Source organism: Oncorhynchus gorbuscha, linkage group LG14 (genome assembly GCF_021184085.1).
Source record: "Oncorhynchus gorbuscha isolate QuinsamMale2020 ecotype Even-year linkage group LG14, OgorEven_v1.0, whole genome shotgun sequence".
NCBI lineage: Eukaryota > Metazoa > Chordata > Actinopteri > Salmoniformes > Salmonidae > Oncorhynchus > Oncorhynchus gorbuscha.
In genome coordinates, this window is record NC_060186.1 from 33,051,319 (window position 1) to 33,173,214 (window position 121,896).

At 44.5% G+C, this 121,896-nt stretch overlaps 1 protein-coding gene across 5 annotated transcripts; it reads left to right on the plus strand.

The window, feature by feature from the left end:
• The first annotated feature begins 17,897 nt into the window (after positions 1 to 17,897).
• LOC123994812 (endothelin-converting enzyme 2-like) lies at positions 17,898 to 121,600 on the plus strand. 5 transcript variants are annotated; one of them, XM_046297817.1, is made up of 20 exons: positions 17,898 to 18,039; positions 18,142 to 18,298; positions 47,762 to 47,851; positions 50,117 to 50,261; positions 50,566 to 50,781; positions 68,223 to 68,347; positions 74,660 to 74,806; positions 75,070 to 75,135; positions 81,547 to 81,735; positions 94,559 to 94,701; positions 111,620 to 111,734; positions 112,191 to 112,301; positions 112,954 to 113,052; positions 113,332 to 113,409; positions 113,604 to 113,707; positions 114,021 to 114,131; positions 114,225 to 114,292; positions 114,452 to 114,642; positions 118,233 to 118,328; positions 118,711 to 121,600. In XM_046297817.1, the coding sequence occupies exons 2-20, from the start codon at positions 18,257 to 18,259 to the stop codon at positions 118,885 to 118,887; spliced, it is 2,313 nt and encodes a 770-aa protein (XP_046153773.1). In that variant the 5' UTR covers positions 17,898 to 18,039; positions 18,142 to 18,256; the 3' UTR covers positions 118,888 to 121,600. The 5 variants fall into 5 exon arrangements, with proteins under 5 accessions (XP_046153773.1, XP_046153774.1, XP_046153776.1 ...); XM_046297818.1 differs by having other exon boundaries at positions 18,142 to 18,289; XM_046297820.1 differs by lacking the exons at positions 17,898 to 18,039; positions 18,142 to 18,298 and adding exons at positions 29,354 to 29,541; positions 29,799 to 29,878.
• Positions 121,601 to 121,896: the final 296 nt, after the last annotated feature.

Sequence of the window (121,896 nt, forward strand, 5' to 3'; positions counted from 1 at the left end):
TCAAGTGGCTGGAGTTGAGTCAGTATGTTGGCAGCAGCCACTCAATGTTAATGGTGACTGTTTAACAGTCTGATGGCCTTGAGATAGAAGCTGTTTTTCAGTCTCTCGGTCCCTGCTTTGATGCACCTGTACTGACCTCGCCATCTGGATGATAGCGGGGTGAACAGGCAGTGGCTCGGATGGTTGTTGTCCTTGATGATCTTTATGGCATTCCTGTGACATCGGGTGGTGTAGGTGTCCCGGAGGGCAGGTAGTTTGCCACCGGTGATGCGTTGTGCAGCCCTCACTACTCTCACCACCCGGGGGTGGCCCGTCAGGAAGTCCAGTACCCAGTTACATAGGGCAGGGTCGAGACCCAGGGTCTCGAGCTTGATGACGTGTTTGGAGGGTACTATGGTGTTAAATACTGAGCTGTAGTCGGTGAACAGCATTCACATAGGAATTCCTCTTGTCCAGATGGGTTAGGGCAGTGTGCAGTGTGGTTGCGATTGCGCCGCCTGTGGACCTATTGGGGCAGTAAGCTAATTTGAGTGGATCTAGGGTGTCAGGTAGGGTGGAGGTGATATGGTCCTTGACTAGTCTCTCAAAGCACTTCATGATGACGGAAGTGAGTGCTACGGGGCAGTAGTCGTTTAGCTCAGTTACCTTAGCTTTCTTAGGAACAGGAACAATGGTGGCCCTCTTGAAGCATGTGGGGACTGGGATAAGGATTGATTGAATATGTCCATAAAACACACCAGCCAGCTGGTCTGCACATGCTCTGAGGACGCGGCTGGGGATAACGTCTTGGCCTGCAGTCTTGCGAGGGTTAACACGTTTAAATGTTTTACTCACGTCGGCTGCAGTGAAGGAGAGTCCACAGGTTTTGGTAGCGGGCCGTGTCAGTGGCACTGTATTGTCCTCAAAGCGGGCAAAGAAGTTGTTTAGTCTGTCTGGGAGCAAGACATCCTGGTCCGCGACGGGGCTTGTTTTCTTTTTGTAATCCGTGATTGACTGTAGACCCTGCCACATACCTCTTGTGTCTGAGCCATTGAATTGCGACTCTACTTTATCTCTATACTGACGCTTAGCTTGTTTGATTGCCTTGCAGAGGGAATAGCTACACTCTTTGTATTCGGTCATGTTTCCAGTCACCTTGCCCTGATTAAAAGCAGTGGTTCGCACTTTCAGTTTCACGCGAATGCTGCCATCAATCCATGATTTCTGGTTTGGGAATGTTTTAATAGTTGCTGTGGGTACGACATCGCCGATGCACTTGCTAATAAACTCGCTCACCGAATCAGCGTATTCGTCAATGTTGTTGTTTGACGCAATGCGGAACATATCCCAGTCCACGTGATCGCAGCAATCTTGAAGAGTGGAATCAGATTGGTCGGACCAGCGTTGAACAGACCTGAGCGCGGGAGCTTCTTGTTTTAGTTTCTGTCTATGGGAAGCAACAAAAAGTTGTCGTGGTCAGCTTTTCCCGAAAGGAGGGCGGGGGAGGACATTGCAACTCTCATGGAATTGCCTTCATTTCTCAGAACAAGAATAGACTGACGAGTTTCAGAAGAAAGGTCTTTGTTTCTGATCATTTTGAGCCTGTAATTGAACCCACAATGCTGATGCTCCAGATACTCAACCAGTCTAAAGAAGGCCAGTTGTATTGCTTCTTTAATCAGAAAAACAGTTTTCAGCTGTGCTAACATGATTGCAAAAGGGTTTTCTAATGATCAATTAGCCTTTTAAAATGATAAACATGGATTAGCTAACACAACATGCCATTGGAACACAGGAGTGATGGTTGCTGATTATGGGCCTCTGTACGCCTACGCACGTAGATATTCCATAAAAAATCTGCTGTTTCCAGCTACTGTAGTCATTTACTTAACTATGTCTACACTGTATTTCTGACCAATTTGATGTTATTTTAATGGACAACAAATGTGCTTGTCTTTCAAAAACAAGGACATTTCTAAGTGATCCCATGGTAGTGTATGTGTATTAAAGTAATCAAAAGTTTAGTATTTGGACCCATATTGTCACTTTCTGACCATCGTTCGTGTGTGTTTTCCTTGACTTAGTTTTGGTCAGGACGTGAGCTGGGTGGGCATTCTATGTTGTGTGTCTGGTTTGTCTATTTCTATGTTTTGGCCTGATATGGTTCTCAATCAGAGGCAGGTGTTAGTCATTGTCTCTGATTGGGAACTATATTTAGGTAGCCTGTTTTGTGTTGGGTTTTGTGCGTGATTGTTCCTGTCTTTGTGTTTGTGGCACCAGATAGGACTGTTTTTTTTTCTGCCCCGGTTCTTGTTTTGTAGATTGTTGTATTTTCATCTTTCTTAAAGACAAAACTAACTGTGCTGCATTTTGGTCCGCCTCTCTTTCCCAGAAGAAAACCGTTACACATATTCCTAGCACGCAATGATTACATTGAGCTTCTGATTCTACCAACTTGTTGGATGCATTTAATGTTCGTTTTGGTTGTGTTTAAAATTATTTTGTGCCCAATAGAAATGAATGGTAAATAATGTATTTAGTCATTTTGGAGTCATTTTTATTGTAAATAAGAATAGAACAGGTTTCTAAAGAATTCTACATTATTGTGTATGAATTGTGAATAATGATGAGGTGAGAAAGTTACAGACGCACAAATATCATACCTCCAAGACATTCTAACCTTTCAGCATTACAAAAACAGGGGACGTTAGCATTTTTGGGGTGGTATGATATTTATGCCTTCCTCGCTTCCTTCCTCGCTGCCTTCCTATGCCTTTTTGGGGTGGTATGATATTTATGCCTTCCTCGCTATGTAACTTCCTCGCTGCATTATTTGTGTGGGATGACATGTTTACTCTTGCCTTGTTGTCCAAGAGATTAGTTGGTCACCAGTGTGATAGATTTGTGGTCAGAGTCCTACTGCCCGTTTTTGCACATGAGCGCTGCTTTCGAAACAACTGGCTGAAATTATACAAAGTCTCTCATCACTTTAATTAATAATAATAATAATACATTTAATTTGTATAGCACTTTTCAAAACAGAGGAAAGCAAAAACCAGCAAAGACAAAAAAAATATACAACGAAACAATAACAGTGCTGAAAAAAGGCTTCGCAGCTGGGTTAATCTGTATCACAATGGTCTTAACTGACTGACAGTCTTTAAACTTTTATCCAATTACAGTCTTGCATAATAACATTTTAGCAGAAAAGCTTAAAATACCTACCTTTGTTGAGTGAACCCACATTCAGAGTGATATTTTCAATTCTCAATATCAAATCTAGCATCAAAGGCCAGCCATTTACCTTCACCAGAATTATGAGGGATCAAAAAGGACTTATTTGAAAAAGCATTGTGGTGAGTTTCTGCACACATGTTGACATAATGCAGCGGAAGCTTACAAAAGAGGATCGCGGTTACAGTGCAGTATAGCTGTAGAACACAGTACAGTATAACTGCAGTTAGGCTCCAAGTACGGCGGACAAAACACCAGTTATTTGTAGGGCAGTAACTAAGTACTGCATCCAACATAACACAGTACACTGCAGTTACTGCACTACTGTAATCTTTTTGTAAGGGAATGCTGGGAAAGAATCCACGGTTTAACCCTATTACGAGGTCTCATGGCATGTTCAGGACTCTTTTCATTGTAAAGGTGAAGGGGGTGGGTATGAAAAAGAATACACATTGATATCCACTAGAGAGTGCTGTTTGCCAATATCAACAGTATGAAATATATATTTAGGTAAATCAGTTAAGAACAACTTCCTATCTACAATGAAGGCCTATACCAGCCATATCTGGGTCAATTGTGCACATCCTATGGGATTACCAATTAAAACCAGTTGTCATACAGCCTGGATTTGAACCAGGATGTCTAGAGTGACATCTCTAGCACTGAGCTGTATTGCCTTAAACCACTTCGCCATTCGGAAGCCCAGACAACCACTGTCTAGTCAGCCCAAGCCAAATAGAGAGGGTGGACTGTGGACAGGCTCACGCAAAACTGAAAGCACGAAGCACCGCATTTAACCATGGCAAAGGGACGGGGAATATGGCAGGATAAAAACAGAGTAGTCGTTCCCTCTGCAAGGCAATCAAACAGGCAAAACGTCAATAGTGAGACGAAGTGAAGTTGCAATTCAACGGCTCAGATTCAAGACGTATGTGGCAGGGTTTACAGACAATCATGGACTACAAAAGGAAAACCAGCCATGTCGTGGACACCTGCGTCTTGCTGCCAAACAAGCTAAACACGTTCTTTTCCCACTTCGAGGATAACACAGTGCCAGTGACGCGGCCAGCTCCCAAGGACTGTGAGCTCTCCTTCTCCATGGCCAAAGTGAGTAAGACATTTAAACGTGTTAACCCTCGTAAGGCTGCCGGCCCAGACAATATTCCTAGCTGCATCCTCAGAGCATTCGCAGACCAGCTGGCTGGTGTATTTACGGACATATTCAATTGATTTATTTTTATTTCTCCTTTACTTAACCAGGTAGGCCAGTTGAGAACAAGTTCTCATTTCCAACTGAGACCTGGCCAAGATCAAAGCAGTGTGACAAAAACAACAACACAGAGTTACACAAAAACAAACGTACAGTCAATAACACAAAATAAAAATATATCTATTTAAAAATATATATATGTACAGTGTGTGCAAATGTAGAAGAGTAGGGGGTAGGCAATAGATAGGCCATAGATTGATAGATGTGCAGATGATGATGTGCAAGTAGAGATACTGGGGAACAAAAGAGCAAGAAGGTAAGTAATAATATGAGGATGAGGTAGTCGGGTGTGCTATTTACAGATTGGCTGTGTACAGGTACAGTGATCGGTAAGCTGCTCTGACAGCTGATGCTTAAAGTTAGAGAGGGAGATATAAGACTCCACTTCAGAGATTTTTGTCATTCGTTCCAGTCATTGGCAGCAGAGAGCTGGAAGGAAAGGCGGCCAAAGCAAGTGTTGGCTTTGGGGATGACCAGTGCACATATAGGTGACCTGGAGCCAGTGGGTTTGGCGATGGATATGTAGTGAGGACCATCCAACGAGAGCATACAGGTCGCAGTGGTGGGTAGTATACGGGGCTTTGGTGATACAGCGGATGACACTGTTATAGACTACATCCAGTTTGCTTAGGAGAGTGTTGGGGGCTATTTGGTAAATGACAACACCAAAGTCAAGGATCAATAGGATTGTCAGTTTTACGAGGATATGTTTGGTGGCATGAGTGCAGGAGTCTTTGTTGCGAAATAGGAAGCTAATTCTACATTTAATTTTGGATTGGAGATGCTTAATGTGAGTTTTGAAGGTGTGGTTACAGTCTAGGGTGGGTGCGGGTAGCAATCGGTTGAAGAGCATGCACTTAGTTTTACTAGCATTTAAAAGCAGTTGGAGTCCACGGAAAAAGTGTTGTATTGCGTTGAAGCTCGATTGGAGGTTTGTTAGCACAATGTCCAAATTAGGGCCAGATGTATACAGAATGGTGTCGTCGGATCAGAGAATCACCAGCGCCTTGCTGCTGCAAGAGTGACATCATTGATATATACAGAGAAAAGAGTCGGGCCGAAAATTAAACACTGTGGCACTCCCATAGAGACTGCCAGAGGTCCGGACAACAGGCCCTCCGATTTGACACACTGAACTCTATCTGAGAAGTAGTTGGTGAACCAGGCGAGGCAATCAATTGAGAAGCGTAGGCTATTGAGTCTACCAATAAGAATGCGGTGATTGATAGAGTTGAAAGCCTTGGCCAGGTTGATGAAGACGGCTGCACAGTACTGTCTGTTATCGATGGCTGTTTTGACATCGTTTAGGACCTTGAGCGTGGCTGAGGTGTATCCATGACCAGCTCGGAAACCAGATTGCATAGTGGAGAAGGTACAGTGGGATTCGAAATGGTCGGTGATCTGTTTATTAACTTGGCTTTTGAAGATTTTAGAAAGGCAGGGCAGAATGGATGTAGGTCTATAACAGTTTGGGTCTGGAGTGTCTCCCCCTTTGTACAGGGGAATGACCGCGGCAGCTTTCCATTCTTTGGGTATCTCAGACTATACGAAAGATAGGTTGAATAGGCTAGTAATAGGGGTTACAACAATTTCAACAGATAATTTTAGAAAGAGATGGTCCAGATTGTCTAGCCCAGCTGATTTGTAGGGATCCAGATTTTGCACCTCTTTCAGAACATCAGCTGTCAGGATTTGGGAGAAGGAGAATTGGTTGGGGGGGGGGGATTAGTGCTACAGGAAGCACATTTCTGTTCGAAAAAGCTAGCTTTCCTAACTGACGGAGTATATTGGTTTCTGACTTCCCTGAAAAGTTGCATAATGCAGAACGCCACATGATGTTTTTGTGCTGGTCAAGGCCAGTCAAGTCTGGGGTGAACCAAGGGCTAAATCTGTTCTTAGTTGAACATTTTTTGAATGGGGCATGCTTATTTAAGATGGAGAGGATAGCACTTTGAAGAGCAAACAGTCATCTTCTACTGACGGGATGATGTCAATATTCTTCCAGGATACATGTTCCAGGTCGATTAAAAGGCCTGCTATCTGAAGTGTTTCAGGGAGCGTTTTACAGTGATGAGTGGAGGTCGTTTGACCACTGACCCATTACGCACGCAGGAAATGAGTCCGTGATCGTTGAGATCCTGGTTGAAGACATCAGAGGTGTATTTAGAGGGCAAGTTGGTCAGGATGATATCTAAGAGGGTGCCCATGGTTACGGATTTAGGGTTGTACCTGGTAGATTGAGGGCATCTAACTTAAACTTAAACAGCCATCACTAGCTCAGAGATACTGCTGTGTACATGAATGCAACATTAGTCACCTTAATGTTTGCATATCTTGCATTACTCATCTCATATGTATATACTGTATTCTATCCTATATTTTGCATCTTAGCCTATGCACCCTGATATTGCTCTTCCATGTATTTATATATTCTTATTCCATTCCTTTACATGTGTGTAGTAGGTATTTGTTGCGGAATTGTTACAAATTGCATAATTTCGGAAGTACAAGCATTTCACTACACTCCCAATAACATCTGCTAACCATGTTTATATGACCAATAAAATTTGATTTCTATTATTTTTACCACTGATAAGCAAATTGATCATCAACTTGAACAAGAAGTGTGAATGGAATATAAATGGCTGTATCATACTGCAGACTGTTGAGGAAGTTGCATGTAGTGTACAATTGTATAATAAATTGATGTACTAGTTTAGCCATGAATGTTTTACAACAGAAATGTATATACCCTCGAGATAAGGTTGTTTTATATGTAGACCTATAAAAATGTTTTGTTTTTCTCACTATAGATTGTACAGTACCTAAAACATACATGCAATAATGTTAAACATTGCCACCAACCACACTCAAATATAGGTCATGGTATAGGTAGGTCAATTATATATCAGAGGTAAAACCATTATTTTGTTTCCCGCAGTAGTTTATGGCACTTAAGGCTTGTCTGTGTTTTTAATAATAGAACATGCAAAGCCATGGAGGCTGAATGATTGACAGGACTGCAATTTGTGACATTTGGGTTTGGCTGCTGGCAAAGGTTGGCTTCAATACTTTACTGTAAACCCCAAGAAATTACAGAGAGCAGTAGCCTTACAGGAGAGAGCCTTTATATGAATAAATAAAAAACAAAAAATTATGTGTTTTAAAAACATTGAATGTAGGCTCACCACATTATATTGAATTGCATTCAAGTAGTCAATCAAATGTATTTATAAAGCCCTTTTCACATCAGCAGATGTCACACAGTGCTATACAGAAACCCAGTCTAAAACCCCAAACCACAAGCAATGCAGATGTAGAAACACAGTGGCTAGGAAAAACTCCCTAGAAAGGCAGGATCTAGGAAGAAACAGGCTTGGAGGGTTGGCCACTCTTCTGGCTATGCTGGGTGGAGATTATAAGAGTACATGGCCATTTAATGCCAGATTGTTCTTCAAGATGTTCTAACAGTCATAGATGACCAGCAGGGTCAAATAATAATCACAGTGGTTGTAGAGGCTGCAACAGGTCAGTAACTCAGGAGTAAATGTCAGTTGGCTTCTTATAGCGGAGCATTCAGAGGTGGAGACAGCAGGTGCGGTAGGGAGAGAGTTGAAAACAGCAGGTCTGAGACAAGGTAGCACATCTGGTGAACAGGTCATGGTTTCCTAGCCACAAGCAGAACAGTTGAAACTGGAGCAGCAGCACGAACAGGTGGACTGGGGACAGCCAGGAGTCATCAGGCCAGGTAGTCCCGAGGCATGATCCTAGGGCTCAGGTCCTCCGGGAGGGGAGGGAGAGAGGGAAAGAGAATTAGAGGGAGCGTACTCAGATTCACACAGGACACCAGATAAGAAAGAAGAATTACTCCAGATAAAAGACTGACCCTAGACCCCCGGCACATAGACCATTGCAGTATAGATACTGGAGACTGAGACAGGGGTGGGTCAGGGGACACTCTGGCCCTGTCCGACGATACCCCTGGACAGGGCCAGCCATTTAGGATATCACCATTTAGGATATCACCCCACCCACTTTGTCAAAGCACAGCCCCCATACAACTAGAGGGATATCAACAGACCACCAAATTACTACCCTGAGACAAGGCTGAGTATAGCCCACAAAGATCTCCTCCACCTCACGAGCCAGAGGGGGCGTAAAACTAGGGACGGCATGGAAGAGCACCAGGAAGCCAGTAACTCAGCCCCCTAAATAGGGTCAGACGCAGAGCATGTCAGTGGAGAGAGGGGAGCCAGCAAGAGAGAGAGGCAGAAAGAGCAAGGACAGTTCCTCACTCCAGTGCCTTACCGTTCACTTGAGTCTTCAGTATGGACTTAAAGGTCAAGACTGAGTCTGCGTCTCGCACATGGATATACAGATCATTCCATAAAAAAATGGATCTCTAGAGGAGAAAGCCCTGCCTCCAATTGTTTGCTTAGAAATGATAGGGTCAATAAGGAGGCCTGCGTCGTGACCGTAGCATACGTGTAGCATACGTGTGTATGTATGTATGTATGTATGTATGTATGTATGTATGTATGTATGTATGTATGTATGTATGTATGTATGTATGTATGTATGTATGTATGTATGTATGTATGTATGTATGTATGTATGTATGTATGTATGTATGTATGTATGTATGTATGTATGTATAATATATATATATGGCAGGACTAATTCGGAGAGATAGGTAGGAGCAAGCTCATGTAATGTTTCGTAGGTTAGCAGTAAAACCTTGAAATCAGCCCTTGCCTTAACAGGAAGACGCATTTTTGGGTTCTAGTCAGGATTCTAGCAGCCGTGTTTAGCACTAACTGAAGTTTGTTACATGCGCCTCTTGGAGGAAACGCAACACCCTGCTACACTCAACTCCCCGTGGAGTGAAAAGGGTATGTGACTGTAGGTGTGGGTAAGGATGACAGTTGCAGAGAATATTACCTTTAACAGGGAATTTATTTTTCCTTCACATGGTAATTTGGGGAAAAGGGTCTGGACAGAACCAAAGCAAAGAACGTAAATGTTAAAGAGCCCCCTCTCCTACCTTACCTACCCAATGCTTACTTATTTGTAACGCCACCTGGCGCTAAACAAATGCAGGGGGTGATCCGCCCAGGTCTTACCTAGTGTGCATAGACAGAGTACATACTACGGGTATATGTATGCCTGCAGGCCTCTTGCCTAAACACTCCCAAGGTGCCTTCCCCTTCTCCCCTGGGAACAAAAACAGACTAATTACTAACTTCAAGTGAACAATTTCAATAACCCCAAACAGTCCTTTTAGCATACACATACCTCAGCAGGACCAGCTACAAAATACTTTACTAAAACAGTCTCTGCGCAACAACCAACACAGGACATCAAAGAAGCTCTCTCCTCCTCAAAGAAACACTGGCTTGTCAAGCTGTAGAAGGAGTTTGTAATTGAAAACAGCTGTTTCCCCTGACGAGAGGGAGGGTTCAGAGCTCCAATCGTTGATGGGGCCGACCAATCAGCTGCTTAGAATCCAGGAAGCCATTTCCTGAAATACACACATACAACCGCAAAACAACTCAGAAATGGGGGAACGTAACATTTAATTAACACTTTATCCAGGTAGCCGGAGAGTAGAGCATTGCAGTAGTCTAATCTAGAAGTGACAAAAGCATGGATTAATTTTTCTGCATAATTTTTGGGCAAAAAGTTTCACATTTTTGCAATGTTACGACGATGGAAAAAAAGCTGTCCTCGTCAAAAGAGAGGTCAGGCTCCAGAGTAACGCAGTAGGTTCATCACAGTTTTATTGGAGACGACTGTACAACCATCAGGATTCATTGGCAGATCCAACAGCAGATCTCTTTGTTTCTTGGGACCAAGAACTAGCATCTCTGTTTTGTCCAGGGTAGGCAATTTGGGGGCTTCACCATGTTTCATCGAAATGTACAGCTGTGTGTCGTTTGCATAGCAGTGAAAGTTGACGGTGTGTTTCTGAATGACATCCCCAAGAGGTAGAATATATAGTGAAAACAATAGTGGTCCTAACACGGAAACTTACAATTGATTTGTCAGCGGACAAACCATCCACAGAGACGAATTGATATCTTTCCGACAGATAAGACCAATTAGGGTTTCTAATCTTTCCAAAAGAATGTGGTAATCGATGGTGTCAAACGCAGAACTAAGGTCAAGGAGCACGAGGACAGATGCAGCCTTGGTCTGACACCATTAAAAGGTAATTTACCACCTTCATGAGTGCAGTCTCAGTGGTATGATGGGGTCTAAAACCAGACTGAATCATTTCATATACATCATTTGTCTTCATGAAGGCAGTGAGTTGCTGAGCAACAGCTTGTTCTAAAATGTTTGAGAGGAATGGGAGATTCACTATATTATAAATTGAAAATTGCTGTCATAAATGTAAGCAACACCTCCGCATTTGCAGAATGTGCAGGGAATATGGCCACTACTGTAACCTGGAGGAGATGCCTCATTTAACTTCTTAGTGATCCCTTCCCGCTCAGAACCCAGTAATTGATTTGACAGCATCCAGTGAAATTGCAGCGTGCCAAATTCAAAAACAAAAATACTCAAAAGAAATCACAAAACATACATGTATAACACATCAAAATAAAGCTTAACTTCTTGTTAACCAAGCCACAGTGTCAGATTTCAAAAAGGCTTTACGGCAAAAGCAGACCATGCGATTATCTGAGGACAGCACCCCGCATACAAACACATGAAAATCAGATTTCAACCAGCCAGGTACGACACAGAACTCAGAAGTAACTATATAATTCATGCATTACCTTTGAAGATCTCCTTCTGTTGGCACTCCGAAAATGTCCCAGAAACATCACAAATGGTCCTTTTGTTCGATAAATTTCTTCTTTATATCCCCAAAATGTCAATTTATTTTGTGCGTTTGAATCAGAAAATACACCGGTTCCAAATCACCCAACATGACTACAAAGTATCTAATACATTTCCTGTACACTTGGTCCAAACATTTCAAACAGCGTTTCTAATCCAAACGTAGGTATTGTAAAACATAAATAATCGACACAATTTAAGACGGGATAAACTGTGTTCAATACCGGATGGAAACAAAGTGAAGCGAGGTCCACCTGGAGTGACACATGGAAAGACCAGGGCTACTTCTTCATTTCTCAAAAGAAAAACATCAACCAATTTCTAAGACTGTTGACATCTAGTGGTAGCCATAGGAACTGTAACCAGATTCCTATTAAAAAGGGATTACCATAGAAAACGAATGGAAAACAGATTGATCTCAAATGTTTTTCCTGGATGGATTGTGCTCTAGGTTTCGCCTGCCAAATCAGTTCTGTTATACTCACAGACATTATTCAAACGGTTTTAGAAACTTCAGAGTGTTTTCTATCCAGATCTACTAATAATATGCATATCCTAGCTTCTGGGCAGTTTACTTTGGACACGCTTTTCATCCGGGCGTGAAAATATTGCCCCCTATCCCTAAGAATTAACACAATAAATGTATCAGGCTTGAGCCATGTTTCAGTCAGGTCAATCACATCAAGATTATGATCAGTGATTAGTTCATTGACAATGACTGCCTTGGAAGTGAGGGATCTAACGTCAACTCACCCTATTTTGAGATGTGAGATATCTTTTTCAATAATGACAGGAATGGAGGATGTCTTTATTCCAGTGAGATTGCTAAACTGAACACCACCATGATTTGTTTTGCTCAACCTAGATCAAGGTACATACATGGACTCAATGGGGATACCTGAGCTGACTACATTGACTGTACTAGTGGCACACTCCACCGAGCTGTCAGGCTGGCTAACAGCCTGCTGCCTGGCCTGCTCATTGTGGAGCTAGAGGAGTTAGAGCCCTGTCTATGTTCATAGATAAGATGAGAGCACCCCTCCAGCTAGGATGGAGTCCGTCACACCTCAGCAGGCCAGGCTTGGTCCTGTTTGTGGTTGAGTCCCAGAAAGAGGGTCAATTATCTACAAATTATTTTGGGAGGGGCAGAAAACAGTTTTCAACCAGCGATTGAGTTGTGAGACTGCTGTAGGACTCATCACTCCCCCCAACTAGGAGGGGGCCAGAGACAATTACTCGATGCTGACACATCTTTGTAGCTGATTTACGCTGAAGCTATGTTGCGCTTGGTGACCTCTGACTGTTTCATCCTAACATCGTTGGTGCTGACGTGGATAACAACATCCCTATACTCTCTACACTTGCCAGTTTTAGCCTTAACCAGCACCATCTTCAGATCAGCCTTTACGTAGCCCTGCCCCCAGGTAAACAGTGTATGATTGCTGGATGATTCTTTTTAACTCTAATATTGTGAGCAATGGTGTCGCCAATGACTAGGGTTTTCAATTTGTCAGAGCTAATATTGTGAGGCTTCGGCAGCTCATACCCTGTAACGGGCAGAGGAGAGACCTGAGAAGGCTCGGCCTCTGACTCCGACTCGTTGCTTAATGGGGAGAACTGGTTGAAAGTGTCTGTAGGCTGAACGAGCGACACCGGTTGAGCATGCTGACAGCATTTCTTTCCAGAAGCCTTGAGAAAAATTGTCTGTCTGTGGGGACAGTGCAGGGGGAATTCATACTACTATCTGTACTAACTGGTGGCACAGACACTCCTTCATCCTTTCCTACACTTAAAATTGCCCTTGCCTAAAAATTGCATCTGAAGCTGTGCTTGCAACACGACTATCCTCACCATTAGGCAATAGTTCTCCTGTAAATTATGAGTACAGCGACTGTAATTAGATGGCATAATGTTAATGTTACTGCTTAGCTTTTTTGGCTGGTGGAGGTCCTGTGGAACCATGTCCAGATAAAGCGTCCGGGTTGAAAAAGTTGAGCGAGGAAAAAATGAAGACATTGGTAAATGTATTAAAAGTAAAAATTGAAAAGTTAGCCAAGTTGCAACAAATATCACAACAGCATGGAGACAAATCTGGAAGTTGAGGGCAGGGGTCCCTTACAGGACATAGATCAGTGATATATTGTAGGCACAGTATGTACGATTTACAGCTGCTCAATAGTTGTTTCGATTGATGATATATTTTACTCATTGATTCTTGATACTGTCATTTATGAAAAGAAGGTCGACGACATCCGATCCTCGTTTGCTAAGTCAAACGACACCGCTGGTTCTGCTCACACTGCCCTACCCTGTGCTCTGACCTCTTTCTCCCCTCTCTCTCCAGATGAAATCTTGCGTCTTGTGACGGCCGGCCGCCCAACAAGCTGCCCGCTTGACCCTATCCCCTCCTCTCTTCTCCAGACCATTTCCGGAGACCTTCTCCCTTACCTCACCTCGCTCATCAACTCATCCCTGACCGCTGGCTACGTCCCTTCCGTCTTCAAGAGAGCGAGAGTTGCACCCCTTCTGAAAAAACCTACACTCGATCCCTCCGATGTCAACAATTACAGACCAGTATCCCTTCTTTCTTTTCTCTCCAAAACTCTTGAACGTGCCGTCCTTGGCCAGCTCTCCCGCTATCTCTCTCTGAATGACCTTCTTGATCCAAATCAGTCAGGTTTCAAGACTAGTCATTCAACTGAGACTGCTCTCCTCTGTATCACGGAGGCGCTCCGCACTGCTAAAGCTAACTCTCTCTCCTCTGCTCTCATCCTTCTAGATCTATCGGCTGCCTTCGATACTGTGAACCATCAGATCCTCCTCTCCACCCTCTCCGAGTTGGGCATCTCCGGCGCGGCCCACACTTGGATTGCGTCCTACCTGACAGGTCGCTCCTACCAGGTGGCGTGGCGAGAATCTGTCTCCTCACCACGCGCTCTCACCACTGGTGTCCCCCAGGGCTCTGTTCTTGGCCCTCTCCTATTCTCGCTATACACCAAGTCACTTGGCTCTGTCATAACCTCACATGGTCTCTCTTATCATTGCTATGCAGATGACACACAATTAATCTTCTCCTTTCCCCCTTCTGATGATCAGGTGGCGAATCGCATCTCTGCATGTCTGGCAGACATATCAGTGTGGATGACGGATCACCACCTCAAGCTGAACCTCGGCAAGACGGAGCTGCTCTTCCTCCCGGGGAAGGACTGCCCGTTCCATGATCTCGCCATCACGGTTGACAACTCCATTGTGTCCTCCTCCCAGAGCGCCAAGAACCTTGGCGTGATCCTGGACAACACCCTGTCGTTCTCAACCAACATCAAGGCGGTGGCCCGTTCCTGTAGGTTCATGCTCTACAACATCCGCAGAGTACGACCCTGCCTCACACAGGAAGCGGCACAGGTCCTAATCCAGGCACTTGTCATCTCCCGTCTGGATTACTGCAACTCGCTGTTGGCTGGGCTCCCTGCCTGTGCCATTAAACCCCTTCAACTCATCCAGAACGCCGCAGCCCGTCTGGTGTTCAACCTTCCCAAGTTCTCTCACGTCACCCCGCTCCTCCGTTCTCTCCACTGGCTTCCAGTTGAAGCTCGCATCCGCTACAAGACCATGGTGCTTGCCTACGGAGCTGGGAGGGGAACGGCACCTCAGTACCTCCAGGCTCTGATCAGGCCCTACACCCAAACAAGGGCACTGCGTTCATCCACCTCTGGCCTGCTCGCCTCCCTACCACTGAGGAAGTACAGCTCCCGCTCAGCCCAGTCAAAACTGTTCGCTGCCCTGGCCCCCCAATGGTGGAACAAACTCCCTCACGATGCCAGGACAGCGGAGTCAATCACCACCTTCCGGAGACACCTGAAACCCCACCTCTTTAAGGAATACCTAGGATAGGATAAGTAATCCCTCTCACCCCCCCTAAGTTTTAGATGCACTATTGTTAAGTGACTGTCCCACTGGATGTCATAAGGTGAATGCACCAATTTGTAAGTCGCTCTGGATAAGAGCGTCTGCTAAATGACTTAAATGTAAATGTAAATTTATAATTGTCTTATCAGCCAGTAACCTTACCATCACTGGTAACACTTTACTTGACCCCCAGTGTCATAACACATTATGACACGGTCATAATATGTCATAACAGCTGGCATAATTTGTCATTGGTCATATCACTGTCATTATGTCAAATCTGCTCCTGCCACACCCCCTAGTGGACATCTGGTGTATCCTTGACCTGCAACCATTCCCCCAGTACACGCTTTCTCTCTCTCTCCCTCTGTGCATGTGATTGGAGACAGGTGTGCTGGAGTCAGAGCAGATCCCCACCAACTGCAACCCGTTCCATAATCAAGACCTCTACAAATACTCAGTCTTGCCACTTCCACTCGGTCAGATCGTAATCTCCGTTCAGTCAGTCACCACTACCTCATGACAGAGGTAGCAGTGCCCTCGGTCCAGGACCACATGCGCCGTTTTCATTGCACCTCGAGGAGGGCCCGGGCTGCTCTTCTTTGTGCCTCCACCAGGACCCAACCCCAAGCTGTGGAGAAGGTTTTGTCCTCCACAAAAGAACACTGCAACGGCAGGGGAGGCGGAAGGATTGATACACCCTGTAGCTAGAGTGTCGTCGATGTCGGTCTCCATAGCCTTGGTCTCCGGACCTGACAGAGAGTACAGTCTTCCCCGGGGTTAAGGCAATGAGCGAGTCGAGATCCGTCAGTAAGTTCCGGGCTGCTAGTTCGCCCTTAACCTCCTCTGATAAGCCGTGTCAAACAGCGATTTCGGGTTCCAGGCACTTACCTGCCAACATGCGGAAATCCACTGCATGGTGGGAGGCTTCCCGAAGCTGGAATAACTTCCGGGCAGCCTCTCTCCCAAACAATGGAGAATCAAAAACATTCACCTCTGCCACAAACTCCTCCAGACCGAAGCACATGACCGACTGTTGTTCCCACACAGACATAGCCCAGGTGAGAGCCCTCCTGGACATCAGCGTGATGAGGTACGCTATCGTCGACCTGTCCGAGGGGAAGGAGCAGGGCTGCAGCTCGATGAGAGAACATTACATGAGAATTGCCCGACAGGTTCCTGACTCTCCAGCGAAGTGTTCCGGTGAGGTAAGCGGGGCTCTTGAAATATCAAGGAGGCCGCGCTGCTAACAGCAGGGTTACTGAGAGGCTGGGAGGTTACTGTCATGGTAGGCTGTCTGACAGACAACCCACGGAATTGCTCCGGTAAAGTGTTCAACGCGTGGTCATGGTGTTCGGCCAAGGTCTGTAACCCTTCCTTAAGACCACGAAGCAACTCCATGCCTTCCAATGGTGGCTCCTTGGAAGGAGACGGCGTTGCGGAGCTAGTCAGAGTTTGATGGGTCCGTCATGGCCAGTTCGTACTGTCAAGGCTCAGGAGAAGACCCAGACAGTTTCTAACTCACAAAAGTGTATTAAAAACACAGGTCAGTAGTCCAGAACAGTAGTCCAGAACCAGCAGCGGTCAGTAGTCCAGAACAGAGTCCGAAAGGTACAGAACGGCAGGCAGGCAGAGGTCAGTAAACAAGGGTTGTATAACAAGGTACAGAATGACAGGCAGGTTCAAGGCAGGCAGAACGGTCAAAAACTGGAAGCTAGAAAACAGGAACTAGCGACAGACAGGTGCTCAGGAAAAACCACTGGTAAGCTTAACAAAACAAAACAAAGTGGCAACAGACAAACTGAGAACATAAGTACAATGGGGAAGATGGGCGACACCTGGAGGGGGTGGAGACAAGCACAACGGCAGGTGAAACAGATCAGGGTGTAACAACTATAGGGGATAGGGTGCGATTTGGGACACAGATGGTTTATAATTAATGCAGTACACCCTTATATATATGTAATGTTGATAATCTGTGACTTGTCACCCAATGCATTATTTCTGGACTACAAAACTGCAGCAATTTCAGAGGTTCTGATGCGCTGGTGCGCTGGACTGAAGCCAGACAATGCATCTTTGTTTTGGTTTGTAGCCATTGCAGCACTCTTCAATTACTGGCCAGCCACTTACAGTATTTGACTGATGCAGTGTATAAATGCTCAAATGTGAGACAGACAGACACACAAGCAACTTAACAATCGAACATACACACACCTCTGATATTTTGTAGCCTACACTAATTGGAGATGTGCAAGTAGGCCTACTTGAGCCCCAGTAAAATCTAACTTTTTCTACAGGATGTGTAATCAGGTGCATTTCTGTAAGTTTTAAAAATATTAGGGTGAAGTCAGTATTTCTTATCTTGGCACACATCTGTTGCCCTTCCCTGTATAGCCTATCTCAACACAGTTCTCTTTCCTAGAATTATCCTACAGCATCCCAACCCGATGCCTAGCCTACAATAAATGTTTTTGTCTTGGCATGTGTGTGTGTGTGTGTGTGTGAGAGAAAGCGATTCATTGGTTTTCACTTTTGTTTATTATCTATTTCACTTGCTTTGACAATGTAAACATATGTTTCCCATGTCAGTTTAGCTCTTAAATTTAATTGAGAGAGAGGAAGAGAGGAAGGGGTAGAAGGAGGGCGGGGTGTAGTCTGCAGGGTGATTGCGATCTTCCTTCTCGTTCATCCCCGGGTTAGCCGACTGCACGCGTGAAAGGGCTTTTTCTCCCAACGATGGAACATTTTGCTGTAGGCCTATTCCGCTTGCTTTCGAGAGGCACTCGCTTTGGCATTAGGTAATGTTATGCTCTGGCGGGCACAGTCCATTGCTATCCTAGAGCAACACGGATAGATATGTGTGAGAAAGGTTTAGTATATGTCCTTTTGTTGTTCCGCAGGATTTGAGAGAGCGGGAGAGAGATGGCTTCGCGATCCAGCCACTGGAATCGTCAACAGCAGTGATAGAGAGTCTGTCGCGCTCGCCCCGCCGTCGATGTTGCTGTCTGTTGCACGATGAGCGTAGCTCTGCAAGATTTGCGGAACAACGTAAGTCTGGTAATGATCATATTTGATCATCTTCTCAAACATAATGTTACTCTTCTCATAATGTATTAGGAGAGAGAGCGCAGCGAACTCGCGTACTGTATGTGATCGAAACCCATTGCAATCAATCACCATATTTATTTGATCGGGTTTCTTACAGCTAAAACAATTTACCAGTCATGATTCGAATATGCCTTGTTTATATTCTGCACATGTTATAGGCTATGCGGACAATAATGCTCGAGCAGATTCCCAGGTAGGCTTTGGTCCTCCTCATATCCATCATAAAATACTGTGTTCGGTGCTCACTGCACATGATGGAATTAGTGCGCTTGCTCTTTCCATACAAACGTCTGTATTTTTTTCATAATTTATCAAAATGATTTCATAAGAGAAGGTGCAGCCTCAGACACTCATGCTTTGCCTCAGACACTCATGCTTTTCCCCAGCATAGGACTACATGTTATTTACGTTTAATAATTTGATTGTATATATTTGAAGTTGTTAGAGCTCATTGCTTAGTCCAAGGCCCATGGGCTGACACTACCAGTAAATAGTCATAGAAAGGTTGAGGTTTTATTCAGTGTCATCTTGGTGTGGGGCCCTAGGCTTGTTCAAACACAGATGGTGTTTGCTACCTCTGGCTACATTATTTAGCCTAGATTAATTGTATTGTGGGCAATTGTAAACAGAGGTGTTTAAGAACATTTGCATGGGCTTTAGTGCTGCAGGCTCACACAGTTGTGGAGCTTAGGAGACCCTCGGTCTGAACCTCAGTTGGTTGCACTAGCTTATAATTAACCTAGGCCTGACTTGTTTATTTTTTAACTTTTCCATTTTGCTTTTTCATTTGTGCTTGGTTTTGAACATAATGTATATATTTTTTGTCTGGATCTTGTATTTTGTTGACTGGGTGTGCCTTGCCCAGACACTGTTGCCTATGTAGGCATGGACATGATATGGAACTAGAGTAAAGCCATGTAGGCCGTCATTTTAAATAAGAATTTGTTCTTAATTGACTTGTCTAGTTAAATAGAGGTTAAATAAATAAAATGTATTCTACCATGATAACCAACACACAGCTGTTGACCGGTAACACAGGATAGGTTATGTAGAGATTCCAGTCTGACAGGCTGTACCTGTTAATATATAATAATAATAATATTTTAGCAGACGCTTTTATCCAAAGCGACTTACAGTCATGTGTGCATACATTCTACGTATGGGTGGTCCCGGGGATCGAACCCACTACCCTGACGTTACAAGCACCATGCTCTACCAACTGAGCTACAGAAGGACCACCCATTGTTGTTGGTGATGTTGCATTGTGTCGTCACCTAAATATTATCGATGTAAAAATACTAAAAATTTGAATTAGTTAAGTATTGAAACAGTATTATGATGACAAAGTGAGATGTGAAATGTGTGTTGTGATCCAACAGATAAGGCTATCTAGGTCAAATATGGGCTGGATAGTCTGTCTGTCTGTCATCAAACTGAGAACAGGTAAAGTAGGCCTACTGTATGGGTTCGGTATGGAGGCATATGGCTCTTTATAAGCCTGTCTGTAATGTAGGCCTAAGGAGCTGGAAGAGCGGTCCCCGACCACTGTCCAATATGCCGTGAATCAATTAGTGCCCTATAGTCCCCGGGGTGATTTCTGAATATCTTCATGATCTCTCTAATGAACATCATTAATAACGCAATCTGTGCACTGGGTCACAGTCGAGCAGGCTGTCACCCGCTAGACACACCGTGCACTAACTCAAAATTAGCTGAAAAAACTGTTACGAGGCCTCTACTGTTCCCAGTACCTGTGTTAAGAAGACCAATGGTATTTACACTGCCTCAAAGGGCTGATCTTATCACACTTTAGAATGTAGGACATCAAAGCACCTCAGGTCTGTCCCGCATAGTAACTTGCATAGACATGCACACGTGTGTGTATGTCATGATATGCTTACTCGCACAGGAGTGAGTAACATACGTTTACATACACTGAACAAAAATATAAATACAACATATAAAGTGTTTCATGAGCTGAAATAAAGGATCCCAGAAGTTTTCCAAATGCACATAAAGCTTATTTCTCTTAAACAATGTGCACAAATTTGTTTACATCCTTGTTAGTGAGCATTTCCCCTTTGCCAAGATAATGCATCCACCTGACAGGTTTGGCATATCAATAAGCTGATTAAACGGCATGATCATTACACAGGTGCATCTTGTGCTGTGGACAATAAAAGGCCGCCCATAATGTGCAGTTTTGTCAGACAACGCAATACCACAGATGCCTCAAGTGCAGGAATGTCCTCCAGAGTTGTTGCCAGAGAATTGAATATTTATTTCTCTACCGTAAATTGGCTCCAACGTTGTTTTAGAGAATTTGTCAGTACGTCCAACCGGCCTCACAACCACAGACCATGTGTAACCACTCCAGCCCAGGACCTCCACATCCGGCTTCTTCACCTGCGGGATTGTCTGAGACCAGCCACCCAGACAGCTGATGAGACTGTCTCAGTCAGGGAATCTCATCTGCGTCCTCACAAGGGTCTTGACCTGATTGCAGTTCGGCGTCGTAACTGACTTCAGTGGGCAAATGCTCACCTTCGATGGCCACTGGCAGGCTGGAGAAGTGTGCTCTTTGTGGATGAATCTCGGTTTTAGCTGTAGTGGGCAGATGGCAGACGTGTGGGTGAGCGGTTTGCTGATATCAATGTTGTGAACAGAGTGCCCCATGGTGGCGGTGGGGTTATGGTATGGGCAGGCATAAGCTAAGGACAATGACCGCAATTGCATTTTATTGATGGCAATTTGAATGCACAGAGATACTGTGACAAGATCCTGAAGCCCATTGTAATGCCATTCATCCGCCGCCATTACCTCATATTTCAGTATAATAATGCACGGCCCGTGTTGTAAAGATCTGTACCCAATTCCTGGAAGCTGAAAATGTCAAAATTCTTCCATGGCCTGCATTCTCACCAGACATTGAGCATGTTTGGGATGCTCTGGATCGACGTGTACAATAGTGTGTTCCAGTTCCCGCCAATGTCCAGCAGTTTTGCACAGCCGTTGAAGAGGAGAGGACAACATTCCACAGCCCACAATCAACAGCCTAACCAATTCTATGTTAAGGAGATGTGTTGCGCTGCATGAGGTAAATGGTGGTCACACCAGATACTGACTGATTTTCTAATCCACACCCCTACCTTTTTTGTTAACGTATTTGTGACTAACAGATGCATATCTGTATTTCCAGTCATGTGAAATCCCTAGATTAGGTCCTAATTTATTTATTTAAATTGACTGATTTCCTTATGAACTGTAACTCAGTAAATTCTTTGAAATTGTTGCATGTTGCATTTATATAACTTATTACAAGGCTTATGATCATAATATCTCTGTCTAGCAAATTTAACTGATTTAATTCAGGATCATTATGAGATGATGCTACACTATACATGCTTACAATGTGGAGGAAATGCACCCCAAAAGCATTAAAGGGAACAATCCAAGATTCGAAAAGCAACAAAGCCGTCACCGAAACACTTGTTTTGTTAAACAGCTGAGTGGGCTGGAGAAATGTTAGCACTCTGAAATTCATAGACAGTTGTATATTGCCTGTATCCGCTACGGATCCGCAGTCAAACGACCACTCCTCATCACTGTCAAACGCTCCCTAAAACACTTCTGTGAGCAGGCCTTTCTAATCGACCTGGCCCGGGTATACTGGAAGGATATTGACCTCATCCCGTCAGTTGAGGATGCCTGGTCATTCTTTAAAAGTAACTTCCTCACCATTTTAGATAAGCATGCTCCGTTCAAAAATGCATAACTAAGAACAGATATAGCCCTTGGTTCACTCCAGACCTGACTGCCCTCGACCAGCACAAAAACATCCTGTGGCGGACTGAAATAGCATCGAATAGTCCCCACGATATGCAACTGTTCAGGGAAGTCAGGAACCAATACACGCAGTCAGTCAGGAAAGCAAAGGCCAGCTTCTTCAGGCAGAAATTTGCATCCTGTAGCTCTAACTCCAAAAAGTTCTGGGACACTGTGAAGTCCATGGAGAACAAGAGCATCTCCTGCCAGCTGCCCACTGCATGGAGGCAAGGTAACACGGTCACCACCGATAAATCCATGATTATCGAAAACTTCAACAAGCATTTCTCAATGGCTGGCCATGCCTTCCTCCTGGCAACTCCAACCTCGGCCAACAGCCCCGCCCCCCCTGCAGCTACTCGCCCAAGCCTCTCCAGGTTCTCCTTTACCCAAATCCAGATAGCAGATGTTCTGAAAGAGCTGCAAAACCTGGACCCGTATCAATCAGCTGGGCTTGACAATCTGGACCCTTCAGTTCTGAAACTATCTGCCGCCATTGTCGCAACCCCTGTTTACCAGCCTGTTCAACCTCTCTTTCATATCGTCTGAGATCCCCAAGAATTGGAAAGCTGCCGCAGTCATCCCCCTCTTCAAAGGGGGAGACACCCTGGACCCAAACTGTTACAGACCTATATCCATCCTACCCAGCCTATCTAAGGTCTTCGAAAGCCAAGTCAACAAACAGGTCACTGACCATCTCGAATCCCACCGTACCTTCTCCGCTGTGCAATCGGGTTTCCGAGCCGGTCACGGGTGCACCTCAGCCATGCTCAAGGTACTAAACGATATCATAACCGCCATCGATAAAAGACAGTACTGTGCAGCCGTCTTCATCGACCTTGCCAATGCTTTCGACTCTGTCAATCACCATATTCTTATCGGCAGACTCAGTAGCCTCGGTTTTTCTGATAACTGCTTTGCCTGGTTCACCAACTACTTTGCAGACAGAGTTCAGTGTGTCAAATCGGAGGGCATGTTGTCCGGTCCTCTGGCAGTCTCTATGGTGGTGCCACAGGGTTCAATTCTCGGGCCGACTCTTTTCTCTGTTTATATCAATGATGTTGCTCTTGCTGCGGGCGATTCCCTGATCCACCTGTACGCAGACGACACCATTCTGTATACTTCTGGCCCGTCCTTGGACACTGTGCTATCTAACCTCCAAACGAGCTTAAATGCCATACAACACTCCTTCCGTGGCCTCCAACTGCTCTTACCAAATGCATGCTTTTCAACCGTTCGCTGCCTGCACCCGCATGCCCGACTAGCATCACCACCCTGGATGGTTCCGACCTAGAATATGTGGACATCTATAAGTACCTAGGTGTCTGGCTGGACTGTAAACTCTCCTTCCAGACTCATATCAAACATCTCCAATCTAAAATCAAAGCCTCCTTCACTCACGCCGCCAAACTTACCCTAGTAAAACTGACTATCCTACCGATCCTCGACTTCGGCGATGTCATCTACAACATAGCTTCCAATACTCTACTCAGCAAACTGGATGCAGTTTCACAGTGCCATCCGTTTTGTTACTAAAGCACCTTATACCACCCACCACTGCGACCTGTATGCTTTAGTCAGCTGGCCCTCGCTACATATTCGTCGCCAGACCCACTGGCTCCAGGTCATCTACAAGTCCATGCTAGGTAAAGCTCCGCCTTATCTCAGTTCACTGGTCACGATGGCAACACCCACCCATACACCTGCTGGAGCGCGTGCTATCTCACTGATCATCCCTAAAGCCAACACCTAATTTGGCCGCATTTTGTTCCAGTTCTCTGCTGCCTGTTACTGGAACAAATTGCAAAAATCGCTGAAGTTGGAGACTTTTATCTCCCTCACCAACTTCAAACATCTGCTATCTGAGCAGCTAACTGATCGCTGCAGCTGTACATAGTCTATCGGTAAATAGCCCACCCAATTTTACCTACCTCATCCCCATACTGTTTTTATTTATTTACTTTTCTGCTCTTTTGCACACCAATATCTCTACCTGCACATGACTATCTGATCATTTATCACTCCAGTGTTAATCTGCAAAATTGTAATTATTCGCCTACCTCCTCATGCCTTTTGCACACAATCTATATAGACTCTTTTTTTCTACTGTGCTATTGACTTGTTAATTGTTTACTCCATGTGTAACTCTGTTGTCTGTTCACACTGCTATGCTTTATCTTGGCCAGGTCGCAGTTGCAAATGAGAACTTGTTCTCAACTAGCCTACCTGGTTAAATAAAGGTGAAATAATAAAAAATAAAAAAATAGATGCAATGACTGACCATCCCTGTCATGAGATCAAAATGCTATATTTTTAAACCATGTTTTTGAAGCAAAACGCGTATACATTGTCATACATCTCTGTGTGGCCTCATCCTCAAATAAAGTGTTAGCATTTGCTTTGTTGTGGCCAGTTGAGGGTGTGATGGGCCAAGACTGAGTGATGGCTGGAGAAGGAGGCCCTTGAGTGACCTGAACCCGGGGTTTATCAGGGCTGGGTATCCTGTGTGTGCGTGTGTGTCCTGCCTTAGGGCGGTGGGGTGAGCTCCTTCCTGTCTGAAGCAAGACTCTCCATCTGTCCTGGATCCATCGGTAGGGCTGGGGAGGTCATTGGCCTTATTCTAAATAGCACCCTATTTCCTTCAAAGGGCTGGCCAAACGTAGTGCACTATCTAGAGAAAAGGGTGCCATAATTTGAGATTTTACACAAAAAAAATGTAATAACCCTATGCAGGCTCATGATCAAGATTTGCAAAATCTTTGCACTTTTGTCGCTGACTGTCATCCACTTTAGCATGTTTCCTAAAGTGGGACGGGGTCTGTTTTCTTTTCCTCTGTTTACTGCTTTTTATTTACATTCTCTCTGACATATTTTAAGTCCTCTTCACTCTCTTCCTCCATAACATCTCTCCTGGCAAATCTTACTCTTTCCTTGTCATTTGACAACATCTCTCTCGTTCGTTTGTTCGTTTGTTCGTTGTTTAACATTCTGCCAACTCTGCACTGTAGCGCCTGTGATGGACATGAGAGGAGGGGTGAATAGGCATGAGGGGGTAGTTGTAGGTATGAGCAGGGCCCAAAGTTTGATATTGACCACATGACCTGACCAGAAACAACTCTGGGCCTCAGTTATACACTATAAGCTTAGGCCCCTGTAAGGTCTCATACTCAGGGCCGCATAGAAATGAGGTTAAGAAGTCCATTTTTTGTGGCTGGTTTGTCTAGGCTGGTTTGTCTAATTTTAAAAGGCTAATTGAGCATTAGAAAATCATTTTGTAATTATGTTAGCACAGCTGAAAACTTTTGTTTTGATTAAAGAAGCAATAAAACTGGCTTTTAGACTAGTTGAGTATCTGGAGCTTCAGCATTGCTGGCCTTCTAGGAGTTGCAAAGAAAAAGCCATATCTCAGACTGGCCAATAAAAATAAAAGATTACAAGATGGGCAAAAGAACACAGATACTGGACAGAGGAACTCTGCCAAGAAGGCCAGCATCCCGAGTCGCCTCTTCACTGCTGACGTTGAGTCTGGTGTTTTGTGGGTACTATTTAATGAAGCTGCTAGTCGAGGACTTGTAAGACGTCTGTTTCTCAAACCAGACACTCTAATGTACTTGTCGTCTTGCTCAGTTGTGGACCGGGTCCTCCCACTCCTCTTTCTATTCTGGTTAGAGCCAGTTTGCGCTGTATTTCTGATCATTTTGATGTTATTTTAATGGACAAAAAAGGGCTTTTCTTTCAAAAACAAAGTGACCACAAACTTTTGAATGGTGGTGTATATACAAAAGTATAGCCCTTCACATTATTGGATTCGGCTATTTCAGCTATACCAGTTGCTGACAGGTGTGTAACATCAAGCACACAGCCATGCAATCTCCATAGACAAAAATTGGCAGTGGAATGAATGGCCTTACTGAAGAGCTCAGTGACTTTCAATGTGGCACCATCATACAATGCCACCTTTCCAACAAGTCAGGTAATCAAATTTCTGCCCTGCTTGAGCTGTCCCGGTCAACTGTAAGTGCTGTTATTGTGAAGTGGAAATGTCTAGGAGCAACAATGGCTCAGCCGCAAAGTGGTAGGCCACACAAGCTCACAGAATGGGACCGCCGAGTGCTGAAGCGCAAACACACCGTCTGTCCTCAATTGCAACACTCACGTCTGAGTTCCAAACTGTCTCTGGAATCAACGTCAGCATAAGTACTGTTCGTCGGGAGCTTCATGAAATGGGTTTCCATGGATGAGCAGCCACACACAAGCCTAAGATCACATGCGCAATGTCAAGCGTTGGCTGGAGTGGTGTAAAGCTCGCCGCCATTCAACTCTGGAGGAGTGGAAACACTTTCTAAGGAGTGATGAATCATGCATCACCATCTGGCAGTCCGACGGACGAATCTGGGTTTGGCGTATGCCAAGAGAACCCTACCTGCCCAATGCATAATACCAACTGTAAAGTCTGGTGGAATGGAATAATAATCTGGGGCTGTTTTTCATGGTTCTGGCTAGGCCCCTTAATTCCAGTGAAGGGAAATCTTAATGCTACAACATACAATGATGTTCCAGATTATTCTGTTCTTCCAATTTTGTGGCAACAGTTTGGGGAATTCCCTTCCCTGTTGACAAAGCATGACAATGCCCCAGTTCACAAAGCGAGGTCCATACAGAAATGGTTTGTTGATATCGGTGTGGAAAATTGACTGGCCTGCACAGAGCCCTGACCTCAACCCCATCAAACACCTTTTGGATGAATTGGAATGCCGACTGTGAGTCAGGCCTAATCGCCCATTATCAGTGCCCGACCTCACTGATGCTCTTGTGGCTCAATGCTCTTGTGGCTGAATGGAAGCACGTCCTCGCAGCAATGTTCCAACATCTAGTGGAAAACCTTCCTGGAAGAGTGGAAGCTGTTTTTGCAGAAAAGGGCGGAACAACTCCATATTGATGCCCATAATTTTGGAATGAGATGTTCAACGAGCAGGTGTCCACATACTTTTAGTCATGTAGTGTATCACTCACTACATGTAGTTCCCTTAATCTTGTAGACTTGCAGACTGTGTACAGTGTGTTTGTACAAGACACCTGGAGAATTGAACACTGTTATTGCACTCACACAGTGGTGGAAAAAGTACTAAATTGTCATATTGAGTAAAAGTAAAGATACCTTAACAGAAAATGACTCGTGTAAAAGTCACCCAGTAAAATACTATTTGAGTAAAAATCTTAAAGTATCTGGTTTTAAATGTACTTAAATACAGTGGTGGAAAAAGTACTCAATTGTCATACTTGAGTAAAAGTAAATGCTATACATCAAATTCCTTATATTAAGCAAACCAGACCGCACAATTTTGTTATTTCATATGTTTTACGGACAGACTGGCACCCTCCAAGACTCAGACATAATTTGCAAACACAGTACCCCACCCACCAAAACTACTTAAGGAGTATTTTTATGAAGTACTTTACACCACTGTAAAGGGGCACGAGGGCCTTGAAATTTTCTGTAGAGACGGACATGGTCCTTTTTCTTATCCGGAATATTCTTCTGATGTCCTCCCCTTTTGTCTTTCTTTCGCTCTTTCCTCCAGCCTTCTCTCCTTCCTCCCTGTTGTCTTCCCTCCTTACTCTCTGTAGAGGATAGAGAGAGAAGAGAAAGAGGAGTAACCTTGATGCCTAGATCAGTGACGTTATTCTCTCCCCATTGGGAGGACCCTACTGTCTCACTCCCTCTCCCCGTCTGCCCCTCCCTCTCTTAAACTCTCACTCTGCTGTTCTCTTTAATTGATGACGCACTGAAGGGGATGCGTAGGGGTCAGGGGAGGAGAGAAACAGGAGAGAGAGATTAACAGAGAGCGTGTATTTCTTTCAGTATACACACACTAACAAACAGAGGAATGACATCTGTAATGTGTGTTTGTTGGACTGAGACGGAGAGAGGAAAGAGGGAAATGTGTACGTTTGTTAGTTTGAGCTTGTCTCTGTGTGTGCATACGTGTGCATTCGCACCAAATTCGTCAGCCTTTTACAGATGCACATCAATTAAAGCATGATAAGCTTAGTGTTCAAACAATAAGGGACTACTGTTGCTTATGTAAGATTTCCATAAGAGTTGTGGCAGCCTCCCTGGTTTTGTTTGTTGTGCCTGTTCATTTACAGCGCTCGTAGTGTGCTCAAGTGTCTAGCTTAATTAGGGCAGCATTTTGTTGTCTGCAGAGAAGATAATATCCTTTCTGTGCGCGAACAACAACAGTCATGCAGGCTCTGGCTAAACAGTGCATTATATATGGAATAGCGTTCCGTTTGGAATGCAACCTCTCTGTGGTGGCTGATTGTAACAAGGGAGGGGAGGGGCAGAGGCCGCCCTCTATGGGTAGAGGTATGGAAATGCAAGATGACTGGCCACTGAACAGATGAATGGCTTGGTACACTCTTAGAAAAAAGGTTTCCTAAAGGGTTCTTCGGCTGTTCACATAGGAAAACCCTTTTTGGTTCCAGGCAGAACTCTTTTGGGTTCCATGTAGAACCGAAGAAAAGGGTTCTACCTGGAACCAAAAAGAGTTTTCCTATGTGGACAGCCGAAGAACCCTTTTAGCTTCTAGATGGCACTGTTTTTTTTCTAAGAGTGTTGCGCTCCATGGATGAATGGGCATGTTATTATTGTCAGTACAGATACCAAATCTAGGTTTAATATACTCCACAATTTGTAAAATGTTTGCAAGAACAGGAAAACACTGACGAAAAGATGAATTAGCCTTTCTCTTGTCAGGCTTCTATGTATGTCTGTCTTTTGCTCTCTCTCTACCTGTCTGTCTCTCTCACTCTTGGAACTTTTATTTTGTAAATATTTTTTATAATAATGCACACAGAAGCAAGCTTTCCAAAGAAAATGGACCCCCTCCCTTTCCCCTCCTATGGGCTAAAATGACCCATCCATCTATCTCTGCTTTCTCGACTTCACCTCTCTATCTCATCGTCAATGCTTGTTTCTGTGTAATTCCCCTTTTCTTACACTTGTTCCTCTCCTTTTCTAAGAAGTATATCAAAATCAGTTTTCATCTCACACTGTCAATCCCTATCCTTTCTTTCTTTGTTTGTCCTCCCCACCCCCACCTCCTTAGCAGAATCCCGCCTTTCCTCCTTCACTTTCTCCCTCTGTTTTTCATTCGCTCTGTCTCGCTCTTGCTGTCTGTCTGCTTTCTCTTACTCTGTAACTCGCCCTCTTTCACTCCCACTGTCTTCCTCCTACCCTCCGTCACTCTTCAATTGCTTTGTGCTCAGTGTTTATAGTCATTCAGTAACTGCATAGAGAAGGAGAGAGTGGGAGACGGAGAGAACAAGTGTAAGGACTCTAACTCTTGAATACTTCATTAAAGGTAAGTAAAGTGGAATTGTTCTCATTTATCCTTCCATCACTTTTTTTTCTTTTTCTCTCCTTTCTTTTTTTCTCTCCTTCTATCTCCCTACTTATTTCGTATGATTGTTCTAACCTGAGAGAATAAGCTTATTGCCCTTAAACCAGCTGATGACAGCTGTGCCGGGGTGTGTGTTAGGCTGTTGCTAGGGGCAATAAAAAGTGTGTGTTTGTGTGGGAGGGAGTTGTTGTGACTCTTTGGCTTGGACTCATTTTCAGAGAGAAGAGAGAGAGGTCACGAATTGAAGAAAAGAGGAAAGGGAGATTGCTGAACCCTGACTTCCGTTTCTAAGTCGCTAGTGAGCAGCGTGCGTGTGTGCGTGTGTGTGTGTGTGTTTGTGAGCAGCGCTCTGCCCTCCAGTCCTCATAGATAAAGGGGTTTGAAAAGGTACAGGATATGGATCCTCACACACGCACGTGCACACACACACATATACATATATGCACATCCACACAGAAACGCACAGTACCTTTTGAGGGTCCAGTGTGAGTGTCTGTGAAGGTCACTAAGGTGGTGAGAGAGGGACAGGGAGTGTGTTTGCTCTGAGATGTAAGCACAGAGGGACATTATTTACTTACTGCTTCTAAGGACAAAATCAGCCCACAGCTGGCTGCACGTGTGTGTGTATTTATGTTGGTGATGCAAGGGACAGATTGTTTCGTGCTGATGTTTGTTGCAATATAACTGTTTACACTAAAATATTGACAAAACCATCAACTTGAAGTCGGGGCAAGAAATAATCGATCCTAAAGTTTAAGACAGATTCTAAAGCATTTTCGTTTATTTATGTTAGAGTTCCTGTTTTGTGCTGCTTTGTTTATATGTCTGATGTATTTGCCGTTCTCACTATTGACTTTAAACGTCTTATTTAGATAAGCTGAAAGAGACATTTTTGGCATGTTGTCATATAATGTGGGTTGTTACAGATCCAATATCAGAGGTAAAAGGTCAGTTTCCTGACAGTGTTTCTAATTCAATGGCCCTGCCTGTTTCCCCTAGGTACAGATCAGCACCCGTTCAGATGTTCCCAGGGTGCAGTGTCTGTTTGGTTTGTTATCTCACTGTAACAGAGGCTAGTGTGTGTGTGTTTTCCGTTACTTGTGGAGACCAGAAGTCACCACAAGAATAGTAAAAAAATACCAATTGGACCAGCTGGGGATATTTTGTTAGTCCCCACAAGGTCAAATGCTATTTCTTAGGGTTAAGGTTAGAATTACAGTATCAGTCAAAAGTTTGGACACACCTACTCATTGGGCTCCCGAGTGGTGCAACGGTCTAAGGCACTGCATCTCAGTGCTTGAGACGTCACTACATACACGCTGGTTCGATTCTAGGCTGTATCACAACTGGCCGTGATTGGGACTCCCATAGGGCGGCACACGATTGGCCCAGCATCCTCTGGGTTTGGCTGGTGTAGCCTGTCATTGTAAGTAAGAATTTCTTCTTAACTGACTTGTCTTGTCATGCAGGTGAATGAGGACCCAAAAGCGACTTGGCGAAAACAGAGTCTTTAATCCAGTAACGTAAAATACAATCAAAAAACACAACTTTCACTCGAAATGACGAGAACCGACTGGAGACTCGATCTTGAACAGCAGGTTGCCTCGGGAAGGCACTTGAACCAAACAGACTCAGACACCTGCTCACCACGCAGCATCTGAGGGAAACACGACACGACAGGGCGATACACAAACACAGCACGGTGAATTCTAGACAAGGATCCGACAGGGCAGGAACGGAAAACAAGGAGAGAAATAGGGACTCTAATCAGGGAAAAGGATCGGGAACAGGTGTGGGAAGACTAAATGATAGATTAGGGGAATAGGAACAGCTGGGAGCAGGAACGGAACGATAGAGAGAAGAGAGAGCGAGAGAGTGAGAGAGGGAGGGGGAGAGAGAGGGATAGAAAGAGGGAAAGAACCTAATAAGACCAGCAGAGGGAAACGAATAGAAGGGGAAGCACAGGGACAAGACATGATAATTAATGACAAAACATGACAGTACCCCCCACTCACCGAGCGCCTCCTGGCGCACTCGAGGAGGAATCCTGGCGGCAACGGAGGAAATCATCAATGAGTGAACGGTCCAGCACGTCCCGAGACGGAACCCAACTCCTCTCCTCAGGACCGTAACCCTCCCAATCCACTAAGTATTGGTGACCCCGTCCCCGAGAACGCATGTCCATGATCTTATGTACCTTGTAAATAGGTGCGCTCGACAAGGACGGGAGGGGGGAGGGAAGACGAACGGGGGTGCGAAGAAAGGGCTTGACACAGGAGACATGGAAGACAGGATGGACGCGACGAAGATGTCGCGGAAGAAGCAGTCGCACAGCGACAGGATTGACGACCTGGGAGACACGGAACGGACCAATGAACCGCGGAGTCAACTTACGAGAAGCTGTCGTAAGAGGAAGGTTGCGAGTGGAAAGCCACACTCTCTGGCCGCAACAATACCTTGGACTCTTAATCCTGCGTTTATTGGCGGCTCTCACAGTCTGTGCCCTGTAACGGCAAAGTGCAGACCTCACCCTCCTCCAGGTGCGCTCACAACGTTGGACAAACGCTTGAGCGGAGGGAACGCTGGACTCGGCAAGCTGGGATGAGAACAGAGGAGGCTGGTAACCCAGACTACTCTGAAACGGAGATAACCCGGTAGCAGACGAAGGAAGCGAGTTGTGAGCGTATTCTGCCCAGGGGAGCTGTTCTGCCCAAGACGCAGGGTTTCTGAAAGAAAGGCTGCGTAGTATGCGACCAATCGTCTGATTGGCCCTCTCTGCTTGACCGTTAGACTGGGGATGAAACCCGGAAGAGAGACTGACGGACGCACCAATCAAACGACAGAACTCCCTCCAAAACTGTGACGTGAATTGCGGGCCTCTGTCTGAAACGGCGTCTAACGGGAGGCCATGAATTCTGAACACATTCTCGATAATGATTTGTGCCGTCTCCTTAGCGGAAGGAAGTTTAGCGAGGGGAATGAAATGTGCCGCCTTAGAGAACCTATCGACAACCGTAAGAATCACAGTCTTCCCCGCAGACAAAGGCAGACCGGTAATGAAGTCTAGGGCGATGTGAGACCATGGTCGAGAAGGAATGGGGAGCGGTCTGAGACGACCGGCAGGAGGAGAGTTACCCGACTTAGTCTGCGCGCAGTCCGAACAAGCAGCCACGCTCCTGAGTCGGCCACCAAAAGCGCTGGCGAATAGACGCAAGAGTGCCTCGAACACCGGGATGACCAGCTAACTTGGCAGAGTGAGCCCACTGAAGAACAGCCAGACGAGTGGAAACAGGAACGAAAAGGAGATTACTAGGACAAGCGCGCGGCGACGCAGTGTGCGTGAGTGCTTGCTTAACCTGTCTTTCAATTCCCCAGACTGTCAACCCGACAACACGCCCATAAGGAAGAATCCCCTCGGGATCAGTAGAAGCCACAGAAGAACTAAACAGACGGGATAAGGCATCAGGCTTGGTGTTTTTGCTACCCGGACGGTAAGAAATCACAAACTCGAAACGAGCGAAAAACAACGCCCAACGAGCTTGACGGGCATTAAGTCGTTTGGCAGAACGGATGTACTCAAGGTTCTTATGGTCTGTCCAAACGACAAAAGGAACGGTCGCCCTCCAACCACTGTCGCCATTCGCCTAGGGCTAAGCGGATGGCGAGCAGTTCTCGGTTACCCACATCATAGTTGCGCTCAGATGGCGACAGGCGATGAGAAAACAAGCGCAAGGATGAACCTTATCGTCAGACTGGAAGCGCTGGGATAGAATGGCTCCCACGCCTACCTCTGAAGCGTCAACCTCGACAATGAATTGTCTAGTGACGTCAGGAGTAACGAGGATAGGAGCGGACGTAAAACGTTCTTTTTAGAAGATCAAAAGCTCCCTGGGCGGAACCGGACCACTTAAAACACGTCTTGACAGAAGTAAGAGCTGTGAGAGGGGCAGCAACTTGACCGAAATTGCGAATGAAACGCCGATAGAAATTAGCGAAACCTAAAAAAAGCGCTGCAACTCGACACGTGACCTTGGAACGGGCCAATCACTGACAGCTTGGACCTTAGCGGAATCCATCTGAATGCCTTCAGCGGAAATAACGGAACCGAGAAAAGTAACGGAGGAGACATGGAAAGAGCACTTCTCAGCCTTAACGTAGAGACAATTCTCTAAAAGGCGCTGTAGAACACGTCGAACGTGCTGAACATGAATCTCGAGTGACGGTGAAAAAATCAGGATATCGTCAAGATAGACAAAAACAAAGATGTTCAGCATGTCTCTCAGAACATCATTAACTAATGCCTGAAAAACAGCTGGCGCATTGGCGAGACCAAACGGCAGAACCCGGTACTCAAAATGCCCTAACGGAGTGTTAAACGCCGTTTTCCACTCGTCCCCCCCTCTCTGATGCGCACGAGATGGTAAGCGTTACGAAGGTCCAACTTAGTAAAGCACCTGGCTCCCTGCAGAATCTCGAAGGCTGATGACATAAGGGGAAGCGGATAACGATTCTTAACCGTTATGTCATTCAGCCCTCGATAATCCACGCAGGGGCGCAGAGTACCCTCCTTCTTCTTAACAAAAAGAACCCCGCCCGGCCGGAGAGGAAGAAGGCACTATGGTACCGGCGTCAAGAGACACAGATAAATAATCCTCGAGAGCCTTACGTTCGGGAGCCGACAGAGAGTATAGTCTACCCCGAGGAGGAGTGGTCCCCGGAAGGAGATCAATACTACAATCATACGACCGGTGAGGAGGAAGGGAGTTGGCTCGGGACCGACTGAAGACCGTGCGCAGATCATGATATTCCTCCGGCACTCCTGTCAAATCGCCAGGTTCCTCCTGAGAAGTGGGGACAGAAGAAATGGGAGGGATGGCAGACATTAAACACTTCACATGACAAGAAACGTTCCAGGATAGGATAGAATTACTAGACCAATTAATAGAAGGATTATGACATACTAGCCAGGGATGACCCAAAACAACAGGTGTAAAAGGTGAACGAAAAATCAAAAAAGAAATAGTCTCACTGTGGTTACCAGATACTGTGAGAGTTAAAGGTAGTGTCTCAAATCTGATACTGGGAAGATGACTACCATCTAAGGCAAACATGGGCGTAGGCTTGTCTAACTGTCTGAAAGGAATGTCATGTTTCCGAGCCCATGCTTCGTCCATGAAACAACCCTCAGCCCCAGAGTCAATCAAGGCACTGCATGTAGCACCCGAACCGGTCCAGCGTAGATGGACCGACATAGTAGTACATGATCTAGATGAAGAGACCTGAGTAGTAGCGCTCACCAGTAGCCCTCCGCTTACTGATGAGCTCTGGCCTTTTACTGGACATGAATTAACAAAATGACCATCAAATCCGCAATAGGGGCACAGGCGGTTGGTGATCCTCCGTTCCCTCTCCTTGGTCGAGATGCGAATACCTCCCAGCTGCATGGGCTCAGTCTCTGAGCCAGAGGAGGGAGATGGTTGCGATGCGGAGCAGGGAAACACCGTTGATGCGAGCTCTCTTCCACGAGCCCGGTGACGAAGATCTACCCGTCGTTCTATGCGGATGGCGAGAGCAATCAAGGAGTCCACATCTGAAGGAACCTCCCGGGAGAGAATCTCATCCTTAACCACTGCGTGGAGTCCCTCCAGAAAACGAGCGAGCAGCGCCGGCTCGTTCCACTCACTAGAGGCAGCAAGAGTGCGAAACTCAATAGAGTAATCCGTTATGGATCGATCACCTTGGCATAGGGAAGCCAGGGCCCTAGAAGCCTCCCTACCAAAAACTGAACGGTCAAAAACCCGAATCATCTCCTCTTTAAAGTTCTGGTATTTGTTAGAGCAATCAGCCCTTGCCTCCCAGATAGCTGTGCCCCACTCTCGAGCCCGGCCAGTAAGGAGTGAGATGACGTAAGCAACCCGAGCTCTCTCTCTAGAGTATGTGTTGGGTTGGAGAGAGAACACAATCTCACACTGGGTGAGAAAGGAGCGGCACTCAGTGGGCTGCCCGGAGTAGCAAGGTGGGTTATTAACCCTAGGTTCTGGAGGCTCGGCAGGCCAGGAAGTAACAGGTGGCACGAGACGAAGACTCTGGAACTGTCCAGAGAGGTCGGAAACCTGAGCGGCCAGGTTCTCCACGGCATGGCGAGCAGCAGACAATTCCTGCTCGTGTCTGCCGAGCATGGCTCCTTGGATCTCGACGGCAGTGTTACGAGCGTCTGTAGTCGCTGGGTCCATTCCTTGGTCGGATCCTTCTGTCATGCAGGTGAATGAGGACCCAAAAGCGACTTGGCGAAAACAGAGTCTTTAATCCAGTAACGTAAAATACAATCAAAAAACACAACTTTCACTCGAAATGACGAGAACCGACTGGAGACTCGATCTTGAACAGCAGGTTGCCTCGGGAAGGCACTTGAACCAAACAGACTCAGACACCTGCTCACCACGCAGCATCTGAGGGAAACACGACACGACAGGGCGATACACAAACACAGCACGGTGAATTCTAGACAAGGATCCGAATAGGAACAGCTGGGAGCAGGAACGGAACGATAGAGAGAAGAGAGAGCGAGAGAGTGAGAGAGGGAGGGGGAGAGAGAGGGATAGAAAGAGGGAAAGAACCTAATAAGACCAGCAGAGGGAAACGAATAGAAGGGGAAGCACAGGGACAAGACATGATAATTAATGACAAAACATGACATGTCTAGTTAAATAAAGGTTACAATTTAAAAAAAATAGTGAAGACATCAAAACTATGAAATAACACATGGAATAATGTAGTAACAAAAATGTGTTAAACATAAAAATATATTTGAGGTTCTTCAAAGTAGCTAACCTTTTCCTTGATGACAGCTTTGCACACTTAGCATTCCAACTAACAGGTGTGCCTTGTTAAAAGTACACTTGTGGAATTTATTTCCTTCTTAATGTGTTTCAGCCAATCAATTGTGTTGTGACAATGTAAGGGTGTTATACAGAAGATGGTCTTTTACCAAATAGGACTAAGTCCATATTATAGCAAGAACAGCTCAAATAAGCAAGTGCAGTCGTAAAACCATCAAGTGCCATGTTGGAACTGGCTCTCATGACGACCGCCACAGGAAAGGAAGACCCAGAGTTACTTCTGCTGCATAGGATAAGTTAGTTACCAGCCTCAGAAATTGCAGCCCAAATAAATGCTTCACAGAGTTCAAGTAACAGACACATCTTAACATCAACTGTTCAGAGAAGACTGAGTGAATCAGGCCTTCATGGTCGAATTGCTGCAAATAAACCACTCTTAAAGGGCACCAATTATAAGAAGAGACTCGCTTGGCATAGGGACAGGAGGAACACAGACATTAGACTTGTGGAAATCTGTCCTTTTGGTCTGATGAGTCCAAACTTGAGAATTATTGGTTCCAACTGCATGTCTTTGTGAGACAAGTAGGTGAACGGATGATCTCCGCTTGTGTGGTTCCCACCATGAAGCATGGAGGAGGAGGTGTGATGGTGTGCTTTGCTGGTGACACTGTCAGTGATTTATTTAGAATTCAAGGCACACTTAACCAGCATGGCTACCACAGCATTTGGTATGGTTTGGGTTGAGTTGGACCGCAGACTGAAGGAAAAGGAAATCTGACACCATTTTAAGCTGGGATGTCCCCCATTTCATTCACTATTCTGACTGTCCATCAACTCCTGGCTGATCCATACATCACACCAACTAACAATGCATATGCCTGGAATCCTTACATCGTAACGCAGCAGGATAGAGTGGTTTCAACACTGTAGCACATTCAGAGATTGATTTGTAGCCAGTAATCAAAAATAATTAATAGGTTTTTAACAAATAGAAAGTGCTATGTGCCATAGATGGACAATATTAATATGAGATGAAAGGTGAGTTCCTAACGAGTTCAGTGATCCAAGCTAGAGCTCTGTGAGACATTCACAGCGATGAGAACAGATGTTTTGATCAAGAGGGACCTTTAGAAAATATGCACATTTTCTCTAAAGCAAAATATATAAATATGTATTTTACAGTAATAAGGAAGGTAAAATCTTATAGTTAATCATTTAGAAAAAATATAAGTCATTTCAAGCCGTATTCATATAGTATTTCATATGTGTACTATGTTCTTGAGCTTGTGTCCTTCCTCAAAAGTGACTACACCTCAGTAGTTTAACAATTTTTACCAGAAAAGTTAGATTTCCACCTTAGAGTATGCAACATTACTAGTTGTTGTTTATGGCCCTCTCATGATAAATCATTACTTTGGGGAATACGTAGATTACATTTAGTTAAATTTAAGACTTTTGTGACATCTATTGGTTACATTTCCCCAGGCAACTTGGCAAGTCACAGTGAAACACAGCTTTAGTATTTGTTTGTGTGTGCCTTTACTGTGTGTGCTTGAGAGTGATGCTGGTGATTATTTGTGTTTAGTGAGTTGGACCTCGCCCATGTCTCATGGCGTCTGTGTGTCTGAGCACCTACACTCGGGGAATCAGGGTCCTGTAGTAAACTGCCCCCTCCCTCCCCTTCTCTCTCTCTCTCTCTCTCTCTCTCTCTCTCTCTGTCCCTCTCTTTCCCCCCTTTCTGTCTATCCCTCTCAATTTTCTCTTTCTTTACTTCTCCCTCTCCTTTTCTCTCTGTCCCCCTTTCTCTCTTTCTGTCTGTCCCTCTCTCTTTCTATACTTCTCTCCGTGTCACCCTCTTTCCTCTCTCCCATAGTCCTCCTTATCTCTCTCTCACGCAGTCCCTCGGTAATTTTCTCTTGCTTAGTATTCTAGTCAGCGAGTCCGCATCTCACCCAGTCAAAGAAGGTTTTGTTTCCGTGAGAGTATGTATAACATGATAACTGTATATGTGTTTATGTGTTTATACAACAGAATGTGTATCATCTCTATATGTGTTTGTGTGTATGTGCATGTATGCGTGCCTGCATATGTGTGTGGGGACTGTGGTGACCTCTGTGGCGATACAGTGGTGAGATGGGGGGTTGACTGTATTTCCAGCTCTTGGGGGCAGAAGGCTGAATTGTGCCAGGGTGAACTCCACCAATGTCGCTTTCCTTCAAAAACACTCCTCAGGAAACCACTTCAAACAATCACATTCCGCACAGTGAAAGTCCCGCACCACTCCTGCAGCTCGGGAAAACCTCTCCCTTCCCTTCGCCTCCCTCAGCACGGGTACTCCCTCCCTCTCTCTCTTTTCTCTCTCTCCTCTCTCTCACACACACACACACACACACACACACACACACACACACACACACACACACACACACACACACACACACACACACACACACACACACACACACACACACACACACACACACACACACACACACACACACACACACACACACACACACACACACACACACACACACACACACACACACACAGGCAAGCACGCATGCAGATTCACTCTTACCCATTTATGTACATAGACACACACACACGTGCAGATATACACACAAATACGGAGACTTGTACTCTCTGGATTCCGTTTAGGTATAGGTGGAAGTACACCCCGTGGATTTAGCCCCAAGAAGTAGACCTGCTTGTGTCTGTGTGTGTGTACAGTACAAGTTTGGACACACCTACTCATTGCAGGGTTTGTATTTATTTTTTACTATTTTCTACATTGTAGAATAATAGTTACGATGTCAACTATTAAATAACACATACGGAATCATGTAGTAACCCAAAAAAGTGTTAACCAAATCAAAATATTTTTAGATTCTTCAAAGTAGCCACCCTTTTCCTTGATGACAGCTTTGCACACTCCTGATCTTCTCTCTAACAGATTCATGAGGTAGTCACCTGGAATGCATTTCAATTAACAGGTGTGACTTGTTAAAAGTAAAAAAAAATGCAATCTCAAATCAAATCACATTTTATTTGTCACATGCGCTGAATACAACATTAAACCTAGAACCCCACATAGAACCTTACAGTGAAGTGCTTACTGACGAGCCCTTAACCAACAATGCAGTTTTAAGAAAAATACAAAAAAAGTACCAAATAATTAAAGAGCAGCAGTAAATTAATAATAGCATGGCTATATACAGGGGGTACAAGTACAGAGTCAATGTGTGGGGGCACTGGTTAGTTGAGGTAATTGAGGTAATATGTACATGTAGGTAGAGTTATTAAAGTGACTATGCATAGATAATAACAGAGTAGCAGCAGCATAAAGGGGGGGGGGGGGGGGGGCAAATGCAGATAGTCTGGGTAGCCATTTGATTAGATGTTCTGGAGTCTTATGGATTGGGGGTAGAAGCTGTTTAGAAGCCACTTGGACCTAGACTTGGCGCTCCGGTACCGCTTGCTGTGCGGTAGCAGAGAGAACAGTCTATGACTAGGGTGGCTGGAGACAATTTTTAGGGGCTTCCTCTGACCCCACCTGGTATAGAGGTCCTGGATGGCAGCAAGCTTGGCCCCAGTGATGTATTGGGCCGTTTGCCCTACTGTCACGATCGTTTGCATAAATGGACCAAGGTACGTAGAGTTCCACATTATTTATTAAAAAGTGAAACTTAGAAAAAACAAAACAATAACGAATAAACGAACCGTGACGACAATGCAGTGCTAACAGGCAACTAAACATAAACAATAACCCACAGGTGCAAAAATGACTTAAGTATGATCCCCAATTAGAGACAATGATTACCAGCTGCCTCTAATTGGGAATCATACACAAACCCCAACATAGAAAATTAAACCTAGAACCCCACATAGAAATAATAAACTAAACTAAAACCCCTAGTCACGCCCTGACCTACTCTACCATAGAAAATACAGGCTTTCTATGGTCAGGACGTGACACCTACCTTGCCATTGAAGGCCGAGCAGTTGCCTTACCAGGCAGTGATGCAACCCGTCAGGATGCTCTCGTTGGTGCAGCTGTAGAACCTTCCGAGGACCCATGCCAAATCTTTTGAGTCTCCTGAGGGTGAATAGGTTTTGCCATGCCCTCTTCACGACTGTCTTGGTGTGCTTGGACCATTTTAGTTTGTTGATGATGTGGACGCCAAGGAACTTGAAGCTCTCAACCTGTGCCACTACAGCCCGTCGATGAGAATGGGGGCATGCTCAGACCTCCTTTTCCTGTAGTCCACAATCATCTCCTTTGTCTTGATCACGTTGAGGGATAGGTTGTTGTCCTGGCACCACATGGTCAGGTCATTGAACTCCTCCCTATAGGCTGTCTCATCGTTGTCAGTGATCAGGTTCTACCACTGTTGTGTCATCGGCAAACTTAATGATGGTGTTGGAGTCGTGCCTGGTCGTGCAGTCATGAGTGAGCAGGGAGTACAGGAGGGGACAGAGCACGCACCCCTGAGGGGTTTTCTTTCCTTCTTAATATGTTTGAGACAATCTGTTGTGTTGTGACAAGGTAGGGGTAGTATACAGACAATAGCCCTATTTGGTAAAAGACCAAAGAGAAACGACAGTCCATTACTTTAAGACATGAAGTTCAGTCGGTCCTGAACATTTCGAGAACTTTGAAAGTTTTTTCAAGTGCAGTCGCAAAAACCATGAAACGCTGTGATGAAACTGGCTCTCATGACAACTGCCACAGGAAAGGAAGACCCAGAGTTACCTCTGCTTCAGAGGATAAGTTACCAGCCCTCAGAAATTGCAGCCCAAATAAATGCTTCACAGAGTTCAAGTAACAGACAAATCTCAACATCAACTGTTCAGAGGAGAATTGCTGCAAATAAACCACCACTAAAGAACACCAATAATAAGAAGAGACTTGCTTGGGTCAAGAAACACGAGCAATGGACATTAGACCAGTAGAAATCTGTCCTTTTGGTCTGTTGAGTCCCAATTTGAGATTTTTGGTTCCAACGCATTATCTCTGCATGTGTGGTTCCCACCGTGAAGCATAGAGGAGGAGGTGTGATGGTGTGGGGGTGCTTTGCTGGTGACACCACTGTCAATGATTTATTTAGAATTCAAAGTACACTTAAACAAGGCAATGATTCATTTAGAATTCAAAGTACACTTAAACAGCAAGGCTACCACAGCATTTTGTAGCGATATGCCATCCATCTGGTTTGCGCTTAGTGGGATTATCAAATGTTTTTCAACAAGACAATGACCCAAAACACACTTCCAGGCCGTGTAAGAGCTATTTGACCAAGAAGGCGTGTGATGGAGTGCTGCATCAGATGACCTGGCCTCCATAATTAACCGACCTCATCCCAATTGAGATGGTTTGAGTTGGACCACAGAGTGAAGGAAAAACAGTGCTCAGCATATGTGGGAACTCTTTTCAAGACTGGTGGGAAAGCATTCCAGGTGTAGTTGGTTGAGAGAATGCCAAGAGTGGGCAAAGCTGTCATCAAGTCAAAGGGTGGCCACATTGAAGAATCTGAAATATATTTTGATTTGTTTAACTTTTTTTGGTTACTACATGATTCCCTATGTGTTATTTCATAGTTATGTCTTCACTTACTATTCTACAATGTAGAAAATAGTAGAAATTAAGATAAACCCTTGAATGAGTAGGTGTCAAATTTTGACTGGTACTGAATCTGTGTGTGTGAACATTGTAACTCTAACCTCTACCATAGTAATTTGTTGCACATACTCTAACCAATGGAGGCTGCTGAGGGGAGGACGGACATTCACTCCATTCCAGACATTATTATGAGCAGTTCTCCCCTCAGCAGCTTCCACTGACTCCAATTTCAGTGCAGGCCTCTGTGTTGTTCAGCCTAACTTCACTTCACTGAGTTTCGGTTCTATGTACTGGTTACTCCTCATACACTAGATTAAAACGTTAGTAAGTAAGCCTTGTCCGAGCCAGAATTGCCCATAGCGCATTATATACAACATTTATCTCAGGGAAATTGTCATAAAAATGTTACTGGAATAACGAAATATAATAACAATAATAGGCTTTTACAACTTTTCTTTTACAACATTTCTTCTGTATATACTGTACATTCGACTAGTAAGGATCCTGCCTGGCTATCTCCTGTTTCTGCAGCGTGAGGTAGCTTGATATACAATTATCCCCCCCTGGACAGGATACTGGTCTATTATGTAGTTACTCTGCATACAGAGTTTGGGAAATGTTTAGAAACTGTTTACTTCTCATACAGAGTTCTGGGGATTGTTTCTCTGGTGCTGTCATACTGGCACCGTTGCGTTCTAATTTCCAGTAAAGCAACCACACATGTTCAGCGTCATCCCCGTTCCTATGACCCCACCTGAACCCTCCAGCTGTTCCCGCAACAGCCTATGCAATTGGCTGCTCCACATTCATGATTCATATTATAGCCTCGGTGAAAAGACTGCTTGTCATCCCTGGCCACACAGAGTTCGGGAAATGTTTAGAAACTGTTTACTTCTCATACAGAGTTCTGGGGATCCAGAAATAAATGATAATGGTGGTAATAATAATCACAAAACAGGATCACTTTTCACTACAAATGGCTGTGGGCATTTACTGCATTTCTTTGTTTGTGGTTACTTCCAAAATGGTACCCTACTGTATATCTTACATAGTGTTTTGACCAGACTAGAGGTCGACCGATTAATCGGCATGGCCAATTTAATTAGGGCCGATTTTCAAGTTTTCATAACAATCGGTAATCAGCATTTTTGGACGCCGATTATGGCCAATCACATTGCACTCCACGAGGAAACTATGTGGCAGGCTGACCACCTGTTATGTGAGTGCAGCAAGGAGCCAAGTTAAGTTGCTAGCTAGCATTACATTTATCTTATAAAAAACAATCAATCTTAACATAATCACCAGTTAACTACACATGGTTGTGTGATATTACTAGTTTAACTAGCTTGTCCTGCGTTGCGAATAATGAATGCGGTGCCTGTTAATTTAGCATCGAATCACAGCCTACTTCGCCAAACGGGTGATGATTTAACACACGCATTCGTGAAAAAAGCACTGTCGTTGCACCAATGTACTAACCATAAACATCAATGCCTTTCTTAAAATCAATGCCTTTCTTAAAATATACAAAAGTATAGTATTTTTTTTTAAAACCTGCATATTTAGCTCAAATAAATTAATGTTAGCAGGCAATATTAATTAGGGAAATTGTGCCACTTCTCTTGAATTCTGTGCAAGCAGAGTAAGGGTATATGCAGCAGTTTGGGCTGCTTGGCTCGTTACAAGTGTGAACTGTGTGAAGACCATTTCTTCCTAACAAAGATCGTAATTATATTGCCAGAATTTTACATAATGATTACATAACATTGAAGGTTGTGCAATGTAACAGCAATATTTAGACTTATGGATGTCACCCGTTCGATAAAATACGGAACGGTTCCGTATTTCACTGAAAGAATAAACATTTTGTTTTCGAAATTGTAGTTTCCGGATTTGACCATGTTAATGACCTAAGGCTCATATTTCTGTGTGTTTTTTATTATATTATAATTAAGTCTATGATTTTATATTTGATAGAGCAGTCTGACTGCGTGGTGGTTGGCAGCAGCAAGCTCGTAATCATTCATTCAAACCACACTTTCCTGTGTTTGCCAGCAGCTCTTCGCAATGTATGCTCTAGTCGGCTGGCCCTCACTACATATTCGTCGCCAGACCCACTGGCTCCAGGTCATCTACAAGTCCATGCTAGGTAAAGCTCCGCCTTATCTCAGTTCACTGGTCACGATGGCAACACCCACCCGTACACCTGCTGGAGCGCGTGCTATCTCACTGATCATCCCTAAAGCCAACACCTCATTTGGCCGCCTTTCGTTCCAGTTCTCTGCTGCCTGTGACTGGAACGAACTGCAAAAATCGCTGAAGTTGGAGACTTTTATCTCCCTCACCAACTTCAAACATCAGCTATCCGAGCAGCTAACTGATCGCTGCAGCTGTACATAGTCTATTGGTAAATAGCCCACCCATTTTCACCTACCTCATTCCCATACTGTTTTTATACTGTTTTTTATTTATTTACTTTTCTGCTCTTTTGCACACCAATATCTCTACCTGTACATGACCATCTGATCATTTATCATTCCAGTGTTAATCTGCAAAATTGTATTATTCGCCTACCTCCTCATGCCTTTTGCACACATTGTATATAGACTGCCCATTTTTTTCTACTGTGTTATTGACTTGTTAATTGTTTACTCCATGTGTAACTCTTTGTTGTCTGTTCACACTGCTTATCTTGGCCAGGTCGCAGTTGCAAATGAGAACTTGTTCTCAACTAGCCTACCTGGTTAAATAAAGGTGAAAAATAAATAAATAAAAAAATGGTTGGAGCACAGCGCTTTGCACTTTTACTTTCAGTTCCAACACTGTGTCTTTGCATTATTTAAACCAAATTGAACATGTTTCAATATTTATTTGAGACTAAATAGATTTTATTTATGTATTATATTAAGTTAATTAAGTGTTCATTCAGTATTGTTGTAATTGCCATTATTACAAATATATAAATAAAAATCAGCCGATTTTAATCGGTATCTGCTTTTTTTGGTCCTCCAATAATCGATATCGGTATCGGCGTTGAAAAATCATAATCAGTCAATCTCTAAACCAGACCCCGATGGGCTCTGGTCAAAGTAGTGCACTAAATAGATAAAAGGGTGTAATTTGGTACGTAGCCTGGGTCTTATACCAAGTCACAGTTTTAAGATGTGATAACAATATACCCACTAGCTAGGGACATGAAGTGTGCTCAGTATCTATAGTATGGGAGTTTGTTTATGGACTCATAGAGGAAGTGGCTGTTGGAAGAGACCAAGGTTTACCAGGCATACATCCTTTTCCTAGCTGGGTCGTGATCAGGAGAACGCAGCGTACTGAATATTGTAGATAGAAATGCCATGAATAGAACTCACATGATTCCTAGAAAGCTAGTCTATTTTGTGGTGATGGCTTTGGATTGGATAGGAGGAAACGAGTAGTGGGGGGGTGTAAAGGAGAGAGGAACATGGTCAGTGTGATGTGGGTGGATGAAAGGAAGACTTTGAGAGTAGCCTATTAGAAAAGTCATACAGAGAGTACTTTGCGTGCAAGTGTGTGTGTGTGGGTCTGTTAGTGTGCAAGCGTGTGTCTCAAGGGATTTTCCCACGTTGTTTATATGGTTTCTTTTCAACCAGAAAATGTTGTCATGAAGACACCACGTTCCAAATTCTGCCAGCTGGAATGGTTCTTACAGGGAAGTGTTTCCAAACTGCCTTCTGAAGGGACACGTTGTGCTTATGTCAGTGTGCTCTTTCTGAGGCTTGTTGATGAGTAATGTTCTCATGGAGACAACGGCCCATTACGACCTTCCCCACTGTAGGATCTAAAAGGGTTGAAAGTTGGAACAGGTCACAGATGGAACCTAACATTTACCTTTAGAGAGAATGTTGTTATGATGATTCGGGAAGTTCATTGTTTGGAATGTCATCCCCGAGCTCGTCTTCCATACAAGCCAGTCTAGCATGAGGGCATTCATAGAATTAGTGTCATACAGAGACTGTTATGGAGTTATCTGTGATGAGGAGAGTGCTTTTAACTGGCAGAGGTATGTGGTATGTTAAGGGCTTTGGTGAGGAGCACGCTGGTGTTTCTATGCAACGATGTTTGTATTCACAGAAGACCGTTAATGTTTAAAGGTTAAAGGTTTAAAATAATGAAGGTTAACGCAACGTAATAATTCCATGCTGAGCATTCGAAAACAAACACATTCATTAGACCAGTGCATTAGACCATTCAACACATTTAAATAAAAAGAATGGCAGTAAAACAGTTATGCTATGTGTTTGAGTAGTTAGCTGAAATACACTACGGTTGTGTTTTCTTTTCTACTTTGATGGCGAACTTTCTGTATGGCTACCATTCACTCCGTCATTTTCGCTCCGGCGCTGGTCCAATGAATTTGTTTAATTTCTAACACTTCTGCTTTGAATTATTATGTTGTCTTAACTTTAGTTGTTTCTAACCTCTGGGTTATGTGGGACGCTAGCGTCCCACCTGGCCAAAAGCCGGTGAAAATGCAGAGCGCCAAATTCAAATAAATTACTATAAAAATCTGACTTTTATGAAATCACACATGTAAGAATCCAAATTAAAGCTACACTTGTTGTGAATCCAGCCAACATGTCAGATTTCAAAAAGGCTTTTCAGACGAAAGCAAACAATGCTATTATCTGAGGGTAGCACCTCCTTAAACAAAGAGAGAAAGCATATTTCAACCCTGCTGGCGCGACGCAAAACACAGAAATAAAAATAATTCATGCCTTACCTTTGACGAGCTTCTTTTGTTGGCACTCCAATATGTCCCATAAACATCACAAATGGTCCTTTTGTTCGATTAATTCCTTCGATATATATCCAAAATGTCCATTTATTTGGCACGTTTGATCCAGCAAAACACCGGTTCCAACTTGTGCAACGTGACTACAAAATATCTCAAAAGTTACCTGTAAACTTTGTCAAAACATTTCAAACTACTTTTGTAATACAACTTTAGGTATTTTTTAACGTAAATAATCAAAAAAATTGAGGACGGGAAGATCTGTGAAAATACTGCCCCCTGTCACCATGAAATGAACCTAACCATGCATGAGGAAGTTATTTAGATTTGCCTGTGTAACTCAAACATTATTGTAGTTATCCATTGTTAAATAAACACTGTGTGTATGTCGTGCTTGTGCGTGTGGTATGTTATAACCTGAGAAGGTTAATTAAACACAAGGATTTGTATCCATCCCCTGACGCTCCTGTATTTAGTCTGCAGCTCTGTTCTGAGTGGGGGGTGTCTGGCTCAGCTCAGGGGCCACTCATAAGGGGGCCATGTTACAAAGATGTAGTATTCACATGATTATCATTCTACAAAGGACAGAAATGACAATCATCAAAGTTTCACAAAACGCATCAAGATCAGGACACACAAACACATACTCCTGTGTTCTGTTTTCCATCACTAAACACACACACCTTAGTGTGTGAAGAGGGGGTAATGCAGTGTGACGGAATGGCAGGGATGAGAAACCCCAGGGGGATCTCTCTCCTTTTTCTATTCTTCTCCCTCTCTCTCATGTGTGGCCTGGTTGTTTTCTCTAATACATTCCTTCATTCCAAGTCTGTACTGCTGTGATGTCCTGTAACTTCTCTGTACTGCTTACTCTCTTTCTCTTATTTTTTTTATTTATCTTCTATTTTTATTGATGCGAACGCTTTTCTTCCTTTCTTCCCCATGCAGATGTCCAGCTACAAGCGCGCAACATTTGAGGAGGAGGAGGAGGCGGCAGAAAACCCAGCCGATGGAGGCATGTCTCCGGACAGTGTGGAGGTCAGTCTGAGCTCATTGGTTGATGTGTGGGGGTCAGAGGTCAATGAAAATGGAGAGGCCACACAATGTCAGTGTGTTATTATAGGATTAGGGTGAATTCGACTTGTACGCCGATCATGGGTCAGTTTTTCATTTTCCCCACTAATGGCTAAGGTACCTAGGGGAAACTTCACCCCGGAGCATTACTACACAGAATCTGGGCTTAAACTCCTGTTCTATTAGCCCAACAATGAGAAACAAAATACTTAATCAAAGTATGATGTTATGTGGGAAACCATAAAAAAGGAAGAACAATGGATTTGTGAACAATGGATTTGTCATGTCTCTCTCTTGCTTTCTCTTGAATTTGGTCCCTGAAACGTCATTGTAAACAGTCAGAAATAAGTGTCATCATAGATGACAAAGCCCAGTGACACATAGATGTACAGTACTGATTTTAAAGAGGACATTATTGTCTGAGGAAAAGTGTGTAGAAGGTTCAGTTGATTATTACTGCAGATGAACAGTAGTAGCACATTACCTTTAGACATGTAATGTGTGCAGAGCCTGTGGTCCAGCGGTATCGCTCCTGGCTAGTAACAGGGATTGCCATTGAGGGTTGCCTTATTGCCCGTAGCAATTGACCTTGAGCAGTTGAGCAAGATGAGCCTGCTCTGTGGTTGTCCCATTGGGCAGGTAATAAAACAAGTTAAAACCAAACGGCAAAGAATTCCAATAGCCTTAAACTGAAATGTCTGGTTCCTCCTCATTGTTCAAGTGAACCAATTCATAGCATTTATGGCAGTTGGGAAAGTTGAGTCTGCTCTGAGAATTGTTTTACTGATAACAACCAAAATACAAATACAATTCCAAAACATTAAGAACACGTGCTCTTTCCATGACATAGACTGACCAGGTGAATCAAGGTGAAAGCTATAATCCCTTATTTATGTCACTTGTCAAATCCTCTTCAATCAGTGTAGATTGAAGGGGAGGAGACAGGTTAAAGAATGATTTTTTAGCCTTCAGACAATTGAGACATGGATTGTGGAACCCAATATTAGGAATGTGGTCTTAATGTTTGGTATACTTAGTGTATATGGCACTTCTGGGTGTAAATAGCTCATTTACATTTTCAGGCAAGTGATCATAATGTTCGTGCAACCAAAAAAATACTCTTGGCTTATGCGATTAGGAGGTATCTTTCAGACTCTAATGTCAGTCTCTGAGTCACATACTGTATGCTACCCCATTTTAAATTGACATTTTAGTAATTTAGCAGACACTCTTATCCAGAGCAGCTTACAGTTAGTGCATTCTTCTTAAGACGGCTAGGTTATCAGAACTCACGATAAGACCCAGATACAGACAGCTAGAATCACAGATGGTTATTGACCCAAACAGCGGGAAGGCAAAAGACAGGTCAAGGGCAGGCAGAGGTCCGTAATCCAGGGCAGAGTCAGTAAGGTACAGAACGGCAGGCAGGCTCGGGGTCAGGGCAGGCAGAATAGTCAGAACCGGGGAAACTAGGAAACAGAAACTTGAGAAAATGGGAAACACGCTGGTAAGACCTGACAAGACGAACTAGCAACAGAGAACACAGATATAAATGAAAGGGGATAATGGGGAAGATGGGCGACACCTGGGGGGTTGGAGACAAGCACAAAGACAGGTGAAACCGATCAGGGTGTGACATAGGTGGGACAACTACATAGCTCAGTTATAGTAAGTTAATTGTTCCTCAATAAAGTAGCTATCAGCAAAGTTAGTGTCAGTAATTTCATATTTATTTTTAATCCCCACCTGAGACCGGGGTTCAACCCCCACATCCTCCCTTACTAAGTGCAAAACAATGTTATTGTTTACATTTTTTTTAAACCACACTAAATTGATACTTCATGGTAGTACCTCGTGACAGAGTGAATGCCAAATCGAGAGCTGGCCAGTGATCATGCGAAATTGGGTTCTCGGTTCTGAGATTAACCTCATAGCGGTATTTCATTCATTAGAAAGTCACTCGGAAAGAGGAATGGAGGCTTAAAATGTGTATATATATTTTTTTTATATATTCAGGCAGGTGGGAAAAAACTGTAGGAAGGGTGAACACAGGAATCAAACCCCGGTCTCCAATGGGGATTTTGGTATATGTGACATGTGCAGGGAGTGTTAGAACTCCACCACAGTTCTGCATGAATGGAGGCCCTCTTGGCTATGTCTGTGGTACTTGTGATGTGATGTCATCCCATCCCATCCTCTCTTCTGTCTCTGACTCATGTATTTCCACAGGTTGGCTTCCGGAAGGGCGGCATCCAGCTCCTCAGTCCCCTGGGCAGGAGGACGCAGATGGAGGTGGTGCTGGCTGGCGTGCTGCTTGCCTCTCTCCTCGCCCTGTTCGGATGTGCCGTCACACTGGGCATACGCTACAACAAAGGTGAGAGGCTTTTGGTTACACGCACACACGCATGCATGCAAATACACACTCATACATGAGCACATACACACATGTGTTACATCTTTATAATACGGCTTATAATATGTTATGGTCTCTCTGTGTATCAACATTTCAACTGGCTGGTGTTTAGCAGTATCGTGACGAATGATTATTAAGACATTATGGGGCCGTACATGCTTGTGACAAAAGTCTTGTGACAATACATTATAACAACATCATGAAGCATTATACCAGCAGGCTTCATAAAGCATTACAGAATTCTGTTTTTCTACCTTGACACCAGACCCAGCGCGGAGCCTGTGTCTGACCGAGGCCTGTATTACGGTGGCCAGTAAGATCGTAGAGGCCCTGGACCGCAGCGCCGACCCCTGCCAAGACTTCTACCAGTATGCCTGCGGGGGCTGGGTCCGCAAGAACCCCCTCCCTGATGGACGCTCTCGCTGGAGCACCTTTAACAGCATCTGGGACCAGAACCAGGCTGTCCTTAAACACCTGCTGGGTGAGTTGGAACCAAACACATGCACACACATGCACAAACATACCGTATTACCATATCAAAATATGGAAGTCATCTACTGATTAGTGGTACAATTTGGTGACAGTTGAGTGTCTAAACGTGTCTGAACAGGATTGTTGTCTGAAAAGCATCGAAACAATGTTTGTATTGATGGGGAAATGAAGGTGTTGTAAAAGATAAATGCGAACTTCAGCATCTAAACATCACACAGAAAACATCCACAGCCAAACTAATTTCATAAACCAGTCAAAATAGCAGGTTGTGCTGACAAAAAACAAAATGTAAGTTAGCGACCTAACAGCTAGACTTGTTTATAATGTACCACATCTCTGGTGAGCACAAGGAAATATAATATTGTTTCGAAAAGAGGTAAGCTAACAGCAGATATGTTCTTTATTATGGCAGCCATGTTTTTTTATGCTTGACAAGTGAAAACTCCCTAATCCCAGAATGCCATTCACTATAAGATGCAAATAAACAAAGTCAAAGTTGAAGAAGGCAGAAAATATTACTATAATAGAGGATTTATCAATAAATGGGGGCCAAACAAAGGAAAAGTTTATAAGCTAAATAAAACCCCTGGAAAGGGGGTTTGAGCTGTCAACCCTGAGTAACAAAAGTTACAATTTAAGTCAGTTGAGTGAATTATCCCTTCACCTCGTTTTGTTATAACATATTTGGTCTGATAAATGTTCACATGACAACCAGAATGCATTGTATGGTGTCAACAAATATAGCTAGAATTTAGCTTAGCGAATCATCAAACAGGCAAAGTGTCAACACAGGACTAAGATCTGGCTCCGACGCTAATCGGATGTGGCAGGGCTTGCAAACCATTACAGACTACAAAGGGAAGCACAGCTGAGAGCAGCCCAGTGATACAGACCTAACAGACAAGCTAAACCACTTCTATTCTCGCTTCGAGGCAAATAACACTGAAACATGCATGAGAGCACCTGCTGTTTTGGACGACTGTGTGATATCACACTCTGTACACAATCTGCAGCCGATGTGAGTAATACCTTTAAACAGGTCAACATTTTACAAGGCCGCAGGGCCAGACGGATTACCAGGACGTGTACTGCGAGCATGCACTGACCAACTGGCAAGTGTCTTCACTGACATTTTCAACCTCTCCCTGTCCGAGTCTGTAATACCAACATGTTTCAAGCAGACCACCATAGTCCCTGTGCCCAAGAACACTGAGGTAACCTGTCGAAATGACTACCGACCCGTAGCTCTTACGTCTATAGCCATGAAGAGCTTTGAAAAGCTAGTCATGGCACACATCAACACCATTATCCCAGAAACCCTAGACACACACCAATTTGCATACCGCCCTAACAGATCCACAGATGATGCAATCTCTATTGCACTCCACACTGCCCTTTCCCACCTGGACAAAAGGAACACCTATGTGAGAATGCTATTCATTGACTACAGCTCAGCTTTCAACACCATTGTGCCCTCAAAGCTCATCAATAAGCTACGGACCTGGGAACTAAACACCTCCCTCTGCAACTGGATCCTGGACTTACTGACAAGGCTGCCATGCTGATGGCACATCCGCCATGCTGATCCTCAACAAAGGAGCACCTCCACATTGTATTCTCAGTTCTTTCCTCTACTCCCACGACTCCAATCATTAAGTTTGCCGATGACACAACAGTGGTAGGCCTGATCACTGACAACAACGAGACAGCCTATAGGGAGGGGTTCAGAGACCTGGCCGTGTGGCGCCAGAACAACAACCTCTCCCTCATGGTCCTGTGTAGCTCAGCTGGTAGAGCATGGCGCTTGTAACGCCAGGGTAGTGTGTTCGATCCCCGGGACCACCCATACGTAGAATGTATGCACACATGACTGTAAGTCGCTTTGGATAAAAGCGTCTGCTAAATGGCATATATTATTATTATTATTATATTATTATTATTATTATTAACTACATCAAGAAAAAGGAGATGATTGTGGACTACAGGAAAATGAGGACTGAGCATGCTCCCATTCTAATCGACGGGCTGCAGTGGAGCAGGTTGAGAGCTTCAAGTTCCCTGGTGTCCACATCACCAACAAATTAACATGGTCCAAGCACACCAAGACAGTCGTGAAGAGGGCACGACCAAACCTATTCCCTCTCAGGAAACTGAAAATATTTGGCATGGGTCCTCAGATCCTCAAAAGGTTCTACAGCTGCACCATCAAGAGCATCCTGGCTGGTTGCATCACTGCCTGGAATGGCAACTGCTCGGCAAGGCACTACAGAGGGTAGTGTGTACGGCCGAAGCTTCCTGCTATCCAGGACCTCTATACAAGGCGGTGTCAGGAAGGCCCTAAAAAATGTCAAAGAATCCAGCCACTCTATTCATAGACTGTTCTCTCTGCTACCGCACGGCAAGCGGTACCAGAGCTTGGTTCCGTAAGTCTAGTTCCAAGAGGCTTCTAAACAGCTTCTACCCCCAAGCCATAAGACTCCTGAACATCTAATCAAATGGCTACCCAGACTATTTGTATTGCCCCCCCTCCTTTTACTCTTCTGCTACTCTCTGTTGTTATCTATGCATAGTCACTTTAAAAACTCTACATTCATGTACATATTACCTCAATTAATTTGTCAGTATCAGCAGATTAGGCCTACCCTGTAATTTTTGTAGTATGTCTATTATTAAGGATTCTGATGATAATTCCATACATGTAATACGTCATAGAATTGCATGAAATGTGTTTTATAAAAGGCATATTTTTTCCAGGATCCTCTTAAAATGTTTTCCTCTAGCGGGGGCTAAGCTGCTTCCCCTAACATGGATCTCAAGCCGCGCCTCTGATGTTGTGTAGCCTATTTCATTATGTTTGTGTTTTAAGTGTTTGACTCGGACAGTAAAGTTTTAATGTCACATGCGCAAGTACAGTGAAATGTCTTTCTTGCAAACTCAGAAGGCAACCACGCAATAGTCAATAACAATGTATTACTTGAAAATAAATATGAGAAATAAGAAATCTGAAATGCACAATAAAGTAAGTAAGTAAGCATACCATATACAGGAAATAGTCCGCTCCAATACCATACTTAAATATGCAGGGCTCCTGGAGTGATGGAGGTAGGGTAAGGGGACTAGGCTACAGAATATAAGAAACAGCGTAGCAAGAGCTTGCATGTGAGTGGGTGTACAGGTGTGTAGAGTCAGTATAAATGTGTGTGCATATTATGTGTGAGTGAGGAAATTATGGACTGAGTGTTTGTGTATGTTAGAGTGAGAGTGTGTGTGAGTGTGTAGGGCCATGTGAGAGTGTATAGAGACAGTGCAAATGTTGTAATTAAAGGTCAATAAAGATACAAGGTAATTAGCTATTTATCAGTTGTATTGCTTGGGGATAGAAGCTGTTCAAGAGCCTGTTGGTGTCAGACTTGATGCATCGGTACTCGTAGCGATTTTAGTATGTAAATGTTGATGAGGCAAACTCCCCCAATTTTTTGGGGGATCGATGCCAGCAAAATCACTAGACAAAACAACATTAAACAATACATTCATTCCACTATAACGGTGACAAACGGTGCCAACAAACTGTTAGGGCCTACGTAAAGCTGTCCCAACGGCAGAGCTTTCTTTTCAGCACCATGGAGTGAATCCTACTCCTGGCTATCAGCGGAGCCTTGTCTTGCAGTAAACAGTTCATTCAGCCTCATGTACTGCATTTAAAAAAACAGCTGATATGGTTGACTTGCTTAAACAAATGTGATTTCGACTGACAATTGAGATGTACAAACTATGGCAATTGAGATGTACAAACTATGGCATAAGGGAATGGCGAGCGGGTAAGAGGCACTCTTAGAGACATTAATGAGAAAGAGGACGGACGTAGTCAATATATAATAATTTGTTCAGCATTTATTTAAATCTACAGCGACAGAACATTCAGAACATGGGCCGTTCTTACAGTATTCTCCCTGTACACCAAGTCAGAACCGTAGGATAATTAAAGGGGGCATATAAGCAGACAATGAAAGCTCTTACAAAATGCAATGATTACCTTTCTCTAAAACAGACTATAGGCTACATGTGCACCACCATGTCAGGAAAGTAGGCTAAATTAAGAGGGGAGAAAGGGGCCAAATTATTAAGGTGAGGCACATGGGCTACTAACAGCTTACAACACAAAATACACTTAGTATTACTTTCTTAGCTACAGCAGATATATCTCCCTGGCATATTACGTGATTATGCAGCAGCATTTTTGGACGCGGCGGTCCTTCTTGTGTGTAAATGTTGTCATCAAACTTTGTCATCAAAGTCTAGCATTCTCTGGATTTATGGTGCTTTCAAGACAACTGGGAACTCTGGGGGAAAAACTATATAGAATCATGATGTTAGTGATCTTCAGGTTGCAGCTCTAGAAAGAGGTCCGAGTTCCCGACTTGGAATTCCGAGTTGGATGACCGTTCAAAATGTATTTTCCCAGTGGGAGCAATTTTTTTTCAGACTTCCCAGTTGTCTTGAACTCACTGAAGTCTGAGATTTCCCAGTTCAGAGTTTCCAGTTGTTTTGAACGCGGCAGAAGTCATGCTGAATTGACTTCATTGTCCAATATATTCAACCTTTTCTGGCCCATGGTGTTGTATGTTAATGTTTAGCCTTTTAAGCTTGAAAAGAAAGAGACCCTTAAACACAGATGTGAAGCAGGCTTGTGATTGCTTTGCAAGCTTAGTTAGCCACCGATTCCTTCCAAACCACTCATTGTTGAATTTGTGATTTCCTTGTGTAATGTTAATGGCCAATGAGCACCGATACATTTTATCTAGAATTTCTCTTCATATGACAAGGATTGAACAGGATTTTCAAGTAAATTGTCGACATGATTCATGATGACGACTGCTTGTCTAGCTTGCTACCTAAGGTTTAGAGAGTATGATGTTGACATGATCAGTCCAATCAAAGCTATGGGAGGTATAATGTGATTTCACGTTGCCAATGACCTTGAGCTTTCCTGGATGGGCACTTCTAATGTAACCATGGCAGCACCCAAGGTGCATGAATTTTCAAGCTTTCCCCATAGATGTTGCCGTTACATAATGACAGAACACTGATCCAATCACGGTGCAACTAGAGAACATTACCAACCCCTATGCTCTGTATTTTCCGCTGCCTGCCCCACCACCACAGAAAGCCCTGAGCTAGGCTGAAACACCTGCATTTTGGAGCTTCCTTACTCAAGAAAGCAAAAAACAGACCATGTTTGTATTGTATTAACTTCAATAACTCAATATATTTTTTTTACATTGTTTGCAAACTAATGTGAGACACAATACCAAAATAACATACAAGACAGACAGCAAAGAAACCAATTATATTGATTTATTTATATTTAGCTAAACAGATGGGGCCCAAAACAGGCCCTGAATGACAGGTCACCACTGACCGGTACCTCTTGCCATGTGGCAGCACAGAAAATAGTGTATGGCTTGGGTGGTTGGGGTCTTTGACAATTTTCTGGACCTTCTTTTCACACCGCCTGATATCGAGGTCCTGGATGGCAGGGAATTCGGCCCCAGTGATGTACTAGGCTGTCCGCACAACTCTCTGTAGCATAGCGCTATGCGATCCAGGGTGGTGCTATTGCAATACCAAGCAGTGATGCAGCCAGTCAATATGTTTTGTGGTACAGCTGTAGAACCTTTTCAGGATTTGAGGGACCATGACAAACTTTTTCAACCTCCTGAGGGGGAGAGGTCCTGTCGAGCCTTCTTCACGACTGTGCGTGTGTGCTTGGATCATTTTAAGTCTTTAGTGATTTGGACATAGAGGAACTTTAAGCTGTCTACCTGCTCCACTGCCACCCCGTTGATGTGGATGGGGATGTGCTCGCCCCCCGTTTCCTGTAGTCCACGATCAGATCCTTCGTCTTGCTGATGTTGAGGGAGAAGTTGTTGCTCTGGCACCACACTGCTAGGTCACAGACCTCCATGTAGGCTGACGCACCATTGCCGGTGATCAGGCCTACCACCGTCGTGTCGTCAGCAAACTTGATGATGATGTTGGAATCGTGCATGTCCACACAGTCGTAAACAGGGAGTACAGGAGGGGACTAAGAACACACCCCTGTGGGGCCCTTGTGTTAAGGGTTGACCCGTCAGGTAGTCCAGGATCCAGTTGCAGAGGGAAGTGTTCAGAGTCCTAAACTTGGAGGGGATAATGGTGTTGAACACTAAGCTGTAGTCAATGAACAGCATTCTCGCATAAGAGGAATGCCTATCTGGGTGGGTGAGGACAGTGTGGAGAGCAATTGAGATTGCGTCATCTATGGATCTATTGTGGCGGTATGCAAATTGGAGTTGGTCTAGGGTGGTTGGGATGGTGGAGTTAATGTTTATGATTACCAGCCACTCAAAGCACTTCAGATGATAGAAGTGAGTGCTACAGGGCGGTAATTATTGTGGCATGAACCCTTAGAGTTCTTAGGAACAGGGATGATTGTGGTCATTTTAAAACGTGGGTATTACAGACTGGAACAAGGAGAGGTTGAAAACCGTGAATATGCCTGCCAGCTGATCTGCTCATGCTGGACTACTGTTGGAGCCCACGGCCTTGCGGGTGTTGACCTGATTTAAAGACCCTTCTCACATCGGCCTCGGAGAACGAGATCACCCAGTCCTCTGGGTCGGTGACAGCCCTCACATCCAGCTCAATTTTGTCAAAGCGTGCATTGAGTTTGTCTGGTAGAGAGACATGGTTGGGCAGATCATGGTTGGGTCTTCCTTTGTAATCAGTAATGGACTCTAGCCCCTGCCACATGCGTTGGGCGTCGGAGCCTGTGTATTATAATTCCACTTTATTCCTATATTGTCCTTTTGCTCGTTTGGTGACTCTGCGGAGGTCATAGCGGGCCTTCTTGTAGTTATTCCTGTCTTCGGTCGTAGAGTCAGGGTTGTCTATGATAGCTCTGTGTGCGGTAGTCCTGCTCTTTAGTTTTGCTCCAAACTCTGTTAATCCAGGGCTTTTGATTGGGGAAGCTCCCCCCCCCTGCATTTGCTAATGAAGCTGGTGACGGAGGTGGTTAGCTCGTCGATGTTATCGACAGAGTCTTGGAACATATTCCAATCAACGCTAGCAAAGCAGTCCTGTAGCATACCCTCTGATTCTGGTGACCATTTCTCAACGGAGCGAATTGCGGGTACTTCCTGTTCCAGCTTCTGCTTGTAAACAGGAAGCAAGAGTACGTAGTCATGATCTGATTTGCCGAATGGCAGATGAGGGGGGGGGGGGGGCCTTGTATGCTTGCTTGTGGGTAGAGTAGCAGTTGTCTAGGACTTCATCGCCCCTAGTGGCATTGGAGATGTGTTGATGGATGTTGGGTATCACGTGTCTTAGGGACGCCAAATTAAAATCACTGGCAACCAGAAAGGAAGCCTCTGGATGTAGGGTTTCCTGCTTGTTTATAGCCATGTACAGTTCATTAAGCGTCAGCTTGTTATTTTTATTGTCCTGAGGTAGAATGTATACAGCAGTCACGATAACAGCTGAAAACTCCCCCGGGAGGTAGAAGGGATGGCATTTGACCACCAGGTATTCCAAGAAGGGTGAACAGTGAGTCGACACTTCCACCGTGCTGGAATTAGTACACCAGTTGGAGTTGATGAAGAGGCAAACCCCTCCCTCCTTCAATTTCCACAACTCCACTGTCCTGTCCACACGGTGAATGGAGAATCCATAGCCGTATCTTGTCTGAGAGACATGTTTCCGAAAAGCAAAGAATATTGCAGTTCCAAGAGTCCCCTTTCAAGCAAATCCACGATCGGAGGTCATCCATCTTATTGTCAAGTGACTTAGCCAGTAGAATGGAGGGAAGAGGTGGCCGGTTTTCCCTTTGCCTTAATCTCACCAGGATGTCCCCTCTCTTGCCTCTGTAACGCCGGCATTTCCTCTTGGGTAGCCCGAGATTTGGGTTGGAATTACAGAAAGAGCCCAGGGCAGATGAGTCTAAGTAGAAGCCGGATTTGGGGTAAGTAACTGCCGATCTGATGGTCAAGATTTGTTGTTGGTTGTAAGAAATAATAGCAGATACATTTTGTGAAAAAATAGTAAAAATAAACAACAAAATAATCACAAAATAAACAACAAAACGGAAGCCATCCAGTTTTGTCAGCGGGGTTGTAAGCGGATGTAACTTGTGTAGTTGTGCTGCCTACTTGGCAAATGGCCTAATAACGGGCTTGTTTTCCAAGGGAAATTTGTAGTGTTTCTTGGTCGCATTTATTCTGCGTTGTGTTAAATGATGCAATGTGATTGCACTAATTTTCACTTAAATATGTTGTGGTATTTTTACTGGAAAATGTTGGTCCAGCCATTTTTACTCATGCCCAGCCACACAGCAATTTTTTGCCTACGCCACTGGAGCAGGCTAGTCAGCATTTACAGTACGTTGTGTTTTTTTAGGCCAGCTGATTCAGCTTGTCTTGCTAAGTGGGCAGAACAGGGATGAATACCAAATGGCACCCTATTCCCTTTATAGTGCTTTTTACTAGGGCCCTTGTGTACTATAAATGGAATAGAGTGCCATTTGGGACACAACCCAGACCTGGGAATGCAGGCCACTCACAGATGCAGTTCTGATGAATACCTGGCTACCTCCGGTGCCAGTTATTGTAAATGTAAATTTTCACTTGTCTGACCGCTTGCATGCTGACGAGTTTCTCACACAACTGGCCTATCTGGGTGATGTTTTTTCTCGCCTGAATGATCTGAATCTAGGAACTATATTCAATGTGCGGGACACAATTGAGGCTATGATTAAGAAGTTGGAGCTCCCCTCTGTCTGCATTACGAAGAACAACACAGAGGTCCTTCCATCATTGTATGATTTTTATGTGTGCAAATGAACTCAAGATTACATACAATGTCAAATGTGATATAGCAAAGCACCTGAGTGAGTTGGGTGTGCTGTTACGCAGGTACTTTCCCGAAACGGATTACACAAACAACTGGATTTGTTATCCCTTCCATGCCCTTCCTCCAGTCCACTTACCGATATCTGAACAGGAGAGTCTCATTGAAATTGCAACAAGCGGCTCTGTGAAAACTTAATTTAATCAGAAGCCACTGCCAGATTTCTGGATCAGACTGCACTCAGAGTATCCTGAATTGGCAAATCGCACTGTTAAGACACGGATGCCCTTTGCAACCACGTACCTACACTACCGTTCAAAAGTTTGGGGTCACTTAGAAATGGTTACTGTACACCTATATAGAAAAAATAATCTGCCATTTACAGCTACAATAGTCATTTACAACATTAACAATGTCTACACTGTATTTCTGATCCATTTGATGTTATTTTAATGGATAAAAAAAGGACATTTCTAAGTGACCCCAAACTTTTGAACGGTAGTGTATGTGAGAGTGGCATGAAATTCTCGACTTTCACTGGCATGAAAACTAAATACAGGCACAGGCTGTGTGGAAAATGAACTAAGACTGAGAATCTCTCCAATACAACCCAACATTGCAGAGTTATGTGCATCCTTTCAAACACACCCTTCTCATTAACCCGTGGTGATTTATTCACAAGTTTAAATAAATAGCTAAATTATTGATTATTAATTGTGCCCTGGTCCTATAAAAGCTCTTTGTCACGTCCCACAAGCCAGGTAATGACAAACTCACACTCATTCTTATGTTTAATAAATGTATATTGTGGGTGTGGCAGGCTTACAATGATGGCAAAAAAAACAACATTTGAGAGTGCGCTGGCCCTGGTGCTAGAGGGGGTACGCAGCTGGAGGTTGAATGTTTGAAAGGGTACGGGACTATAAAACATTTGGGAAACACTGCTCCAGACCACCGCAAGGGGGAGGTAGAGGGATGATTTTGGGTCCCAAGGCGCTAATGTATCTCTACCTAAATTAATGAATTGTGCACGACTTCAAGCCGAGCTGTTATCCAACAATTATTATTATTATTAACCCTGCATTATACTTATAAAAAGCCCCCTAAGGAGCTTACATTTTGCATTTTACATTTCAAACTCAATACCACAGAGCGGATTTGCCCTAACGAAAAATGTATCAACCCCTACAAATATGTTCATTCATTTTTAACCCTGCATTATAATTGTATAAAAGTCCCTTTAGATATTATTTTAGAATCCTCCAATCCTCTAAATTTTTATTAGATCTACAGGGACGTTTTATTGATCTGCAAGTATTTGCATTTAGTGAGTTCCGAGAGCCATGTCATACCAATTATTATTGGATTATTCACCATGACAACCACCTGTTAGTATAACATTGAAAGTTATGTGTTTAAAAAAAAACAATCAAATTCAATCATATATTTGTACCACCTATAGATGCTGTTTTATTATTTACAGTAGGGATGGACAGCTGGAGGCATTTTGTTTTTCACAAGCGTAGCAGGCTGTGATTTCTGCAAACAAGGTTTCCATGATGGGCTATTAACAGGACAATACTCTTCATACCTCCATTTATTTAAAAAAGGATGGTCTAATAGCTCGGCTAGGTGTAAAACAAAAAAATCCCCCCAACTTGCAATGTATCAAGTGCTCTAAAGTAACATTTCTAATTCCAAACCTCATGCAACCTCACAATGTTGGATAAGCATATACTGTACAGTATTTGTTCAACATCTTTATGGTTTTGTTAATAAAATAATGATAAAAATACTCTTTCAAAATGCAGATGTTTATTTCAACTACTGTACATTTCAGCTACATTTTAGTTCCACTTCCCCCCAGCTCCGCAATCACGGGTAAAACCTTGCTAAGATGATCAATGTATTTGTTGCATTGTTGTATCCTCCCTCAAATACACAGGCATTGAGCATGTTGCTCTACCAACGAGAGAAGGTAGCATCGAGACCAGAGAATGTCCCAAAACCTTGTACCATGTCCGAGAGAGAGGGTATAGACTCCACATGGCTAGAGATGTATAAAAGATTGTCTACGTATAAGTTGATAGTTATGTTTCCCCTTAATATTCCCTTAATCCTCTCCTCCGCCCACAGGGCGAGAGCAAGAGGCTCAATATCCATCTCAAATAGGAAAGGGGATAAACAGCAACCCTGCCTGGCCCCCCTGGGAGAGGGAAGTAGATGTAAGTAACATTGTTGATGCGAACAGAAGCCACTGGGGACGAGTACAAAATCTTATTTGAGGAAAGGAATGAGAGGCCAAACCCAAATCTTTCTAGTACTGTAAATAGATATTCCCACTCAACCCAGTCGAAAGCCTTTTCAGCATCAAGAGAGATGACAACCTCTGGCTGTAGAGTTGAGTGTGCAGAATAAAGAATGTTAAATAGCTGGCGCATATTGTATAAAGATTGCCTACCTGAGATAAATCCGGTTTGGTCAGAGCTAATTATATTAGGCATCACTGTCTCTAAAGGGTGCAAGAGGACATTAGTGAGCATTTTATAATCGCAGCACCAAAGGCTTATACGGCGTTGTGAGCCACAGTCTAGGGATTCTTGTCTTTTTTTAAGCAAAACCAAAAGAGCTTTACTGCTCTGCATGGACTGGATTGCCAGATTAGCTTCATCACTTATTGAGGCATCCATGTTGGTTTGTTCAGCTGAGTTGCGATGTGGGATGTCCACATTGTCTAGAAATGCATGCATAGGAGATGTCAGGAAGAGCCTCTGATGAGTAAAGAGCAGAATAGAATTGCTTAAGTTGATTGTTGATTTCTTTGGGATTAGTAGAAGTTAAATCAGCTGCAACACAGATTTCAGGTACGGTGCTGCTCGCAGCAGATTGTCGAACCTGTTGAGATAACAACTTGCCAGGTTTCTCTCCGTGTTCATAGAATTTTTGCCTCAACTTAAACAGAAGCTGCTCTGTTTGTTTGAAAGATTGTCAAATTCCGATTGGTGTATCAGTAGTTGAAGAGGCATATCTAGAATGAGTTGAGATACACTGCCGTTCCAAAGTTTGGAGCCACTTAGAAATTCCTTGTTTTTTAAAGAAAATAAATGTTGGTCCGTTAACATAATATCAAATTGATCAGAAATACAGTGTCGACATTGTTAATGTTGTAAATGACTATTGTACCTGGAAACGACTGATTTTTAATGGAATATCTACATAGGCGTACAGAGGCCCATTATCAGCAAGCATCACTCCTGTGTTCCAATGGCACGCTGTGTTAGCTAATCCAAGTTTATAATTTTAAAAGGCTAATTGATCATTAGAAAATGCTTTTGCAATTATGTTAGCACAGCTGAAAACCTTTGTTTTGATTAAAGAAGCAATAAAACTTGCTGTCACGTTCGTCATAGTGAGGAGACGAAGGCGCAGCGTGATATGAATACATATTTTTTAATTGACGAAGAACACTAAACAAACTAACAAAACAAACGTGAAGCTAATACAACGAGTGCTGACATGCAACTACACAGACAATAACCCACAAAACCAAACTGGAAATGGCAACCTAAATAGGATCCCCAATCAGAGACAACGATAAACAGCTGTCTCTGATTGGGATCCAATTCCGGCCACCATAGACCTATAATAAACCTAGACTAACAAAACCCCTAGATATACAAAAAAAACCTAGACAGGACAAACAAGCATACCCACCCTCGTCACACCCTGACTTGACCAAAAGAAAACATAGAAAACTAAGGTCAGGGCGTGACACTTGCCTTCTTTAGACTAGTTGAGTATCTGGAGCATCAGCATTTGTAGGTTTGATTACAGGATCGAAATGGACAGAAACAGCCCTTTATTTCGAAACTTGTCAGTCTATTCTTGTACTGAGAAATGAAAGCTATTCCATGCGAGAAATTGCCAAGAAACTGAAGATCTCGGACAACGCTGTGTACTACTCCCTTCAAAGAACAGCGTAAACTGGATGGACAAAGAATGTGCTTTTCTTTCAAAGACAAGGACATTTCGAAGTGACGCCAAACTTTTGAATGGTAGTGTGGCTCCGATAAGTGTTTGGTGTGCTGTTTGTTGTCATATGCTGTGTATGAAATAATTCAGCCCCTTAGAAATGCTTTTAACGACTCCCACACAGTAGAGTGAGACACGTCAGGGGTGCAGTTGATCTGATATGTCTTTTTTAAAGGCACTACAGGATAGTAGTTTGTCAAGTCGCCACGCGCTTTGGGACACAGTTCTGTCCGGAAAGCGAATATCTAGCTGAACAGGGCTATGGTCTGAGATAATGATGCTGTGATATTGGCTATTAGTTACAAAAGGAAGAATTCTATTGTCCAGCAGGGAAAAGTCAAGCCTAGAGTATGAGCGGTGTACTGGAGAGAAAGGGGAGTACTGTTTAGCTAGCAGTGGGATTGCTCCTCCTGCATTGATCCAAAAAATTATATGATTCTAGAAATTAGTTGATTATTGCGCCTGATTTTGAAATCATATTGTTGGGCTTCGGTCTGGATCTGTCTCGACTTGGATGCAATACACATTTGAAATCTCCGCCCACGATAAAATGATGAGTTAAGGTCAGGAAGTGTTGCGATGAGGTCAGAGAAAAATTGTGTTTCATCCCAATTAGGACCATAGAGGTTAGCCAGAATAACCTGTGTGCTAAACAATTTCCTCATCACTATAATATATCTGCCATTAGTATCTGAAATTACTTTGGAGGAGACAAACTGGGTGCATTTTTTGATAAGGATGGCTGCCCCTCTGGCCTTAGCACCAAAGTTGGAGTGAAATATTTGGTCTACCCATCCTCTCTTGTTTATCATGGTCGCTAGACCAGAAATGGGTCTCTTGGAGAAAAACAATGTCTGAACTTAAGGACTTAAGATGAGCGTAACACTCGGCTACACTTGACCACCTGGTTAATTCATTTCACGTTCCAGCTGATAAAGCATGTGGAGCCCAGAATATATAGTAATCAGAAATGAATGTTAGTGCAATCACATGGCCAGTGTGCTGAAAGGTCAAAGTAATAAAATATAAAGAAAATAAAAAGCTGCTAAGAACAACAAAATACTCAGAAAAGCTTGGACCCCTATGCTGGCCTTCCCCCTGTTGGAAGGCTGCTATATTTACCTCTCCTAGACTAGACCAAAATGCTACCATGTTAAACTGAACCTCTGTAGAGCTCTATCCAGGGCGAACATAATAAAGTTTAAACCGACGGAAGGGATTCATTCTGGATTCATTCTGATTCACCTCAGTTATCTAAGATAACTTATGCATATTTAAAGTATAGTAAAACAATATATAAAAAATGTGGTATATTTTGTCCCCCCTAGTGATATACACTGCTCAAAAAAATAAAGGAAACACTTAAACAACACAATGTAACTCCAAGTCAATCACACTTCTGTGAAATCAAACTGTCCACTTAGGAAGCAACACTGACAATAAATGTCACATGCTGTTGTGCAAATGGAATAGATAACAGGTGGAAATTATAGGCAATTAGCAAGACACCCCCAATAAAGGAGTGGTTCTGCAGGTGGTGACCACAGACCACTTCTCAGTTCCTATGCTTCCTGGCTGATGTTTTGGTCACTTTTGAATTCTGGCAGCACTTACACTCTACTGGTAGCATGAGACGGAGTCTACAACCCACACAAGTGGCTCAGGTAGTGCAGCTCATCCAGGATAGCACATCAATGCGAGCTGCGGCAAGAAGGTTTGCTGTGTCTGTCAGCGTAGTGTCCAGAGCATGGAGGCGCTACCAGGAGACAGGCCAGTATATCAGGAGATGTGGAGGAGGCTGTAGGAGGGCAACAACCCAGCAGCAGGACCATTACCTCCGCCTTTGTGCAAGGAGGAGCAGGAGGAGCATTGCCAGAGCCCTGTAAAATGACCTTCAGCAGGCCACAAATGTCCATGTGTCTGCTCAAATGGTCAGAAACAGACTCCATGAGGGTGGTATGAGGGCCCGACGTCCACAGGTGGGGGTTGTGCTTACAGCCCAACTGTGCAAGACGTTTGGCCATTGCCAGAGAACACCAAGATTGGCAAATTCGCCACTGGCGCCCTGTGCTCTTCACAGATGAATGCAGGTTCAAACTGAGCACATGTGACAGAGTCTGGAGACGCAGTGGAGAACGTTCTGCTGCCTGCAACATCCTCCAGCATGACCGGTTTAGCGGTGGGTCAGTCAGGGTGTGGGGTGGGGTGGCATTTCTTTGGGACCCTCCATGTGCTCGCCAGAGGTAGCCTGACTGCCATTAGGTACCGAGATGAGCTCCTCAGACCCCTTGTGAGACCATATGCTGGTGCGGTTGGCCCTGTGTTCCTCCTAATGCAAGACAATGCTAGACCTCATGTGGCTGGAGTGTGTCAGCAGTTCCTGCAAGAGGAAGGCATTGATGCTATGGACTGGCCCGCTCGTTCCCCAGACCTGAATCCAATTGAGCACATCTGGGACATCATGTCTCGCTCCATCCACCAACGCCACGTTGCACCACAGACTGTCCAGGAGTTGGCGGATGCTTTAGTCCAGGTCTGGGAGGAGATCCCTCAGAAGATCATCCGCCACTTCATCAGGAGCATGCCCAGGCGTTGTAGGGAGGTCATACCGGCACGTAGAGGCCACACACACTATTGAGCCTCATTTTGACTTGTTTTAAGGTCATTATATCAAAGTTGGATCCGCCTGTAGTGTGGTTTTCCACTTTAATTTTGAGTGTGACTCCAAATCCAGACCTCCATGGGTTGATAAATTTGATTTCCATTGATCATTTTTGTGTGATTTTGTTGTCAGCACATTCCACTACGTAAAGAATAAAGTATTTAATAAGAATATTTCATTAATTCAGATCTAGGATGTTTTATTTTAGTGTTCCCTTTATTTTTCTGAGCAGTGTATGTCCCCCCTTAGGTATCAACTTGGCTAATTATTACCCTGCCACCTAGCACCGTTGCTGTACAGCGCCAGCTAGTTGGTAAAAGCTAATTGTGCCATGTATTGTAAATAAAATACTATTCAAACTATATTGTCCTTGTGAGAATGTCACCCTATACATACCATCCTTGTTCATAACGTTAAGTTACTGGATACATTTTTTGGGAGGGCAGCAGGGTGGAGGCACGTTTCTAATCAAGTTATGAATTCACTAGTTGGTCCTTGGTCGCGTTAGAATGTCTAGAGCAGGGTCACAGTATGTGCCCACAATGGCTAGTTAGTATTATGTTGCATGTCCTCCTGTGGATGTACAGTGCCTTGCGAACGTATTCGGCCCCCTTGAACTTTGCGACCTTTTGCCACATTTCAGGCTTCAAACATAAAGATATAAAACTGTATTTTTTTGTGAAGAATCAACAACAAGTGGGACACAGTCATGAAGTGGAACGACATTTATTGGATATTTCAAACTTTTTTAACAAATCAAAAACTGAAAAATTGGGCGTGCAAAATTATTCAGCCCCTTTACTTTCAGTGCAGCAAACTCTCTCCAGAAGTTCAGTGAGGATCTCTGAATGATCCAATGTTGACCTAAATGACTAATGATGATAAATACAATCCACCTGTGTGTAATCAAGTCTCCGTATAAATGCACCTGCACTGTGATAGTCTCAGAGGTTCGTTAAAAGCGTAGAGAGCATCATGAAGAACAAGGAACACACCAGGCAGGTCCGAGATACTGTTGTGAAGAAGTTTAAAGCCGGATTTGGATACAAAAAGATTTCCCAAGCTTTAAACATCCCAAGAAGCACTGTGCAAGCAATAATATTGAAATGGAAGGAGTATCAGACCACTGCAAATCTACCAAGAACTGGCCCGTCCTTTCTAAACTTTCAGCTCATACAAGGAGAAGACTGATCAGAGATGCAGCCAAGAGGCCCATGATCACTCTGGATGAACTGCAGAGATCTACAGCTGAGGTGGGAGACTCTGTCCATAGGACAACAATCAGTCGTATATTGCACAAATCTGGCCTTTATGGAAGAGTGGCAAGAAGAAAGCCATTTCTTAAAGATATCCATAAAAAGTGTCATTTAAAGTTTGCCACAAGCCACCTGGGAGACACAACAACCATGTGGAAGAAGGTGCTCTGGTCAGATGAAACCAAAATTGAACTTTTTGGCAACAATGCAAAACGTTATGTTTGGCGTAAAAGCAACACAGCTCATCACCCTGAACACCCTATCCCCACTGTCAAACATGGTGGTGGCAGCATCATGGTTTGGGCCTGCTTTTCTTCAGCAGGGACAGGGAAGATGGTTAAAATTGATGGGAAGATGGATGGAGCCAAATACAGGACCATTCTGGAAGAGAACCTGATGGAGTCCACAAATTAATATAATTGATTCAGAGTTTGTTTTGATATTTCAACCTGAGTGTCCTGATCGTGTCTGGTGTGGGGGTACAAAATCAACATGCATGTGTCCGGTTTGATCAGAATGTCACATAATCACATTAACCTCTGTTCTCATCCATCTTTTCATCTTCTTCCCTCCCCCTCTTTTTCTCTACTACTTTAGAGAACGGCACATTCAACTCCAGCAGTGATGCCGAGAGGAAGACCCAGTTCTACTACCTGTCCTGTCTCAACGAGCAGCACATCGAGGAGCTGGGAGCCACGCCCCTCATTGACCTCATCGCAAAGGTCAGCTTTGCTTCAGACACCGCCCCCTTCACACACACACACTGCATCCCAATAAACTCTCATTTCTCCAAAAGTGTGTATACTTCAAGGATTTGAAAGGGAATGGTTTGTACATGGAAACTCCCTCGTGGCCAGAGTCAAGATCCCTTTCTAAGTCAAAATACAAGCCTATGCAACATTAATAAATGAAAACAGTTCTGTAGTAATGCGGTTTGTGCAGTAGGCTATAGACACAGTACATTTTCACTCCGTATTGGCTATGCTTGAATTGCCCTGCAATATTGATCTTCTCAGACCACTGTATATGATCACACTGGTAACAGATAACAGATTGTACTACTTGTGAGGCACAGCTAGGAGAGCACAATATATATATATATATTGTGGCAAAGAAGGGGGTCGAGTGATAAGTGGCAGATATGTGAGAGCAGAACTAATAAACGGGCTCTGCCCGATCACTAAAATAGCCACCCCTGTCAGAACTACAGATCACAAAATGGCCGACCGCCAAAACTACAAGTCCCAGAAGCAAGGGGAACCCTCAGAAGGTGGAGCTGACTCACAGATAAAGGGTCAAGAAAAACCAGGAAGAGGAAGAGAGAGTGCTGGAAGGAGCTATGAACAATAGAGAAAGAGACTATAGAGATTGGCTGGATTTACCGTGTATGAGCTGGATTGTTTTGGACTTACCTGTTGGCGTTTGGACCTGGACCTACCGAGAACCCGATTCGTGTACCGAACCCTGCTATCCTTGACCTCGCCTACGGCCTGGGTGGACCAGGATGGAGAAACAAACACACAGGTACTGTCCTGTTCGAAAGAACTCTCATTCTTGGGTGATTTGGTGACAGTTTACCACTTAGTTTGTGACAAACGCTCCTAACCTTGAAGAGGTTTGCCACACGTGGTGGAGGATGCGGGCATGGACTAACATACCACTGATTAGGTAGAAGGAAAAAATAAATAAATGTTCAGTTAGCACTCCAAGGGGAGTCAGTTTTTTTTGTTTTGGCTGGTTAGGACAGTTTTTCAGGAAAATGAGTATGGAGGGAGCCATACAGGCCCTGTTACAAGCGGCGGCCGCCCAACAAGAGGCAACTAGAGCTCAGCAAATAGTTCTTCAGGATGCAATGTGAATGTATCAGGACACGTTACAGATCCAGCACCGCACCAACCAGCTGCTCATGGAAGAGCAAGAGAGAAACACCCGGGAGTTAAGAGAAGGCCTAAAGGGGCTAGCGGACCAAATTGGGGCTCAATTACCAGCTGAAAATACCCAGAGGAGGGCCAATCATTTTCTTCAAAAAATGACAGCGCAGGACGATGTGGAAGCATATCTTACCACCTTCGAAAGGACGGCAGAGAGGGAGAAGTGGCCGAAAGAAGAATGAGCAGGGCTTCTGGCACCATATCTGGCAGGGGACGCTCAAAAAGCTTATCTCGACCTGGAGTTGAAAGATGCACAGGATTACGATAAACTAAAGGGGGAGATCCGGACTAGACTGGGAGTGACCGATACCGTGAGGGCACACCGCTTCCACCAGTGGTCCTACCGACCGGGACAAACCCCACGAACACAGATGTTCGACTTGATTCACCTGGCACGGAAATGGTTGCGACCAGAGACCCGGTCATCCTCCGAGATTGTCGAGACCATCGTACTCAACCAGTTTCAGCGAGGTCTACCCCAAGAAGTGAGACGATGGATTGGCCAGAACGAGGTACTTTCCGCCAACCATCTCGTGGGCCTGGTTGAACGGTATTGTACAGCAAGAACAGCTGAGCAGGCACAGGAGGAAAGATTCCCGTTCCCCAGGCATGGGCTAACCAGCAGACAGGGTAAGGCTGTCCCAACATATAGAGGGGGAAGAGAGCAGCGTGGGGCCATGAGGAAAGAATCAGAATCAGGCCGAGACACTAAGGGAAAAAACGGAAACCGGGACTGGGTGTTGAGGGGGTCTCCCCCCCCGAAACCCTATTATCTGTTACAATTGTAATCAACCAGGACATATTGCAGCCTACTGCCCTATTAAAGAAGAGCCAATGCAATGTAACCTTGGTGAAAATGAAGATGATATACGGTATGCATGTCCTGTTGTAACCACTGTACTTGAAAGATCCAGAAACGATCATATGTGCAGGTTGAAGGGAAAGAGGTTGAAGCACTGCTGGATTCCGGCAGTATGCTAACCCTGGTCGTTGCAGGCCTAGTGCCGACTCATAAACTGGATACAAGACAGGATATCAGTGTTACATGCATTCATGGGGATACCCGTCTGTACCCCACGGCCTTAGTGAGCATACAAACAGAGGATGGTCTGCTGGATTATGAGGTCGGCGTGGTCCCAAAGATGCCATATGATGTAATATTGGGTAGAGACTTTCCTAACTTTGCGAAGTTAGGCCACAAGAATGGCATATTTGAGAAGCCAACAACCCTGACCAAGCAAGAAGAAGCATGGGGCCTTCACCCAAAGCCAAGAAAAGAGGTCTCCCAGGGGACAACATCACAGGTGCTAGTAGGGGAGGAGGAGGATGAAGTGGCAAACCGCGCTGATAACGAACAGCCCGGTACTAGTGGGGCTGGGGTCGATCTGAATCCAGAGGACGACGATCTAGAACCAGCAGACCTGGCAGAGTCCTTGACTAATTTTGGGACGGCCCAAAACCAGGATCCAACCCTGCAACAAGCCAGAGCAGATGTGCAGGTCATAGATGGTACTCCCATAAATGGTGGGATGATGCCTAATAGTTTTCCCCACTTCATCATGAAAAATGGTTTGGTGTACAGAGTTTCGAAAATAGGGGTTGATTTGGTGGAACAGTTGTTGGTTCCCACTCGGTACCGGAGGACAGTACTGGATCTAGCTCATGGGCACATTCTGGGTGGACACCTTGGTATCGATAAAACCCGAGACCGGATTGTAAGGAGGTTTTACTGGCCAGGAATTCAAGCTGAAGTGGCTCGGCATTGTGGAGAGTGCCCGGAGTGCCAGTTAACAGCTCCCCGACCAGCTTTTAGAAGCCCGTTAGTGCCACTCCCCATAATCGAAACGCCATTTGAGAGGATAGCGATGGATTTAGTGGGCCCACTACCCAAATCCGCCAGAGGGCACCAATACATTCTGGTCATTCTAGATTATGCCACTCTCTACCCAGAAGCCATTCCCCTTCGGACGATGACTTACAAAAATATCACAAAGGAATTAGTGCTCTTGTTCACCAGGGTAGGGGTTCCAAAGGAGATCCTTACCGACCAGGGGACCCCCTTTATGTCCCGCCTTTTGGCGGACCTTTGTAAACTGTGGCAGGTGAAACAGTTGAGGACATCGGTTACCATCCTCAGACGGACGGGCTGGTTGAGAGATTCAACCGAACCCTGAAGTCAATGCTCAGGAAGGTAATCGATAAGGATGGGAAAAACTGGGATTGCATGTTACCGTATCTGATGTTTGCCATTAGAGAGGTTCCTCAAGCCTCACTGGGGTTTTCTCCCTTTGAGCTGGTATATGGGAGGCATCCCCGGGGAATCTTAGACATCGCCCGGGAAACGTGGGAGCACCAATCCACCCCGTATACTAGTGTCATAGAGCACGTCACGGCAATGCAAGACAGGATAGCCACAGTCATGCCCATCATCAGAGAGCACATGAGACAAACACAAGAACACCAGCTGTACACTTATAACCGGCAGGCTACCCTGAGGGAATTTCAACCGGGAGATAAGGTGTTAGTGCTGATCCCCGTGGTAGAGTGTAAACTACTAGCCACATGGAAAGGACCATATGAAGTACTGGAGAGAATAGGAGAAGTTAATTATCGGATCCGACAGCCAGGTCGACGGCCCCAGGAACAGGTTTATCACATAAACCTGTTAAAAGCATGGAGAGAGAGAGAAACACTAATGGTCACATACCCCACACACATTCAGGAGACAGCCGAAGTAAATATTTCACCCACTCTGTCCCCAGCGCAAGTACAGGAAGTAAAGACCCTGATCCAGAAAAACAGAGATGTGTTTTCAGAGGTACCTGGCCGAACTGAGGTTACGGCTCATGATATTGTTTCCCTACCAGGGAGAAAAGTGAGTATGAGGCCATATCGGGTACCCGAGGCTCGACGGGCCGCGATTAGAGCAGAGACTGAGAAAATGTTGACAGCTGGAGTGGTCGAAGAGTCACATAGTGAGTGGTCTAGCCCAATTGTGATGGTCTCCAAGCCCGATGGGTCTTTGCGGTTCTGTAACGACTTTCGGAAGGTAAATGAAATCTCGAAGTTTGATGCGTACCCCATGCCCCGAGTAGATGAACTACTGGAGAAAATTGGTCATGCTCTGTACATTACGACCCGTGATCTGACAAAAGGGTACTGGCAAATTCCTCTGACCCCCAGGGCCAAAGAAAAGACAGCCTTTGCAACACCTGACGGTTTGTTTCAATACACCGTCATGCCATTCGGCTTGCACGGGGACCCAGCCACCTTTCAACGGCTCATGGACAAAGTCCTAAAACCGCACAAAGCATACGCCACAGCTTATTTAGATGACGTGGGGATCTACATCCCAGATTGGGAATCCCACTTACCCCGGGTACAGGCAGTGTTAGATGCCCTTAGAAAGGCAGGGCTCACGGCAAACCCTGCCAAGTGTTATGTGGGGTTAGAGGAAACAGAGTATCTGGGATACACTGTGGGAAGAGGGTTAATCAAACCCCAACATAAGAAGGTGAAGGCAATTAGAGAATGGCCGAAACCAGTAAATAAGAAGCAGGTCCGAGCCTTCCTAGGGCTGACCGGTTACTACCGGAAGTTCATCCCAAGTTATGCCACAGTGGCCGCCCCACTTACCGACATGACTAGAGACAGAGGACCAAACATGGTCAAATGGGATGAAAGGGCCACCAAAGCATTTAGGACATTACAGGAGGCTCTCTGCTGTAACCCAGTGCTGGTGGTACCAGACTTTGAGAAAGAGTTTGTGGTTCAGACGGATGCCTCAGAGGTCGGCTTGGGAGCAGTGCTATCCCAAGAGATAGAAGGGGTGGAACACCCCATCCTGTTCTTAAGCAGGAAGCTGGAACCACGGGAAACCAACTACTCAGTCATTGAGAAAGAGGCGCTGGCAGTAAAGTGGGCTCTAGAAAGCCTGAAGTACTACCTGCTGGGGCGCCACTTCACCCTCATCAGTGACCATGCCCCACTCACCTGGATGCATAGGGCTAAAGAGAAGAACGCTCGGGTGATGCAGTGGTTTTTGAGTCTCCAACCGTTTCATTTTGACTTGAAACACAGAGCAGGGAAGGAAATGGGAAACGTGGAAGGGTTATCCCGCATGCATGCATATTTTGCTGCGGTAGCCCGACCTAGGGGGTCGGATCTAGGGGGAGAGTTATGTGGCAAAGAAGGGGGTCGAGTGATAAGTTGCAGATATGTGAGAGCAGAACTAATAAACGAGCTCTGCCCGATCACTAAAATGGCCACCCCTGTCAGAACTACAGATCACAAAATGGCCAACCGCCAAAACTACAAGTCCCAGAAGCAAGGGGAACCCTCAGAAGGTGGAGCTGACTCACAGATAAAGGGTCAAGAAAAACCAGGAGGAGGAAGAGAGAGTGCTGGAAGGAGCTATGAACAATAGAGAAAGAGACTATAGAGATTGGCTGGATTTACCGTGTATGAGCTGGATTGTTTTGGATTTACCTGTTGGCGTTTGGACCTGGACCTACCGAGAACCCGATTCGTGTACCGAACCCTGCTATCCTTGACCTCGCCTACGGCCTGGGTGGACCAGGACGGAGAAACAAACACACAGGTACTGTCCTGTTTGAAAGAAATCTCATTCTTGGGTGATTTAGTGACAGTTTACCACTTAGTTTGTGACAAACGCTCTTAACCTTGAAGAGGTTTGCCACAATATATACAGTGGGGCAAAAAAGTATTTAGTCAGCCACCAATTGTGCACGTTCTCCCATTTAAAAAGATGAGGCCTGTCATTTTCATCATAGTTACACTTCAACTATGACAGACAAAATGAGAAAAAAATCCAGAAAATCACATTATAGGATTTTTAATGATTTTATTTGCAAATTATGGTGGAAAATAAGGTCACCAATAGTAACAACGCAAGGTTATCGGAAACACTTTGCAATACTCATTCATTCCAGCTGCAGTGCTGGTTGTAGTGTGAGTGGAAGTAACAAGAACACACACTTTCTTTGGCTTATAAAGGTGTTGAACAAAGTGTTGCCATAAAAAAGAGCAGCTCTTTTCTGTATTCGTTGAGTCTCTCTAGTGTGTGTGTGTGTGTGTTTGCAGACAGGGGGCTGGAACATCACAGGGCCCTGGGAAAAGGACAACTTCATGGAGGTTCTGAAGACTGTGTCGGGCCCCTACCGTGCCCAGCCCTTCTTCACCATTGGAGTCAGCGTGGACCCCAAGAATTCCAACAGCAATGTCATCCAGGTCAGCTGCTCTGGCTCTGGGTCTTTTTAAATGAAAATATATGTTCTAGCATACACAAACAAACATATAGGCATGCATGCATAGACACAGACAGACACACGTGGGCATACGTAGACAGACGTACACGTGCACATGCACGCACATATTTTAAGCTTTTATATAATAACAGGTGCCGAATATGATAGTGAATGGACTCCACGCACTGCAATTCATTCTCCCTTATGATTTATGTGTTTGCTCACCTTTTGATGCATTTCTGACAGGTGGATCAATCGGGGCTGTTCCTCCCCTCGCGGGACTATTACCTCAACAAGACAGCCAATGAGAAGGTGAGTAAAGTTCAGGTGGGTGGGGGCCAGCCAGTACATGTGTGGTCTTTTCCTACCTATGGCTGTCAACATGAGGTACCATAATAAATTCAAATACAGTAAATTCATAATAATGGCTGGAATTGAGTAAATGGAATTGCATCAAACAAATGTAAACCATGTGTTTGATTTGTTGGATACCATTCCATTGATTCTGTTCCAGCTATTACTATGAGCCTGTCTTCCCCAGTTAATTTATTATCCAAAGCTTAGGAATTTTGTTCAAAATTTCAAGCTTCACAACATCATTAAAACATAAAATATCATCATGTAGCCATACATGTACTGTCTGCAGAAGATGGCGGCTTCCCCTCCATATAAATAAAGGTGAAATAAATAAATGTATCTGCACAGGATTCTGTGGAGGGAGTCATCCATTATCTGTATATCTAAAGGTTGACGTGTATCTTGTTGTTGCATTCTAATTTACCCTCCCTATAGCCTGTCACAAATCTCTCTGACACAACCCAGCATATTTTAGCAGGGTGGTGGTCACTTTACAACAAACTAGAAAGACTGAAACCTTCCACTGAAAATGAAGCCAGCAGCAAGTGTTTAATTTTGATTGCTCTCATTCTCTTGTGACTATACCACACCAGAGGAGAGTCTGGAATTTTTACTAATAAATGGTGTTTCACCTGGAAGAACTCTGAGCCTTAGTTATAGTCACTGTAGCCAGAGGTTTTTTTTCTGATCCGGTCATGTGGTCAACAACAACTCTTGGCCCAACTGGATACCAACTAGATGTGCAGCCTTACTATGACACACCTGATTCAGCTAATTAAGGTCCTAAGGAGCAGCTGATTAAAATCAAGTGTGTTAACATTAGTAGTGGTCGGTGCCATTTAAGATGAGGGAGGATTTATTTTTATTTTTATATGAACATAGCCTTATTTCTATTACAGCATTTTGGATGACTGTCATTCATATTCCATTCCCCCAGCTCAATGTAACATTACATTTACATTACATTACATTTAAGTCATTTAGCAGACGCTCTTATCCAGAGCGACTTACAAATTGGTGCATTCACCTTATGACATCCAGTGGAACAGTCACTTTACAATAGTGCATCTAAATCTTAAAGGGGGGGGATTACTTATCCTATCCTAGGTATTCCTTAAAGAGGTGGGGTTTCAGGTGTCTCCGGAAGGTGGTGATTGACTCCGCTGTCCTGGCGTCATGAGGGAGTTTGTTCCACCATTGGGGGGCCAGAGCAGCGAACAGTTTTGACTGGGCTGAGCGGGAGCTGTACTTCCTCAGTGGTAGGGAGGCGAGCAGGCCAGAGGTGGATGAACGCAGTGCCCTTGTTTGGGTGTAGGGCCTGATCAGAGCCTGGAGGTACTGAGGTGCCGTTCCCCTCCCAGCTCCGTAGGCAAGCACCATGGTCTTGTAGCGGATGCGAGCTTCAACTGGAAGCCAGTGGAGAGAACGGAGGAGCGGGGTGACGTGAGAGAACTTGGGAAGGTTGAACACCAGACGGGCTGCGGCGTTCTGGATGAGTTGAAGGGGTTTAATGGCACAGGCAGGGAGCCCAGCCAACAGCGAGTTGCAGTAATCCAGACGGGAGATGACAAGTGCCTGGATTAGGACCTGCGCTGCTTCCTGTGTGAGGCAGGGTCGTACTCTGCGGATGTTGTAGAGCATGAACCTACAGGAACGGGCCACCGCCTTGATGTTGGTTGAGAACGACAGGGTGTTGTCCAGGATCACGCCAAGGTTCTTGGCGCTCTGGGAGGAGGACACAATGGAGTTGTCAACCGTGATGGCGAGATCATGGAACGGGCAGTCCTTCCCCGGGAGGAAGAGCAGCTCCGTCTTGCCGAGGTTCAGCTTGAGGTGGTGATCCGTCATCCACACTGATATGTCTGCCAGACATGCAGAGATGCGATTCGCCACCTGGTCATCAGAAGGGGGAAAGGAGAAGATTAATTGTGTGTCGTCTGCATAGCAATGATAGGAGAGACCATGTGAGGTTATGACAGAGCCAAGTGACTTGGTGTATAGCGAGAATAGGAGAGGGCCAAGAACAGAGCCCTGGGGACACCAGTGGTGAGAGCGCGTGGTGAGGAGACAGATTCTCGCCACGCCACCTGGTAGGAGCGACCTGTCAGGTAGGACGCAATCCAAGCGTGGGCCGCGCCGGAGATGCCCAACTCGGAGAGGGTGGAGAGGAGGATCTGATGGTTCACAGTATCGAAGGCAGCCGATAGATCTAGAAGGATGAGAGCAGAGGAGAGAGAGTTAGCTTTAGCAGTGCGGAGCGCCTCCGTGATACAGAGGAGAGCAGTCTCAGTTGAATGACTAGTCTTGAAACCTGACTGATTTGGATCAAGAAGGTCATTCAGAGAGAGATAGCGGGAGAGCTGGCCAAGGACGGCATGTTCAAGAGTTTTGGAGAGAATAGAAAGAAGGGATACTGGTCTGTAATTGTTGACATCGGAGGGATCGAGTGTAGGTTTTTTCAGAAGGGGTGCAACTCTCGCTCTCTTGAAGACGGAAGGGACGTAGCCAGCGGTTAGGGATGAGTTGATGAGCGAGGTGAGGTAAGGGAGAAGGTCTCCGGAAATGGTCTGGAGAAGAGAGGAGGGGATAGGGTCAAGCGGGCAGGTTGTTGGGCGGCCGGCCGTCACAAGACGCGAGATTTCATCTGGAGAGAGAGGGGAGAAAGAGGTCAGAGCACAGGGTAGGGCAGTGTGAGCAGAACCAGCGATGTCGTTTGACTTAGCAAACGAGGATCGGATGTCGTCGACCTTCTTTTCAAAATGGTTGACGAAGTCATCTGCAGAGAGGGAGGAGGGGGGGGAGGATTCAGGAGGGAGGAGAAGGTGGCAAAGAGCTTCCTAGGGTTAGAGGCAGATGCTTGGAATTTAGCGTGGTAGAAAGTGGCTTTAGCAGCAGAGACCGAGGAGGAAAATGTAGAGAGGAGGGAGTGAAAGGATGCCAGGTCCGCAGGGAGGCGAGTTTTCCTCCATTTCCGCTCGGCTGCCCGGAGCCCTGTTCTGTGAGCTCGCAATGAGTCATCGAGCCACGGAGCGGGAGGGGAGGACGGAGCCGGCCTGGAGGATAGGGGACATAGAGAGTCAAAGGATGCAGAGAGGGAGGAGAGGAGGGTTGAGGAGGCAGAATCAGGAGATAGGTTGGAGAAGGTTTGAGCGGAGGGAAGAGATGATAGGATGGAAGAGGAGAGAGTAGCGGGGGAGAGAGAGCGAAGGTTGGGACGGCGCGATACCATCCGAGTAGGGGCAGTGTGGGAGGTGTTGGATGAGAGCGAGAGGGAAAAGGATACAAGGTAGTGGTCGGAGACTTGGAGGGGAGTTGCAATGAGGTTAGTGGAAGAACAGCATCTAGTAAAGATGAGGTCGAGCGTATTGCCTGCCTTGTGAGTAGGGGGGAAGGTGAGAGGGTGAGGTCAAAAGAAGAGAGGAGTGGAAAGAAGGAGGCAGAGAGGAATGAGTCAAAGGTAGACGTGGGGAGGTTAAAGTCGCCCAGAACTGTGAGAGGTGAGCCGTCCTCAGGAAAGGAGCTTATCAAGGCATCAAGCTCATTGATGAACTCTCCGAGGGAACCTGGAGGGCGATAAATGATAAGGATGTTAAGCTTGAAAGGGCTGGTAACTGTGACAGCATGGAATTCAAAGGAGGCGATAGACAGATGGGTAAGGGGAGAAAGAGAGAATGACCACTTGGGAGAGATGAGGATCCCGGTGCCACCACCCCGCTGACCAGAAGCTCTCGGGGTGTGCGAGAACACGTGGGCGGACGAAGAGAGAGCAGTAGGAGTAGCAGTGTTGTCTGTGGTGATCCATGTTTCCATCAGTGCCAAGAAGTCGAGGGACTGGAGGGAGGCATAGGCTGAGATGAACTCTGCCTTGTTGACCGCAGATCGGCAGTTCCAGAGGCTACCGGAGACCTGGAACTCCACGTGGGTCGTGCGCGCTGGGACCACCAGATTAGGGTGGCCGCGGCCACGCGGTGTGGAGCGTTTGTATGGTCTGTGCAGAGAGGAGAGAACAGGGATAGACAGACACATAGTTGACAGGCTACAGAAGAGGCTACGCTAATGCAAAGGAGATTGGAATGACAAGTGGACTACACGTCTCGAATGTTCAGAAAGTTAAGCTTACGTAGCAAGAATCTTATTGACTAAAATGATTAAAATGATACAGTACTGCTGAAGTAGGCTAGCTGGCAGTGGGTGCGTTGTTGACACTACACTAATCAAGTCGTTCCGTTGAGTGTAATAGTTTCAACAGTGCTGCTATTCGGGGGCTAGCTGGCTAGCTAGTAGTGTTGTTTACGTTACGTTGCGTTAAAAGAACGACAATAGCTGGCTAGCTAACCTAGAAAATCGCTCTAGACTACACAATTATCTTTGATACAAAGACGGCTATGTAGCTAGCTACGATCAAACAAATCAAACCGTTGTACTGTAATGAAATGAAAATGTGATACTACCTGTGAATGCGACCGGGTTGTGAGTCTATTCGGTAGACGTTGGCTAGCTGTCGGCTAGCTGTTGGCTAGCTGTTGGCTAGCTAGCAGAGTCTCCTACGTTAAGGACGACAAATTGCTGGCTAGCTAACCTCGGTAAATTAAGATAATCACTCTAAGACTACACACTCTAAACCTAAACTACACAATTATCTTGGATACGAAGATACGAAGACAGCAAAGACAGCTATGTAGCTAGCTAACACTACACTAATCAAGTCGTTCAGTTGAGTGTAATAGTTTCTCCAGTGCAGCTAATCAGTGGACGTTAGCTAGCTGGCTAGTGAAGACTACGTTAGGACGGCGAAATACGATAATTACGCAATTATCTTTGATACAAAGACGGCAATGTAGCTAGCTGAGAAGAAATTGCTAAGATTACACAAATCAAACCGTAGGTTTAGGCTACTACATGATACTCAAATTCTCCCTGTACCCGTCATGAGGTTGCTACAACCTAGCCTTTGAATGAAAGTTTACAATGTAGGTGCAGAGGTCGAGAGCATTTTGAGTAATCAAGGTGACTGACAGTAGCACATTCAATACCACCTTGCACACTCTTGACTGCATCTAGCTAATCTAGGGTGTCATCATTAGTCCAACATTTGAAAACAAGAGTTTCTATTTGACAAATTCAGGTATGTTTATCCCTGTTTTGTTTGCTTCTGTTTGAGAAATGTTTTAGAACATAATCTGTGGAATGAATACACCCCAGATCACACGCAAACACAGTTCACTTTCATACCAGACACATACAAACAGCTCATTGTATATATAATACATTTTTGCATCTATCTACGGGCTCTCCTCCTTTTACCTTTTCTCTTTGTTTGTGGACTTCAGTGCACAACACATCAGCTGTCTGTGACCAGGTAAAACAAACTTTCCAAGCCAAACCTTCATATCATGACTGCTAACTGCTACACACAGCCTACATCATTGTCAATTCAAAGTCAACATAACTACTAGAACTAACGGGTTAGTAAACCCGCTACAATCATGCAGTACAGTGTAGTCCACAGCAATCAGTTTAGCAGTTACATCAGTGAGCCCCGGGTTCAATACATTAATACAACCAAAAGCTTACCTTGACAGTGTTGGATAGCCATAGCCAGCTAGCTAACATAGCATCACTCTCTATTTGAGCCAGATGTTTAAGTAGGCTAAACTAGCTAGCTACATTTGACAAAACAAAAAACTATGAAATATAGATCACTCTCTCTCTCTTTGTTCAAAACTGTTCAACTCTTGTCTTTATCTCTTTTTCAGCTAACTACTCACCACATTTTATGCACTCCAATGCTAGCTATTTATAGCTTATGCTTTCAGCACTAGATGCATTCTCTGGTCCTTTTATTGGGTGGACAACATATCAGTTCATGCTGCAAAAGCTCTTCCTCTGGAAGATGTCATAATTACTGTGTAAGTTTATGGAAGGGGGTGATAACCTTGAGCCTCCTAGATTTGACATAAGCTAGCTGTCTGGCTAAACCATGGTACTACCCCACAGAGTGCTGCTGAGGCTCCTGTAGACCTTCATTGCGAAGCAGTTTTTGTTTTAATCAATTATTTGGTGATGTAAAATATATTTAGAATAGTTTTATCTAAAAAGGCTAACTTTTTTTACTGTTATAATATTAGTTTTTTTCTTAAATTCAATGGGGATGGTCATCCACTGGAGCCTCCACTGGTTAACATGAACTATAGCAGGCCTAAAACAAAATCCATGTGGAGGGTTTGCAATGAAAAACTAGAAACCGGGTGTTTCTCATTGAACAAATTCAGATTGTACCTCCCCGTTTCACTCCGCTTCGCACCGTTGTCTTCCATTTGGTGGCAAGTGAACACGACCCTGTGCTTATCCTGTGTCCCCTCCCAGGTGTTGAAGGCATATCTGGACTACATGGTGGAGCTGAGCCTGCTATTGGGGGGGGATAAGAACTCCACACAAAGCCAGATGCAGCAGATCCTAGACTTTGAAACCGCGCTCGCCAACATCACTGTACCGCCGGACGAACTTCGCGATGAGGAGAAGATCTACCACAAGATCACCATCGCCGAACTGCAGGTGTGTATGCGTCTGTTGGGTGGGGGATTACAGAGAGAACATGTGCACTTCCATGTGCAAGCAGTTGCTTGGATGTGAGTATGTATGAGAGAGAGGGGTCCGAGAGAGAGGTACATATGTGAGGTGGATTTTTTGTGGGGTGGATTTTGAGTGGATCAGAAGCCCATGCCATTAGATCAGGCTGTAAAGTTTGTTCTTAATCAAATAGTCTGTTCCCACGTTTTCTTCTGTCTCCATTACAGTGTCAAAACATGCATGGCTTTTTCTCGCAGTCTCTCCCACACCAACTCACCACCACCTTCTGAAAGCCTCTTCACACATTTGTCTGTGTACTCTGCCTCTCCTGCAGTCCTCCTTTTTGTTTTGGAATGTTTCCCTGGTTGCCAAGGTGACTGTTGCCAAGAGCTGTTGCTAAGCTCTTCTATCTCCAAGGCAGCAGCAGAACTGCAGAGAGATGGTGAAGGGAATGCTAGTGGTTGGTGGACATGGAGGAGCCTTTCATCAACAAAAAGATAGAATGAATGAATGGAGAGTCAGTTGAGATGGTTCTCTGTTTCATAGGAATTTAAAGTCATCATTTGTAGGATGGGTTGAATTAGTGAAATGGGTGGTAATGGGTAGATTGTATATACTTCTGAAATTTGAATATCACTCTAGAAAATCAGTCTGTTCATCTTAAGCCTGCAAACACAGTCGAGTTGATAAGGCATGAATTTGAATGGCAATGTCGTAAATCCTTTGTTCTGTTTCTGATAGTTCTAAACACTGGATCATTACATTAAATCTCCAGGGTCATGTTTATTAGGCACCAAACAGAAGCAAATGGATTAAAACAGGGAAGGACTAGCTGGACTTGTCCAATAAGAAACACACATTTTCGTTGTCTGTAGCAAAAAAACATCTTAAATGGGGAGTAAATTATCGATGAGCAAAGCTTTTAATGATGACATGACAGGCCCCTACCGTTTTCTACTACAACTCCGGTATACATAGACATACTGTAAATGAATGGGAGCTACTATGATCCTATCCTTACTAGTGTTGCACATTACACCGAAACGGTTCATCTATCAAATGTGTCTCACGTTTGCAAATCAACTAAATGTATTGAACTTATTAGAAAAATGTATTTGTCAAGGTTTATCATAAGACATTAACAGAATGCATTGTATTCCCTGCAACTTTCTGAAGAGGCAACCATACTGGAATGCCCCTGCCTGTGAGTGTGCAGTGCGCATATGTTTACCACTTTGTGTAACCGCTAGCGATGATAATGACAACCATCTTCGGGTAGCTGGAAAGGCTTTGCCAAAACCTCAATTAAAAGTTGAGTACAAAGTAGCATATGCCTACCTGGCAGAATAAGGATTATTTGTATCAATACAGTAGCCATATGATCTGGAAACTCAATCACATGTGCGCTAAATATCGATAATCAAAAAAATGGTGTTAAGTGCAAGGACACTTGAATCAAAGGGTATATTTCAGACCTCAAAAGTGGACCCAAATATCAAATCATTTCTGCGTAACAATTCAAGTCGAACTGACAGCGTTTTAACTACTTTGCAGACAATCATAACATCAGTAAATAACATCAAATTCCCAGTTCATGGTTAAAAACGGGTTTTAAAAATACCTTCTATTTGACTCAAAATTCCATGACGTGAAGTAAAATATTATTGGCAGAATAGATGGATGTAGTTCAATGTATGATTTAAGATAATTCACCAATACATTTCTTGGTAGTCCAAAAATATTTATATTAGGTTGTAAATCACAGCTGGCCTGGTACATTGTTTGCTGCCTCCACCCATTCGGTAGTGGAGTGTTTCAGTTTCATTGACTCAATATTTTGAACAAAAACGGACGACTTTAGCTGAGGCTGGGAATGTCAAAACAATCAAGCGAGCAAGGGCAACGATCACAAGTCAGTCATAATGTGGCTAATAGGCTAGCAGACATGTCAAACACAAGGCCCGAGGGCCGAATAGGACACACAAGCGAGTATAAATGAGTCAACAGTTGAGTCGTCTACTGTGTGATATTACAGCCTCATGCGCTCGCATCGGTGTGTCCCATTTACAGCCCACAGTGGTTTGTAAAGTGTACAGGCACATGCCAACGTCCTAGCTAGGCTACGGTCCAATTTGGGTCGCAGTTGCATGTTTAAAAAAAAATCTGTCCCTTGAGTTCATTGTGTTTTTTTCAATATGGACTGTGTGTTGAGTTTGACACCCCTGGGCTAGCGTATTTATTTAGCAAGCTAAAAATACCCAACTTAACATTAGCTAGCTAGCTGCTGGGAGGATGGCATGTCATTGGAGGAGTGGGTGAGTGACCAACTGTTTTTCCTCATCGTTTTTTGCTGGCTACAGCTAGAGGCAAGTGTCATTTGGTTAGCTAGCAAGAAATGTGAATCCCTTTGCTTGCTAGCTCGCTATGTTGAACAAGAACGACTGTTATCCACAGTTGGAATATCTCTTTGTCAATAAAATGTATTTGGCATCGATCAAATGGGTGGGCAGGCAAGTTCCCATTCAGTTGTCAAACACGGGTTGGGACAAGCATACATTGGCAGGCAAGCTGCAGAAGGTCGAGCAGGCTACTTTTCCCAACCGTTTCAGTGCAATTTTGATGGCCAACTAGGTTAAATAGTTTGAGAGGGTTTATCTAATGTTCCCTTGTTCGATTGTAGCTTATCTAGCTTTGACTAACTTTGATATTGTTGTTGTTGATGGTATTTACATACTTGTGTATTTTGTAGCTTTTGGCGAATGCGTTCTAAATGGTCTAAAGTCGCTACTGCCTAAAAATACACAGTCCAGTTCAAAGTGAATGATGGCAGGCCCTACTGCCTGTAAACACACAGTCCAGTTCAAAGTGAATGACGGCAGGCCTGTGTGACAAATGGCTTATTTGCATATTGGCCTACAGTAGCTGACTATGGCACACCGGTCTGCATAGACTCCGGTCCTGGACAAGACCCATGTTTTTATTAGGTTTTATTTACTGCCGTGTCTATTAATTGTCTAAACACACTGCCTTTTTCTCTATATTGCTATATAATTTTCACATGCCTTACTATGAATTAATGAAAATATCAGAATTATTATTATTTAAAAGAACTAAGTGTCATATTCTCCCTGGGCATGTATATGGACAGATTTTAATACTATTTATATTGCTAAAAATCTGTCAGTTCCACTTTCAGTACCTTACTGAAATTGTTTTCAATTTTAAAAAATATTCTAAAAGAAACTAAAATTAGCAAGAGCAATTTCTCAAGCAAGGATTTAGCTAGGACTGTCTGGGAGTGGTCTGAGTAGGGAGGGGGAAACTGAAAACGAGTTGTTATTGGCAGAGAGGTTTGGAACTCTCTTTAGTATTGGTTTGTTAACTAATTTACCGCATGGTGATCTCACCAGGCAGGCCAAAACAGGCTGAAATATTTTCAAACAGCTCTTACACTAAAAGGATATCATCATTTTCACAGTATTATTCCAACCTCATAGTGTAGAAATGTATATTAAACACAGGAAAATCATGTTTTTGAGAATGAAAACAGAATAAAAAAATCTCCCCGCTTTCTTTTTTTTGCCATGGTAATGTTTTGGTATTGAGTATCATGATACTAAATCTGGTATTAGGGTAGTGTCAGTCATGAAAAATTGTCAGCTGTTAACTGTCATGCAAATAACTGCCGGTCTCATTGTAATTGACCGTTAGTTAACGATGCCATTATTTTATAGTAAGAAGAATACAATTGAACATAGCATGAATAAAATAGAAAGGATATTTTCCCTAAGTTATTTCCGAGGGAGTGCGCACATGCTGCTCTTGAGCGGTTAACCTCTCTGGGATATTCGGGATGGTAGCGTCCCACCCCACAAACAACCAGTGAAAGAGCAGGGTGTCAAATTTAAAACAACAAAAATCTCATAATTAAACATCCTCCAGCATACAAGTATTTTACACCATTTTAAAGATACAATTCTCATTAATCCAGCCACAGTGTCTGATTTCAAAAAGGCTTTACAGCGAAAGCACCACAAACGATTGTTAGATCACCACCACGTCACAGAAAAACACAGCCATTTTTCCAGCCAAAGAGAGGAGTCACAAAGTGCAGAAATATAGATAAAATGAATCACTAACCTTTGATGATCTTCATCAGATGACACTCATAGGACTTCATGTTACATAATACAGGTATGTTTTGTTTGATATAGTTCATATTTATATCCAAAAATCTAATTATACATTGGCGTGTTATGTTCAGTAGTTCTAAAACACGCAGTGATTTTGCAGAGAGCCATATCAATTTACAGAAATCCTCATAATAAACATTGCTAAAATATACAACTATTATACATTGAACTTTAGATATACTTCTCCTTAATGCAACCACTGTGTCAGATTTCAAAAAAACTTTATGGAAAAAGCATACAATGCAATAATCTGAGTACGGCCTCCAACAGACGCAGGACAGTGTAGGCCCGGCGTCCATCAACAAGTCGAGGGGCGGAGGGGCAGGTTTTTTATTTTTTATTTTTTTTATTTCACCTTTATTTAACCAGGTAGGCTAGTTGAGAACAAGTTCTCATTTGCAACTGCGACCTGGCCAAGATAAAGCATTGCAGTGTGAGCAGACAACACAGAGTTACACATGGAGTAAACAATTAACAAGTCAATAACACAATAAGGAAAAAAAAGTGGAGTCTATATACACTGTGTGCAAAAGGCATGAGGTAGGCGAATAATTACAAAGAAGCTAGTTAGCTTCTTTACTGGCAAATCGTTAGTAATTCAGCTAACCATGGTTTGTGGTCATCAGCTATCCTTTAGCTCGCAAATCTATCGCCAGTTTTGTACGGCGCAGTGCGGCTCGGAACGGAACATACCGGACCAATTTTTCTCTCCATGTCCTTGGATTTCAACTGCTCTCTGGACATTCATTCCCGGATCTCACAGCTAGCTAGCTGCTATCCGTGTGTCTATCTGCTCTCGTCGATTCCGCAGCAAACATCAATTACTCCTGAGCTCCGTCAATCACTCCTGAGCTCCGTCAATCACTCCTGGGCTGCAGTCACCTATCCGGACCCGTTTTACTGCGGAGCCCCACCGGGCCTTCACAACTGGATTGCCGACGTTATCTACCCGAAGGAGATCCGGCTGGCTCCTCCGTCGCGATGTTACCTGAACACCCATCTGCGGCCTGCTAACCGTTAGCTGTCTTACCGGCTGCTCTCAGAATAGACAATCGGACAATTTTTATTTATTTATTATTATTATGTTTCTTCTTGGGCCTCTATAACTATATCTATTGTTTTTATTTTTGTTGTTGTTGTGTGATTTGGATTAATCCCCTCTACCACACGGAACCCCACTAATCTACTGACGGAACGCAAGAGGTGGCTAACAACAGACCTCCATCATATGCTAGCTTGCTACCGATGTCCTGGCTAGCTGTCTAAATCGCCGTGACCCCCAAACCAACCACTCCACTCACTGGACCCTTTTGATCACTCGACTAAGGATGCCTCTCCTTAATGTCAATATGTCTTGTCCATTGCTGTTCTGGTTAGTGTTTATTGGCTTATTTCACTGTAGAGCCTCTAGTCCTGCTCACTATACCTTATCCAATTTATTAGTTCCACCACCCACACATGCAATGACATCTCCTGGTTTCAATTATGTTTCTAGAGACAATATCTCTCTCTTCATCACTCAATACCTAGGTTTACCTCCACTGTATTCACATCCTACCATACCTTTGTCTGTACATTATACCTTGATGCTATTTTATCGCCCCCAGAAACCTCCTTTTACTCTCTGTTCTAGACGACCAATTCTTATTGCTTTTAGCCGTACCCTTATTCTTCTCCTCCTATGTTCCTCTGGCGATGTAGAGGTGAATCCAGGCCATGCAGTGCCTAGCTCCACTCCTATTCCCCAGGCGCTCTCTTTTGATGACTTCTGTAACCGTAATAGCCTTGGTTTCATGCATGTTAACATTAGAAGCCTCCTCCCTAAGTTTGTTCTATTCAATGCTTTAGCACAATCTGCCAACCCGGATGTTCTAGCTGTGTCTGAATCCTGGCTTAGGAAGACCACCAAAAATTCTGGAATTTTAATTCCAAATTACAACATTTTCAGACAAGATAGAACTGCCAAAGGGGACGGTGTTGCAATCTACTGCAAAGATAGCCTGCAGAGTTCTGTCCTACTATCCAGGTCTGTACCCAAACAATTTGAACTTCTACTTTTAAAAATCCACCTCTCTAAAAACAAGTCTCTCACCGTTGCCGCCTGCTATAGACCACCCTCTGCCCCCAGCTGTGCTCTGGACACCATATGTGAACTGATTGCCCCCCATCTATCTTCAGAGCTCGTGCTGCTAGGCGACCTAAACTGGAACATGCTTAACACCCCAGCCATCCTACAATCTAAACTTGATGCCCTCAATCTCACACAAATTATCAATGAACCTACCAGGTACCCCCCCAAAGCCTAAAACACGGGCACCCTCATAGATATCATCCTAACCAACTTCCCCTCTAAATACACCTCTGCTGTCTTCAACCAAGAACTCAGCGATCACTGCCTCATTGCCTGCATCCATAATGGGTCAGCGGTCAAACGACCTCCACTCATCACTGTAAAACGCTCCCTGAAACACTTCAGCGAGCAGGCCTTTCTAATCAACCTGGCCGGGGTATCCTGGAAGGATATTGATCTCATCCCGTCAGTAGAGGATGCCTGGATATTTTTCTTTTAAATGCCTTCCTAACCATCTTAAATAAACATGCCCCATTCAAGAAATTTAGAACCAGGAACAGATATAGCCCTTGGTTCTCCCCAGACCTGACTGCCCTTAACCAACACAAAAACATCCTATGGCGTTCTGCATTAGCATCGAACAGCCCCCGTGATATGCAGCTGTTCAGGGAAGCTAGAAACCGTTATACACAGGCAGTTAGAAAAGCCAAGGCTAGCTTTTTCAAGCAGAAATTTGCTTCCTGCAACACTAACTCAAAAAAGTTCTGGGACACTGTGAAGTCCATGGAGAATAAGAACACCTCCTCCCAGCTGCCCACTGCACTGAAGATAGGAAACACTGTCACCACTGATAAATCCACCATAATTGAGAATTTCAATAAGCATTTTTCTACGGCTGGCCATGCTTTCCACATGGCTACTCCTACCCCGGTCAACAGCACTGCACCCCCAACAGCAACTCGCCCAAGCCTTCCCCATTTCTCCTTCTCCCAAATCCATTCAGCTGATGTTCTGAAAGAGCTGCAAAATCTGGACCCCTACAAATCAGCCGGGCTAGACAATCTGGACCCTTTCTTTCTAAAATTATCTGCCGATATTGTTGCCACCCCTATTACTAGCCTGTTCAACCATTCTTTCGTGTCGTCTGAGATTCCCAAAGATTGGAAAGCAGCTGCGGTCATCCCCCTCTTCAAAGGGGGACACACTCTTGACCCAAACTGCTACAGACCTATATCTATCCTACCATGCCATTCTAAGGTCTTCGAAAGCCAAGTCAACAAACAGATTACCGACCATTTCGAATCTCACCATACCTTCTCTGCTATGCAATCTGGTTTCAGAGCTGGTCATGGGTACACCTCAGCCACGCTCAAGGTCCTAAACGATATCTTCACCGCCATCGATAAGAAACATTACTGTGCAGCTGTATTCATTGATCTGGCCAAGGCTTTCGACTCTGTCAACCACCACATCCTCATCGGCAGACTCGACAGCCTTGGTTTCTCAAATGATTGCCTCGCCTGGTTCACCAACTACTTCTCCGATAGAGTTCAGTGTATCAAATCGGAGGGTCTGCTGTCCGGACCTCTGGCAGTCTCTATGGGGGTGCCACAGGGTTCAATTCTTGGACCGACACTCTTCTCTGTATACATCAATGAGGTCGCTCTTGCTGCTGGTGAGTCCCTGATCCACCTCTACGCAGATGACACCATTCTGTATGCTTCCGGCCCTTCTTTGGACACTGTGTTAACCCTCCAGGCAAGCTTCAATGCCATTACAACTCTCCTTCCGTGGCCTCCAATTGCTCTTAAATACAAGTAAAACTAAATGCATGCTCTTCAACCGATCTCTACCTGCACCTACCGCCTGTCCAACATCACTACTCTGGACGGCTCTGACTTAGAATACTTGGACAACTACAAATACTTAGGTGTCTGGTTAGACTGTAAACTCTCCTTCCAGACCCATATCAAACATCTCCAATCCAAAGTTAAATCTAGAATTGGCTTCCTATTTCGCAACAAAGCATCCTTCACTCATGCTGCCAAACATAGCCTTGTAAAACTGACCATCCTACCAATCCTCGACTTTGGCGATGTCATTTACAAAATAGCCTCCAATACCCTACTCAACAAATTGGATGCAGTCTATCACAGTGCAATCCGTTTTGTCACCAAAGCCCCATATACTACCCACCATTGCGACCTGTACGCTCTCGTTGGCTGGCCCTCGCTTCATACTCGCCGCCAAACCCACTGGCTCCATGTCATCTACAAGACCCTGCTAGGTAAAGTCCCCCCTTATCTCAGCTCGCTGGTCACCATAGCGTCTCCCACCTGTAGCACACGCTCCAGCAGGTATATCTCTCTAGTCACCCCCAAAACCAATTCTTTCTTTGGCCGCCTCTCCTTCCAGTTCTCTGCTGCCAATGACTGGAACGAACTACAAAAATCTCTGAAACTGGAAACACTTTTCTCCCTCACTAGCTTTAAGCACCAACTGTCAGAGCATCTTACAGATTACTGCACCTGTACGAAGGAATTTATCGAACAAAAGGACCATTTGTGATGTTTATGGGACATTTTGGAGTGCCAACAGAAGATGCTCTTCAAAGTTAAGGTATGAATTATATCGTTATTTCTGACTTTCGTGGTGCATCTCCCTGGTTGAAAATGATTTTTTTATGCATTTGTATGACGAGGCGCTGTCCTCAGACAATCACTTGGTTTGCTTTCGCCGTAAAGCCTTTTTGAAATCTGACATTAGCTGGATTAGCAAGAAGTTAAGGAAGTGCAATTTGAGTCCTAAGTCAATGGATACTGTAATGGTATTCAATAGAAACTACAAATATAAAACAATCCCACTTCCTGGATGGATTTTTCTCTGGTTTTCGCCTGCCAAACCAGCTCTGTTATACTCAGACATTATTGTAACAGTTTTGGAAACTTTAGAGTATTTTCTATCGAAATCGACCAATTATATGCATATCCTAGCTTCTGGGCCTGAGTAGTTGGCAGTTTACTTTGGGCAAGCTTTTCACCCATCGTATGGACGATGAGGAGGGAGGGTGTCGGGTTGCCTCTTACTGAAGGCATTCAAAGTATTCAGGAGGGTGAGCGGAAAAGTCTTGGTCTTCAATGGAAGCAGGGGAATGTGGCAAGGCTCTAGGTGGGGGGGTCTTAGACATTTAGTCTGGCAGTTCTTACCCCAGTCTAGTAGGTGTCCTGTGGACCAGGAGAGTAGTAGGTTATGTAGCGCTAGCCAGGGGTACCCTAGGATAAGGAAGTTCTCGGAAGCCGTGATCAAACAAACTTTATGAGTGATTCACCCCAACCTGCAGTAGAATGGGCTTGGTCTGATATTCCACCTGGCCGGAGCCAATGGGGGCATGAATCTGCAGAGGGAAGGGACATTTCACACACAGGATTTGTAATTCTATTGTCGAAGTCTTGATTATCTGCAGCCCCAGAGTCCACGAAGGTTTGAATCTGGTGAATCCCCTCTGCACTGGGCTTGTAGCATGGAGATGGCTGAGACCTCCGCAGTAGAGGCAGCAGCCTTCGCATGTGCTTGTCACGCTCCTGTGGGCTCAGCCATGTGTGGGCTCAGCCATGTGTGTCCCAGCTGCATGGACTCCACAATGGTGGGCTTGGGGTGCTCAGGAAACCGGGATACGGGGATGGTGTCAAAAATGTGCTGTCTCACGCGTTCTGGGAGGTGGTTTTCGATCTTGATTGCCGGCGTTATCAGGGCCTCAAGATCCTCTCCCAGTTCCCGAGAAGCCAGTTACTCCTTGGAGTAAAACAAAGCCAGGTGGAAAACGGTGACTAGGGCCTCCGTATTCCACCCACTCTTGGCGGTGAGGGTGTGGAAGTTGATGGCGAAGTCAACCACTGGTCTGTTCCCTTGGCGGAAGTTGAACAGTCAGCAGGCCACTTCTCGTCTGCCAACTGAGTGGTCGAAGACTCATCGCAGCTCTGCAGTCAAAGCTAATATGGAGTTGCAGGATGGTGGCTTCTGTTCCCACACCGCCATTGCCCACGCCAGAGCCTTGCCCGAGAGTAGAGAGATGATCATGGTCTGATCGGTGTGGAACGAGGAGGACTGTAGCTCGAATAGGCAGGAGGAAACCCTTGAACCCCTGGCCGTCCTACCACTCCGGGGCTGGGATCTTTGGTTACCTGTGCAGGTTCACTGGAGGAACTATGGCGATGCCTGTAGCACTGGGCAATGAGACATAGGCATTGACTCCTCCTGGGTTGAGGTTGGACTGTCGTTGGAGGGAGTCGGTAAGTGCCCGGAGAGTCTCTGACATTTGGGAGAGTTGTTCTTGCTGCCGCACCAGCAGTGCTCCTTGGTGGATTACAGCATTCTTGATCTGGTAGATCTCTGCTGGGTCCATGTTTGTCAGAAGCTTGCTGTGATGTGGTGAGGTTGGACCCATGTGCAGAGAAGAGACCAGACGAGGAATCATTGTTTAAGGATAAACATAAATACTTTACTGAGAAACGGTAGCCAAAGGATCACAGTACACTAGAAAAACAACAAACACTAGGTCTCAAACTCACTCGGGGAAACAAACACACACAGGAAATAAATTCAAGCTTCTGCAAAGGACAACAGAAAACACACCTCTTTCAGAGAAATCATAATGAGTAAATAGAATACACCTGAGTTTTATTAATGCCACTAGGACAGTCTGCTGCCCTATAGTGACAGGTGGAACCATGGCAGTGGGAACTACTTCAAGACTTTTGGAAAAACATCACAGGTGACTACCTGGTTGAGAGAATTACAGGAGTGTGCAAAGCTGTCATCAAGGCAAAGGGTGGCTACTTTGAAGAATCTCAAATATAAAATATATTTAGATTTGTTTAACACTTTTTTGGTTACTACATTATTCCATGTGTGTTATTTCATAGTTTTGATGTCTCACTATTATTCTACAATGGGAGAAAATAGTAAAAAATAAACTCTTGAATGACTAGGTGTGTCCAAACTTTTGACTGGTACTGTATGTGTAGAATTATTTTGTATTTAGAATGGGGCATAATCATACACCTATCAGAACAGGGGCAGGTGAAAATGACATGTCATCCGACAACGCTTTTCCCACTGTTCATTTTCATGCCAGCCAGGTAGGTAACGTGCTTTATTTTAGGAAAGTTGAGAAATAAATATATTATGCCAAGGCTATAGAAAACTAGTGGGATCCTCCTCCTTTTAATAGAGACCATCAAACTCTGTTTTCTCACATAATTGCATAGCATAACCTATAGAAATGTTGGCAACATGGGTTAATAGGAACACTTATTTAATTCCATGCATCAAGCAGCTTTGAGATGCTGGCTCTCGTTGCGCAACAGGTAGAATGGGGTGTATTATTAACGCAAGTCCATTCCTATTCCGCTTAAACTCTGAATGCCAGGGCTCTCATTAAGTGTTTTTCTTAATTTTCAATTGCATTTGCATTGATGTCAGAGTGATTAGACAATAGGGCGTTGAGTTCCAGGCCATTAGGTACCGGCATCAGAATGCAGTTTTGGAAATGCTTAGTTACGGTCACATGGAATTTGATGGCAGTCATGACTCGTGGCGGTAATATATATTGTGTCAAAATTCTGGTATTGTGACCACACTAATTATTAAGCATGTTACAATGCATCATAAGGATTGTCAGAAAAAACAGGTAGTCATACTATATTTGTATTTATTAAATATTATTTAACCTTTATTTTACTTGGCAGGTTAGTATTTACTGTACTTTTTTGTGCATTAAAAACCAAACAACTAAACAGCCTCCATCCCATCATCTTTCTCCCTCCCTGCTCTGTCCTCGGCTCCCACGTTCTGGATTAAAGCAGTTTGGATGTGGGTCTGGGGCTGAGGGCTGAGGATTTTACTGTAATACCCCTTCTTACCTTCCAGGATAGGGGCGGCTGTGATTGTGTCTGGGACCTGGAATACAAATTTATGAGGGCTGCAGGGACCTCTCACTGTTTTGTCTCTCTCTCTCGCGCTCTCTCTTTCTCTCTCTCTAAATATTATGGATAATTTGGTTTAGTTTTAAGGAATAGTTTACAAATCAAAGGTTGCGTTCAGATTCTCTACCCTTCTCCAAAAGTGTGCACTTGTTCACTCCCACTAATGCATTTAAAATCATTGGTTTGGATCAAGCATGGCTGGAGGGAATTTCCACCATATTCCTTACGCAAGTCCATTTCTTTTAAGTCCATGGGGGGAGTGTATTAGTGCAAACTTTGGGAGAAATTGGAATGTAGCCATATGGTATTGTGGTTAGTCCACCATCTATCTATATGGAGGGAATTCCAACTGCTTAAAAATACAATACAATGTTGAGATCTCTTGTGTGGATCCAACAATATGCCTCATGAATTGAATAGATACAAAATTGTGTCTAAATTAAAAGATGCAGTTATGTGGGACACTTTTGAGTTCTGAAAATGTCTAAAAACATTGTTTTTGTGTTGAACTGTCTTTTTCATAAGGGTGACCCCTGACCTCTAACCTCTCTCGCCCTCAGCTGTTGGCTCCGGCAGTGGACTGGCTGGACTACCTGTCCTCTGCCCTGTCCCCTCTGGACCTGAACGACACAGAGCCTGTGGTGCTATATGCCAAGGAGTACTTGCAGCAGGTGTCTGACCTGATCAACAAGACCGAGCGCAGGTAAGGACCTGGACGGATCTCAACCTGGTCGTACTTAACCCCTGTCAGCCAAAAGTCAGGTCACGTGGTCAGGAAATACTCCAAGGTCCATCCGTAACACATTGTGACATAGCTGAATCGGCAGCCATGCTTCTGCGCTACCAGTTTTTTTCATGTCTTGTCCTGGAGGCAGAACTGCGAGTTTTGCTACACAAGGTCAGGTTTAAAATGTAATGACTTTGTGGCTGTGCCTGTGCCAGCAACTGACAATTCGCAGATCTGCCTCCAGAACAAGATTCATGACAAAAAACACAAACCTGCTATAATACACCCCATAGAAGAACATTTGGCACGTCTTTATGACCCTAATGAAGCTAATTTCTTAATCAATCCCATATACTCCGTTCTTACAGAAAAGTTTTTAAATTCTCTAGTAATGCCAATATTGAAGACTATCAAATGCTTCTCAAAGATGCCCTCTGGTGGTCAAACTAGCACTAACTAGCATTAATGGTAAAAATGTCTTACAATTAAATAACGTGCCATAGAATTCTGCAGCAACCCGCAAGGTGTGCTGCAGTATGACACAACTTTTAAAGGAGGAACCACTATTGGTAGAGTTTTTAAAGTGACTATGCATAGATAATATAACAGAGAGTAGCAGCAGTACAAATAGTCTTGGTAGCCATTAGATGTTCAGGAGTCTTATTGCTTGGGGGTAGAAGCTTTTTAGAAGCAACTTGGACATAGACTTGGCGCTCTAGTACCGCTTGCCGTGCGGTAGCAGAGAGAACAGTCCATGATTAGGGTGGCTGAAGTATTTGACAATTTTTAGGGCCTTCCTCTGACACCACCTGGTATAGAGGTGCTGGATGGCAGGAAGCTTGGCCCCAGTGATATACTGGGCCGTTCACACTACCCTCTGTAGTGCCTTGCGGTCGGAGGCCGAGCAGTTGCCATACCAGGCGGTGATGCAACCAGTCATGCTCCATGCTCTCGATGGTGCAGCTGTAGAACCCGTTGAGGGTACAACTGAATGCCTTCAACTGAAATGTGTCTTCCGCATTTAAACCTCTGAATCAGAGAGGTGCTGGGGTCTGGAGTACAGGTGGGGACTGAGCATGTACACCTGATGGACTCCCATGTTGAGGATCAGTGTGACCGATGTGTTGTTACCTACCCTTACCCCCAGGGGTGGCCCATCAGGAAGTCCAGGATCCATTTGCAGAGGGAGGTGTTTAGTCCCAGGGTCCATAGCTTATTGATGAGCTTTGAGGGCACTATGGTTGAACGCTGAGCTGTAGTCAATGAATAGCATTCTCACATAGGTGTTCCTTTTGTCCAGGTGGGAAAGGGCAGTGTGGAGTGCAATAGAGATTGCATCATCTGTGGATCTGTTAGGCTAGTATGCAAATTGAAGTGGGTCTAGGGTTTCTGGGATAATGGTGTTGATGTGAGCCATGACCAGCCTTTCAAAGCACTTCATGGCTACAGACGTGAGTGCTACGGGTCGGTAGTCATTTAGGCAGGTTATCTTAGAAGATGAGCGACCCAGGAATGTGTGTGCTTTAGGGACCTTTAACAGAATGTGAATGGCAGAACGGGGGTTGTATGTGGAGGATTAGGGCTGCAGTAGATATCTCAGATAGGGGGGAGTGAGGCCTAAGACAATTTTATAAATAAGGATCAACCAGTGGGTCTTGCTACGGGTATACAGAGATGACCAGTTTACAGATGGCTATAGAGTGCAGTGATGTGTCCTATAAGGAGCATTGGTGGCAAATCTGATGGCCGAATGGTAAAGCACATCTAGTCGCTCGAGAGCACCCTTACCTGCCGTTCTATAAATTATGTCTCTATAATCTAGCATGTGTAGGATGGTCATCTAAAACAGGGCTAGTTTGGCAGCTGGGGTGAAAGAGGAAACCAAGTCTAGATTTAACTTTAGCCTGCAGCTTTGATATGTGCTGAGAGAAGGACAGTGTACCATCTAATCATACTCCCAAGTACTTGTATGAGGTGACTACCTCAAGCTCTAAATCCTCATAGGTAGTAATCACACCTGTGAGGAGGGGGGCATTCTTCTTACCAAACCACATGAATTTTGTTTTGGAGATGTTTAGAACAAGGTTAAGGGCAGAGAAAGCTTGTTGGACACTAAGAACACTTTGTTGTAGAGTTTAACACAAATTCAGAGGGGCCAGTTGAGTATAAGACTGTATCATATGCATACAAATGGATGAGAAAGCTTCCTACTGCCTGAGCTATGCTGTTGATGTAAATTGAGTAGAGCGTGGGGCCTAGGATTGAGCCTTGGGGTATTCCCTTGGTGACAAGCAGTGGCTGAGACAGCAGATGTTCTGACTTTATACACTGCACCCTTTGAGAGAGGTAGTTAGCAAACTAGGCCAAAGACCCTTCAGAGATAACAATACTCCTTAGCCGGCCCACAAGAATGGAAGGGTCTACCGTATAAAAAGCTTTGGACAAGTCAAACAAAAATAGCAGCACAATATTGCTTAGAATCAAGGGCAGTGGTGACATAGTTGAGGACCTTTAAGGTTGCAGTGACACATCCATAACATGAGTGAAAACCAGATTGCATTCCAGATAGAATACTATAGACATCAAGAATGCCAGTCAGTTGATTATTGACACGTTTTTCCATCTTTTTGATAAACAGGGCAACATAGAAATTGGCCTATAACAGTTAGAATCAGCTTGATCTCCCTCTTTAAATAAAGGACTAACTGTGGCTGCCTTAAAAGCAATGGGAATCTCCTCAGAGAGGAGAGACAGGTTAAAAAGGTCAGAGATCGGCCTGACGATTATTAGCAACCTTAAAGAATAAAGGGTCTAAACCATCTGACCAAGATGTTTTTTGGGGGTCGAGTTTCAGGAGCTCCTTTAGCACCTCGGACTCAGTGACCGCCTGCAGGAAGAAACTTTATAGCGGGGCAGGGGAAATAGAGGGAGAAGCATCGGGGCTAGTTGCATTAGAAGGGGTGGGAGATGAGGAAATGTTTGATGGGCAAGGAGGCATGGCTGAGTCAAATAGGAATTCTGACTTAATGAAGTGATGATTAAAGAGCTCAGCTATGTGCTTCTTGTCAGTAACAACCACATCAACATTAAGCGATGTGGGCACCTGTTAGGAGGAGGGTTTATACTCTAGGTCTTTAACCATTCTCCAGAACTTCTTGGGGTTAGACCCACAGAGTGAGACCTGCTCCTTATAAAGGTACTTACTTTGGCCTTCCGGATAGCCTGAGTGCACTTAGTTCTCATTTGCCTGAATGTGTGTGTGTGTGTGTGTGTGTGTGTGTGTGTGTGTGTGTGTGTGTGTGTGTGTGTGTGTGTGTGTGTGTGTGTGTGTGTGTGTGTGTGTGTGTGTGTGTGTGTGTGTGTGTGTGTGTGTGTGTGTGTGTGTGTGTGTGTGTGTGTGTGTGTGTGTATATATGTATGTGTGTATATATATGTGTGTGTATATATATATATATACGCGCATACACACACACGCATAAAGCCATGAAATCATTTTCTGGAATATTCCAAGCTGTTCAAAGGCACAGTCAATTTAGTGTATGTAAACTTCTGACCCACTGGAATTGTGATACAGTGAATTTTAAGTGAAATAATCTGTCTGTAAATAATTGTTGGAAAGATTACTTGTCATGCACCAAGTAGATGTCCTACCCGACTTGCCAGAACTATTGTTTGTTATAAAGAAATTTGTGGAGTGGTTGAAAAACTAGTTTTAATGACTCCAACCTAAGTGTATGTAAACTTCTGACGTCAATTGTAAATGGAGTCTTACATTTCCAGACCTAGTGAGATATACATGGTGTAGGCTCAATCAATCTAGTCGACTTGATTACTTTCTTATGTCATTCTCTCTGGCACCAAAAGTTTAAAAAGTGTTGATGGGGACAGAATGCGGTCGGACCATCACATAATTGGCATATATATTTCGCTTACGGAGGTTCCACGTGGTCGAGGATATTGGAAATTGAATCAGTCTATTGGATGATAACTTGTTTTTAAATAGGACAGAAGAATTTATAACGGTCTTTTTCCGACATAACATAGGTAAAAGCAGATCCCCCTAATTGTATGGGACACTTTTAAATGTGCCTTAGAGGCCATACAAATCCATACTCATCTCTAAAACAAAATAAATGTAGTTCAAAAGAGTTCATATTAAACAAAGAAAAAAAAGGACTAACAGTATAGATAGATATCAATTTAACTGTACCATAGAGGCTAAAAATAAAGAAAAGATCCAGCATAATATATTATAGTAATAAATTGAACTGGATGGAATAGGGTGAAAAATTATTTTTTAACCTTCAACATTGAAATGCTACCAAAAATGATTTACAGAAAATGTACTGGGAGTCACCCATCATTCAGCAAACCAATATTTGGAAAGAGGAAGTAAAATACTTTAAGAATATTTTTTCGTCTTAGTCTCCTCCATCTCCACTAACCAAAGCTAATTAATTGTATGGATTTTTTTCCCTATTACTGTAAAATTAACAGCTGCACAGAAGGACTCATGTGATGGCCAAATTACAGAGGAGGAACTTCTTGATGTAATTAAAGCCTTTATGTCTGGAAAAACTCCAGGGCTGGGTGGCATACCAGTGGAGGTATACCAAAACCTTTTTTATATACTCAGAGGCCCGTTATTAACATGTTTTAACCACTCCTGTATAAATGGTAGATTATCGGACACTCAACAAGAAGGTCTGATTTCATTAATACTGTAACAGGATCCAATGTAAAAAAAAAATTGAGGCCTCTTTCACTTCAGTGTCTTGATGCTAAAACTATTAGCGCATAGAATTAAAAAGGTATTGTTGGATATTATGCATCCTAATCAGACAGTTTTTTTTACATGGACAATACATTGGAGATAATAATAGACAAGTACTGGAAACAATAGAACACTATGAAATATCTGTGAATCCGGGCCTGGAATTCATAGCTGACTTTGAAAAGGCCTTTGATAAAGTATGACTGGAGTTTATATATAAATGCCTGGAATATTTCAATTTTGGAGAATCTCTTATAAAATGAGTCAAAGTTATTTATACTAACCCTAGGTGTAAAATAGTAAATAATGGCTACATCTCAGAAAGTTTTAAACTGTCAAGAGGATTAAAACAAGTTTGTCCACTATCGGCATATATATTTATTATTGCAATCAAAATATTTGCCAGTTTGCGCTGTTCTGTGAAGGGTGTAGTACACATCATTGTACAAGTTCTTCAGTTTCTTGGCAGTTTCTCGCATGGAATGGCCTTTATTTCTTAGAACGAGAATAGGCTGAGGAGAAAGTTATTTGTTTCTGTCCATTTTGAGCCTGTAATCGAACCCACAAATGCTGATGCTCCAGATACTCAACTAGTCTAAAGGCCAGTTTTATTGCTTCTTTAATCAGGACAATAGTTTTCAACTGTGCTAACATAATTGCAAAAGGGTTTTCTAATGATCAGTTAGCCTTTTAAAATTATAAACTTGGATTACTGTGGGGGTACTGTGAAAAGACCCTTGGTGGCATGTCTTGTGGGATAAGTGTGTGTGTCAGAGGTGTGTGGAAGTTGACTATGCAACCAATATGTGATTTTCGACACATTTGACACGCTAGCGTCCCACCTCGACAACAGCCAGTGAAATTGCAGGGCGCCAAATTAAAAACAACAGAAATCACATAATTAAAATTCCTCAAACATACAAGTATTATCCACCAGTTTAAATATATACTTCTTGTAAATCCAACCACAGTGTCCGATTTCAAAATGGCTTTACTGAGAAAGCACACCAAACAATTATGTTAGGTCAGTACCTAGTCACAGAAAAACACAGCCATTTTTCTAGCCAAAGAGAGGAGTCACAAAAAGCAGAAATAGAGATAAAATTATTCACTAACCTTTAATGATCTTCATCAGATGGCACTCATAGGACTTCATGTTACACAATACATGTATGTTTTGTTCGATAAAGTTCATATTTATATCCAAAAATCTCAGTTTAAATTGGCGCATTGTCTCAAGCAAACATCCGGTGAAAATGCAGAGAGCCACATCAATAACAGAAATACTCATCATAAACATTGATAAACGATACAAGTGTTAAACATGGAATTATAGATAAATTTCTCCTTAACGCAACCGCTGAGTCAGATTTCAAAAATGCCTTATGGCGAAAGCACACTGCGATTATGTTTGGTCAGCTCCAAGCCACAGAAACCCATACAGCCATTTTCCAAACAAGGAGAGGTGTCACAAAAGTCAGAAATGGCATTAAAATAAATCACTTACCTTTGATGATCTTCATCTGGTGGCACTCCCAGGTCTCCATGTTAGACAATAAATGTTCATTTTGGTCGATAATGTCCCTCCTTTTTGTTCACGTGTTTTGTCCAGTAATCCGAATGCAGAAGGCGCGGGCACGAATTCCAGGACGAAAAGTTCATAAAAAGTACAATAAAAGTAGAAACATACCAAACGATAATAGAAACATGCCAAACGATGTTTAAAATCAACCATCCGGTTGTTTTTGTCAAAAATAATGAATAATATTTCAACTGGACAAAAGCTTTGTCAATAGGAAAAGGAAACAAGGAATATGAATAGGAAACAAGAATGGCACGTTCACGATCAGGGCGCATGGCTGTTGAATGGAAATTTCCACTAGCCACTGAATGACAGAGCTGTATCTCACTCATTTTTCAGAGTAAAAGCCTGAAACAATGCCTAACGACTGGCTACATGTGGAGGAAGACACGGAGCTCGTGAACTGGGGCCTTATTCTTTGTATGGTGGATAGGCTTTCAATGGAAAATAATGGCACTTCCTGGTTGTATTTTCGCCTGCCATATCAGTTCTGTTATACTCACAGACAATTATTATAACAGTTTTGGAAACTGTGTGTTTTCAGAGTGTTTTCTATCCAAATCTACTAATTATATGGTTTCATGCATGTCAACATCAGAAGCCTCCTTAAGTTTGTTTTACTCACTGCTTTAGCACACTCTGCTAACCCTGATGTCGTTGCCGAGTCTGAATCCTGGCTCAGGAAGGCCACTAAAAATTCAGAGATTTCCATACCCAACTATAACATTTTCCGTCAAGATAGAACTGCCAAAGGGGGAGGAGTTGCAGTCTACTGCAGAGATAGCCTGCAAAGTAATGTCATACTTTCCAGGTCCTTACCCAAACAGTTCGAACTACTCATTTTAAAAATGACTCTCTCCAGAAATAAATCTCTCACTGTTGCCGCCTGCTACCGACCCCCCCCCAGCTCCCAGCTGTGCCCTGGACACCATTTATGAATTGATCGCCCCCCATCTAGCTTCAGAGTTTGTTCTGTTAGGTGATCTAAACTGGGATATGCTTAACACCCCGGCAGTCCTACAATCTAAGCTAGATGCCCTCAATCTCACACAAATCATCAAGGAACCCACCAGGTACAACCCCAAATCTGTAAACAAGGGCACCGTCATAGACGTCATCCTGACCAACTGGCCCTCCAATACACCTCCGCTGTCTTCAACCAAGATCTCAGCGATCATTGCCTCATTGCCTGTATCCGCTACGGATCCGCAGTCAAACGACCACCCCTCATCACTGTCAAACGCTCCCTGAAACACTTCTGCGAGCAGGCCTTTCTAATCGACCTGGCCCAGGTATCCTGGAAGGATATTGATCTCATCCCGCAGTTGAGGAAGCCTGGTCATTCTTTAAAAGTAACTTCCTCACCATTTTAGATAAGCATGCTCCATTCAAAAAATGCAGAACTAAGAACAGATATAGCCCTTGGTTCAATCCAGACCTGACTGCCCTCGACCAGCGCAAAAACATCCTATGGTGGACTGCGATAGCATCGAATAGTCCCCGCGATATGTAACTGTTCAGGGAAGTCAGGAACCAATACACGCAGTCAGTCAGGAAAGCAAAGGCAGAATTTTGCATCCTGTAGCTCTAACTCCAAAAGGTTCTGGGATACTGTGAAGTCCATGGAGAACAAGAGCACCTCCTCCCAGCTGCCCACTGCACTGAGGCTAGGTAACACGGTCACACCGATAAATCCATGATTATCGAAAACTTCAACAAGCATTTCTCAACGGCTGGCCATGCCTTCCGCCTGGCTACTCCTACCTCGGCCAACAGCCCCCCCCCCCCCGCAGCTACTCGCCCAAGCCTCTCCAGGTTCTCCTTTACCCAAATCCAGATATCAGATGTTCTGAAAGAGCTGCAAAACCTGGACCCGTACAAATCAGCTGGGCTTGACAATCTGGACCCTCTATTTCTGAAACTATCCGCCGCCATTGTCGCAACCCCTATTACCAGCCTGTTCAACCTCTCTTACCATCCAATCCAATCCTTGAGATCCCCAAGGATTGGAAAGCTGCCGCAGTCATCTCCCTCTTCAAAGGGGGAGACACCCTGGACCCAAACTGTTACGGACCTATATCCATCCTACCCTGCCTATCTAAGGTCTTCGAAAGCCAAGTCAACAAACAGGTCACTGACCATCTCGAATCCCACCGTACCTTCTCCGTTGTGCAATCTGGTTTCCGAACCGGTCACGGGTGCACCTCAGCCATGCTCAAGGTACTAAACGATATCATAACCGCCATCGATAAAAGACAGTACTGTGCGGCCGTCTTCATCGACCTTGCCAAGGCTTTCGACTCTGTCAATCACCATATTCTTATCGGCAGACTCAGTAGGGGTGCCACAGGGTTCAAATCTCGGGCCGACTCTTTTCTCTGTATATATCAATGATGTTGCTCTTGCTGCGGGTGATTCCCAGAACCACCTCTACGCAGACGACACCATTCTGTATACTTCCGGCCTGTCCTTGGACACTAACCTCCAAACGAGTTTCAATGCCATACAACACTCCTTCCGTGGCCTCCAACTGCTCTTAAACGCTAGTAAAACCAAGATGCCTCTCATGCAATTCAAAATATTTATTGAGGACTTATTTGTTGAGGAATGTGATTGTTTTTCTTGAATGTGTATGTAATTCTTTCAACCGTTCGCTGCCTGCACCCGCACGCCTGATTAGCATCACCACCTTGGATGGTTCCGACCTAGAATATGTGGACATCTATTTACCTAGGTGTCTGGCTAGACTGTAAACTCTCCTTCCAGACTCATATCAAACATCTCCAATCTAAAATCAAAGCCTCCTTCACTCACGCCGCCAAGCTTACCCTAGTAAAACTGACTATCCTGGAGATATGGTCCTTCTGTAGCTCAGTTGGTAGAGCATGGCGCTTGTAACGCCAGGGTAGTGGTTTCGATCCCCGGGACCACCCATACGTAGAATGTATGCACACATGACTGTAAGTCGCTTTGGATAAAAGCGTCTGCTAAATGGCATTTATTATTATTATTATTATTATTATTATTATCCTACCGATCCTCGACTTCGGCGATGTCATCTACAAAATAGCTTCCAATATTCTACTCCCCAAACTGGATGCAGTTTTACAGTGCCATCCGTTTTGTTACTAAAGCACCTTGTACCACCCACCACTGCGACTGTATGCTCTAGTCGGCTGGCCCTCGCTAAATATTCGTCGTCAGACCCACTGGCTCCAGGTCATCTACAAGTCCATGCTAGATAAAGCTCCGCCTTATCTCAGTTCACTGGTCACGATGGCAACACCCACCCGTAGCATGCGCTCCAGCAGGTGTATCTCACTGATCATCCCTAAAGCCAACACCTCATTTGGCCGCCTTTCTTTCCAGTTCTCTGCTGCCTGTGACTGGAACGAATTTCAAAAATCGCTGAAGTTGGAGACTTCTATCTCCCTCACCAACTTCAAACATCTGCTATCTGAGCAGCTAACCGATCGCTGCAGTTGTACATAGGCTATCCGTAAATAGCCCACCCAATTTGACCTACCTCATCTCCATACTGTTTATATTTATTTACTTTTCTGCTCTTTTGCACACCAGTATCTCTACCTGTACATGACCATCTGATCATTTATCACTCCAGTGTTAATAAAAATTGTAATTATCCGCCTACCTCCTCATGCCTTTTGCACACTATGTATATAGACTATTTTTTTTCCTACTGTGTTACTGACTTGTAAATTGTTTACGCCATGTGTAACTCTGTGTTGTCTGTTCACACTGCTATGCTTTATCTTGGCCAGGTCGCAGTTGCAAATGAGAACTTGTTCTCAACTAGCCTACCTGGTTAAATAAAGGTGAAAAGAAAAATGCATATCCTATCTTCTGGGACTGAGAAGCAGGCAGTTTAATTTGGGCACACTTTTCATCCAAAATTCCGAATGCTGCCCTACCCTAGTTAAGTTAATGTTTCTTATAATAAGAAGGGATGCAGTCAGTTTCTCCACAACTCTTAGACGAGAGACTGGCATGCGTAGTATTTATATCAGCCCTCAGATTACAATGAAGAGCAAAATGTGCTGCTCGGTTCTGGGCCAGCTGCAGCTTAACTAGGTCTTTCCTGGCAGCCCTGGACCACACAACTGGACAATAATCAAGATTAGACAAAACTAGAGCCTGCAGAACTTGCTTTTTGGAATGTGGTGTCAAAAAAGTAGAGCAACTGTTTATTACGGCTAGACCTCTCCCCATCTTTACAACCAAATTGAATCTGTATGTTTTTGACCATGACAGTTTATAATCTAAGGTAATGCCAAGGAGTTTAGTCTCCTCAACTTGTTCAACAGCCACACCATTCATTACCAGATTCAGATGAGGTCTAGCTCTTAATTTATCATCAGAGAACCATTTTGCAGTTATGTTAGCACAGCTGAAAACCTGTTCTGATTTAATTAATCAATACAATTGGCCTTCTTTATACTAGTTGAGTATCCGGAGCATCAGCATTTGTGTGTTCGATTAGAGGCTCAAAATGGCTAGAAACAAAAAACCTTCTTCTGAAACTCTAAAGCTATTCCATGCGAGAAACTGCGAAGAAACTGAAAATCTCGTACAATGCTGTGTACTATTCCCTTCTCAGAACAGCACAAACTGGCTCTAACCAGAATCGAAAGAGGAGTGGGAGGCCCCGGTGCACATCTGAACAAGTGGACAAGTACAATAGAATGTCTAGTTTGAGAAACAGATGCCTCTCAAGTCCTCAACTGGCAGCTTCATTAAATAGTTCTCAATGTCAACAGTGAAGAGGTGACTCAGGGATGCTGGCCTTGTGGAAGAGTTCCTCTGTCCAGTGTCTGTGTTCTTTTGCCCATCTTAATCTTTTATTTTTATTGGCCAGTCTTAGATATGGCTTTTTCTTTGCAACTCTGCCTAGAAGGCCAGCATCCCAGAGTCGCCTCTTCACTGTTGCCGTTGAGACTGGTTATTTACGCGTACTATTTAATGAAGCTGCCAGTTGAGAACTCCTTGGTCAAATAGCCCTTTCACAGCCTGGAGAATGCTGTGGTAGCAATGCTTGTTAAGTGTGCCTTGAATTCTAAATAAATCACAGACAGTGTCACCAGCGAAGCACCATCACACCTCCTCCTCCATGCTTCACAGAACCACAAGTGAGGAGATCATTGGTTCACCTACTCTGCGTCTCACAAAGACTCAACAAGCACAACACTTACACAAATTGCTGATGATTGGCTGAGAGAAATTGATGATAAAATGATTGTGGGGGCTGTCTTGTGAGACTTCAGTTCAGCTTTTGACATTATCAATCATAGTCTGCTGCTGGAAAAACGTATGTGTTATGGCTTTACACCCCCTGCTGTAATGTGGATCAAGAGTTACTTGTCTAACAGATCACAGAGGGTGTTCTTTAATTGAAGCCTCTCAAACATAATTCATGTAGAATCAGGAATTCCCCAGGGTAGCTGTTTAGGCCCCTTGCTTTTTTCAATCTTTACTAACGTCATGCCACTGTTGAGTAAGGCCAGTGTGTCTATGTATGCGGTTGACTCAACACTATACATGTCAGCTACTACAGTGACTGAAGTGACTTCAACACTTAACAAAGAGCTGCAGTTCATTTTGGAATTCGTAGCAAGGAATATGTTAGTCCTAAATATTTCCAAAACTAAAAGCATTGTTTTTGGGACAAATCATTAATTTAACCTCAACTACGTATTATAATGAATAATGTGGAAATTGAGAAAGTTGAGGGGACTAAACTGCTTGGAGTAACCCTGGATTGTCATGGTTAAAACATATTGATACAAAAGTAGCTAAGATGGGGAAAAGTCTGTCTATAGTAATGCGCTACTTAACAACACTGTCAACAAGGCAGGTCCTGCAGGCCCTGGTTTTGTCGCACCTAGACTACTGTTCAGTAGTGTCATCAAGTACTACAAGAGGGACTTGGTAAAATTGCAGTTGGCTCAGAACAGAGCAGCACGGCTGGTCCTTAAAAGTACACAAAGAGCTAACATTATTGACATGCATGTCAGTCTCTCATGGCTCAAAGTGGAAGGGAGATTGCCTTCATCATTACTTGTTTTTGTAAGAGGTGTTGACAAGCTGAGTGTACCGAGCTGTCTGTTTTTAAAATACTAGCACACAGGTTGGACACCCATGCATACCCCACAAGACATGCCACCAGAGGTCTCTTCACAGTCCCCAAGTCCAGAACAGATTATGAGAGGCGCACAGTACTACATAGAGCATTGACTACAGGGATCTCTATTCCACATCAGGTAACTCATGCAAGCAGTAGAATCAGATTGAAAAATCAAGTAAAAAAACACACTTATGGAACTACAAGAGACACACGCAAAGGTACAGACACATGCATACGCACACATTGTGATATTGTTGTATAGAACATTTTGTGTTGTGGATATGTGGTGGTGTAGGGATGTACTGTTTTATATTTAGCTAATTCAGTACAAACAGTTCACTGTTTTATGTGTCATGTGGGTGCTTTGGTGTGTTTGAACCCAATACAAAAAAGACATGGCGGTTGGAACCAAAAATCTCAAGTTTGGACTCATCAGACCAAAGAACAGATTTCCACTGGTCTTATGTCCGTGTTCCTCGTGTTCCTTTGCCCAAGCAAGTCTTCTTCTTATTGGTGTCCTTCAATAGTGGTTTCTTTGCAGCAATTTGACCATGAAGGCCTGATTCACTCAGTCTTCTCTGAACGGTTGATGTTGAGATGTGTCTGTTACTTGAACTCTGAAGCATTTATTTGGGATGCAATTTCTGAGGCTTGTAACTCTAATAAACTTATCCTCTGCAGCAGAGGTAATTCCAGTTCTTCTTATCCTGTGGCGGTCTTCATGAGAGCCAGTTTCATCATAGTGCTTGATGGTTTTTGCGACTGCACTTGAAGAAACTTTCAAAGTTCTTAGAATTTTTCCCGAATTGACTGACCTTCATGTCTTAAAGTAATGATTGACCCGTCATTTCTCTTTTCTTACTTAAGCTGTTCTTGCCATAATATGGACTTGGTCATTTTACCAAATAGGGATATCTTCTGTATACCACCCCTACCTTGTCACAACACAACTGATTGGCTCAAATGCATTAAGGAGGAAAGAAATTCCACACATTTAACAAACACAGCTGTTCATTGAAATGCATTCCAGGTGACTAGCTCATGAAGCTGGTTGAGAGAATGCCAAGAGTGTGCAAAGCTGTCAAGGCAAAGAGTGGCTACTAAAATACATTTTGATTTGTTTAACACTTTGTTGGTTACTACATGATTCCAAATGTGTTATTGTAATGTAGTTCGTCTGCTGTTTGAAGAGAGTCAGACCGAAATGCAGCGTGTAGGTTACTCATGACTTTTAATGAAGAAAATAGCGGTACATGAAAATAACTGAAAATACGAAAACAACAAACGAGTGAAACTAATTACAGCCTAACACAGAGACAGGTACAATCACCCACGAAATACAACGCGCACTCAAGCTACCTAAATACGGTTCCCAATCCGAGACAACTAGAATCTGCTGACTCCAATTAGGAATCGCCTCAGGCAGCCAAGCCTAACTAGACACACCCCTAATAATACACTCCCAATTAATACAAACCCCAATACGAAATACAACATATAAACCCATGTCACACCCTGGCCTACCCAAACATATAACAAAAACACAAGATACAATGACCAAGGCGTGACAGAACCCCCCCCTAAGGTGCGGACTCCGGGACGCACCTCAAGAGCATAGGGAGGGTCCGGGTGGGCGTCTGTCCATGGTGGCGGTTCTGGCTCGGGACGTGGACCCCACTCCATAAATGTCCTAGTTCCTCCCCTTCGCGTCCTAGGATAATCCACCTTCTCCGCCGACCATGGCCTAATAGTCCTCACCCTGATCCCCACATAACTGAGGGGCAGCTCGGGACCGAGGGGCAGCTCGGGACCGAGGGGCAGCTCGGGACAGAGGGGCAGCTCGGGACAGAGGGGCAGCTCGGGACAGAGGGGCAGCCCGGGACCGAAGCAGCCCAGTACTGAGGGGAAGCCCGGTACTGAGAGGGAGCCCAGTACAGAGAGGAAGCCTAGTACTGAAAGGAAGCTCAGTACTGAGAGGAAGCTCAGGCAGGTAGTAGGCTCCGGTAAATCCTGGCTGGCTGGTGGACCTGGATGATTCAGGTTGTCTGGCCGATCTAGAAGATCTTGGCAGACTGGCACTTCTGGCGGATCCTGGCAGACTGGCACTTCTGGTGGATCCTGGCAGACTGGTGACGCTGGGCCGACTGGCGGCGCTGGGCAGACAGGAGACTCCGGCAGCGCAGGAGAGGAGAAAGGCTCTGGCTGAGCTGAACAGGCGGGATACTCCAACAGAGCAGGAGAGGAGAAAAGCTCTGGCTGCGCTGAACAGGCGAGGCGCACTGGACGCGCTGGGCCGACTGGTAGCACTGGTGGCGCTGGACAGACAGGAGACTCCGGCAGCGCAGGAGAGGAGAAAGGCTCTGGCTGCGCTGAACAGGCTGGAGACTCCGATAGCACAGGAGGGGAGAAAAGCACTGGCTGTGCTGAACAGGCGATGCGCACTGGACGCGCTGGGCAGACTGGGAGCACTGGTGGCGCTGAACAGACAGGAGACTCCGGCAGCGCAAGAGAGGAGAAAGGCTCTGGCTGTGCTAAACAGGCGGGAGACTCCAATAGCGCAGGAGAAGAGAACAGCTCTGGTTGCGCTAAACAAGCGGGAGACTCCGGCAGCGCAGGAGGGGAGAAAAGCACTGGCTGCGCTGAACAGGCGAGGCGCACTGGAGGCCTGGTGCGTGGTGCTGGAACTGGTGGTACTGGCGCGAGGACACGCACAGGAAGCCTGGTGCGGGGAGCTGCTACCGGAGGACTGGTGTGTAGAGGTGGCTCTGGATAGACCGGACCGTGCAGGCGCACTGGAGCTCTTGAGCACCGAGCCTGCCCAAGCTTAACTGGCTCGATGCCCACTCTAGCCCGGCCAATAGGAAGAGTTGGTATGTGCCTCACCGGGCTATGCTCCCGCACTGAAAACACCGCGCGCTCCATAGCATAACACGGTGCCTGCCCGGTCTCTCTAGCCCAACGGTGAGCACAGGGAGTATGCGCAGGTCTCCTACCTGGCATAACTATTCTCCCTTCTAGCCCCCCCCCCAATAATTTTTTTGGGCTGTTTTTCCGGTTTCCTTGCCAACCGTGTTCCCTCGTATCGTCGGCTCCTATCTCCCGCTGCCTCTGCTCTCCTTAGTGCCTCCACCTGTTCCCATGGGAGGCGATCTCTTCCGGCCAATATCTCCTCCCAAGTGTAACAACCTTTACCATCCAACACGTCTTCCCATATCCATTCTCCAAATAATTCATCCTCCCTTTGCTGCTCCAGCTGTCGCTGCCTGTTTAAACCAGCGCCTCTCCTTTTTTACCGGCGTGTCTTTTTCGTTGATTCGATTCGCCTGTAGCCCTCTTCGCATTGCTGTAGGGAATCCCAGGCGGGCTCCTGCACTCGCTCTGGGTCGGCCGCCCACCTGTCGATTTCTTCCCACGTAGTATACTCCTTGCTTCTGTTGTCCATAACGTCCACCTTCAGATCCTGCCAGTTCACACGCTGCTCGGTCTCTGAATGGTGGTGGGTGATTCTGTAATGTAGTTCGTCTGCTGTTTGAAGAGAGTCAGACCGAAATGCAGCGTGTAGGTTACTCATGACTTTTAATGAAGAAAATAGCGGTACATGAAAATAACTGAAAATACGAAAACAACAAACGAGTGAAACTAATTACAGCCTATCTGGTGACTAACACAGAGACAGGTACAATCACCCACGAAATACAACGCGCACTCAAGCTACCTAAATACGGTTCCCAATCCGAGACAACTAGAATCAGCTGACTCCAATTAGGAATCGCCTCAGGCAGCCAAGCCTAACTAGACACACCCCTAATAATACACTCCCAATTAATACAAACCCCAATACGAAATACAACATATAAACCCATGTCACACCCTGGCCTACCCAAACATATAACAAAAACACAAGATACAATGAACAAGGCGTGACAGTTATTTCATAGTTTTGATGTCTTCACTATTATTCTACAATGTAGAAAATAGTAAAAAAATAAAAACATAGCAAAGATAAACCATTAAAATAGTAGGTGTGTCAACTTTTGACTGGTACTGTATATTGCTGTGTATTTAAAATATATATATTTAGCCTTTATTTAACTAGGCAAGTAAGTTAAGAACAAATTATTATTTACAATGACGGCCTACATTATGCATATGGTCTTCGTAGAAAGTGTTACCAAAATTTTTTATATAACCTGACCTGACCATAACATGATGAAATACGTCATAATAACGTCCATGCAACCAGCTTTGCCCATGAGGAAACACAGTCATTGGATTGCCCAACTATTTTTTATTTTCTCATCCTTGTCACCAACTTGTCCTCATGTTGCCTCTTCCTCCCGTCTCTCCTCATCTCTCCCTGTTTCTCCCTGTCTCTTCTGTCTCTCCCCGCCCTCAGCCTGCTCAACAACTACATGATCTGGAACCTGGTGCAGAAAGGAGCGTCCAGTCTGGACCAGCGCTTTGAGAACGCCCAAGACAAGCTGCTAGAGAGCCTGTATGGAACCAAGAAGGTGTGTTTTTAGGCTGAGTCCTACTTTTGGCTTCGGTTAAAAGTAGTGCCTTAGGGATAACCCTGCGTCAGGAAAAACCTTGTTAGGGCCAGTTTCCCAGACACAGATAAATCCTAGTCCTTGACTAAAAAGGCATTTCAATGGAGATTCTCTGTTGAGCATGCTTTTTAGTCCAGGACTATGCTTAATCTGTGTCAGGGTAACTAGACCTGGTGATTTTTATGTGAGACTCTGTTTGGGCTCACAGCAAGGAATGTGTGCTGCCTCAGCACAGTAAACAGCTGGTGAGAAACTTATTGTGTGTGTGTGTGTGTGTGTGTGTGTGTGTGTGTGTGTGTGTGTGTGTGTGTGTGTGTGTGTGTGTGTGTGTGTGTGTGTGTGTGTGTGTGTGTGTGTGTGTGTGTGTGTGTGTGTGTGTGTGTGTGTGTGTGTGTGTGTGTGTGTGTGTTCGCTCAGTCCTGCACACCACGATGGCAGACCTGCATTGGGAACACAGATGACACGCTCGGCTTCGCCCTGGGAGCACTCTTTGTCAAAGCTACGTTTGATAAACACAGCAAAGAGATTGTGAGTATAATAGGCGCACAACTGCATTAGAGTCTATTCAAGTGTTTTACCATGGTGAACAATCCATGACTGTCCCCTAGTGGTTACCATGTATAGGCCCAATAAAAGGTCATTAAAAAATGATCTTATTCTCCTAGGACATTATTATAATTTTCATGAATAATCTATTTTAAATGCTTAAATGTTTATGAATACTTATGAATGCTTTGTATAATGTTATAAATGCTTATGAATTGTACAGATTATAATGTTTATATATTTCCTGTAAATTATTATAAATGTTTACATTTAAGTAAATACTAATTTAGTAATAGTTCTCTGTCCTGCAGAGGGGAGAGACCAATATAGGAGAGAAAAAACATGCTATTAAAATGGAGAGATTGTTATTTGGTAGAGAAAAGAGGGGCAAGTAGAAGAGAGAGACTTGGAAGGGGAGAGAGAGGAGGCACAGAAGAAGGGCTGGTAGATTTATACAGGTTGGAAATAGACTCTCACGTGCAAGTGTTCTTGGTTTTTATTATAATTCGCGAGGGTTCAGATTGCCCCGGGTATTTAGTCTATATCTAAGTGTAATTGTCAAAGAAGGATCTACATCATCTTTCCCTCTTTCTTGCTTCTTACATTTAATGTCTGTCTCTCACCCCACAATAAGGCAGAGGGGATGATCAATGAAATCCGTACTGCCTTCAAAGATGCTCTTGATCACCTCAAGTGGATGGACAAACAAACGCGTCAGGCAGCCAAAGACAAGGTCAGAGATGATGTCACCTACTGGATAGGCTATGTTTGGGTGCCAGAGGCTATCTATGTCTGTGAAAGAATGTGTGTGTGCGTGTGCGTGCGCGTGCACATGCACACCTGCGCACATGTAAGAGAGAGAGAGAACAGGGAGGGAGTAATATGGGTTTACAGGTTACAATACAGTAGTTAGCCCTCTTTTTCCAGACCTCCAAATGTTGAAACCAGGAGGTTTCCTGTCCCCTTCCTCCATCTTGCCCTCTCTTATCCCTTTTGCTCTCTTGGTCTTCAGGCAGACGCCATCTACGACATGATTGGATTCCCTGACTTTATCCTGGAACCAAAAGAACTGGATGATGTTTATGACGGGGTGAGTTAGTACCTTTTTGTTGAGATGTGTCATGATTTAACACCATACATTGAGCCCCATACATTGAACCCTGTGAGTTCTTTAAACAAGTTGAAGTTGAAGGTGAAATGACAACGACACCTTTTAATATTTCTAATCAGTGAGTAATTATTTATTGCCTGTCATTCTGTCTGTATGTCTGTCTCTCTCCATAGTATGACGTCTCGGAAGAAAACTTCTTCCAGAACGCACTCAACTTCTACAATTTCTCCGCCAGGGTGATGGCCGATCAGCTCCGCAAGCCGCCCAACAGAGACCAGTGAGTCTTCATCAGCTGCACTCATCATCATTATCAACATCACCATCGTGATGTGAAATTGCGCTCTATTCCCTATAAAGTGCACAAATTTGACTCTGGTCAAACACTACATTAAGTTGGATGCTTTTTGCTCCAGTGTTGTCTGGTGTCACGGAGGACAGGCTCATTGTATTGGCTTGAGCACAATGAATGGAACGGTATCAAACACATACTATTCCATTAAGCCCATTTCAGAATGACAATTAGTCGTCCTACTCTCACCAGCTTTCACAGGTTTGCTTTTTTATACACATCTCTGCCACCATCCTTCTAGATGGAGTATGACCCCTCCCACAGTCAACGCCTACTACATGCCCACCAAGAATGGCATTGTCTTCCCAGCTGGAATCCTTCAGGCACCCTTTTATGCCCAGGATCACCCCAAGTGAGTGTGTGTGTGTGTGTGTGTTTGTGTGTGTGTGTGCTCGCGTATGTGTGCTCGCTTGCTTTTCTGACCCCCCATGTGAATTCTCTGCAGAGCACTGAACTTCGGGGGGATAGGAGTGGTGATGGGACATGAGCTCACTCATGCCTTTGATGACCAAGGTTGGTGTCCACATTTAACAGATTCCACAGAACTCATGGACGCATCCTCACAAAACACCAACTGACCAACACACACTAGCATGCATGCACAGACATGATTACTAGGTGTGCATGTTTGTAAAGATTAAGCACTATTTAAGATGATTTTTCCTTAATCAGGCAGGGAATACGACAAAGACGGGAACCTTCGACCGTGGTGGCAAAATTCCTCTGTGGAAGCATTTAAGAACCACACGGAATGCATGGTGGAGCAGTACAACGGGTTTACAATCAATGGGGAGCATATAAATGGCAAGCAGACGCTGGGAGAGAACATTGCTGACAACGGAGGCCTAAAGGCAGCCTATAAGGTGAGTAGGTCTCCCTACTTGATAATGCATTACATTTAGCTGCTCACATACTAATTTATTTATCACTGTAATAATTATTAACTGTAGTAAAGTTCAGTTATTTTGTAACCGTAATGGGGTTGAGCAGTTATAGCTCAATCCATTACTGCCAAATCCATTGCTATGTATTTATAAAGCAATTGCATAGTTACTACTATGTAACAACATGTTACTATGATGTTATTACGGTTTTATTTCACATGGTGTCAGTGGTGGGATCCTGGACAGCATGACTCTGTCACGCCTTGGTCTTAGTATTTTGTGTTTTCTTTAATTATTTGTTCAGGCCAGGGTGTGACATGGGGTTATTGTATTGTCGTATTGGGGTTTTTGTAGGCATTGGGATTGTGGTTGATTAGGGGTGTGTCTAGTATAGGCTTGGCTGCCTGAGGCGATTCTCAATCAGTCAGGTGATTCTTGTTGTCTCTGATGGGGAACCGTATTTAGGTAGCCTGGGTTTCACTTTGTATTTCGTGGGTGATTGTTCCTGTCTCTGTGTAGTTTCACCAGATAGGCTGTAATTAGGTTTTTGTATAAGTTATTTCATGTATCGCTCTTCATTTATTGAAGACATGAGTAACCACCACGCTGCATTTCGGTCCGACTCTCTTTCTACAAACGAAGAACGCCGTTACAGAATCACCCACCACACATGGACCGAGTGGCGTGGTAACAGGCAGCGACAGCATGAGCAGCGAAAGGAGGATGAATTATTCGGAGAATGGACAAGGGAGGACGTTATGGACAGCAGAGGTATGGAGTATACTACGTGGGAAGAAATAGACAGGTGGGCGGTCGACCCAGAGAGAGTGCCGGAGCCCGCCTGGGATTCGCTGGAGCAGTGCGAAGAGGGCTATAGGAGAATGGAGTCTAAGAGAAAGACACGGCGGCGCAGAAAGAAACCCGAAAGTCACCCCCAAATATTTATTGGGGGGGGCCTCAGAGGGAGAGTGGCTGAGTCAGGAGTCAGACCTGAGCCAACTCTCCCTGTTAATCGTGAGGAGCAGCTGCAGTGGGAGAGGCTGCACCACTTGGAGAATTGGACATGGGAGGAAGAACCGGACGGAAAAGGACCCTGGGCTCAGCCTGGTGAATATCGCCGCCCCAAGGAGGAACTAGAGGCGAAGAAAACGGAGAGGCGCTGGTATGAGGAGGCAGCACGGCGACGTGGATGGAAGCCCGGGAATCAGCCCCAAAATGTTTTTTTGGGGGGGGGGGCTTACAGGGAGTATGGCTATGCCAGGTAGGAGATCTGTGCAAACTCCCTGTGCTTACCGGGGGGCGAGAGAGACCGGGCAGGCACCGTGTTATGCTATGGAGCGCACAGTGTTTCCAGTGTGGGTGCATAGCCCGGTGCGGCTCATACCAGCCCTTCGTATTGGCCGGGCTAGAGTGGGCATTGAGCCAATTAAGGTTGGGCAGGCTCGGTGCTCCAGTGCGCCTGCACGGTCCGGTCTATCCAGAGCCACCTCCACGCACCAGGCTTCCTGTGCGTGTCATCGCTCCAGTATCACCAGTGCCAGCACCACGCATCAGGCCTACAGTGCGCCTCGCCTCTCCTGTGCTGTCGGAGTCTCCTGTCTGTTCAGCACTATCAGAGCCTTCCTTCCCTCCTGCGCTGCTGGAGTCTCCCGCCTGTTCAGCGCTATCAGAGCCTACCTCCTCTACAGCGCTGCCGGAGCCTCCTGCCTGTTTGGAGCAGCCTGAGCTGTCAGTCTGCATGAAGCAGCCTGAGCTGTCAGTCTGCATGAAGCAGCCAGAGCTGTCAGTCTGCATGAAGCAGCCAGAGCTGTCAGTCTGCATGAAGCAGCCAGAGCTGTCAGTCTGCATGAAGCAGCCAGAGCTGTCAGTCTGCATGAAGCAGCCAGAGCTGTCAGTCTGCATGAAGCAGCCAGAGCTGCCAGTCTAGTCTGCAAGGAGCTGCCAGTCTAGTCTGCAAGGAGCTGCCAGTCTAGTCTGCAAGGAGCTGCCAGTCTAGTCTGCAAGGAGCTGCCAGTCTAGTCTGCAAGGAGCTGCCAGTCTAGTCTGCAAGGAGCTGCCAGTCTAGTCTGCAAGGAGCTGCCAGTCTAGTCTGCAAGGAGCTGCCAGTCTAGTCTGCAAGGAGCTGCCAGTCTAGTCTGCAAGGAGCTGCCAGTCTGCATGGAGCAGTCAGAGCTGTCAGTCTGCATGGAGCAGCCAGAGCTGTCAGTCTGCATAGAGCAGCTAGATCTGCCAGTCAGCCATGATCTTCTATATCTGCCAGTCAACCAGATTCTTCCAGATCTGCCAGTCAACCAGATTCTTCCAGATCTGCCAGTCAACCAGATTCTTCCAGATCTGCCAGTCAACCAGTCTCTTCCAGATCTGCCAGTCAACCAGTCTCTTCCAGATCTGCCAGTCAACCAGAATCTTCCAGATCTGCTAGTCAACCAGAATCTTCCAGATCTGCTAGTCAACCAGAATCTTCCAGATCTGCTAGTCAACCAGAATCTTCCAGATCTGCTAGTCAACCAGAATCTTCCAGATCTGCTAGTCAACCAGAATCTTCCCGATCTGCTAGTCAACCAGAATCTTCCAGATCTGCTAGTCAACCAGAATCTTCCAGATCTGCTAGTCAACCAGAATCTTCCAGATCTGCTAGTCAACCAGAATCTTCCAGATCCGCCAGCCAGCCAGGATCCACCGGAGCCGGCTACCTACCTGAGCTTCATCTCAGTACTGGGCTTTCTCTCAGTACTGGGCTTTCTCTCAGTTCCGGGCTTCCTCTCGGTTCCCGGGCTTCCCCTCAGTTCCCGGGCTTCCCCTCAGTTCCCGGGCTGCCCCTCAGTCACGAGCTGCTCCTCAGTTCAGTGGGGTTCTGGGTGAGGACTATTAGGCCATGGTCGGCGGCGAGGGTTGATTATCCCAAGACGCGAAGGGGAGGAACTAGGACATTAATGGCGTCCCAAGCCGGAACCGCCACCATGGACAAACGCCCACCCGGACCCTCCCTATGGTTTTGAGGTGCGTCCGGGAGTCCGCACCTTAGGGGGGGGGGGTTCTGTCACACCTTGGTCTTAGTATTTTGTGTTTTCTTTAATTATTTGTTCAGGCCAGGGTGTGACATGGGGTTATTGTATTGTCGTATTGGTGTTTTTGTAGGCATTGGGATTGTGGTTGATTAGGGGTGTGTCTAGTATAGGCTTGGCTGCCTGAGGCGGTTCTCAATCAGAGTCAGGTGATTCTTGTTGTCTCTGATGGGGAACCGTATTTAGGTATCCTGGGTTTCACTTTGTATTTCGTGGGTGATTGTTCCTGTCTCTGTGTAGCTTCACCAGATAGGCTGTAAATAGGTTTTCACGTTCCGTTTGTTGTTTTGCTTTTGTATAAGTTATTTCATGTATCGCTCTTCATTTATTAAAGACATGAGTAACCACCACGCTGCATTTCGGTCCGACTCTCTTTCTACAAACGAAGAACGCCATTACAGACTCTTATTATACTATACAATAGTCTTACTATACTTCACCTCAGGGCCATCAGAGTGGCGGATAATGTTATTATTGTAAAAACAAATGTCCTGTTGTGTTCAGGCGTACCAGGCGTGGGTGCAGGAGAATGGTGAGGAGAAGAGGCTGCCAGCGGTCAACCTGACCAATGACCAACTATTCTTTGTGGGATTTGCCCAGGTAGGTGATGAGTGTCAACTAGATGCATTACACACATCCTAATAAAGTTCACGTATCAAATACTCATGATTAGGGCTCAGGGTTTGCATGACAATATCATAAGCTATAAAACTAGGGGCCCAAGTTTTTCAAGTCAGGTCACGCTCTCAGGATGAACTCCTACATCATGATATAAGACAAGAGGGTGAAATGGAGTTCACATGCAATTGGGGGTGAAAGTAAGAGTGGAATATTAAAACTACTGTTGGAGAAGTGGATGAACAAATGTGGGTACAAATGAATAAAACACTATTAAAACACTATGCAACAGTTGGGAAGCTAGAGAGGAGAATAATCTAGCTAATGCCTGTTTAATTTATCGGAAGATCCTCTCTTCTCTCAGGTGTGGTGTTCCGTGCGAACCCCGGAGAGCGCCCACGAAGGACTCATGACGGACCCCCACAGCCCCCCAAAATACCGCGTCATCGGCACCCTCTCCAACTCGCCAGACTTTGCTGAGCACTTCCAATGCCCCACTGGCTCCCCTATGAATTCGGGTCACCGCTGCGTGGTGTGGTAGGGCCTTAGAGAACCAGTGGGGGGTGCTGTCTGTGGAAGCTGCTTGGAGAATCAAGAGGAGGAAGAGAACCTCTAACTAATCATCTGATGTTTTTTCTTCTAGTTTTCTTTTCTTTGTACATGATGCTGGATTACTAGTGGTTTGTAGGTAGAGCAGGACAGACTCAGGTGAGCGAGAGGGAGGCATGTCACATGGAGAGAAATGTTGTAATCAGCTGATGTGTGTGTAATTCCAGTGTTATGGTATTTTTCCTCTTTCTCCATGCCCCAGTCAAACCCTCCACCGGTGGGGCACAAAGGCACGTTTTATTTATTATTTGCTGGACCTGGTAGGGGGCTGGGGAGGAGGAGCCACTATAGACTGCCTATCCCCTCCCCTTTCTCTGTGCTACTGTGTTGTCTCTGTACTCGCTGTGTGTCCTGTTTACAATTTAAACCGGAGCCCTCTATTGACTGAGGGCTCTCACTGAAACCACTGTAACATCACAGGATGGGTTCAGCTGCCTTTGTGACCTCGCAGGAAGCACAGAAACTTGGCTGTGACATCACAGGATGGGTACAGCTGCCTCTATGACCTCACAGGAAGTGCAGAAACTTCACTGTGATTGAACATTGTATATGGCTTTATCTCAAATGTCATCCCTATTCCCTATATTACTTGCCTTGAGGCACATAAGGCTTCCACAAGAGAGCACCACTGCTTCCGGCCTGCATTCCTTATATAGTATACACATAGTACAATGTGGCTGATGGAGCCATATAGACTCAGCTCTCCCTCTTTCTCTGTTGCTTCACATGAAGTGCACTGGCTTCTGTGAGTCCTCACAGACACCACTCAGCTCCCTCTGTGACATCACAATGAATCTTTTTGAATGTGCTTCATTGTGACCTCATAGCAGGGGCGAGGATCTTAATATTCAAAATATACAAAATCAAAATCATTAAACACAAAATCAATGGACAGGTGAAAGCAATATTGAAGCCTACTGATAGGCCTTGCCACCATATTGCTTATAGCTATACCATTTCTTAAAGATTGGTGGAGAGCAGTTTGAGTACATAGAAAGGATACATAGGAAAGCCACTTAACAATGTTGATCCAACCAGGAGTAGGGTGCGTTGCCCCTAGATGCTGATATTGGTTCAATTTAGCATTTTCCCCAACAATGGTTAAGATTAGGAATAGGGGAGGGAAAGCTGATCGTAGATCTGTATTTAAGGGAAACTACACTGAAGCATCCAACCACAAGATGAACAGAGGTCCATCTGGGACCTACAGACAGTGCTGGACTGGCTGTGACTCCGGTTGTAGGGACACTCACCACTTGCTTACCTGTGTGTTTTAGTTGTTGTTGTTTTTTATTGGCATATTCTGAAGTTGACAAAGTTAAAATGACATTCTCATTTTTAAAACTGCTTTTTGCCAAAGATATTATTATTATCATTTTTTGTTCCTTGTCTCCAGTTGATTCTTTGTTTCTCTGTACGCTAAGGGGCCGAAGTTGTGTATGAACAACCTTCGAAGATTGTTTGATGTTTACTGTGTTTAAGCTGTCAGCTTCATTGCAAAAGGACAGTTTCTGCATGTGTGTGTATGCTTGCGGTTGTGTGGGTGCGTGTGTGTGTGAGCTTGTATGTGTGTGTGCCTGTTCGTGGGTGCATCCGTGCATAGTGTGCATATGTACACGTGTGCATATGTTTGCAGATTGCTTTGATTATTCATCCCCACTTACGTTGGACTATCAACAATGTCAAGTCAGCTGCAGTGATTTCACCTCACATTCCAAAAAGATGTATTTGAAATGACTGGATATGTTGAAGAAGAAATATGTTCCTAAAGAACTCCTTGTTTGTACATGCTCTACTCCAAAGTGCTGCAAGACTGTCTTTTCGTGAGGGAGGGTGGGTACAGGATACCTTTGTTAATCTGGATATTGTTGGACTCTTGTTCAATCAAGCTATGTTAATGTTTTATCTCTACTTGCTCCTGTCTGCACTTTGCAAAGTTGTTTCACTAGAAGACATGGAGATGTGTCATTACTCATGAGCATACTAGCACTGCACCACACCATACACCAAATCCTAACCCATACAGGACAATCCCATTGTATCACGACAGGTAGATGGAGTTGTGCTGTCTAATGTAAGACCATGAGGTTTAACCAATTACAGTCAGTTGATATTGGCTTCAATCAGAAGCCCTCCTGTTAGGTGAACTGCCCTGGAAAGATCTGCCATTCAATTTCACAACAATAAAGGACGCTGATGATTCATCCTCCCAGTTCATTATAACGGTCAGTATCATACGTTTTGTGGAATTAAATATCTAACACAGAGTTAGCTATGTCTATTATGCACTACACATTTAGAATTGAGCGTTGTGCCCTCCAAACTCCATGACGAGGTACACAAGGCCAGGGGTTAGAAGTCAGGGGGAAGTGCTTTCACATAGAGGGTTGGTCGGGGTTAGCCTTAAATATTTACTTCATGAAATACACAGGTCTATATTTAAAGTGCAAGCTAAAATTATAACTTGAAAGTGTGTAAAAGCCTTTAATTAGCCAGCTAATGTCATTAAGTGTTCTCTATTTGGTCTGATGTGCTGTGTACCTGTCTGTCTCTGTCACTCCACAATTCTCTTATTTCTTCAGCCATCTAGTCATATACTTTTCACACTATCTGAACTGTATTAAAGCCTGGTGAAGAGAAAGCTATCATTTTACTTATTTACTTACTTAGGCTTTTTTATTCCAATGTGGAACATTATGCTAAAAGCTACCGGCCGGCATTTCTTGGAGATGAGTGTTGAAATTAAAAACTGAAGTCAAAATAACTTTTAAGGTCCATTTTGAGGTTTGATAGTAGAAACAGGGCTGCCAGCGAGACTAGACAAAAACCACCAGGGTTGTGTTCATTAGGGCATGCAACGGAAAACATTTTTAAAAAATGTTTTGCAATGTAAAAAATGAAAATGAGCATTTGTTAGTCCAGGTAGGTTAGTCCTGTTTCA

What these genes read in the sequence shown, in the direction of transcription:
- LOC123994812 (XM_046297817.1), top strand. Translation starts at nt 18,257, where the DNA reads ATGAGCGTAGCTCTGCAAGATTTGCGGAACAACGTAAGTCTG. An exon ending in GGGCATACGCTACAACAAAG is followed by an intron (nt 50,262 to 50,565) that starts GTGAGAGGCTTT and finishes CCTTGACACCAG; the next exon opens with ACCCAGCGCGGAGCCTGTGT. An exon ending in GCCTAAAGGCAGCCTATAAG is followed by an intron (nt 114,643 to 118,232) that starts GTGAGTAGGTCT and finishes TGTTGTGTTCAG; the next exon opens with GCGTACCAGGCGTGGGTGCA.